Source organism: Vidua chalybeata, chromosome 6 (assembly GCF_026979565.1).
Source record: "Vidua chalybeata isolate OUT-0048 chromosome 6, bVidCha1 merged haplotype, whole genome shotgun sequence".
Taxonomy (NCBI): domain Eukaryota; kingdom Metazoa; phylum Chordata; class Aves; order Passeriformes; family Viduidae; genus Vidua; species Vidua chalybeata.
This window is the reverse complement of record NC_071535.1, coordinates 4,184,057-4,305,952: the sequence shown is the minus strand read 5'-3', so window position 1 is coordinate 4,305,952 and position 121,896 is coordinate 4,184,057. Positions and strand designations below refer to the sequence as shown.

Here is a 121,896-nt window from a genome sequence, read left to right as displayed (position 1 = left end):
CAGCCATATTTACATACAAACAACCCCCTTAAAATCAGCAAGTTCTGAGTGGAAATCCCGGCAGCCACTTTCACCACGAGGAGAATCCCACAAATGATTTTGTTCCGCCTTTCCCCTCGGATAGGGAAATGCAGCTTTGTGCCCAATCCTGTAATCAGCTTCTCACGGGCTGACCCAGCTAAGCCCAGATCAGGACCGTGCTCCCGTGGTCGCTGCAGCATTTTTGGAGTTGATGCTGCTACAAAATGATGTCATAATTCAGCAAAAAGGGAAAACACGGCAGTGAATGGATAAGCAGAGTAAAAAAATTGCTTTATTTCAGATGTCAGGCAGCCACTGAGCAGTTGTCTGATTTTTTTTATTTTAGGGGATAATTCTGTCATCTGTAGTGATGTATTTTCCTTCATGAATAGGTTTTGGCACAAAAATTTTACACCTCGCCTGCTGGAAGTATAAATATATATCCAGCCACATAAACCTGTCCCAGAATGATCCCAAAAATCCCAGGAATGGCAGCAGGCAAGACCTGGTGTTCCTAAGACAAAGGTCAAATAAAAAAAAAGGGATGCTAATGAACAGTGCTTCAGTTAAAAAGGTTTTTTTGTTTGTTTTTTTTTTTTTTTTTTTAAGAATTACATCTTAAATTCCAGCAAATCAGATTTAGGAGTTACTGAAAATGAGATTGATCTATCCCTCAGCAAAATTATCTTGTTCTGATGTAATTTAGGTGGTTAGCTCTATTATCAGTTTTTAAAATATATGCATTTATAATACATGTAATTTTCATTAATATATTAAGTCTCTTATATATTAATAAATAGGTGTACTTGTGGCAAGCACATTTCTTTCTCTCTGTGTACCTCTATGAAAAATCCTGAGAGAGAGAGAAATGTGCTTGCCACATATACTTGCTGGAGAAGTGCAAAAACGATTTTTTAGCCAAATAAAAAGAAGAAATAATAGCTCAAAAACAGGGAAATAGCTCAAAAAGAGCTCAAAGTTGGGAAATATCCTCTTTCCCCAAAAGCAAAGGCCTTTTCCACAGTGCCACGCGCTGATCTGAAATAAACAGGCAGCTCTGGAAGAGTGGAAACCTGGCTGAAAGCGGGCTCAGAACAAAAATATCCCAAGGAGTGGGAATATCTCGGGTCGGGAGCTCGGTCAGGACCCAGCCCCACTTGGTATTCAATTGACTTTCTAACTCGGGAGACAGGAGTTTCCATCTTCAAATAGTGGGAATAGATTGCATTCCTGGCCCTTCCCTTTGAACGGCTGGGGAGAATAAACGCAGAGCCCGGCCGCGTTCTGGTGATCTCCCTAATCTCGGTTGCACTTTGTCAGGACGAGGTAACTGGTAGTTAAGTGAAATACCTTAGATCAAAGGGGGATTAATCGCCAACTGAATCCTTGCTGAATAAACCTGTCATTCAAGAAAATTATTTCCACTGAACTTAGCAGAGGATTGAAGGTATTTGCATAACAGGGACCCCACCGTACTTCAGCCAGGTTAAAAGGTTCAGAATTCAGGCAGTGTTTAGCTTTTTGGCTCCTTTTTCCTTTCAGCGGCCCTGTACAATGGTTTTTAATCTGATAATGCAGCTAACTATCTAAATGATGTCAGAACAGGAAAGTATTGCAAAGTTTGGCTGAGGGATGGATCAATTTCACTTTCAGTAACTCCTAAATCTGATTTGTTGGAATTTAAGATGTAATCCTTAAAAAAAAAAAAGGGGGGGAAAAAAAAAAAAAAGAGGAAAAAAAAGTCCCTTTAAACCGGAGGGCTGTTTATTAACATCCTTTTTTTTATTTGACCTTTGTCTTAAGAACACCAGGTCTCGCCTGCTGCCGTTCCTGGGGCTCTTTGGGATGATTTTGGGCAGGTCTAGACCATCAGTGATGCCCACGGATCCGTGTGCCAAAGATCAGGTGGATCTGGGCAAACACACAAGCAGATTTTCAGGCTTTTTTTTTTTTTTTTTTTTTTTTTCCCTTTCTAAGCCCATCTTTCTGAGGTCACGCTGAACTCGAATGTAAGTGAGAGGGAGATAATTAAATAACGGGACCCAATAGGCTCAGCCCTTGGAGGAGATTTAAGCACCACAGCCTCGCTCAGGGTTTGTGGCAATAATTTTAAACCTCATGAATTATCCCTGTTTTAAGGCAGCTGTTTTGGCAGTGACTTTTCGTTGGGAATTCATTTCTCCAAGAGTGAAGAGGGGCCCTTCCAACACTGGAAGGCTTCTTAATCTGTGCTATAAAAATTGGGAAAAGCTGTTAAAAAGTGTATCTATTTCTGGAGAATGCTTTATGCCATCTCCCTCCCCAGCCTTCCTGGGGTTCATTTGCAAGAGCTTCCACCTCTCCTTCCTTTGGGGCATGTGGAATGATGTCAAGCTACATGGAGGACGTCAGGTTTCATAATCAGATTTTGACAATAAATGGAATTTAGGCACTTCTGCATCCAGCCCGAGCCCGACACCATTCATTCTTTTCGGTGGGCGCAGTTCATATTCATCACAAACTCAAAGCATCTTTCAAGTTAAAAAAATCACAAAGAATGGTTATCAAAGAAAATGAATAAAATCCATATTGAGATAATTTTTTAGAAAATGATTGAAGTTTTAACCCAAGAAAGGACTCTTAGAGTTTCTTATAGCTTAGAATAAGAACATGTCAATCACGATTAAGCTTCTGGAATTGGAATCCCTTTGAAATGCAGCTGTTTCTTCTTTAATTGTGGCAGCGGACTCAAAAGAAAAGAAAGGTCCAGCCTTAAAGATGAGTAAGGAATACAAAATAGCTCAGGATTAGTTGTGGAGTTCAAAGGTCGCTAATTACACTAAGGAGTTCCCAGACACAGGGAAAACATTAAACAGGTCACCTACCAAACGGGAAACAGACTTTGACTTCAAAAAAATAAAGAAAAAGGAAAAAGAAAGGTCCTGAAGAGATAGGTTTCTAGAGAAAATCAAAAGTGACCAGCTGATCTCATTGGGGAGAAAATGGGTTGGGTTTAGCTCTCTGCTGTTACGTGTCTCTGCAAATGGCATCAGGCTTTTTAAAAATTATCTAGAGCTCAACCAGGTTTCTTGGAGGCTTCATAAAAGCAAGAAGGAGAAAAGGGGGCAGGCCTGTGGCTTAAAATATCTGATTTTCAGTTGCACTGTGGGTCAGGAGTCCTTAGGAAAAAAGCATCCCTGGGGGTTGAGATCTCCCTGTAGTATTTGGCTTGATTTGTTGAGGGTGTGGCATCCTGGGGGACAGGTGCATCTTTAATGGGAAGCTTTTGGGAGAGCCCTCCGGCCCCTTTGAGGACAGTGAGGTTTGGTTGGGGGAGCAATGGGCCATCCCAATCCTCTCCTTTCCAGCTCCTCCCTGGCCCCCTTGACTTGGGATGGAGTGGTGGCACTGCTGTCCTCCTCACATGCAGCACTGCAGCTCCAGGGATGCTGCTTTCCTGGGAAAGCCTCTTGGCAATACTGGCTGGGTGTCCTGCCTGCTGCGGGGCTGCAGTAACAACCCCACAGTCCTTTGGATCTGGGTGTGGGTGGAGAGGGACACTGCTTTAATGCCAGCCTGCTCACAAGAGAGAGAATCCCCATTTTTAGGGGAAAAGAGCCTTTTTTTTCTCTCAGGTTCTGCTTACCTGCAGGGGGGAATTACCACCTTATTGAGTTACCATTTTATTGAGTTACCACCTTATTGAGTTACCACCTTATTGAGTTACCACCTCATTCCTGCAAAAATCAGATTGGTGCATCTTAGGGCAACAGGAGGTTTGGGGAAATAAGGAAGTGGAATTTTAGGTGGTCAATGAGTGGCACCTATCCCCATGCTGCAGGTCCCCAGGATGTCCAGGGTAGTCACAGTCAGAGTTAAATCTCTGTTCCCTGCACCTGAATTGTTGTATTGGGTTTGTGTGGTAAGATTTTGGTAGCGAGAAGGGAATACAGGCATGGGAATGAAATTTAACAACAATCCCAAGGTGCCCCTGTGGGATTGCCACTGACAGCCATACAGAGCTACAGCAGCTCTTCCAGGGAAACTTGCACTTCCCAAACTGGGATGCACAAAATTCTCATCTAATGTCTCATTTGGGATCGAGGGCTGCACGGATTTCCCACCATGGTGCTCTCAGGATGAATTCAGCTTTGTGTGGACTTGGTTTTCCCCACTATAAAAGGTGTTGAAATAAAAGGTGTTGAAAAGGTGCTAAAAAATAAAAACCTTTTATTTTGTCTGTCCCCTAGGGATGAGAGAACAGGGAGGTGGTGGTGAGGGAGTCGGCAAAAGTAGTGAGGGACAAACATGGACTTACAAACTCTCTTCTGGCTTAATTCTCAGCAGGGCTTGTACAAATAGGACAGAGTGTGGCCAATTCCTGGGACAGCATGAATAAACTGGGGACAAGCATGGAATGTTTAATGGCTTGTTGTTTCAGTGTTTACTGTAACAAATGGCCACAGCAGTTAACGCTGGTAAAAACAGCAAAAAAACACAGAGGAGGGAAGGGCTGAATTACATGAAAAAAGTGATGACTTCCAAATTATCTAAAGGAACAGGATTTACCCCAAAGTTCTTGAGGAACTGGCATAAACCATCTCAGAGCTGTCAACAAATACCTTGGGGGAGGAAAGGGCTTCCAGAAAACTGGAAAACCATCAAATTCCTGAGTAGTGATCAGTGACAGATTTGACAACATGGAACTGTGTTAGGGGGACTCATTCCCCTCTGTGGTGGGAGGAACAGGAATTGCAGCTTCTCAGCCTCTCTGGGAACTTCAATGCAAATTCCCCATTTCCCTCCACACCTTCCACAAGTGTTAAACAAAACACGTTTGGTGAGGGTTTCCCAATACCACTGGATTTGGAAACCTCAGCCATTTTTGCTGTGTTTAGTGGGTTATACATGGATTTTGCATTATGTTAATTTCTTGGAGGTCTGTTACATCAATTCTCATTGCCAATGAATGTTCAGCCTCACCTCAAAAGCTTTGACAGTGTGTATTTGCTTTAAATTAATTTTAATAGCTGTTTCTTACATTACTCCCAAATTTTAATAAAATGAAACAAATTAATTTCACTAATGAAGTGAGTTCCATATGAAATCCTTAATATTTATACCCAGTATTTTTTGAGGGCTGGGGGGGAATGTCATGTTTGCAACCCATTATTTAAGTCCTTACATTTATTGTTTTCAGTTCTTTGCATCTTAGTTTTCTTCTGGCCCTCTAAAACAAAATACAAAGTCTGGAGAACTCTTTGGCCACTTCTTTTGGAAAGTCCTTGTGCAAAGTTACCTTCACAAAGATCTCATATAATCTATGCCTGTGACAAAATTACAAATAGAAGCACTTCAAGCAGCAAACACTCTGGTAGAAGAAACAGCACTCTGTACCAACAGAAAATTTTTTGGTTTTTCCCTTTAACACATTTTTAAAGAAACTGTTGTAATAAAAACTTGTTTATTTTATTAAAGAGCTAAAGGAATGCTACTGAACTTGATCACCTTTAGAGCCCACCAGAACCTCTGTTAGGTACCAGCCCTGCCCTGGGAGTCCTCAGGCTCATGTGAGCTCTACATCAGATCTTCCTGATGTAGGGTTTGAAGGGCTTTTCTCCTTTCATAAAACAGGACAATTGGTCAGAGCACATAAAGAAACAGTGAAATTATCTAGGCAACTACAGAGGGAACAGAGAAACACAGAAAGGTTTAGTCATTTGCAACTCCTTGAACTCTTCCCATGTTATCTATCCAGTGTCCCCTAATTTAGTGAGATTACCAAGCTGAGTTTACTACTTTCCTACCTTATTAATATGTATGAAGGATCCTTGAGCATGCAGGATCCACGTGGGCCCTTCCCAAAGGCCAGGAGAAGCTCTCCCTCTGGTTTCTCCCCACGTGGGTGTCCCCCAGGGGATGCACAATGCTGGGTGAAGCTGTGTGCCTTTAACCTGCTGTGTTTTGCTGCCTTTCCCATCCTGGTGCTTTCCAAAGAACAGGGTGTGCTGCACACTCACATCTGCACAGAGATCTCTGCAGCCAGGGCTCCTTCCCCCACTTTTCTCACTACAGAGCTGTCCCTGAGCAGAGCACTGCAGCAATTACAGAGCAAACCTTGGTAACAAATCAAAACAGGAGATGGCTGACGTGAGGTTGTGAAAAACTGCTCAGGGCTAGAAGGGAAACATCACCTGCCTCCTCCCTCCCTCCAAACCTGCCCTACTGAGTGTGTGCAAAGCAGTTCATCATTTCCATTCACAGCTTCTGTAAAATAAATGGCATTTTTAGCTTACCAAAGCCAGAGCCCTCCATTCCTGAGCACCTCAACTCCCCTAACCATGAGAGTCAGAGACACGGGCAAGAGGGAAACACAAAGGATCAGGATTTAGAAGAATTCCCTTCTATTAAGTGCCAAGATACCATGAATTTAGGCAGTGCCATTGCTTCCCAGAATTTACTAGGGAGTGTTTGAGTAAGAAAAGCCATTCCTGCAGAGTGCTGCTGTGCAGAGCAGAGCCACCACCTTTCTCATGGGTAGGTGGAAGCCAAACCCCGTGGCCTGGTGTCCAGAACAGGCTCTAAACCCTTCCAGCAGAGAGAGCTCCTCCTCCCACTCACACCGTGGTGTCCAGACACGTGGACAACTCCAGCAGGGAGGGGCTGGGTCATGGGCAGAATCACAAACTCACCTTTTGCTGCTGAACAAAACAGACACATCACCTGTGTGAAACAGGGCACAGGGCATAGCTCTGTTCTCTAAGTTTGCACAGCAGTTTCAGCTCAACAGTGTCTCACAAGAATGAATCCACCCTCTAGAACATTTAACCAACCCATCAGATTACTCTATCAATCTAAGGATTTTTCAGATTAGAGCTTAAAAATTCCCTCCTTGCACAACCCCTGATCTGAGCTACCCCACAGAGCACAGTGAAACACGAGGCAGGGCAGGAGCAGCTCTGTTAGGAATCAGCATCCTCTGCTTTTGTGCTGCTCTCCACAGCACCTCCCCACCAGCCCTTCAGAATCTGCACATTTCCTGATAACTCTCCTAAAGTCCATTTCCTGTGTTCCTGTAGATCTCAAAATTACTGGTTTGCATCTGTAAATTGTGACTTTTTCCACCTACTCACAGCTCAGTGAAGGTTTCTGGAACTTCCAGCAAACTTAGCAGATTTTGCCTCCTCAGAACCAGTCTTGTGAGCTGAAAAACCCAGTTTACACCTCTGCTTCCAGAGCAAGCAGTTCACAAGCATGTGTGCAAGGGAACTCACCACTTCTGCTGGCAGAGGCAATAAAGATACCTTCATTAAAACTGCCTCCAATTTCAGAAGTGCTGCTCATGCCATATTCCTCCTCTTGAAAATCCTTGTAAATTATTGACTGGTGTGTATTCTGTACACATCTTGTAAAAATAACAGAACTTCTGCTCTACTGTTCTCTGAATCTGGAGTTTGATGAGATTCTTGTGACTTTAGGACAGGAATAGGATGCTGAAACCTCTCTCATCCTGCAATGGGAAACCAGTGAAGTAACTGGGAATCTCAATGTCTGTACCTTTAACACCAGGTACTTATTTTGTACCAGTTAAAAGTTAGAAGGGAAAGTGAAACCAGCCACAGTAAGTTTATTTCAAATTGTCCTCTCTAGGCTGTCAGCCAGAACTCAACAATTTAAACCTAACTCATGTTTTTAAGACAAGTGACCTCTTCTTTTCCATCAACAGAAATTTTTAAGAACACAAAGAAAGCAAAAGTGCTGAAGAATATTTATTTTACTGTATCATGACATAAATCTCATTAACACTGTGCTTTGTTTAAATATAAAAATTATTCTCAAGTACATTAGTCAAATAAGGGTTTGTACACCATAGGTGCTGGTGCTTTGGAATTCCAGATGTAGTAATCAGAAGAAATCAATTCCCGGGCTAAAGGGAAAAAACAGGCAAGAAAAATAAGCATTACAGGGTGCCTCACAATCAGACATTCCTTCATCCAAGTTTAAGTAACTACTAATCCATCTTTACCAGTTTACAGAAAAGGTATAATGGCCTCTTTAAACTGTAAGACTCTTACTATTATTTGAAAATCGTTTCTGATAATGAGACATTTAAAGTCTCAGCTTCAATTACCTTTACTAATGTATCAGTCATGAGCTTAAAATTCAAACAGAGGTTAAGTCAAAAGCAGGTGGATGGCTTGGATTTTGTTCAATGAATATAAATTGCACGCTCAATATAAACCACGAAAATGCTGCTTTTTCTGTGTTACAATTTAGGGCTAGTGTGACCTCTCACAAAATTAACAGTGTAAACTATGCTTTTCAGAAGGCATTTACAGAGTTGCAACAGAGAGACAGCTACAAATAAAAATGCTTCCATTAGGCAGAGCTGGTTTAATGAGCTCAGATTTAATATGTGCTTTCTGTGTGCCATTTAGGGTATTTTTGGTGCAGGCTTGGCAGTGCTCATGGGTTAATAAAAAGCAGATTTGGGTTCTGCTTCACACATTCAGTGTAGAGCCACATCCACCAAGAGGAGCTGGTGTGGTGACACTGACAGCAGCAGCTCAGTTCTGTATCTGGGTATTGCCAACCCACAGAAAATGTCTCTGACGAAGGTGTCCTAAACAAGGGGCCAGATTAGGGAGGATCATTCCCTGTGTCCCCCAAAATAGTTCTGCCACTATGGAGAGCAGAGGAACCAGCTTAGGGCAGAGGGGAGAGAGACCCAGAGAGAGGCTGACTTTGTAAGAGCTCTCATTTCAAATGGAGAGGCCAGTCCCTACTCCAGGGATGCTTTAAACATCACAAAAAAACCCCAACTCAACAGCAGAGTACAAAAGTCCAACTTTAGTCACATAATTTTAGTCATTGATAGCCAGTTCATAACTTCAATTCAATTTTAGCAACTCACTTGCAGTAATTTTGGGTTTCCCTGGAACAAAGATCTGAACAGAATGCTGGTCTACGTAACATCCAGTAAGCGTAAAATCTGGGATCCTAAAATACAGCTACAAAAAGAGAGGGAAAACACAATCAGATGCACATTGTCACCCTTGCTGTGCAAATCCTGACAATCTGTGTCACATGCTCTGCGTGTGCAAGGGTACTCCAAAGTGACAGGATGTCAAATCCTCTAGGCAGGAAAACAAAAATCCATGCTGAGAATATGAGATTTTAAATCTATGTATCTTCAACTGAAGACAATAAAAAAGTGGCTACTAAGGCCTCTTTTCCCAGAGCCTGTGACTTACTTTTACATAAGCAGTGTTCCCAGTGCACACATAATCAGTCGGGTGCTCTTTGCCTGCGGTGCCAAAAGACACAGTTCCAGTCAGGGAAATCTCCAAAGATTTGGGGAACTTCTGTCCTAAAGGCAGAGACAGCATCTATTAGATGTCACACAGCTGTGCCCAGGCTGCAGAGGAGGGGCTGGGGAAGGAAGGGCAGTCACAGGAGGGAGGTCCTTACCAATGACCCAAACCAGGAGGCTCTTCTCCCGGGACAAATCCAGTTGGCCATAACTAACTTTGTACTCTAACTGAGCAATGGGGCCCCTAGATGGGAGAGAGGAGAATTAAAACCACTGCAGTTACTATCATTCAGCATTTGTTAATGCCTGTTTTGTTACAGAAAGCCAGGAAATGCTGACAGACATCATTTATGTGCGTACAGACCAATCACACCTATCTGAGCACACTGCTAATTTATGAGAAGAAATTACAGAGCAGGAGGAAATCACTGTGCTTTCAGCCCAGTAATCATAAAGGAGCTGTTGATGTTTTAGTTCACTGATAGTGTTTTACCAACACTGTGATCAGCAACAGCAACTTTGCATCATTCCATCTTTGAATTTTCATGATAATTAGGTGGCAGCATGGTCATGGCAGCTGTCAGAGAGGCTTAGATGAAAACTATTATTTTAATTTGAAATAACTATATTTTTGATAAGCTGATCTGTAGCTAGGATTGGCAGTCTTAAGGAACAGGTAACCCTGTTGGGTTGGAAGTGATCCCCAGCTTAATCCACCTGGGGGATTGTGGCAGTGTTTCATGTGAGAAGATACCACAGGCAAACAGGATGAGCAACACAAGTATTTGGAATGTCACCAAATATTCTGGTATAATTCTGTATTCAGCCTCATTTCACCAAGGTTGGTGTTCACTGGTAGCACCCTGAGAGAGCATAATCTGTTATATTGACTCCTGACAAGTTCATTTTGGGAAGATAACAGAGAAATGGAAGAAATTCATTTAGGTTTTCTTCATTCTTACCTGTTGAAGAAAGGTATACGAGCTTCACAGTACTCAAAAGAATTCTTTATGCTTTCATGGAGTTTTAAATTAACTGTTATTTTTATCTGTGATCCTTCTTCAACGAGTTGGTAACACCCCAAAATTGGTGGAACAGGAACCTGGAAAAAACTATATTCATTCTCAAGATATATTAACACCATCATCACAAGATCAGTTATATACTGTTTTCATTGGTAAAGTACTTTAAAAAAGACCCCAAACACATATTAATTAGTGACTGTGCTAAACTCTTCAGGCTGCTTGTGATAACAGAGACCTGGGGGACATGCACTTGACTTCTCAGCCTGGATATCATTTCCTGATTCAAGCATTTAAGTGGCTGATTTAAAGTAAGAGCAGCATTGCCAAGCAAAGATATCAGTAACTCCTGAAGGTGACTCAGACAAGTCAAGTCCTTAAGTGCCTTCCAAGCAGTATATTACACAAAAACCATTTTATATAATGTTTTGTTATCTACATTGGACTCAAACTCACTCCAGCATGCCCATGTGGGCTGATGCCCACACAAGTGTTTTCATTTCTGTTTGAACACTAGAAAAAAACATGGGTTGGGAGTGTGCTGTTACCTGGGAAGTGTAGTAACACAGGTTGAAGGAGTCTGAAGGAGGAATGAAAGGGAATTTGTAAGGTCCATTGTACACAGAATCATGCAGAGGCTCAGCACTGGTGGACATGAGCATGGCAGGGTCCACGGAGGTCACACAGTGATGGACCACGATGTCCTGGAGCGGCGGCGCGTTCGTCGGGAGGGTCAGGCTGAGGGTGACGTTTGGTGCAGATCCCTCTATGTCACACTGGGGAAAAGGAAGTCAAGACATTATTCTAAAACACCTGAATCGAGTCACAATGAGATGTTCAAAAATAAAACACGATTTTAGGATTAAAAATAAATAAAATCCCTACTGATTTTCTGTTGTCTTTGATCACTAGTACTAACCACCACAACAAAGACATCGGTCTCACTTGCTGGCAATTAAATTAATTAGGTTGTTTTTACAACATCCACTTAATGGATTCCAGCATGCTCTGGATGGTTTCTGTGGTCCCATGCCAGCTCTGTCACAGCAGAGTGTCCCTTGTCTCATTCCCAGCAGGCCATGATCACACCTGGCTTTCTTCTTGCATAAGGCCATCCACCCACCCTGCAAAATGACCTGGGAATTGTCCCTCTGAGAGCAGGAAGCTGCTCACCCACACAATCCCTACCAGCATGGCAGGTGGGAAATGACCCAGGCTTTGGAAGTGCAGCATCTAGGTTGGCCTCCTTTGGAGATGAGATTCCTACTGCATGCAAATAATTAAATTACTAGTTTATTAGCAGGTCCCTCTCCTTGTAAAACACTGGCATTTACAAATACAGTGTGCCAAGATAATATTGTGTGCTTCCTAAGCATAATTCAAAACAAAGAATGAATGACAGCACAAATTATAGAATATATTTCATAATTATTATGGATATTATTTTAATACATGTCATAATTATTATGGATGCATTTAGTCAATAGTCCCCAGTTTGCAATATTAAACAATGAGATATTTTAATATTAAACAATGTCCACGGAAGCCCATCTCTGGAAGTGTTCAAAGCCTGGTCAGACAGGGTTTGCAGCAACCTGGTCTAGTGGAAGGTGTCCCTGCCCATGGCAGGGGTTTGGAATGTGATGATCTTTAAGGTCCCTTCCAACCCAAACCATTCTGGGCTTCTACAATGAAAACCACTGTCACATACAAACCATCCAAAATAACTATACAACCAGTTTCTTTCACCAGGTTCTTTATCAACTGTTCTTATATCATGAAACACCAGCATTTGTGGGATCAAAATGTTGTAGTAGAATAAGAAATAACAGAAGAATAAACTTTGGCAGGAAAGTTTGGCAGGAAAAAGAATTAAAATGCTCATGTAAGGACACTTGTAGAAGACATTCAGACATCTCAGCCTGGATATATTTTGTCTAATTCAGGCATTTCAGTAAATCATTTAAAGGAAGGGCAGTGTGGCCAAGCAGTCAAAGGTACCAGTAACTCCTGAATGTAACTCAGACAACAAAAATCGGGAAAATTTTCAACTCAATATATCATTTTACATCAAATAAGTATTTACTTTGCACAACAACTACTTTGCACATCAAACACACTCACCTTGCAGTTCACAGCTCCATAAACTTGCCACGTGTCCACCACATCCCTCTGGTCATACTGCATACACTTGACCTTCTCAGTGATGCAGACATGAACCTGAGGCTTGCCCTTGTAGGTGCAGGATCTCCAGGCTGGCTGCTCCTTATCCGCAGGCATCTCCTGGATGTCCTCGAAGGAGCTGTTCAGGCTGCGGATGTTGGTGTTCAGGGGGGTGCCCAGGGGACAGGCCTGGATCAGCAGATTTCGGAGCTGCCCCACCTTGCTGCTCAGCTCAGCCTCGTTTTTCCGGCTGGGAGAGACGTAGTCCATGATGCCCAACAACAGAGCCAGTCCCTGCGAGAGCCCGCTGACGGTGAGGAGGGGTGGCCGTGGCTCCAGGGTCCCCTCCACCAGCGGGACGCAGGCGTAGATGAGGCCGCTCTTGTGGAAGGCCAGCACGGGCCAGAGCTCCCCCGCGGCGGTGGACACGGAGTACACGCAGGAGTGGTTGATCCTGGTGCAGGTGTCCCGCTGCTCCACGAAAACGTGCTCGTCCACCAGCCTCAGCTCGAAGAGCAGGGCCTTGAGGAAGGCGCTGTCCGAGGGGACGGGGACGTGCGTGGAGCCGTTGAAGGTCTCGGCGCGCAGCTCGACCGTGGGGTAGCGCCTGCGGGGAGGGGATCGGAGCGGCTCAGTGCCTTTGTGCCACCCAAAACATCACCCCAAACCAGAGCTTCCAGGGGCAGAAGCACCCAAGCCCTCCTCTGGCTGCAAAAGCATTATGAAAATACTTGGATTACTGATATTTGGTTTCTCTTCATTGTTCAAACAACTCCCCAAAACCCACTGGGCCTAAAAATAACCTTGTGTACATGGAAGCCTGCAGCAACCTGATAGAAGCAGTGGTGGGATCAGAACATAAATCACTGTCAATAAAACCATTCCATGAGTAGTTAGGATTCTTTCTAGCAAGTCTAAACTTTGAGTAAATACATTCTCATGAGTAAATACCTATTTTTTAAAATAAAATGTGAATCTGTCCATCTATGCTGGCTGTCACACAAAGGTACAGAATTTTTTATGACACTAAGGAATGACTCCCACCAGTGCAGAACTTCAAAATATTTCTAAGAGGTGAGATCACACTGAAGATAAGTTCTCAGATATTTAAGAAGATGGATGTTCTATGTAATAAAATGCAACTACAACAGCTTTTTGCCTAGATAGAGTACAGAGTCTACTATATGTAGATAATGCTACAGCTTTGCTGCTATAACAACAATAACAATAATAATAATTCCACACTGCACATGCAATGTATATGACTTAAAGCTTTTATGACTTTTTCATCATTTCATTTTATCAAGTATTCAAGATGTAACGATAATGTCATGGGCAGAGGTTTTGTACAATTTAGAATGATGTTGTACCAATACATATATTTCATTTCAAATTTTCTAGAGATAATATTTGAGGAATATCATATTAACTGTTTAAAACTACATCTGGGATTTTTTTTGTCCTGCAGAGGTATTGTTTTTTAAAGGGGAGTGGGATGAATTTCTTTTCAAGGTAACCTAAATCCATCAAGAGGAACTGAGGAGTTGTCTTTTAATAAATAGCCGAGAAAAGAAAAAAATATTACTTCCATGATTGCACTGGTTTTGCCCTGGTTTGGAACTGCAGACTCCCCTGAGTGTCTCTTACACGAAGTTTGCTGACAGCCTGGCTTTCCTACATTCTGTTTTGTGGATTCCCTCAGTAGTTATCCACAGACCCTCAAAGTGCCCCTCACAGGTCACACACACAAAATTACATCACTTTATGGATCATCTTGTAGCAGATGTTTCTCAGATGTTTGTTTGCACTCAGAGCCATGCTTGCACGCCAACGTGGGAGAAAAAATCTGCACAGATATATAAAGGCTCTCATTTGGTGTCCTTTTTATACCGTCTTTTTAGGACACATTGACAGTCTGCTTTCTAAACTGCCATGGAACTTGCAACTCCAGCAACGTGGGACTTTGTTATATCTATGACCTCCATCTGCAGCACTTCCCTCCTGCTCCTGAGCACGTCCATGGATCTTATCCTGCTGCCTCTAAGTCCCACCTACATCACCTTCTCTTAACTGAGTAGCTGGAGGCAGCTACACTTCCTCAGGCTTATTTTCAGTGACTGTGCTTTTTTTTCCTTCATTCCTAATCAGGCATCAAGGGCTTTTGGGGTTGTTTTTTTTTTTTTTTTGTCTAAACATAGACAGAGCAAAGCCAGAGCGACAAAATTCGTAAACAGGATACAGATGACAGCAAAACACCTCCCTGTGCTCTCACATTTTATTCTGAAGAGCAAAGAAACAAAGTGGGTTTACAGCTCTAAAATTTATGAGGCTTTGCAGAGCCAGGGTGTTGATAAGAGGCTATGTGTAACCTTGGTGAGCAGCTCTTCTTTTTGGCCAATATTTCCAAAACAAGGGAAGAGGAGATATTTCAGTCTGGTTTTATTTTAGTCAAGTCCCAGTCTCTGCTCCATTTGCTGAAGCTGTCCCCACACCACAGCAGCCTCCTCCTCCTCCCACTGAATTTTACCAGCTGAGTCATTAGATCATTAGTTAGCCCTTCAGATCCCAGTTTTTTCAGTATTCCCTTCTAGAAAGTGATGCAAATTAAAAAAAAAAAAAAAAAAAAAGACAAAAGTTTCCAAGGATGAATGAACTTCGGTGACTCAAGAGAGAGACCATCCTTGTTGCCTGAATTAAGTTATGATCAGCTAAAAAAAAAAAAAAAAGAGGGGGAATGCTTTGATGTCCCCGATGTCTTCCCTGAGGTCAAAGATCAGGGCTCACGTATCTCCAGCTGAGTGCCTAAGTCCTGAAACCAACAGTTTCCATGTGATCCGGGCATTCTTTATATTGTCTTCGTGCTTTGTTGAATTTAAGGTCAGTTAGGAGGATAAACTTGGGGCTTCCACGGCCCTATTATTTCCTCTGGGAACTTGAAAGATCTAAGTCTGGAAATCACTTGAAGCATCGAGGACAGTTTGCCCTTTTCAAAGGAGTGCTACTCCTTGTGTCTGCCGCTCACTGTGTGACAAGTCACTTCAGACACCCCTGTCACCATTCCCCCCTGCTCCGTGGTGATTACACTCCCCGAGGTTTTGGGGACAAGGCTTTCTCTTTATCTGTCTGTGTAGAGGGGAGGCCTCATCTCTAGTCCTGTAGGTAATACAAGGACCATAATACTAATCCTAAAACAATCAGAGGAGTGTCCAATGGAGAGATCTGTCTGCACCTGAAGATGGAAGATAGTCGACTTCCTCTTTTCTTGGTTTTTTTTTTTTTTTTTTTTTTTTTACTCCTAGGTTTTCTCTTTGCTTTTACTGAATTCAGTCTAGGACTGTAGGTCACTTTATCCAGGTCTTGTTTTTTTTTTTTTTTTTTCCACGCAAACTTTCCCTAACTGCAGTTAATCTTCTCATTATCTGGATTTCTCTGAAGTCACAGAAGAAAAAAAAAGGATAACAAATTTTGCCAGCCCAATAAAAGTAACCTGCCTAGCCCAAAGTCTTCCTTTATATCTGCAAGAATTCTGAATAAAAACTGTTCCTTTGGAGGACTCTTTAGTGTTCAATAACTTAAAAGTCCTCCAATAACTTTAAAAAAAAAGTGTTTATATGCAAAAATTAGCATCAAATGGAAAGCTGAATTTCTGTCTGAAAGTACTCTATTTTACCTACAGCTACAGAACAACATGGGGAGAATATAAGTAAAATACAATTCTACTTTGCCCATTTTGATAATCTGACAGTATTTCACAATCACTGCCTTGTCCTTTACCATGTTAGGGCAAAATGTTTACAGTGACAAAGAAGAAAGAGGAACGGAGCACGTGCAAAATGCAGAAGCTGGGAAAAAGCTCCCCTATTTAGTTAAAAGCACATTACGTGACCCTGATTCTGAACTTTCCAAAATCGGAGTCGGAAACGCACAACATCCAGCGGCACTGGGACGAGACGAGGGATTTACTCAGTAGCAGATGGATTTGGTGTTTTTGCATCTGTTTCGGGGGCCGCGCCCCGGCCCCACAGGGCAGCAGTGTCCCCCAAGACACCCAGACCCCCAGAGCACCCGATCCCCCCCAGGGCACCAGGATTTCCTTCAGGTCATCCAGACCCCCAGAGCACCCGATCCCCCTCAGGGCACTAGGATTTCCTTCGGGGCATCCAGATCCCCAGGGAACCCGGGTCCCCTCAGGAACATCCGCGCCCCTTGAGGGCATCCGCTCTTCTCACGGCGTCCGGTTCCCTCCACAGCACCCGGACCCCCAAGAGCATCCGCTCCCCTTAAGAACACCCGGTGCCTCCAGGGCACTCGCATACCTCATAGCAGCTGGATCCCTTCTAGATCACCCAGGGCACCCAGCCCGACCCTCGGACCTGCCCAGCTCGCCGTGCCCGCGCCCCCTCCGCGGTACCGTCGCTACCTGGAGAAGAGCACGGCGCCGCCGGCCGCGGGGTCGTGCCTGAGGAGCCACAGCGCCCGCAGGGCCATGCCGATGGTGCCGACGGTGCCGATGGTGGCGGTGATGCCGCCGGTGCCGATGGCGGCCGGGGAGGAGCCGCGGCCGCGCCGTGACCGCCCGGCGCAGCTCCATTTCCGGCGGGCGGAGGCGGCGCCGCGGCCGCCGCTGCTGCTGCCGGGGCGGGGGACACAATGGGCGGCAGCGGCGGGGCGGCGGCGGCGAAGGGGCGCTGAGGGGCCGCTGCCCTCCTTTCCTCCTTCCTTCCCTCCCTGCGGCCATGGCCACCACGGCCGAGCTCTTCGAGGTGGGTGCGGGCCCCGCGGGGCGGGCGGCGCTGGCCGGGCCGGCTCGCTGAGGGGATGCGGCGGTCTCTCCCTGGGGAAGGGCGGGCGGTGTGTGGGGCTGGGGAAGCGGGGGAGCCCCGGTGCCGCCCCGCGGGCTGCGGTGCCCACCTTGCCCCTCTGCAGGGCCTCCCTCCCGGCCGGCTCCCGGGTGCTGGCAGCGGGCGGGTGACAGGGCCACGCCAGGCCCGGCCCTGCGCTCCTCCTGCCGAAGGCACCCCCTTGTCTGACCCCGGCGCGGTGGGGTCAGTGGGGCTGGAGTGGAATAAAGAAATGACTTTGCCCTCCCTTTACTCGCGGTGGAAGCGAGGCACGGAAGGAGAATAGCTCAGCCAAGGCCACGCAGGAGCAGGGCAGGAATAGCAGGAGTCTGTCAGATTCTTCCCGTGGAATTGCAGAATGCCCTAAGTTGGAAGAGATGCACGAGGATCATCCCCCTCCTGAAGGGAGCCTGCCAAAGGGACGGAGAGGGGACTTTTTACAGGAATGTGTAGTGACAGGACAGGGGGAATGGCTTCAAACTGAAAGGTTAGATATTGGGAAGAATGATATCACCCTCTCGACTGTGAGGGTGTTGAGGCCCTGGCACAGAGCAGCTGTGGCTGCCCCGTCCCTGGCAGTGTCCAAGGCCAGGTTGGATGGGGCTTGGAGCAGCCTGGGATAGTGGAAGGTGTCCCTGCCCATGGCAGGGGGTTGGAACGAGATAATCTTTGAGGTCTCTTCCAACCCAAACCCTCCTGTGGTTCTGTGGCTTCAGCTTCTCTGGCCTGGACCATGAGCTCTCATGATGTGGCCTGTGATAAAGTGTGAGGTGTCCCCACTTCCTCTTCCCAGGGGCATGGTGTCATCCCCAGGTGTCCTGTGTTTGCTCCAAGTCACTCAAGAGCTGGTTGTTCTTCTGGTGGGTTATTGCTGGGACTCACTTTGCCCAGCCTTCAGGAAAGGGTCTTCCTGTTTCTCTGGAAGATCCCATATCTGGGGTTCATGTAAATGCATTGTGTGCATTTGAATTTATGAATCATTGTGATGGCACACGAGTGTTATGACTCACATCTTTTGGTTTGCATAGCTTTAAAAAATAGCAGGACTAAAATACTGTGTTCCTGTGGCTGGATGCCAGGTTTTGTACCCTCCCTACACCACTCTAGGAGCCCCTTGATTTCTCAACATGATGACGGTGCCATTCTGTTCTTTGTGGGGTGTTGAGTGTGAGGTAATTTGAATATGGAAAGAAAACTCTGTGTTTTGGCTGCTTTGGGTCGTGCAACAGCTTTTTCCATTTTGCAATAGCAATAAAGATGAAATTGCAAATTAGGTGAGAGTTTTGCCTGGAGATTTGGGATGGAATTTATTCTTTTCCAACATGGAATCCAGTATTTCTGTCTCTCCTGCTTTCAGTTCACTTTCACTCCAAAGGCAAGAGAGTTTTTGTTGATGTCCACTAATTTAATGTTGCCTACTTGGTTAGTTTGAAATTTTTGCCTTATATAAGAAAATAAAAATGTGCTTGTTATGGGAGTAGCCCTCGGCTGTCTGCTGAGGCTGGAATTTGATTACCATATTTTCATGAGTGTGTGTTTTAAGTAAATTTCAGTACAGGTATGGGAAATTGTGTAGCAGGATCTGTGCCGAAAATGTGCACAACATGGACTGAATTCTCCCTCACATAACTTAAAGCATAATTTAACAGTGGATACTTCTAAACTGGTTTTTAATCTGGCTGTGTCCAGTGTAGTTTCATTTGTAAACACCAGATCAAACCAGGTTATGACCCACTTCAGGCGTATCTCTTATTAAATCAGGAGTATTGGCTGAATGGATGGGATCACATTAATTCCTCTGGAGCCAGAGGGAAGTTCAAAGCTGGAGAAATTGACTGTTGGGGCTCATCTGATAACAGGCAAAGGACTTGCAAATGACATTTGTAATAGCTGATTTTCAGCAATTTCTGCAGAACAGGATAGGGGACTTAAAATAGGAGCTAGGCTGTCAGCTATGAGTAACCCTGTTATCAAGATAGCATTTAAAAAAGCAAATGTGTATGGAAGATACAAACTGAAGTAAGAACTTCTGCATATGCAGTGGAACCTGGAAAATCATGTCTTAGAAAGACACTGTTGAACTTCATTTATTCCATATAAATCAAGTAGATTATTTTTAGCACGCCCTCTGTAGAAAATTAAAAGGGAAAGCTCATTTTATTTCTCTGTTGATCCTGCACATAATAGCCACTGCAGTTAATATGTCTTAAATAATATAAAACACTATTTATATGATTAAAAAACTGAAGGACAGGTCTCCTGTGTAAGTGTTCTTGGAAAATCAGGTATTTTCCAGGAAGGGAGCTGCAGGTGGTCTGTGTACACATGCACTCAAGGAATATTTAGAGGTACATAGAGGCATGATGGGGTGGAGAAAGATTTGCATTCTAATATTTTCTGGGGTTCTGAGGCATCTACATCAGATTTCCTTAGGAGAAGAGGCTTGCAGAAAAACTTTGTAAATGTTGTTTTACAAAAATGAGAAAAAGTATTCAAAGCCATTATATGTGTGTAGATGAATTATCTTTTAGTAAGAACATCTGGGGAAGGGAGAAATGCAGAAAATGTTGTCTGCACACACAGAGTGTCAGTAAACCATACTTGGCTTTAGTGTCCTTGTAACCAGAGTGGTGCCTCAGCTGAATTACAGGATCTTCAGAGGAAAAATTGTGGATTTTCATATAAAGGAGGAGTCCTGCAAAGAGCCCTGAGGTCACTGGGAAGCTGGAGGCCTCCCCTGAAGGGAATGTTACTGCACTGAATGACTCATTTCGCCTATAATTAAATTACAAAAGGGTTCCAAACTTTTAGATATCAAGATGGCATAAGGAGGGAATTTACACTTGGCATGAAAACGTGGCATTGTGGCTTTTGATGAAAAGGATTCTTGTAAAGGAAACTTCACCTTGTGTATCAGGAAGGACTTGGTTAAAGAGATGAGTGACTTGTAGGGAAATTGTTTTTATGTGGTATCAGCCAGTTATTTTTGAAGTTTAGCCAAGGAGGCTGAGCACAACATAGTTACTGGAGTCAGTCTGGATGAGGAGTTACTGAGTGATAAAATTTCTGCCATGTCTATGAGGATTCAGCGTGTGACAAAGTATATTTAAAAACCTTTTATCTTCCTGGTTAGTGGCTGGGCCTGACTGGATAGGGCATAATTTGTTTCTGAGGAAACAGACCTTGAACAGGCAATATTTGCTTTTCAACCCTTGGTTTTACTTCCAAAACTAACTCTGTAATGCTCTTTTCCCCCTCCTTATTCCTTGTGACAAACTTTCAGACATACTGATACAGTAACCAATGTAATACCTGTTGAGATCTGTTTATTTTTTACAATTTCCATTTTTTTTCAACCAAGTTTTATCAAAAAACAGTGGTGGCATATTCAGTTGTTTCATCAAATACTCCTATTCGCCAGAGCCACTCCCAGCTATGTTTTGGGTTGTTTCACACTTTTAGAACTGTTGTTTCATATAATTCAAAAGCTTTCTATAAAATCCTGGTGGTTGTGAGAATATTTTCCTTACTGGTCTTAGAAGTGCTGATGTTAGCACCTAGTCACTGCTGCTGAAGTGATAAATACTATTTTTATTATTGATAGAAAGTGGACTGTGTTTAGAGTAATTTAGTATTAACTATGTGATGAAATGTTTGAGCTGGTGTGATTATTAGGCCAGCTAAAATAGGAGGTCTTGGGTTTATAAATGAGGCCTCTGCCTTCAGAAAATGTTGTTGGGTGGAGAAATAATCTTAACTCTTTACCCTTGAGTGGTGTTTTTATGGGAGAACCAGCAAATATTATGGAAGAAACTTGTGTAACCTTGAGTTTTAGTATCAAGATGGCATAAGGAGGGAATTTACACATGGGAATTTACACTCTGTTTTTTCTGCTTGTGGAAATCAAATTCATCCTCCGTGTTTATGCCTTTTTTCCTCATTTTTATCTGCTCTGTTTCTGCAGTTGCAGTTGGGTTGCATTCAGTGGCATCTCATGCTGGGTTTTTTGGGCTGGGTTTTTTGGTCAGTTCTCTGTGTGATGCCGTGGTGTGACAGAGAGTTGAACAACTGTAAAAGCCACGTAGTTTTTTGTAGGCAGATGAATTTTCTGATGTGTTTTGCTGTGCAGCTGATGGCTGGCTAGGGTGGTGTAACCTCTCAAATCAGCTGCAGAGCTCAGGCACTTTGGAATGACAAACCACAAACTCAGCTGCAAATAATGTCATTTAGAGCCAGCTCTTCACAGACCTGCAGCACATTCTTTGCAAACAGTCTGATACTATCTAAACTTGATGTTCCAACTCATCATATTAAAAGCAGTGTTCTCAGCAATAAATATGTAGCCCAAGAGGTGATGGAGTAATTGCCAACACTGTACTTTTGATTATAGTAAAGCTTCTAAACACTTTCAAAATGAGGTGTGAGCACCTGCTGAAGGAACAACCTGCTGTGGCACATTGTAAAGGGTTTTTCTTCTGTGCCAGGAGCCTTTTGTGGCAGATGAATACATTGAACGCCTGGCATGGAGAACACCTGGGGGAGGTTCCAGAGGTGGAGAAGCTTTCGATCCCAAAAGGTAAAAAATCAAATTGCACAATGGCCAAAGTGGATGTATCTCTAATTGTACTGTTTTATTCCATATATATTCCATATATTTATTCCACACAAGCCTGTGTGTAGTGGTGCTGTGTGTCCAAGGGGTTTTCACGTGGGAGAATTGCTAACATTTGTGACCATGAGCCAGTTATTCAGAACTAATTATTCAGTAAGGAGTAGGGAAAGTCACTTTCTGATTGAGACCTTCTGAATGAAAGGGAAATAAAATTGTTTGTGCTTGTCAGACAGTTGCTGGGTTCAAGCATAATATGAGGCTTCACTGCTATGATAATTAATGAGTTAGTTAACTCAATTTAATTTTACTTTAGTTTCCTGAGCTGCCTTGTTTTAAGACACAGTAGTTTGCAAATAAAAGGCACAAAAAGGTAGAACAGTAAGAGAGGCAGCTCTGGGGACAAGATCTAGTGATAAACTAATCTGACTTACTAAAATGTCAGCAAATGAACCTGACACAGTCAGAGGACATTTCTTCTGGAGCACTCTTGCCCTTTGGAGGTGTCTGAGAAGAGAAAGGATATTGCTGAATTTCTAGCAAGATGCTGAACTCTTGACATTCAGTCTGAGGCCTGTATCCTATGCAGAGCTTTATGTGTGACTGAAGCAGGAAGAAGCTTGGAAATACACAGCATTGTTCCCTCGAGCTCTTTCTCTGTGCTTGTGCCCAGTATATACATTAAGATAGTTCATGATTTGCACAAATTCCTACTTAATTTAACAGATTTTTCTGTATTTCTTCTGGTTTGCTTGTGTGAACTTCTCGGAGGCACTTCCATATTTTTCAGGACAAGCAAGTGAAACCTGCAACAGTAAATATTTTTCTTGTGGCATCTTCTAGTATTGGGCAGGGAGTCAAAATTAGGATTAAAAAAGAAACAGATTTTTTGTGCCTGTTTTTTCCTTTTCTGTTTTTAGAAGATGCTGCTTTTGTTTTCTAGAAAGAGTATTGGAGTCCTTATTTCTCATCTGTAAACCTGACCAGCAGCTGCCTCTTCTGCTTCTTTCCTTTCTCAATATATTGAGCAGTGCTGCTGAAAAAGTGCAGAGTTGACACAAGACGTGTTTAAAACACAAACCCCAGCCTGAATCAGTTTGTTAAAATAAATAGAGACTGCCTGAATGTCTCTAGGCTTTTGTTTGAAAGAATGCTTTGTTGTTTAAATTTGATTTTCAATATACTTCTGTAAACTTAGATGTGTTCCTTGTGGTTTTCTGTGAAATCTGCTGCAATGTGCTTGCTCTTGGGCTTCTGGCAAGCAGGGAGTGAAGGAGAGGAGTCACCAACGTCTGCCTCAGTCCAGTTTTCTTTAAGAAAAAGAAAAACCCTCAAGTAACTGACTGGCCTAAAAGCCTCTTCTGACATTGAACCTGGACAGCAAAGTTCTGAAATGTTTCAGATGTTTTCCGTTTTTACCATGAGTTTTATGGCTATGGAGGATCTGGGAGTAATCCTTTCCTTGACCAGTGACTGGGAGATTTAGAAAAGTAAGAGCTGAAAATATGACTGAAATGGGACAGAATGAACAAAAACAGGAATGAGAAAGAGAGATGTTGAGAATAGAATGAAAAGAACAGAGGGAATTCAGGAATGCATGCAGATGTACTGTGATTGGGAGGAGTAAAATGTGAGTCTGAAAGAAAAGCTAATGATGGGAAAGGGCAGAAAAAGGGCAGAAAAACCCTCTAAAATGGGTATAGGAAGAAGTGAAGTCAGTCAGAACAACATTATGAAATTATGGCTGTCTCAGTTACTTATTAATAATTACTCATTGTCATGCTGATTTCCAACTTTACAGTAACATGTAGAATAGAGAATATTTTTCTGTTGTATCCCTTACAATGAAGGGATGTAGTGGCCTAAGCTTTCTTTTTCCATATGACACTTATTTAGGGAAGATGGGGATGAAGGGAATTCTGTATCTGTGGCAGAGCCATGTTCTTGAGTGATTGATATTTTGGTGTTCTTCTCTCCTTTGGCCCACCATGCACAGAATTTTTATGTTGTCATAGAGTGGTACACAACCAGGGTGATGTAGTTTAAAACAAAATTTTAGAAACAGAATTTTCCTAAACTATTTAATGTTGTATATAATGGTAGTATTATTTTCTAAAATATTTAAATTTTAAAATTTTATTTATTTATTTAAATCTACCATCTAGAAACATTTCTTAGTTGGACATGGTTAGATCAGCCTTGTATGCAAGTTGCTTTTTTTGAAGTGTTTTAAACTCCTCAGAAGACTGTGTCTTTCAAACTAAAGTCTGTTTTCCTGTATTTTATTCTAAATCAGATTATTGGAAGAATTTGTAAATCATATCCAAGAATTACAGGTAATGGATGAAAGGATTCAGAGGAAGGTGGAGAAACTAGAACAACAGTGCCAGAAGGAAGCAAAGGAATTTGCCAAGAAAGTACAAGAGCTGCAGAAAAGCAACCAGGTAAATCCAAAGGGTAGAGTCAGTGGGAAGCTGTGCAAGTTTTCAAAGCATCCTGTGCCCCTTTAACTTTTCTTGGTACAGGGTGTTGCTGTTTGAGATAAGAATAAAGGGGGTTTGATGACAATTTCTCCTGTCAAAGGAGGCTTATCTGCATGTTCCATTAAGGAGTGTTAGCAATGCTGAAAGTGGGGAGTCTTCACAATAATTTAAAGGAAGACTAAACTTTATTTGAGTTGTGTGTAATTAATTAATTAGAGCTTCTGAGATGCAGCGCCTGCATTCACTGGGCTTCTTCCTGAAGGAAATCTTGTGTTTCCTGAAGTACATGAAATGGAAATCATGAGTTTAGTGTCTGTGTTCTCCAGGTTGCCTTCCAACATTTCCAAGAACTGGATGAGCACATCAGCTATGTAGCAACTAAGGTCTGTCACCTTGGCGACCAGCTGGAGGGGGTAAACACGCCACGGCAACGGGCTGTGGAGGCTCAGAAGCTGATGAAATACTTTAATGAGTTTCTGGATGGAGAGCTGAAGTCTGATGTTTTTACAAACTCTGAAAAGGTAAGAGCTGTCAGCGGGATGAAAGCAGTTCAAAGCAATAAGCGGGACTGCCCTAATTACAAGCTGCTACCATGACTTACCATGGTCAGACTTCAAACCACTGAGTGACTGACTCGTTAAAGTTTCATTGTTCTGAAATGTAAATTAACAACACTGGGCTGCAGATTGCTGATAAAGCATTTGTATTCAGTGATGCTTAATGTGGCAATGTTGGCATTTTTCATTTTATGAAATTATCGGAGATTTGGGAAACGCTGGGAGGGCAACTTTGGAGTGCAATACAATATCTGCCTCTTTCCTTTGAACCCCTTGCCTCAGATCCATCCTGTAAAGCAGAACGTTTCTGAATGCAACTTCTTTGTGCAACTTTGCTCTGTTGGGTCAGTCCACTGGCCTTGGATACCTTTTTGTCACAGCATGCCTTTGGGCTTTGTGTAGTCCTGTGGTTATGTCTCCACCCTTGGAATTTAGAGGAACCAGGCAGGAAAACTTCAAAGAAATGTTCAAGCATTTTGTTTTTCTTGTGCTTCAAGAGTACGTTCATGAAGCAAATACAATCTGAGTGGTGTGACAAACAGAAATAAACTGAAGGAAAATAATCCAGCTCTAAGCAAAAGGACACATTGGATTTTCCAATGCAGTTTAAGTAAAGTTGTTGGTTTGGGTTTGTTGGGGGTTTTTTTTATGTGGTGTATCCTGAAGAATTTTCCTTCCCTCCTTAAATTCTGCGCAGTGGTATGGTTGTAGTCAGGAAAAAAAAAATATAATATGTGGAAACAGCAAATACTTGATTTGCACATTCAGCAAAAAAATGTGCTTGAAATGCAGCTCATGGAAGACCTGAGAACAGGTTAATAGTCACCCCTCCCACTGAGCTGGAGGTGTCTCTCAGGGAAATGAAAAGCTAATCATTTTATATAGTTGTATTCCCAAGGAGTCACTTGCACAGTGCCTTTTGATTCATGGTCTGTGGATATATGGTAATTACTAGTTGATAGCTTGCCCTAATTCAAGAGAGAGCAGAGGAAAAACTTCCCTGATTTCCAAGGGAAACAGGTTTCAGCATAAGGGAAGTTCTTCTATGGAGAGCTTTTCCCAGAGCTGCATAAATTCTTTCTTTCTTCCTAAGGAGTAATAAAACATGCAATTTACAAATATTTAATGGCAGCATGGTGAATAACAAAACATAAGCTAGAGAATGATGTGTTGTCTGTTCAAGCAGCTCAAAGAATTCAACTTTGACTTTTATTTGTAAATTAAAGTTTCATGATACATCCTGTTGGAGAAGCAGAAAAATTTGGTAGATAAATAGGGTGAACCTGGGAAATTTGTAAACAAATTAATCTCTGTATACCCCAAAGAATAGTAAGATACTCATCAAATCTGGAGGAAGACAAGGCCTTAAAGGCCTTAAGTCTTGTGCCAGTCTGTAGGGGAAGGGTGTGGGAACAGAAACAAGAATTTCTGGATACAAGTTATCTTACTGAGGCTAATTTCAGCCAGGTGGATTCTTGAACTTTTTGCCTCCTGGTTTAAACAATAAGTCCAAGTGTTTGTAAAAGAGCCTGCCCAGACAGGAGCTGTTACATCTTAATGCATCTTTGTACTAAAAATACTTCTAAAGTATGAGATGGTAACAAATATTCTTAAATGTGAACCCTTAGTGCTTTGTCAGTGTCTTCTGATCTTCAAACTGATGGGGGTTTTAGATAATGTTTTAGAGGATGTTATGATTTTTTGTGCTCTGCCAGCCCTCACAAGTGTGTACTTTTCTTTGAGACATTGAGGGGACACTGTGAAAGGAGAGGCACAAAAAAGAATATAGTACAGTTATGCTCTAATTGATACTTTTCTCAACAGTGTCTGTTTGTAACATCTGTTGGATTCCTTTCTTTCTCTACTCTCTGTTTGTGCTTCCCACTTTCTCCCAGCTATACTGAGCAATTTCTGACTTACCTCTGTGAAAGTTTTCCTTGCTGGTTTGTCCCTTTCTGTGCATTGTGTCTTCACCCTCTGAATCCTTATAATTTCTCTTGTGCTGCTAGCTAACAAGTCTTTCTCCTGTACTGAAGATTCTTGAAATGAGCAAATCACTCCAACACAATTAAACTATCAAAATGATCAGCAGCTCACTTTGTTTATCATGCAATAACATTGTCCTGCTTAATATGTTTACTGTTATTCTCATGTCCATTTCTCTGTTTATGTTCTGTACTTAATTTCATTATGCCTTTTCACTTGTGCATGTTTTGTGTTAAAATTCTCCCTTGCCATTATTTCTCCATGGTTTTTCAGTTGTTTTTTCCCAGATACTTTATAGCCCTTAAGTTGCATTTTACAAAATCGATATTTATTTTGGTTTTAATGGTTTACAGAAGCCTGATTCAATTAAAAATTAAAGATGTCCGGGTTTAAGCAGAAACTGTGGAGAATTGATTTGTCATGGCTTCTCTTGTTGCATAGAAAAAGTCCTGAGTTCAATAAAATCTAAGTTAGTTAACAGCTATTGTGTGAAGAGGAAACAAAGAAAATGTTGTGTTTGTAGGATTTCTTGGTTGTGTTTTTTTGTTTGTTTGTTTTGATTTTGTAGCTTTGGTGAATAACTGTTAATATATAGACAATTGTATAGACCCCAGTTGTTAGGTATTAATGTTGCTGCAAGCTAATAGAAATAACTGCTCTTTCATTGGATTTATTTGAGGAGTGTAGCAGCTTCTGCCTTAAGAGGCTATTGTAAGCTGACAGTTCAAAACATAAGCTGCTCTTAATAGTCAGAATGGATACACTTTGAGTGCCCCTATTTTTGCTGAACAACCAGCCTGGTGTGATGCCTGTGCTCTCTATTCTTACCTGTGTGTCTGCTTCTATTCTTGAAAAGTTTTAATCCAGCCTGCTCTAAGTGGTGTCAGAATAGGATTTCATTACTTCCTTCCCTCTCACTTCAGTTCCCTGGATCATCACTAATTGGAAGAACAAGATAAACTGCAAATTCTGCATGTTCTCCATTGTGTCAGCTTATAAAGCTTTTAGCCATCAAATAATTCAACTTGCAAAAGACCTCTGAGACCCTCAAGCCCAACCTTTCCCCCAGCACTGCCAAGGCCCCCACTAACCCACGTCCCCAAGTGCCACATCCACATGGCTTTGAAATCCCTCCAGGGATGGGCACTCCACCACTGCCTTGGGCAGCTGTGCCAGTGACAGCCCCTTCCATTAAGAATTTTTTCCTAAATCCTCCCATGGATTTAGGCTCTAACCCTCCCATGGGACAACTTGAGGCTGTTTCCTCTTGTCCTGTCCCTGTTCTCTGGGAGCAGAGCCAAATCCCCTTAGCTGCCCCCTCCTGTCAGGGAGTTTTGGAGAGTGAGAAGGTCCCTCCTGAGCCTCCTTTTCTCCAGGCTGAGCCCCCCAGCTCCCTCAGCTGCTCCTCATCAGATGTGCTCCAGCTGTGTCAGGTTTGGCCCACTCAGCACTGCTTAAATCCACTCAAGTTCAGTTGCAACCAGCTCCCTACCCACACTTTGAAATTTGTGTTTTCCATCACTTTATTCAGCCTAAAGAAGCAGTTACTAAGCACCACTTAGATGCATGCATGTCCTGTGCTGACTGATGGTGGAAGAATAATTGATGAAAGGTTCTGCTGCCCAGAGCAGAACACAGATTTGCATGCTGTGTTACCTATTTATTAACTTTTGTATTCATGCAGATGTTCTTATTTTGTAGCTGTGTAATTACCTGACTTCCATCTTGATTTTTACTTTGGACCTCAGAGTTTATAATTTCTAATATATCTTAAATTTCTCCTTCTTTGGGAGAATGCTCTGCTTTGATCCCCCTTTTCCCCTTCCTCCCCTCTCTATGCCAAGCACAGACATGGCTTTTTTTTTGGTATGAGCTGTTTGTCCAGACAGCTCACAAAAACATCCACAGATATCCCCAATGGGAACGTGTAATGTGACTTTTCGTCATATTTTGACCTATATTACTTTATGTTAAAGAAAAATACCTTAAGCATCTTAAAAGTACATATGGGAACTTGGAGGGGTTGATCTCTTCCTCGGGTGTGTCAACTCAACCAGCTTTAGGGATAGGAACTTTGTGTATGAAAATTGGACAGTGCAGGGGGAGGAAAGGAACAGCCCAAAATCAGACCTTCTTTAATGACTCTGTCATGTTTTCCTCTCACCAGATTAAAGAGGCAGCTGATATTATTCAGAAACTGCATTTGATTGCACAGGAACTGCCTTTTGACAGGTAAAAATCTATCTGAACATCTTTTTAAGAAAGTAAATCTTCGCACAGCTATGATTTTTCTGATGCTTCCCTTGTCTCCCCCTTTGGTGCTGTGCTTAGGGATTCATGGAGCTTTTGAGCTGGATTGTGTGCTTATTTCTCTCTCCTCTATTCTCAAATTTGTGTTCACGCGCTCATGTTGTAGGATCATCTCTACATACACATCCTAAACTGCTTAACAGACTTTTAATGGGATAATTTTGCTTTGCTGACTTAATGCTAGATTTGAATTAGATGCTTGTAGGTTTTTAGGGAGGATATAAAGCGGGGAACTTTTCTGTCGTCTTTGTGCTGCATGTTTTCATTTTTAAGCAGAGTGCCTGCTGTTCATGATCCAGGATGCCTGTGATTTCTTATGTGATGTGGATTTGAATTTCATCATGCTATTTTTTTTTTGTTGTTGTTAACAGGTTTTCTGAAGTAAAATCAAAGATAGCAAGTAAGTTATCTATCCAGTTCAATCCATATTGCTGTATTTGAATTGTTAAAGATGATTAAAGAAGTAAGCAATGCTGTCAGTATTACAGTTTTTGCCTGAATTACGTAGCTTGATGGGTTTTTGTTGTTATCCCCTTTCCTCTCCAGGTAAGTACCACGATTTAGAGTGCCAGTTAATTCAAGAGTTTACCAGTGCTCAGCGCAGAGGAGAAATCTCCAGAATGAGAGAAGTAGCAGCAGTTTTGCTTCACTTTAAGGTAAAAGCTGAGGGGCTTAATTTAAATACATGAATAAAACCGACCCATGGCACAATAAGTGCCTGTTTAGAGTGAATGTATTTGTGTGGGCACAACCCTCGTGTCAGATAATGTGTCACTTCAGGACTGAGGTGTTCAATCTGAAATCAAGTGCAGGGGAATAAAGGAGGCAGATGAGGGGGATTGGGGGCAGCATCAGTGGAGAACTTCCTAAGATAATCTCTTCTTGCATGGGTGTGACCTGACTTTCATGCTTGAGAAAGAATGTTGAAACTTAAGGTATAAATCCATGTAGAGTGGTAATAAGTGGAGTTATTAGATACGTAACAAAAATGGGTTTGGAAAAGTCTGTGCTTTAAATGAATTCTGTTTGGGTTTTTTTTTAAGTAACTTTTCCACAAGCTTTGTATTTCCTTGATTTTGTTTTTTACTGAAAGCATGAACAGCCTGCTCTAACACTAAGTTGTTTTGCTCCTTCCACAGGGCTATTCCCACTGTGTTGATGTGTACATAAAACAATGTCAAGAGGTAATGCAGTTTATTTTACATCATTTCTTTATTTACCTTACATTATTGATTTATTTAGTCCTATATGTTGTTGTAAATATATTCTAAAATGTGCTTCTCAATGCTAGGGTGCATTCCTGAGGAATGATGTCTTTGAAGATGCAGCCATTCTCTGCCAGAGAGTGAATAAGCAAGTTGGAGAAATCTTTAGCAATCCAGAGACCGTGCTAGCCAAACTCATTCAAAATATCTTTGAAGTTAAACTTCAGGTATTTCAAATTTTAACACATTGAAGTTCATTGAGGAACCTCTTAATAAAAAAATATTTCATCTAGTGATAGCAATTAATGAGAATTTACAGTATTTGTAATCTCGGAATAAGGGTATAGAATTAACTCATTGCTCTGTGATAATTAGGACAGGTAATCAAGCCCATATCAAATAAATCTCCTTGTGCTCTGAATACAGAGCAAATACTCAAACTCAATATGTAAAATTATTAGGGAATTGCTGTGTTCGTTGGGTAATTCATGAGATGTCACACACGAGTTTGATTTCTTCTCTATGCCCCCTACCAAGAATATGTCAGGAAAAGAACTTTCACATTTCATATCTTTAATTTGCTCATTCTTGGATTTGGGTGTCATATGTGAGGTTAGCCTTGAATAAGTGAAAATCATTTATGTTGTGAGTACTGTCTTGCAGCTAATGCAATATTTATGAAAATCTAGAATAATTGAAAATACTAAGTTTTTCATCCTGCAAATACACCCACTTAAGTTCTTAAAGTCATCAGCATGACTTTCCTTGCAAAAAGCAATATCCCTGTAGATGTTGTTTTTGTAGTGCAGGGATTGAGCTTGTGTTTCAACCCCAATTTTGCCTGTCAGTTTTGAATTAGTATTTTATGGTAAATTATATTTTTGTCCAAATACTCAATGATGAGAAGGCTCTAGGCTTGTATCTGCTTAGTGTATGTATTATGATAAGCAAATATGTAACCATCTCCTTTGCCTTGTCAACTGCAGAAATGCTCTGAGGCCTCTGGTGCTTTTGATTCTTAAAGTGAGGGGATTTTGTGTTAGGTGGTCAGACATATTTTCAAAACCATCTGTCTTTTGTCTTTGCTTCACACATTACTATTTTGTATTATTAAATCACGTTCTTCTACAAGTGTGTTTGACCCCCCCTGTGGATAATGCAGGAAGTATAAATCAAGAGATGTAAAGGAGAGATTAATTTCCTTTAAGTAAGGTCTACACTTTGCAGGAAATTCCATATAATCAAGGAAGTAGTGAGTATGACCTGTGGTTGTCAGTTGATCTTCTAACAGATGTACCAAATTTTGCAGAGTTATGTGAAGGACCAGTTGGAAGAACACAGGAAATCAGATGCAGAACAGTATCTTAAAAACCTCTATGATCTATATACAAGGTATTTATATATCAATAATGAAATTATTGGATTGAAGCTATTGGAAAATAAACAGATTCATTGTCAAGAAAAAGAAGCCAAAAATGTAAACTTCTCATAAAAGCTGAAATTTTTTTATGTCTATTAACCTTTACAATGATGGGTTTCCTAAGGCAAATTTAAAATGGCCATTATTATTTTCAATGGGTATTATTGTGATCTTCAAGAGTAATTTTAAAACTGTGTAAAAGCCAGTCCTCCCCATCTCACTGGCAACTTGATTGCAGTGGTGCTGTGTGTAATTAAACATGAATTATGTGAAATTCTTTACTTAAATGCAAAACTGCTCCAAGTCTTAATCACCATCAGGGTTCTGTTGTGCTGTGTACTTTGCAAACGTGTAATGCTGTAATTCATCCACATTCAACCTTTTCCTCCCCTTCCCTTCTTTGTTTCTTTTGCATAAAGAACCACTAATCTGTCAAGCAAATTGATGGAATTTAACTTGGGTACTGATAAGCAGACTTTCTTGTCTAAGCTTATCAAGGCCATTTTCATTTCCTACTTGGAGAATTACATTGAGGTGGAAATTGGCTATTTGAAAAGTAGGAGTGCTATGATTCTGCAGCGCTATTATGATTCCAAAAACCACCAGAAGAGGTCCATTGGCACTGGAGGGTAAGTTCCTTTTGGGAAGTTTGATAATTCTGAAGTGGAAGGGAGGTGGTGAGGGGAGAAAGGCTGTATTTGCCATGTCAGATGCACAGTGATGAACTGCCAAAGACCTACAGCTTTTTATAATTTGCTTTCACTTTATGTTCTGCTCAAAAGTGTGTTGCTCTCAGTACATGTGAAATGTACTCAGTGCATGGTATTTGTACATACTGGAAATGAAAAATACCAGTTAAACCTATGTTTCAACTTAGGATCCAGATCCACAAAAGGACTGAAGCAAAACTAAGGTACCTAAAGCATGTATATGTGTGTATCTAAAAGCATACATTTTTTTTCACCTGCCCAGGTCTTGTGGTCCCCTCCCAAGACCTAGGAAGGGGAAAAGACCATAGCAATGTCAGTGAGAAAGCTCTTAGTGAGCCCAGAAGATGCAATGGACTTAGAGAAAGGTAAAACAAGACTTCATTATCCTCAGGGTAGAAAAACTAATGAAGGAGTAGTGAGAAGTGGGACAGGAAGTATTAAAACTTGTGTGAAGCAGAGGTGCTAAAGCTGCTGCACCTTTCAAAGACTTGCTCAGTTCAGTGTGTCAGGAATGAGGAATGATATGGAAAAAGCAGCAGTGAAGTAATTAAAAAAAAGCAAAGATGAAAATTTAATTTTCTTGGGGAAAATTAAATTTATTGTAGTGCATAACTGTATGGGTTGTTTTATGCATGGAAATGTGTCGAAGCATGCTTGACTAAATAAAGAACTGCTGAGATAATGGATGAGGATGAGAGGATTTGTGGGTGTGGATGAGATAGGAAGCTCTCATTAGTGTTTAGAAAGTGCAGTGTGACAGAGTGGATGGAGGCTGAATCTGTCCACAGCAGAAGTGCTGTAGGATTCCAGTGAAATCACTCATCCCACAAGGGGAATAGCTGCTCCCATGGGTGAACGTGCCATTCCAGAACACAGTTGACCATGGAATCAGAGGTGGTAGTTTTGCATTTACTGCCAATTTTTGTTTTTAAAGCTTGCAAGACTTGTCTTAATGCTTGCACATCCTAAACTGTGTCTTGGGTCCTGTTTTTTGAGTTAACAACTAAAAGATCCTAAATTGTTGTTGAGTTTGAGTGCCAAAATTTCCACCTGGTGAAATCTTCTTGGGGTCTGTCTTTGTTCCAGTATTCAAGACCTCAAAGAGAGACTAAGGCAACGAACAAACTTACCCCTGGGGCCAAGCATTGACACACATGGGGAAACTTTCCTGTCACAAGAAGTGGTGGTTAACCTTTTGCAAGAAACCAAACAAGCTTTTGAAAGATGTCACAGGGTAAGTTTGCTTCCTGTGACCTCCCTTAGTGGTATAATTTTGTGTGTGAGATTAAGTCTTGAGCTTAAGTTTTTGGTTGAGGTGTGATAGGAAAAGGAAAGGACATTTCAAATCATCTCTTGTGTTTTTCATGGAAATGGAGTCACAGTGGAGGCTGAGGGTTTGTTTTTCCATGTGGATCTAGTTGTAATTTGTGAGGATTAATGCTGGCTGTTTTTGGAAGAAGTGGGGATGGTTAAACCTACTGGCTGCATTGCTTTTCTTACTAAATTAGACCCAAAACCTGAGAAACCACTAGTGTGGTTTTCTTTTCCTGCTTCAAAAATATGCTGAATAGTTCAACAGTTGTTTTCCTGCCTCAAGTGTAATTTCTTCTTACATTAGTGAATGGTCACCAATAAAATGCTGAGAGGAATAGTCTTAAACATTATTTACCTTGGTAACCCTCTACAGTTCTTTAAATGCTTCAGTCTAACATGAAAAAGGTATTTTACTTCTAATTAAATTGCTGGTTTTACTGCCTGTCAATCATATTTGTTTGGTACTTGGTGTAAATGAAAACCCTTGAAATTTTAATTGCAGACTTAAATGTGATTTTTTTTTTTTTTTAATTAGCTAAACACACTGATTTCTAGGAAATTTTAATTCTTTTAACATTCCCAGTGAGTTTAGGGCAGAAAAACTTCAGATATTTAGATGTATTAATATTTCATAAACTGAGTGGGGCCAAAGACAGAACAGGGTACAGACACAGGACTGTTACCTGCACACCCTTGGGATCACCACCTTCCTCAGGTGACAATCAGTGACTGTAAGGCAAGCAGATAGATCATTATTTTTCTCAATGTCAGAGTTGCTAGAAGCAGTTGTTAAATTCGTGATATAAACTGTTTTTTTCTACGTGTGCCCAACCTTTTGTTTCTGTCTTTCTGTTGGGATCAGATTTAATATAAATAATTTTAGAAGAATTGTATTTGAGTGGAAACCCCAATGGATCTTGGCACGTAAGGAGATTTCCAGAATTAGTTTTAGAATTTAGGGGTTTGTGGTCAAAGCAACTCACTGTGCAAAAGATAAGTTAGTCCTTGGCTGACTAATTGTGGTATTTATGTCACACAGCAGATGTGTGCAGGGTTCTGCCAGCTGTGACTGCTTTAGGAAGAATAAATTGATAATTTTGATGTGGCTGTATATTGAAACATTTCAGTGTTTGGGGGGCTCTGCTGGTGGGTTTTTGATATTTTTGGGGGGAAATACAGCAGAAATATTTGTGAGTGTTGTGTAAATTACCTGCAGCTGCTGTAGTAATCTTTCTTCCTTGAAGCTTTATAAGAGTCTTCACCTAATTCCTTAGGAACCAAAGCTGTTTTTCCTAGGTACAAAAGCCCTGTCACATTTTTCTTTAGAAAAGGGATTTACTGACAGGTTGCTGTCCGAAATCCCATGTTGCTTACGGCTCATCAAAGTCCAGATGCTGAGTGTAAATGTGGGCATTGCTGCACTTAATAAAAGTGTTCATGCTCCATTGACTCCAGCTGAACTGTGCTAAATGTAGCCCAGGTTCAGCTGCATTATTTTTGCTCCAGTGCTAAAAGAACACAAACTGGAGCTGCTCCAGCTAACCCAGTGTCCTGCTTCTCACTGTGGCCAGTGCCAGGAGAGTGTTAAAAGAATAAAAATACAGGGTATGCATAGAGTAATCTCTTCTGTCTGCATTTTCCCATCATCCAGTGGCATGCAGGTTAGGCAGTTCCTGAGACTGCATCTGGAAAACTGTTGTAAGGACTATTAATTAATATCTCCTTTCATTATTACTCTTATAGTTATTATTAGAAACTGCTAATGCTTTTGCTTGTTGTAGCATCCTGTGGCAGGTTCAGTTTACTATAAATGCTGAAGGGTTTATTGATATTATAGGCTGTTCCTGAATCATTCTCTGTATGGATCCTTTTCATTTTGAGTAAAATTCCAATTATTCTGGAATACTTGTTACATTTTAAGCTTATCCCCTATGCAATATCCAATAAACTTTCAAATCTATGTAGAACTGACCTTTAGGACATTTTTTTTTCTTTTTCTTTAAAGCTCTCTGATCCCTCTGACTTACCCAAGAATGCTTTCAGAATTTTTTCTATGCTTGTAGAGTTCTTATGTACTGAACACATCGATTATGCATTAGAAACTGGCCTTGCTGGTGAGTACAGTATTTCCTCAGCATTTCATCTCCTTGGCCTTTCTGTGCAGATGATCTTTGCTGTGCCTTATTGATTGGCCTTGTTCAGGATGTGTTGGTTAAATTAAACCTGTTTTGTGTGTTTGGGGGTTGACATTTAATGGCTTCTAAAGTGTAACTTTCATTTGGGGAATTGATGCACAGATGGAAACGTGCTTCTGTCTTTAGAAACGTTTTTATCACAGAAGCTGGGACATCAGCATTCCCTACCTCTGTATTCTGTGTCACAACAGGAGAATATTTTTGTATTAAATCTTAATGTTTATAAGAATTCTGTGCTTGTTTGTATATTTGTGTGCTTAGAGTGACAGTAAATAAGAAAACTGCTTGTTTAAAGGAGTTATAATCTTGACAGTGAGAACCTGTCTGTCTTGCAAGACAGCATCAAACTCACATTCTGAAGGAGTTTTTAGAGTGACTGCTCTGTTTTGCCATCAGAAATGTTACCAGTTAGGTATTTCTGTGCTTATGCTTGTTACCAATATAGCTACAAGAAGAATTCTATATATGGCACCGTGGTAAATTTTTGAAACTCTAAGCCTGTGATTGAAGCATTCATGGAAAAAATCTGCATATTTAAAAAGTCATCATGCTAATTATAAGAACTGCATATTGTTACAATTCTAATGAAACCTCCTTTGCTTCAGGCATTCCCTCTTCTGATTCAAAGAATGCAAATCTTTATTTCTTGGATGTTGTCCACCAGGCCAATACTATTTTCCATTTATTTGACAAGCAGTTCAATGATCATCTGATGCCATTGATCAGGTACCTTTGTTTTGATTAACATTTCCTCTGGTCTTTTTTTTTGGTGAAGAAAGCTATTTTTTTCATTTCTCATCTCTATTAAGAAGAGTTTATGCTTGGAGTAGTTCAACTTGATATTGTAGGAGGGGGAAGAAGGGAACTTTAAACAAATTGGAAACAAATGGGAGAGGGTGAGCTCCATGAATACTGATAGGAAGGAAAGACATGTTGCTCCTTGGAGGTTTTGCTGCTGCATTCCAGGTGGGAATCAAGGGGGTTTGTGGCTATGCCCTTTTCCTGTTGGGGTGGGAAATCTTCACTAGATCCTGTTGGAAGCAGCAAACCCATCAAACAAATTAGTTTTGATGTTTTAATACTGTCACACATCTTCTATACTGTTGCAGTTCTTCTCCTAAATTATCTGAATGCCTTCAGAAGAAAAAGGATATCATAGAACAAATGGAAGTGAAGCTGGATATGGGCATTGATAGGCAAGTAGAGATTAAAACTTTCTCTTAATCTTTTAAACCAAACCTTTGTGATATATGTTAACTGGCCTTTTAAGCATGAATTATTCCTCAACTCAAAATTGATATTTTAATTATTTTTTAACAGATAAACATCCATTATTGTGCATAGGAAATTTAGATTTTGTGTGGTTAGAGGGTCATGTTTTCCATGCCTGATTTCTGACCTATAACTGCTTCTGGAAGGATACAAAAGGATTTTGCTTATGTTGAAAGAGTGCAATAATTCACTGTTACCTTATTGTCTCAAACTGGTGTTTTTCTACTTTGAAAGAGGGAGAAATGATGATTGAAATAGGTTAAGCACTTGCAGGATTTCCATTTAGGAGCAAGGTTTGACAAAAATAGGTTAAATGATTTGCTGGGATCTGTGCAGTGCTATGGATTAGACCGAGTCGTGGAAGTCTGGAGACCTGGAATAATTTTGATTCTGACATTGACTTGCTTTGAGGTTGTGACTCATTTAATCTTTTTTCTATTTCTCAGAATAAAAATGAGGGGATAGCTATAAAAATTGCAAATTAAAATCACAGCTGTTTTGCAGCAGAGGAAAATAATAAACTAACGAGCTTAATATTAGGAAATGGAGCTGTTGTGTGATGCCCTACTTCTGATTTGGTGTATTATTTTCTGCAAGTGCAAGGAGAAGGTGGAAATAGGGGATGCAAGGTGGCAATTGAGATTTTAGCTGCTCCTGCTGCAGGTGACCTTAGAGGTTTAAACACGAAGTTGGAAGCACCTGAAGCACTGAGGCCACAAGCTTAGATCTAGACAGATAGAGGTCAGTCATCAGTATTACAATGGTTTGTATCTTTTTGTGTTAAATAATTAATCTCTTAAAGACTTAGGAGAACAAGTTCTTGTCAGAAGACAGTACAATCAAAGTTTTGGATGAGGAATTAAAAAAAAAATGTGTTTCAGCAGATAAAAAAGAGATTAGTTTTGAGATGAACATGACATGTAAAATGTGTTTGTGGGGCTGTTTCATGCTGCTTTGTGGTGCCACTGATGCTGTTGAGAATTGATGTCCTGCTTAAAGGAATGAATTTTAAAAATAAAGCAAATTTTCGAAACATTGATGGGTTCTGCTTTATCTAATCTGGAAAAGTCCAAGTGCAGCTTCTTGAAAACCATTCACAGCAATTATCTACATCAGTAGAAGTGATTTATTAGCCAAACAGAACTAGTTCAACTGGTTTTCTCTCAGAATGTATTTTGTGTAAACAGCCTTCTGGGAGTATTTATTCCAAATGGAAATTGAGGAGAATGCAAGATATTATTCCTTTAAATTTCTCTTGGTATGTGGACTTGGAACAAAGTAAATCTGAAATACAAACCTGAGCTCTGTGCATAGGAATAAAAGGAGCTTTTTCCCTTCTCTGGATACATATATTCTTCTCCACCTCACCCCAGCTTGAATTCTTCAAGGCCTGGAATGTCCTTGACAGTTTTCTTTGGGAAGGTTGGGGGGATGAGGGGGGTGAAGGAAAGGAGAAGAGAAGAGAGCCAGGGGGATGTTCCTGGCCAAGGTGGCTACCGGGAGGGGTTTGCAGCCTCTGTAGCCTGCTTTGCTGTTTGACCTTTGCTGTGGACTCGAAGGAAAGCAGAGCCTTGACCTTAGATAATGTTCTGAACAGATAAATCCTATAAAGGAGAAATAATTGCTGCTGTAAAACTCCATTAGATTTCTGGGAGCAAGAGAAATACCAAGCTCTGGCAAAGGAAGAAGTTTCTTCTTTCCCCTCACCCTTCCTTCATTTTCCAAGTGTTTCTGGGGCTTGCTTCTGACTAATATGCAATGTGATCTAATTCTGCTAAACTCCTTGGAATGCTTCCTTTGGATTCTCTCTGTGCTGAAGGATGCTGTCCAATTTCTCTGAAGAGCTGGATTTGAGTGGATTACCTCACAATTGATGTGTCTCCTTTAAAAGCAGCAGGCTGCATCCTCTGCTCCAAGACACTGAACTTGGAGGAAAGTGTTTTTAGGGTTTTTTTTTGGCTGATGTTCTTTTTTCTAACTGCTTTCATAAAATCTTCTCTATAGAAAAATGTTAGATGCTGGTTTTTTTTCCCCTTATTGCTTTATGCTGCTTAGTTTTGTCCAGAATTGTGTCAGTATATATAAATATAAAAGTCAAGGACACAAAAAAGTTCCCTTCAAAACCCGATCTGTATTTGTAACTTTCAAGGACACTGAACTGTATGATTGGACAGATGAAGCACATCTTGGCTGCAGAGCAAAGGAAGACAGATTTCAAACCAGAAGATGAAAACAATGTTTTGATTCAATATACAAATGTAAGTAACCAAAGTCCCAGCTCATGAGTGTTATCAGGTACAAGATGCTCCTTACCAAACTCCCATTAGACAACATGTGTATATACTTAATTTACTTCCATCTGGCACCAAGCACCTCCAAACTCTGTTGTGGACTAATTTCTCAAGCTGAAAAGGAACATGAGTAGTTTTTATCTAGTGTCAGACACAAATCAGTGAGTGCTGGAGGAACTGGCACATTCTTTCCCCTCCCAAGAGGCCCAAATTTGGAACAAGGCTTTTAGCTGATAATTAGCTTTAAGCTATCAGTTTCAGAAAATCAATTATCAGGTACTCTCCAGTTGCTGGGTGCTTTTTCTTCTCAGAATGGCAGGAACATGGCAAAGCATCACAGGTACAGCATGAACATTTTGCTGCACAGTGTTGTCTCTCCAGTGAGTGTGTCTGAATCCCAGTCTATGGGCTGCTGGGATGGCTCACATTAGGGAAAGAGGCAGGGAGGAGGAGGGAACAAACTCAGTGGGAAGAAGTGAGGGCATTCCCTGAATGCCTGCAGCCAGGTGGGAATGGGAGAAGTGCAGCAGTAGGACAGAGAGTGTGGTACTCTGTGGGAAGGGTGAAAATCCCTGTACGGCTGTTAATTTGGGTTTATGATTGTGACTCACAAGAGGTTTTTAATCACACAACCCTTTGATGGATCACTAAATTAAAAATCCAGATAGAAATGTTCTATTCTGAACTGATATGAGCTATAACTTATTTGAATATTTTCTTGCATCCATCTTTCTACTTGCATTTTTGCATCTTTGTGTGGCAAATAAAAAGACATGTGGAAAGTTATTAATTGGAGAATAAACTTTTACAACACATCATTGAGGTTAATCAGAGTTAGTAACTGATGTTCAAGTTATGATGTGGAAGAAAGTAGATTACCTAATTCTTACTTATTCCTTTTTATTTTTTAATCTAGGCTTGTGTTAAAGTGTGTGGGTATGTTAGGAAACAGGTGGAAAAGATCAGGAATTCCATGGATGGCAAGAATGTGGACACGGTTTTGATGGAGCTCGGGGTCCGTTTCCATCGCCTCATCTATGAACACCTTCAGCAATATTCCTACAGCTGCATGGGGGGAATGCTGGCCATTTGTGATGTGGCTGAGTACAGGAAGTGTGCCAAAGACTTCAAGGTGAGCCTGTCCATGAGGAGGCAGTGATGGTTGTAAATCCTCTCTCAGGAGGAAGAGTTTTGAAGATGTAGATGGATATTCTGTTATAAGACTTTGAGCAACTCTAATTATTTCTGTTTTTTTCCTTTGTTTCCTCTTGCCCACAGATTGCGCTGGTCTTACAGCTCTTTGATACCCTGCATGCACTTTGCAACCTTCTGGTTGTAGCCCCAGACAATTTGAAGCAGGTTTGCTCAGGAGAACAACTTGCTAACCTGGACAAGAACATCCTTCACTCCTTTGTCCAGCTGCGTGTCGACTACAGGTCTGCTCGTCTGGCTCGCCACTTCAGCTGAGAGCGTGGCAGGAAACCTTGCACCTTTGGGCAGCCTCAGTTGTTAGAAAGCACAGGGAATTATTTCTTACCAACCAACCATGGGTGTAACTTTTGTGGGACAGTAACTGATCAGGATAAAGCAGCAGCCATATTTAAACCTGGCCATGTAGAAGGCGAGCAGGTAAAAATCTGGATGATGTTTCATGTTAGCTCAAGTTCTCCCAGTGAAGAATTTCACAAATCTACTTGCTACTGATTTTTTTTTTTTTTAATTGGAAACATGTTGGTGTAGGAGAGCAAATGGTGCGTTGAAAGTATTTTAGTCTTCAATATTGAATTATCAGATGCCATTTGTTAGACTTGAACTACAGAGCATAGCGTAGGTAATGGATTACATAGAATAGACCAGTGTAAAAACATTCTCCATCAATTTTAATGACTTAGACTTCAGCACAGCTAATCATAATCAAATTATCTTTGATTGGTGTTTCTAAGTCATTTCTTTCATTTAAAACGTTATCCTGCTCAATGTAATTTCTTGCTCTAATTAATTAGCTTGGAATTTCTTTGAGATGTAGGAGTAAAACACTATCCCAGAAAGACGTAATTTATTCATTGTGTAGCATTCTAAACAGAACTAAAAGTGGTGAAAAGTTTGGGATTTTTTTATTTTTGGTTCTTTGGCTTTGTTTTGGTTTTTTTATCTAATAGTTGAGGGCCCACTGGAATGTACTGGCATTGTATGATCTGACATTATTGTTTCTGTTTGATACCAGCACACTGAATTTTATATATGCTCCTGAAGTAAATGCAGCTGCCTTGCCTAAGGCATCCTTATTACAAGTGAAGGTGCCCATTGTTGGGTTACTATAAAAGAACTTTTTTTCCTGTCTTATTTTGTATGTAAATAAATTCAAATTCTAACGAAGTGAAAGGATAAAATGTAGCCCAGTTTTTGCTATGTGGCAGGAATGGCTCCAGCAAAAACCTAGAGTGGCAAATTCTCGGTGCCTGAGCAATATAAAATGTTGAAGTGTGTGAAAGCTGCTCTTCCAGTGATCAAAACTGATATTGGACAGAGGCTACTCTGTGTCTGTTGTGCTCCAGGGTTTATTCAGGAGTTCCTGACATGGACCCACAGTGTGCACGCAGTGAACTGAGGCAGCAGTGGTGGAAACCTCTGGGGTGGCTTTTCCACAAGCAGCTGGAAATTATTGTAAATAGACCTTTTTTTTCAGAGTAGGCTCTTGTGGAAACCAGGTTGGAACTGCAGTGGATCAAATCCTTTCTAACACGTTCCTTCTACTGTGGGCTCAGCACATTATGGAAACTTCATTGTCTCCCATCTCCAGAGCAGCATTTCTATCCATTCACTTTATGGGTTGGGCAAAGAATTGTATTTTCCTCTTCTGTTAGTGAATTCCCAGGTGGGGTCAATATTAACAAGACTTGTTGGAACTTCTCTTGCTTAGCTGGGGTTCTCCTGCTTCATTTTGGATGTAGGGGAGCATTCTGCCAGTAAACAAGGGAGTGGTTGCCAGCCTGGCTCACAGCATCCAGGGAGTCTGGCTGCTCTGCTGGGCTGCTCTGCTCTGTTCCTTGGCCATGGCAAAGCCACAGAGGGGTTTGGACACTGCAGGAGGCACCTGCTTGTACTGCTGCCATTTTTGTTCCAAAAGCTCTGATGTGAATTCAGATGATACCTCTCTGTTACCTCTGTAACTGAAAGCCAACAATTTTAAGGCTGTGGTTTTATGAACCAATACAAAATCTTTCTATTAAAAAAAAAAAAAGTGTCAATTTGCTAACACTTCAGAACCGTGAACATCATCTTGAGATTGCAGATCACAGAAGTGCTTCAGAATTTGTTGTATGACTGTTTGAATTTTTTTAAGGTTGTATGAAATGTATTTACCATATTCCTTGCTTTATTAGCTGTGTTTTCCATGCATATGCTCAGTGCAATATTTCCATTATGCCTGTTAACAGGAGGCAGCAAAAAGTAGGTGAACACTTAGATATGTAAACTCTTCTTCAATAAAAAGAATTCCTTCCAAATACTTTTTTCATTTCATTTCCATGTTCCTCAAAAATATTTATACTCAATTGTATAAGCCCTTCTATTTAACAAAAAAAAAAAAAAAAGGAATAAAAGTAATTTTACTGACCAAATTTATCACTGGTGTGAGCTTTCTCCTTCCTTTAAAAAACCTCCCCATGCACACACTGAAAGTTTCTATTTCTGGAGAAGGCTGCATTGTCAGTAAGTTTATTTTATAATACAAGTTGGATTGGGATGGGGTGGGGGAACTATAATTTTCACACATTTGTAAGTTTAGAGCTCTTATAGCATATAATTTAGAAAAATATTTCCAGTGGCTTATGAATGTAATAAAATAGTATCTAAAATACAAATATGCCTTTTAATGTTCATATAATGAGTTAAAGTATTGCCTGTCTAATGTTCCCTCCTACAACATAGGCATTTATTTATCAGGCTGGCAGCCAAACCTGGGAGGGGGAGAGTGTGTGTGTGTAATTATGTTGTCTACAATTGGTGAAAATGGCTTTGCAGTAAAACTGTTGTAGGCTGGAAAAGAAGCTGTGGGTTTTTTTCAAGTCCTATAATTTATCAAGGTCACTTGCTATTTTGTTCTGTTTGTGTGTGCACAGAGGGCAGGAAGGAATTTTGTAACAGTCCTTCACGAATAATGCAAAAAAAAAAAAGGTGGGGGAAACAGCAGTTCTGGTAAATATAGAGAAATAGAGGCTAAGAAATGAAGAAGACACGAACTAAAAAAAGGATATGGAGAAGGAGCAGTTTTAAATGAAGAAGCACACGAAGGAGGAGGTTAAAACAGGAATGATGGAAGCCTGACACACACACCAACCTGGGAGAAAAAGCAGGATTGGCATTGAGTTTCCACAGCTGTGTCCCACCCTGAAATGAAATCAGCCTCCAGAGGAGGGGGAGCTGGCTAAAATCCTTGCCTGTGGAGCTGTTCATTCATCTGGAGAGATGGATTCAACAGGAGGAGACTCCAAACCCAGTGTGTGTCTGCTGTGAAGGACAGGTGGTGATGTGGGAGTCTGCAAGGAGTGGAAATGCATCAGCAAGGTGCAGCCCCTGTGGAGGGAAGGAGAATTGGCCAGAGCTGAGCTTGTGACTCTTTGAAGACCACAGTGAGCTGGAGGAAGGTGAGTGACTGCTGGATTTGAGGGTGGCAAGTGTAGACAGAGGGAAATTCAGGCTATCCTGGCTATGGTGAGAGGACTTGGGGTGGGTTTGGGGTTTGGTTTTATTTTCCTCTTCACAAAGTCATTTTAATTCGTTGGTGGTGTAATGGAGTCTTGCTTGAATTGATTGCTCTGTTTCTGTGGGAGATTTTGTGTCTTGCAAAGTGCCTTGGTGAGGGTGAGGCCCCTTGAGTCCCTCTCTGGGCTGGGTACACCTTGTTCTGTCCTTCAAAACACAAAGTTCCAGGGCTCTCAGGTCCAGTATGTGCATGGCAGTAAACATTCTCAGTTCTGGATGTCATGACAAACTCCAGGGCGGAAGGTGACTCTTTGGATTAGGTTTTCATGGCTATAACTGTCTTAATTCAGATTAGCACTTGAGTTGAGCCACTCATAGTTTGAGGCTATGATTTTTTTTTTTTTCTGTACAAAAGAAGCAGATATCTAAACAATTGCTTGTCTAACTTTAAATGCAGGTAGCAGCCCTTACTCTTTGCTCTTCTTGTCCCAGGCGCAGCAGGGAGGACAAGCCAGCCACCAGCTCTCTTCTAGAGGACAACAGAAAGGTAGGGGCACCTTTCTTGTCCTCAGTGTTCTGCTGGATTTTGGCTTCTGGGCATTATTTCCTCCCCACCACCTCCTCTATGGTAGCTGTAAATGGAGACAGATTTCTGTTTTGCTTCTGCATCAAGGCTGGCATGTTGTAGGCTTTTATTTTTTTTTCTTTCCTGGTGTTTCTACACCTGTTTTAAGGAGGGGAGGGAGGCAGATCTCCTGCCCAGTTACATTCAGTGTTTTGCTTGTCTTTTTTCTCTTCCATTCTAATTTCTTTTGGTGGTAGGAGATTTCTCTACCACATCTTCTGCTTATCTTGCAGTGGGGAAGCAGCTGTGTTTGCCTGTCGTCTTTTCTCTTGTGTGGGGCACAGCCCTGTGTCAATACAGCCCTCAGTGTGAGTGGAAACCTTGGTTTCTACTTTTATTCTATTAGCTTTATGTCCCTGGGCCCTGTTTTCCTTTCAGATCTCAGGACTGCACTATCCCTTCCCCTCTGTTCCACTTTGCCAGAGAGAGAAAAATCTTTAACTTTGCAGTGTGGCTTCTTGGAGATCTTTACATATTATCTGGTGCTTCTTCATGCACATGGAGCCTGGTGGGAGAAGTGTAGCTCCCTTCCCCTTCATCCCTCTATCTTCCCCAAATTTTCTCATCTCTGCAGGTCTCTGTTTCCATCTCTTTTCCCCTATCTGTACATTAGGTTGAAACTTCATGTAAGGGGCCAGCCATGGAGGGAAAACTCAGATATCTCAGCTTTAATCGTTAGTAAATGTGCCAGGAAAGTAACATGAAATGCAAAGTTGAGCCATTTCTGAAGAGTATCTTTGAGATCAGCTTAAATCAAAATTGCTTGTTTTCATACTTGATTGAAGTTTTCTTAGTAACTTATTTATTTGTACCTTCAGTTCATCCTGTTATGGGATGAAACTAAATCTGAGGCTTGCTTGTAGCAGTCCCAATCCTGCTCATCTGCACTGCTGTTTTTCCTCTGTGGAGTGGGGAGACCTTGGAGCTGAGGCTGCAACACGGCTGAGCCACAGGCTGTGGCAATTCCCACCCTTGCCATGCCTTACCTGTCCTCATCCCTGCTGTGAGGGGCCAGCCCCCACATTCTCTGCCTGCCCTGACCAGCCATCCCTTCAGTGAAAAACCTTTTCCTAATATTCAGTCCTCCTGCGGGGTCAGAGTTCTTCCACCCTGCTGATGTAATTTTAGATCATGTGTGACCATCTCAAGAGAGCCACAGCTGTCAGTGCTGCCTTGTTCTGCTGATCTTCCCATGTGCAGCATTCTTTGAAAGCTGAATATTTAAATTTTTTCTTCTTGAAGTGTTAAACCTCCTCTCTCTCACTGAAACCCAAAATCATCTGGAAGGCTGCTGAATCCAGAGTGTGGAGGGAGAAGTGCTGGTTCAGGATGCCAGCACTGCAGCAGCAGTGGCTGCTGCTGAAAGCCCCTCTCGCTGTGGTTTATTTTGGTTCTCAGGGCTGGATTTAGCAAGGACAGAGGGGAGAACAGACTAAGAGGTGTCAGCCCTTTTCATTTGTCCCCTTTGTGTGCGCAGTGGGGCTCTGTAAGTTTTGGGGCTGTTTCTCCTCCCCAGAGGAGGCTGTTTGCTCCACACTTCCCTTGAAATGGACTCACCTGAACCCCAGCTGATCTGTCCTCAGGGCTGCCCTGGCCCCTCCCAGCCCATCCCAAGGGTTTGTCCTGGCACAAAGGAGCCCTGGCAGCATCTTGGATGTGCAGCTGCTTTTCCATGGTGGCCATCACTCTGTGGGGACAGGAACTGTTGATGTGTCAGGGGTTCAGCCTCACCAAGGGCCCCTCTTTGCTTCTAAAAAAGGAGACTGTGGAGAGAAGATGTGTCCAGAACCAATTCCAAGCTCCAGGTGTCAGGATAAACAGCTCAGGTTCACCCGGATTGCAGAGGGTCATTGTGAACCCTCCACTGATATTTGACTGATGTTTGAGCATCGTGGAGAAGCCAGTGAACACACGAGCTTGCATTTGAAACATTTTTATAACATCCATATTACTGTAAACAATTCATTAAAATGATTTGCTAAGTCTTAGGCAAGTAGATTTTTGAAGGTTGCTCATTTTACTTATCCACCCAAAGTCAATTTGAGTATGAATATATAACATTTTACTCATAATAGCAAACAACTTCAGAGAAGAGACATTTATTCTGGAGGCAGAGATTCAAACTAGACAGCAATGATGCATTACAAATATATAATTATTTGCACTAATATTTGAGCAGGTGGAATGGATTAGTACATAGTCAACATTGCACTGCTGATAACATGTATTTTTCTATATTAATATGTACTGTGCAACATGTATTAAAATTGTCAATAATTCATTTTAACAGAGATAGCAATATTTATATTGCTGTGTTCTACAGACAGCAGAGTGAATTGTTAAAATGTGTAAAGCTGGGCTAGATTTAACTTAACTTTGTTTCCCAGCATGTGTGGTTTTAATTTCTCATTAAGGAAAAAAAAAAAAACCAAAAAACTAAACACCTTTCAACCTAGAAAGATTCTTGCTCTTCCATGGAATTTCTTTTTCCAAATCCTTTCTTTCTCCCTCCAGCCTGTTAGGGAAAAGCTTGAAATAAGATCTCCAAGACCCAGCCCAGCCCCTTGTAATAGATGGACTCCTTCTGTGGATTTTTCTGAATTATATGAAGTTCAGGTGTTTTGGGTTTTTTTCCTATTTTTAAGACCTATTTTGTCTTCTGCTATGTTGCTTGTTGTTTTCCCTTCTTAGTGCATTTTTGGAAGCCTCTGAGGGTAAAGTTAGTCTGTTCAACCAGTGAATGCATCTCCTTTTATAAAGAAGGGTCAAGAAGAGTTATTCTGGGAGAAGCAGGAAATGCTGCATGGCGATGAGCCACTAAGTTTTAGAGGAATATCTTAAACTGTCAGAGGGCAGGGTTAGGTTCAATATTAGGAAGAAATTCACCCCTGTGAGGGTGGGGAGACACTGGCAGAGGCTGCCCACAGAACTTGTGGCTGCCTCATCCCTAGCAGTGCTCCAGGCCAGGTTGGATGGGGCTTGGAGCAGCCTGGGATAGTGGAAGGTGTCCCTGCCCTTGGCAGGGGGTGAAATGAGATGTTATTTAAAGTCCCTTCCAACTAAAATAATTCTGTAATCTTGGATCATGTTGCCTGCCAGTGTTTCTTGACAATTGTTTTGTTCTGACATGCAGATCTGGGGTTGTATTTGGGGGGGAAAAAATTGGATTTTGCTGCTTTTTTTCCTCCTGGGAAAATCTGACTGCAGGGAGGCAACTAAATTGCAAGCAGCAGCAGTTCAGAGCAGCCAGAATCCCTGCATCCATCTGAAGACTTTAAAAGAATGTCCCTGACCAGCCAGACACAAGTTCAGCTGGGCTAGTGAATGAGTGAATCTCTCCATTTGTGTACCCTTTGTTTTCTGTGTATGGGGGTGGTTTTTGTATATATGCTGATATCTATCAATCTCAGAAGTGGCCGTGGGGATGGATTGCTCCTTCCTCTTGTCTAGGCAACTCCTTTATTCTGAAATAGCATCTTACATTTGAAAAGCTTCTTTAAATGTGGAAAGACATCTTTCTTCAGTGTCAGAGCATCTGCCATAAATGTCTGCGTGAACTGAGCCCCCAGTGGAGACTAAAGAGAAGAAAAGTCTTGTTTAGCTGTTGAGAGTCAACTTGCTGCTTTTTTATTTACTTTTGTCTTCTTGCAACAGTGAAAGCCTTAAATAGTAATTTTGAGGCAGAGCTTGAAGTCCAGGTCTTCTGAAGGAGACCAGAAATAGCTGGCTTATGTTTGTTCAACATATAGGGCACAGTGCCAAATTCACTGCTGGTGTGAGCAGCTGTAATTTTGCCAGCTTCAATGGAAATATGAATTTTTAAAAGTCCATAAGCACGTTAGACACATACCTTTGTCTTCCCACAATTAGTTTTGTTGCCTGCATAGCATGAGGCTTTCTGTAGTACATAATCCAATGCCTAAATATAGTAATTCCAATGCACTTGAGATCAATTAGATTTGTACTTTTAAACTCAGTTTTGTCTATAAAGATAATGTTATGTTGCTGAAGGGATTTGGTATTTAAAGAGTCTGAACAAGTCTAAGTGGCTCTTGGGCATTATAATTTTTATTTAGCTGCTTTTAGCCCAATCACTAATCAAATTAAAACCTACCATGACTGGTGTATAACTCAGAGCAGACAGTAGAGTGTCTTTAGCTAATAGCACTTAATTTTTTGATGAGAGGGGTACTAAGGTGGTGCTTTTGTTAGCAAGAAAAGACTCCTCTTTTCTGCAAATTGAAAAATAGGTTAAAGTGACTTTGGGAACACACAGGTTCAAGGTTCTAGTAGTCCCTGCAATGATGGGCAAAGATCTCTTTGAAGCCTTTACACTGTGAAGATGCTTTGCTTTAAAGGAAATTGCTTTATTTGGTCTTCACAAACAGCAATCCTGTAAAAATAATGCTGCTGATTGTGTGATGGGAGGAGGGGGAGGGCAAGAAAGAGCTGTCAGCTTCCCTCTAGGACATTATTCCAGAAGGGCCCCTCAGATCAGGGCACTGGAAGGGCAATTCCTTGTGCAGCAGTGGTGTGATCCAAAACGGGGCTTGTTTCCATCGAGAAAGCTGGAGCCATTCTTTGTGCAGCGTGTAATTCTCTCCATGTTGGTGTTTTCCATTCAGACCCACCATGTGAGGTGAGAAACAGGAAGGTGGGCAGTTTTCTGCTTTGTTTCATGGGAAAATGGCACATTTAGCAACGTGAGGGGCCAAGCTGAAAAAGAGAAGGCAGGAAATAATGATTCAATGGTAGTGCCGAGTGTTCAGTCACATGGCAAGGGCAGCAATCAACAGTAATGTCAGCTAAAGAAGAGAGTTCATCCTGGGGTTTTATTTCCAGGATTCAGTAAGGTCCTAATCAGGCTCAGGAAATGTCTGCTCTTAGAAATTCCTAAGAGTCTGTCAAGTTGATTTAAAAAAAAATGGAATGAGCGTCAATTGTGCTGTCACACACACTCTTACACTTGTCTCCAGCTTTGAGTTGCAGTATACTTGCTTTTAATTGTCAGTGCCAGAAAATTGCTTCATGCCAAAAAAGACAAGGAATAGCTCTCCTTCTTGAGCATTCCCTGTACAAAATAGACCCAGAAAGATGTGCTGAGGAAGCTGTGGGAGAGTGACATAACATTTTAAAAGTTTTTGTTTTAATTCAGTGGATAGTTATTTTTTGGATGTTGAGCTGTGTGGATTCCAAGGGGAAATGGAACAGAGCCAGTTCTGTGATGGAACAAGATTGTAGAAGACAACACAGCTACTCTGCAGTGCCACACAAGACAGAACTGGAGCCAAAAGAAGGAAAAGTGGAGCAGCTCCCCAGGCATGGTAACATCGTGGGGGACTGATCACCAAATTTCCATTCTGTGAGTTTAAATGGGCACTGTGCTCCTTGTGCAGGCTCTCTGTATCATGGACTAAGAGAGAAGGGATCTGTTTCAAAGTCTGATTCATCCTGGCGTGGAACTAAAGTAGGACAGATGATTTGCTTCCTAGAAGAGTCTCAGTTGCTTCATCACTTCTGAAGGGGGATGCAAGGCACTCGTTTAAACCAGCTAAAATGAGATGCCTAATGAGTAAAATAACCTCACCTACTTGTAGAGGCCAAGAAAGCCATGGCTACTTGTTAATTTGACCCTTGAAAACCATCTGAAATGAATTCAGCTTGTGTGGCTCATTGGATTTCATCTTCCCTGTTAACAGGAAGAAGCTCAAGAGGACTTTGCTTCCCTGCTAAGGCTGGAGAGCAGAGAATTTGATAAAGGCAAATGCCTCCTTTCTGTGTGCAGGAATTGTCTTTAGGAAAAACGCACAGCCCCTCTGGCTGCCGTGGCACTGCTCAGGGGTTTATCTCCCATGGCAGTGCTGTGTGAAGGAGCACGTTAGGGGGATGCAGGCATGAAAACTGCTTCCTGAATTGCTTTGATCTTGGTCTCTTTGGTGATCACAAAGCCAAGGGATGAGCCTCTTCTGGAGGGGCCATTCTGTTGTGACTGATGAAGAAAACAAGCAAATGGATGAGTAAGAGAAAAGAGGTTAAACTGGACAAAAGGCTTGGACTGAAATCTGAAAAACGCTTCCTTTATTTCTCCTTGCTTTACTCTAAACAAGTCTTTGATTTCTTTAATCTGACACTGGCTAACTTCAAACAAAATGAGTTTTCTTCTAGCTTGGTTCCCTTCTGCTTGGCATCTCTCTCCTTGCACACCTGCTGGTCCTTGGCAGAGCAGAACAGGCCCCTCTCCCTGCCTGCCTGAGTGGCAGCTGCTGTCTGACCGTTTGCTCGTGGCTCTGACGCCGCTCCCTCAGCTGTGCTGCAACTTAGACAATCTACAGATGCCATCCATCTGTTCCATCCCTGGCTTCTGGGAGCAATGGCCTTTCCCCTGTTCTCCTTGCAAGTCTCTATCCTGATTCTTTTTCCACAGTGAACTTCCCTTCATAGGTGGACTTTTGCAGAGCTGGGTCTGAGTGGTTTCTCAGGGTTTTTGATATTTCAGAGCTGCTCAGGCAGCATGCTGGGGTGCACCTCATGTCTGCCTGCTTTCCTGCAGGGCTCTGCTTATGACCTGCCCTCATATGTCCTCACTGCTTTCACCCTTTTGTTTTCCAGCCTCCATTTCTAGCTAAGGCTTATCAGGCCATAACAGAAATAATATCTGTTACCCTTCCCAGTGCAGCTGAAGAATTAAGAGATTGTTTTTTTCCCCTGTGCAGCATGGAAGGTTATTTCCAGCCAGCCTATTTGCCCTTCTCTGTGTTGTGAACTGTGAACCACAAAACATCTTTTTGCCCCATCAAAGGATCACTTGTTTATTTTTTTTTTTAAACAGTTCCTGAGTTGAGAGTCTCTAAAGCTGAAGGCCAGCACCAACATCAAGGAGAAATTATTTATCTCCTTCTGAAGAAAATCCTGGATTTGGCTGGACATCCTCCTGGATGCCCATCTCTTCCAGGGTGCTTCCATCTGACCTGCCATTCTCTTTCAACTCTGCCTTGGGTCTACCTTACCTGGAGGCAGTTCTGATCCTCAGCAGCACTCCCTCCCCTCTCTTCATCCCTCCTCCCAAGCCACCACACACTCCTCAGCCAAGGCATTTTTGGCAGGATGGGCAGGAACTATTCCAAGAATAGGATCTCCACCAGTCAAACAGTTGCTTGTCATCTTGTCCCCTCCTGATTCGCAGGTGGCTTTGAGTTTCCCCGTCTGGCAACACAGGAGGCAACAGCTAGCAGAGCCTCAATGATTGAACTCAATGTAACAGCAGAATTTGGAATGTGGCAGCATGAGACATCACCTTTTTGCACTGTGGTACCCTGAAGGTAGGCTTCTTATCCTGCAGAATCCTGGAAATTGTGGTTGACATCAGCCTTGATGGAATGAAATAGGTGTCACGACCAGCCCAAGGTTGCCTTGTTGTGGTTAGCGTTTGATTAGTGGGTTTTGGCATCACTGTCTGCTCCTGTACCTGTTGAGGGTGTGATGTAGACTCACTGTGTCAGTTTAGAATCTGTGAGTTCCATCTTTGCTCACTGGATTTTTTTTTTTTAGTGTAGCCTTTGCAGGTGGAAAATTCACCTATGGTTGTACTTAGCTGCTTGTGTTTCCAGATGTAGGATAGACATGGGATAATTCAGATTGAAAGGCACCTCCGGAAATCACCTGGACCTCCCACCCCCACTTTTAAAGCAGGATCAGCAGTGAATTCAGGTCATAAAGAACAACACTACATTCAACAGCCCCAAAAGAGGTGCAGAACCCGATTTACTGGCTGTGTGCATCTAAAACTTGTTTTGTCATGGAAGGTGTTAATTACTTTTATTGTATATAACACTGGATGAAACCAAGCCTGCTTTCCTGGGGAATGATGTTCAAAAGTTTCCTCCCTCTGCTCAGTGATCTGAGAGGTCTCTGCCACCCTAAATGGCTCTGTGATGCTGAACTCCTTTAAATCCCTCTGGAGCACCCTCTGTGCTGTCCCACAGGTGGATGAGTGGCTGTGTGTGCTGTGGATCCTTGTGAGACACGCAGCATCTGGCACATCTCCTGTACATTAACATATGTTCTAACTGGACACCAGTTCACACATTTCAGCTGGTCAACAGATGGGATAAACAACAAACTGCTGCTGAGCTCACTCTGCAGCCTGCCTTTGGTGATGCACTGATTTGTATTTCTGATCTTTGCATTGAACTTTTTGCATAAAATTTATTGGAGAATTTGTTTTTTTGTTTGTTTAAAAAAAGGTGCCTTGGCCACTTTTGGTTAAAATGGAACTAATGTGCCAACCTGAGAAATTAATAGAAACCTTGAATGGGTTGGAAGGAACCTTGAAGATCATCTCATTCATTCCAACCCCCTGCCATGGGCAGGGACACCTTCCACTGTCCCAGGTTGCTCCAAGGGATCCAGGGGCAGCCACAGCTTCTCTGGGCACCCTGTGCCAGGGCCTCTCCACCCTCACAGGTCATGCCAGGAGCAGCCTTTAGGAAGCCTTTGCAAAATTCTGAGGAGCAAATACCACCCCAAACGCTGCAGGCCATCTGGGGAAATTCTTTTGCATGTGAGAAAAAGGGATGTTTGGAAGAACATCCAGGAAAAGGGTGTTTGGAAGAATACAGCCTGCAAATTGTTCGCCCTGTTCCGCTAAGCCTCCGAAATGACCTGGAGGTGTCCCAGTTAAGCAGAACTGCAATCCCTAATAAGTGGCACTCATTGCCACTAAGCACTATCCCAGGTTGCTCCAAGCCCCATCCAACCTGGCCTGGAACTCTTCCAGGGCTGGGGCAGCCACAGCCTCCCTGAGCAACCAGTGCCAGGGCCTCACCACCCTCCTAGTAAACTAGAGAGAAGAATCAGTTTGGATATATCCATGGCAAGATGGATATCCTAATCGTACCTACTGGTTTCAGTTTAGGAAACAGCTTTAGGTTTAGTCCCTAATTTAGGGAATTGTGAAGTCACTTTCTAACTACTGTCACTGACATCTCACCTGGTTTAAAGCTCTGCTGGACAACTCTGCTTCTAAGAGAAGTTCAGTCAGACACGGTCTGAGATACTTGGGGTTTGCTTGGCCTGATGAAACAGAGACACTGAGCTCCCCATGGAAAGTAATCCCAGGTTATTCCTGTGCAGAAGTCCAAAGGCATAAATCTGAAGTCACTGGTCCCAAAGCTTGAGGGATTAATCTTTATTACAGTGTCCTGCAGCAGCACAGAGCTCAGGGTGGATTTGCTATGCAGATTTTTGCCTGAAATTCTTCATGGGAGCTCTCTGGGTACCCTCCCAAATGATGTTTATGTTCCTCTTGTACCAACACAAAATACAAAGAATACTCCTTAAAAGTCACAGGATACCATGAACGAGGAATTCATCTGGTGAACAGTGGAAGATGGTTTTGAGGACCACATCATGGAGAAAGGGCAGTGTTGTGGAGCTGCAGAGGGGCTTTATCCTCTGGAAAGATTCCTGTGGAAGCAGGGCAACTGCTGGGAATGTCTCGTTATTCCTTTTCCGTGCCCAGGTTGGATTCAGTGCTGTGCTCCTCTCCTGCTTTCTGTCCATGTGGTGAGTGAGGCTTTCTTGGTCTGTGTTTCTGACATTCAGTTTGTATAGGAATAGAAAAATAACTTCGAATCACATTTAGGGTAATAAGTTCTCATTCCATGATGGAGACAAGTAATTTTTTAAGTTCCTAAGCAAGGATGGAAAATGTTAAATACTTCCCCAAGCATTTTAGCACTTACATTCTTGATTCTCCAAGGAAAGCTTTCCCCCCGATACCTCTGTGAAATTTGGTTTTATTTTTTTTTGCAATGTGGCTGTCATTTGAGGTCAATGCTACAAGGATGGAAGGTGCCTCACTCACAACCCAAGCAGAGAAACAGTTAAGCATCTTAAGCTGTGTAAGCAAAAAAAGAGGGGAAAAAAGTTGCCAAGATATTTTTGACAAAAGACAGGAAAATGACAGGCTGTTTGGGGTATGCAAAAAATTTTTCCTTTCATACATATTGACAGCCAGAGGGGGGTTATTATTGAGAATATGGGTAAAGTTACTGCCAGTTTCTGCTGGTACTCATGTTTAAAAAGAAACTATGGAAACCAGGAGTAGGAATATTAATTAAGTTCAAATTTGGAATGCCTTTGCCAGGAGTGGCTGCATGAATTCAATGAAGCAGCCTGTTGGGTTGCAATTCACTAGGTTGTTTGCAATTTAATAGAATGCTGAACTTTTCATAAATTAACATGTTGTTTCAATAATCTGATTAAAAGGTTATATGCTGATAAGATTAGCCTTAGATGAGTTTTTTCCCCTTCTTGCTTAAAGAACCAGTGTATATTTTCTTTAATCAGTTTGCAGCCATAAACTGCACCTTAGGGGCAAGATCTTTGACTACTTTAGATTTTGGAAGTGAAGTTGGAGTCAGTGCAGCTGTGAATTTACATCAGTGAGGGTATGAACCTTGTCCCTAGGTTCTGGTGACCATCTCAGTTATAAAGGTATTCCACAAATACTGGTTTTGAAAAAGGCTTCAATTAGCTGTGCAAGATGACTTAATCCTGTTTTTATGGAACAGGGTGGGATGTGTGTTGTCTCTGGTAGCAGCCAAAGGAATGGAAACACAGAATGCTGGCTAGAAATGCCTTCACACAGAGCAAACAGATCCTGGTTTGTGCAGGCAGGTTCCCTCTCTGCCCCATCCTTTGTGTGCTTTCTCTTTGTCATCCATATCCAGCTCTCCAACAGAGCCTGCATGTCCAGGTACATCAGTTGGCAGCACACTTGTTGGGCAGAAACAACCAAAAGCCCAAAAAATGACCTGAGTTTACATCAGATAAGGAAAACCACAAACCTGGAAAATCAGGTAATCAGTTATGAGTCGGGGCCCAAACTGCAGCAACAATTCCCATAAATTATTCCTGGTTTAGGTCCCAATGCTGAGCTCAGCTCACTGAGCTCACATGCACACTCAGTGTCAATGTTTGTCGACCAAATCTCCCTATCCCATGGTCTTTTCTGACAGCCATGGAGAGACTTCCCAAGTGGCAACTCTCACTTTGCACAACTTCTGGCTCAACCAGGGGAAGGTGGGAAAAGTGATGGAGGGAGAGGTGGGGGACAGAAGGCTGAGTGTGACTGTCCAGTGTGCAGCAGGACAGGTGAGTTATCCAAGGGATGCTGCTCTGCTTTTAGCAGCACAGTGAAATGCATTCCAGGTAATTCCCTCAAAACCCTTCACCTGGAAGTCGGTGGTTCAGGGAGGCTGCCAGCTCTGTGGAAGAACAGAGCAGCTGCTCTGGTTTTTAACTGCCTTACATCTTTGTGGTAAGAATGGGGACTGTGTTCAGAAAGCACTTATTAAGCCAAAAATAACCCCCCATTCTTCTGTGAAAAGCGAGTTATAAATATAATCACAGTCAGCAGTAGATCTCAAATCTAAATTGCATGCTTTGCTGAGAGGTTTTTTTTCCCCCAAGCAGAGGTGAGGAGATGGCAGAGATGCACTTCCCGGAGGTGGCAGAAGGGAGGCAGCCTTGTTTCAAGTAATGCTGCTTCTGGGCGATAATCCAAAATGCACAGTAGGCAGAAGTTAAAAGGAAGTGCTTGCTTTTAGGTTTTTAAACTATATCCCTTAATCCTGGGTGATGATTGACAATCATGATTTAGAGTATGAGGTGCCCCTTTCTAATCCGGCAAGTTTGATGTTATTTGCGTATCTAGTATGGCTTTATTCAACTAAAACTAAATGGGAGCCTGTGCAATTGATGCCACATTTCAGAGATGAGTCCTGGACTGGGAGTCTATTTACAGATTAGTGCATACACAGCTTCCACAGTCGTGGCCTTTTTTAATGCATGTGTGTGTGTCATTTAAAGACTCCAAAAGGCAAATTTACAATTAAAATGTTTCTTGCTGGGTAAGAGTACTGGTGGGAGACTTTTTACATAATTTAATTCACCGTGAAGGGAAGCAGTATACAAGATTATATTAATCCTAGTTTGATAATTATAATAAAATAAGAATACATGTTTGTATTTAATAGTGATAAAAAAGCTATCGTTTATTGGCTTTATGTTTTTTTTATAACATATGTGCTTGATCTCAGCTCCAGCAGAAATGCTTCTCCTCTTGCTGAAGTTTGCAGCAAGTGAATGTAAAATGAAGAGGACAAAACAGTTAATGAGTATTTGCCCAGGGTTTGTTTTTTGTAAAGGTCAGCTGACACTTCCTATCTCCTGTGGTCAGCAGCTTTTAAATCAATTTTGCTTAAAGAAAAGTAGTAATAAATCATGATACATTAGAAATGGCAAAGAGAGGAAACATCTGGGGGGGGGGGAAGCTGGATATAACTTAAGCATGTAAAGCTTTGCAGCATCTTCTGCATTTTCTAGGGTTTACTGTTGATTTACCAAATGCAGAGCAGCTAAGATGCACACTCTTGCTGATTGAAGCTTTGCATGTATGTTTAGCATTAATCAAAAGCAGCTGTGGTGGAGGGAAACCTTCTTTCCAGCCAGCCAGATTATATTAGATTAAAATGATCCATATGTAAGGTGTTGCAATACCTACTACTGGGGCAGGAGGGAAATCACATTATACTTGCAACTAGATTAACACAGGGATTGAGCTGACGAATAATTCTCTCCTACTTTTTATTTTGTCATGTGGGAGAAAAGAAAATGTTGCTAGGCCAGTGAACTGCCTTGGCAGGCACAGCTCTGCCATGGCTTTGGCCACACTTGCCAGCTCCTGGAGTTGACAGAGGATCCCAGAAGAGTCTGATGCCATGGGAATAATTTATTCATTTCGACTGGAAAAGGCCTTTGAGATCATTGAACCTAACTGTTAACCCAGCACTGCCAAGCCACCACTAACCCATGTCCCCAAGTGCCACATCTACAAAGTTTTTAAGTCCCTCCAGGGATGGGGACCCCATCACTGCCCTGGGCAGCCTGTCCAGAGCTGGACAACTCTTTTGGTGAAGAAATTTTTCTTACCATTGAATTTAAATGTCCTCTGGTGCAACTTGAAGCTATTTCACCCTGTCCTGTCTCTGTTCCCTGAGAGCAGAGCCCAGAATCCACCCCTGGCTGTCCCCTCCTGTCACAGAACTGTGCAGAGCCAGAAGGTTCCCCCTGAGCCTCCTCTTCTCCAGACTGAGCCCCCACAGCTCCAGTCCCTTCTCTGGACACACTACATCCCCTCAGCATCCTTCCTCTTGTGAGAAGCAAACAATTGACGCCAGGATTGGAGGTGTGGCCTTGCCAGTGTCCAGCACAGGGAATGGTCACTGCCCTGCTCCTGCTGGACACACTGTTCCTGGTCCAGGCCAAGAGGCCATCTGGCCACACCTGGCCTCACGTTCAGCTGCAGTCACCAGCACCCCCAGGGTCTTTCCCTCTGGGCAGTTTTCAGCCACTCTTCCCCCAGCCTGGAGCTGCAGGGGTTGTTGTGACCCATGGGCAGGACCTCACACCTCAACCCTTGTTGAACCTCACACCACCGGGCTCAGCCCGCGGATCCAGCCTGTGCAGATCCCTCTGCAGGGCCTTCCCACGTGAAGTGTCTGAGCCCCAGGGACAGAACCCCTCTGCAGGGAGCACAGCTGCCTGGAAACCACAACAGGCCCATGGCTGGATGGGGCTGGGTGCAAAGTTTTGTCCTTTGGGTGCTGGAGAAGCCGACAGCCAGCTGGGAAGGGGATCCCACTGTCGGGACAATGCCTGGAGTTGCCCCAGCTGGGCAAACAGGCTGCCCTGGATGGTGACTGGTGTGCCAGAGCTTGTGCTTGCAGACCTCCCCTGTGAGGGCAGGGATATTTTCCTTTGTGGCCTGAGACTGTCAGCAGAGAAAAATCCGTGATGTTTTCTGAACTGTCCTGGAGAAACAATAGCTCAATAAAATATTGCACAGGGCTAAGGAGTGGGGAGCAGGGGGGCTGGGCTGGATTTGCATAAGGCCAGTGAAGGAATGTGGCTGCCAGCAGGGCAGGGGGAAGCAGGGAGCTATAGAATTCACTCTCTTGATCGTGAATAGCACCGGGGGCTCCACGCTGAACTACTGGGATGGAGCCGTGGTGGGCCTGGGCATGCTTCCAGCACGCTCTGTCACAGAGCAAATTCCTCCCTCCAGTAGTTTTGTCTGAGCAAAGAGGACAGGGATGGGATCCTGATTGCCTGGGACCCTTGAGGAACCCATCTATATTGTCATCTTTTTATTGTTTTTGCCTATTTTTAAACATTTTGTATTTTCACAGAGCCTCTAACGGCATCAGATTTGGGCCAGCACAGGGCACTCTGTGATGAAACAGGTTGTTTTCTGGCATCCAATTATTCCTATGCTAAGATCACCTCCCTGATACTTTTCTGCATTGAGTGGGAAGCTCGGAGCAGGCTCCTGCACCCTGAAATTATAATCTGGTGTCTGATACTCTTGCAGTGCTCTGCTGCTGCCCCGTGCTGCTCTCCTACCTCAAAGCCAGCTGTTGACCCCTTCACCCAACAGCCACGTGCTTTCCTTTTTCTTCTTTTTGTTTGCTTTGCACCCTGCTCTCATGGTCAATCCATTTCTTTCATCAATCTGCTGCTCAGATTTTCTCATGTCACCTGAGATCTGGTGGCACAAGGAGTTTGAATCCTGCCACACTCAGCGGGCTCTGTCACAAGAGGCATCACTGTACCTTTCTAACATAATTTGTCAAGGATTTCAGAATCATGGTAGGGTCTGAAGGTTGTTTTTATGCCTGCTGAGCTGGTGTGGTCTCCAAACAAATCCTGTGGGTGATGAAGCTCAAAGAGGCATTTATTTTACCTTCAGTTTTCTATACACTAATAGACTTGATGTGCCCAAAATGTCTGGGTAGGAGTTTTGATGTTTCAGGTCACTTACATGTGAAAAATGCAGGGAATACTTTGGTTTACACCAGGACTTAGATGTCTGCAATTTTTTTCTAGGCAGGGACTCCATTTTTTGTGAGATCTTGGGCTGCATCTGCAGCTGAATGCTGCAGCACCACTGTTCTGTATCAGTGCTGCAGCTGGAGGCAAAGCAGGGACTGCAAATCACTCTCAGTAAGTCAGGAGTGGGGAGATCTGAAAGTCAGGAGTGGAGAGATCTGCCTCTTACTGAGGCACTCTCAGTAAGTCAGGAGTGGAGAGATCTGAAAGGTATTGAGATCTGTACTCCTGATTCCACTCAGGAATCCTTGGGATCCTCAGGAATCCAGACAATTAAATCTGTTGAGCTCAGTTAAACCCTTTCCTGTTTAATGAGTCCTTTGGGTACCTGGAACACATGCCAGTGAACCTCAATATCATATTCCACAGCTTATAGCTTTTTATTATCTTTCCTTGTATCCCAGAGAATGGCAGCAAGGATCAGATGGACAACGTTGGGGTAGCAGCACTGTTTAGGTGTGAAATCAGGAAAGCTGTGAAACCTCTGTCCCTGCAGCCACTGTCTCCTCAAGATGTTTTGGTGGGGGGAAGAAAACCCCAAACTTTGGGGTCTTTTAGGGCTTTGTCTGCCTGTAAAGCCACGCCTCCTCATGCCATAGGTGCAGTGCCAGCACATCTTCCAGAGGATGGAAGTGATAACTACGAGTGTCCAGAGCAACTTTTACAGGTCATGATCTTCCATGTTCAGGAATCTGATCTCTGTGTGTTGGGAAAAGCAGACTCTGCGATGGTGAAGTGCTATTTTCTCCAAATGTAGGTCAGAACTTGAGCAGGACTTGTCATCACTCTCAGATTAAACACTGCTACCATTCTTCTAGGATAACTCTCTTTTCCTCCCATGTGCAAACCATCTGTTTCTTGTAAATTTGTAGATATAAACCGTGGCTGTTTGGACAATTGATGTCTTTAAAAGATGTCTTGTTCTGTACGTCTCAATGAGATTTAAAAAATCAATCAAAGCCTGAAAACTATATGCTTTCCCCAACCCTAATGAATGCGTGTCTCTAAGCAAAATTGCAGCTTGCATTATATTTTGAATTAATTGGCAAACAGTTACATAAAGAGATCATATTAAGGTCTCTGAAGAAGGAAGCTGGGTTAAGAATGAGCTTTCATCTCTAAATCTGCTTTTTCTGACTTTTTAAAAGCTTGATTTGTCAAGATGTAGTTGACTTCTGTTTTGTGTATAGATTTTCTGTCTTTGTTTTTCTTTTAAACAAAACATGTCAAGAGGAAGCCAATGTAACATCAAAGCGCTAAAATAAAGAGCTTTAAGGGAAGGAAAAGAGAGATGTTAAGATTAGGTGAAGGAGGGAAGGCAAAGGTGTGGAGGAGATATAAATCAAGTAAATAAAGACATGGCAGTGAACTGCTCTAATGAGACACAAGGCTAATTAAAGAAAAGGACCAGATTTAATTATGCTCAGATATTTTACAAGGCACAAGAATGAGGTTAGCTGTAATCTCAGTCCTGCTGCAACTCCGAATTATTTTTCCTTTGCTTTTTTTTAATCTTCCTTTATGAAGGCACTGAAAGCCTCCCTGAGTTCTGGCCTCATGAGTCATGTGCTAATTCCTGCTGTCCCAAGGTGTAGTAATGTTTTCCTGGCCCTGCTTTCCACTTGATGTTCAGGGAGTCATATTTGAAACCTGGGTCTCACACGTATTCCTGGATGAACCCTATTTTAGGACTCAAACTGTGGGCCATGCCATGAATTCCCATTAATCCAAACTGACCTGAAAATGAAGTACAAATAGGACAGTGGAGCTGGGGAAGGGGTTGGAGCACCAGGAGCTACTAAGGGAGCTGGAGAAAAGGAGGTTCAGGGGGGACCTTGTGGCTCTGCACAACTCCTGTTAGGAGGGGACAGCCGGGGGGGTCGGGCTCTGCTCCCAGGGAACAGGGACAGGACAAGGGGAAATGGCCTCAAGCTGTGCCAGGGGAGGTTTAGTTTGGATAGTAGGAAAATTCTTCACAGAAAGTGTTGTCCAGCACTGGCACGGGCTGCCCAGGGCAGTGGTGGATCCCCATCCCTGGAGGGATGAGCTCAAACCTGAGGCATCACACGATGCCTTTCTCCCCCACCACATTCCTCACCCCCTCCTTCTCCTCCTCATCCTTTCCAACCATTCCCCTCATCCTCCAAAGAAAACTTGTGGCGCTCGCCTCTCGCGCCGCCTTGGCACTGCATGAGAATCCTTGCAGCAAAAGGAAAGAAAGGGAAAAATCCTGAAAGCCATGCTTTTCCCAGCAGGTTGGCACCACCGCTCCAGCTTTCATCCTCAGGAGCAGCGTGCCAATCTCACGCCAGCACAAACAGATGTGACTCTAGAGCTTTGAGTGCCCAATGAAAGGGGCATTGCTTGCTCTGAAAGCCGCCAAAATGTACCAGCCTTAGGATTTTCCATTGAGACAGACGGTTTTCTCAGAGCTCTGCTTCAAGGTGCCTGGATTTGGGGTTGACTTGTTTATTTCTTTCTCCTTTTCCTTTGTGCCCTGACATTATACCGAGGCTCAGCACGCGATTCCTGGCTCAGAGGAATGTTATCAGACCAGGTGAAGTGCACAGTGAGGCCAACACGATCGATGGATGGATGGATGGATGGATGGATGGATGGATGGATGGATGGATGGAGTGAAATGTATTCCATGTGCCCCAGGAGCTCACGTGTATTGAAAACTTGTGCAACAGATAAACTGTATTTTCATTTTCACAAAACCAGCCCGTTTTCATACCATTTGAGCTACATAAAGCGGTAAAATAGGTGTGATTCCGTACGCGCCGCTGGATCAGAAAAAGGAAGTGCTTAGTTGGCAAAACCACTTAATCCAGACATCTACAAGGGAAATCATGTAAGTCCAACGGTGCTTAGTGGCAATGAGTGCCACTTATTAGGGATTGCAGTTCTGCTTAACTGAGACACCTCCAGATCATTTCGGAGGCTTAGCGGAACAGGGCGAACAATTTGCAGGCTGTATTCTTCCAAACACCCTTTTCCTGGATGTTCTTCCAAACATCCCTTTTTCTCACACGCAAAAGAATTTCCCCAGATGGCCTGCAGTGTTTGGGGTGGTATTTGCTCCTCAGAATTTTGCAAAGGCTTCCTAAAGGCTGCTCCTGGCATGACCTGTGAGGGTGGAGAGGTACAGGGTGCCCAGAGAAGCTGTGGCTGCCCCTGGATCCCTGGAAGTGCTCCAGGCCAGGATGGACAGGGCTTGGAGCAACCTGGGATAGTGGAAGGCGGCCCTGCCCATGGCAGGGATGGAACTGGATGGTCTTTAAGGTCCCTTCCACACAAAACCATTCTGGGATTCTGTGTGTTGGTACAATAAGAAATCACTGCTTGCTCATGAGTCTGAGCTGAGAATTTTCCACAGTGATTGGCCAAACTTTTGTAAGACAACAGGATCTACTGTGGTCACCTCTCCTGACACCCTGGCTGATTTTTGCCAGTGAGTGCAATCCTGAAGTCTCTTCATCAGGCCCATCAATGTTTGGTTGCAATACAGTTCAGCTTTTGTCATGGTAGGAGCCACAAAACTGTCTCCCCCTCCTCAGGGATGCATTCCTGGTGCTCAAGCTTTATATCTAAATCCCTTCAGACCCAGGAGCCTTGTGCTAGGGTGAGAGAAGCAGCAGCTCTTAACTGATGAATCCTGCTGGGAAGAAATAGTGTAGCTGAACTGTGTACTGTGACACAGGAACATTTTTGTTTGAAACATTCTGGAGGGTTTTTTGACTAACCTGGCTTGAAAAGCTGGACACACCATGATCTCCTTTGGCACTAATTCACCAGCTTTCACTATTACTGCTTAAGGGCTCCAACAGCATTGGAAGTCCTGCTCCACAAAGCAAAAAGGTAAATATATGCAGAGAAGCTATTTCCTAAATAACTTGGGATTTGGATAGACTGAACAGACAACTAAAAGCAAGCGATATTATCCCCATTCTATGCAGGGAAAGCTGCAACTTGGAGGGATTAAACAAGTTCTTCAAAACTCAGAAGCAGGATCAGGACTTGAACTCCTGTGACTTTGCTGCCCAGTCCCATCTTAACTGCGAGTCTCGCTCCCTCCTGAGAAAAGGAGTGCTCAGGGTAAGATTAGGCTCAGACTGGGAAGCAAACCCAATGCTGAGGCATCTGACAAGATGTTCTTGTGAATTTTTAATTGTTGGCTGTGTGGACATGTGTGTAAGGCAATAACCTAAGGAATTCTGTCCTACATTTTGGAAACTGTTGTAGCTTTGCAGCTCTTGGAATGAGTCTTGAGTGAAAAATCTGCTCTGCTGCGTGTTCCCTATCATGTTCCCTCTAGATAAAGCTTTGAATCTGTGAACTTAGTGGCTGTTATTCCAGGAATTTCTCCTTGGAATCAACTGACAGTATCCCTAATATTTGGCTAGAAAAAGATTTTTTCTGGAAAACTCTAAGATGGCACAATCTGATTTCAAATTAATTGTTGCCTGTTCCTGTGTTATATAAATACACATTCATATCTTTTGTGATTTAATACCAGAAAAAAAGTCAACATTTAGTTAGTCCCTTACAAAATAACTTTGAATCTTTAGCAGCTTGAAGATAAAAAAAAATTTTTTCCTTAAATCTGGTTCATAGGTATTGGTTTCTTCTTAGAACTACCAGTGTGAGTTAATTCTAGGGAACAAGAACCATGCTTAGTTGTTTAAAAAGAACATAAAATGAAAGTGGGAGAAAATGGAGAGCTTTCATTTTCTCGTAAGGAAAGGCAGGACAGGTGAGAAAAGCTGCAGTTAAAGGTAATCCCTATTTTTCCTATGAAATTGGTCTAGATCCACATTGTATAACCTTTCCTCCTGTTCTTTTATTCGCCTCAGACTTGAAGTATTTTTTAAGGTCTGTCTAGTGGGAGGTGAAGTCCATATTTCTAGATAAGGATTTTTACTTTGACTGGTATGTCTTAAGTGCTGAAATAGAAGGAAAAGTCAAATTTTTGTGCATTGCAGTCTGGAAATTCTTGCTCTGTAGTCAGCTGGCACATGCAAAACAAATGTCTGATGGTTTCTGTGATTTTACTTTGTCCCTTGGGACAAGTCAGGAGCTGGGCCTGGCTATCAAAGCTTTAAAATTGTGTCCAACTGTGAAACTGGGGGGAGAAATAACTTGGAGAATTTAGGAGCTGGTCTGTTGAAAGTCAGCTACAAAAGAGGAAGTTTTCAAGAAAGAAGCAGAATTTTCCATTGACTGTATAAGGTATAATTCTGTTGATTTAACCCCTTCTTTTGGGTTATGGTGTGAGTTGTTTCATCTGCCACTCATTGATGGAGATCTGAGAGACAACAACTGCCCAAGGTTGGACCAGGAAAATAAATCAGTAATGATTAGTAGGAAAGAATGATTTTCATGAGCTGTTTGGCAGGGAGGGAACCTGAATTGGGTGTTGATTCACCAGAAGGACACAGCAGAGACCCCTCATGGGTCTGGAGCCACTGAGGGAAGGAATCTGAGGGAAGGAATCTCACAACCCCTCTATTTCCAACCTTTTTGTGACTGGACCAGTCAGAGCAAAGTTGCTGAACCCCTGTGATGTGAGTCGGCACATTTTGGAGGGGCTCTTGGAGTGTCCTGTGCTGGACCAGGAGTTGGACATGATGATCCTTGTAGGTCCCTCCCAACCCAGGATATTCTCTGATTCTGTGATGATGACATAATCCAGCTGCTGTGGGCTTTGAAGGGCAGAAATGTTCTGCATCCAGTGGCCAACTGATATGATCCTAATGGCAAATGGAATGCAAAGAAAGGGGTTGGACATTGGTGGCCTGACTGTCATCTGGAAACTGCAGACTTTCTTACCCTTGGGTGAAATGAGTCCTGATTTCCACAAGGAAGGGAAAGACAGAAGTGTTCATGTATAAAACTCCACACATGTGTTCCAAACCTTGTGCAGCACCAGGGAAAACGTGGCTCTGTGTAACTTCTATTCCACAGCAAATACTGTAACGTGCAATTGGCAATTGGTTTAATAATGAAAACAGCGTTTTATGCCACGATGGTCCCAATTCCACAGTTGACTGCATGGTCATTTAACAAATCTTTCACGAGCGGGGGATCTCTGTGATAAAACTCTCCCTTTTCTCTCCCTTTTGCTGATGCTTTAACAATGAGACAAACTGAGCAGTCAGAACACATGAACTTAAAATCACTTAAAAGCCATTGTTTGAAAGGATCGACTGCTTCCCAAGCCATGACAGCAAAAAGTTTCCCAGTTAGGCCAGAGAATTTTTTGGGGTGGGTTTGTTTGAGATTTTTTTTGGTTTTTTTTTTGTTTTTTGTTTTTTTTTTCCCTGTCATTTCTGCCCTGTTAATTTGAGCAGAAACTGTAATTAGATGTAAGTGGTCTTGTTCCCACAGAAATGAATGGCAGCATCTGGAGAGAGACAACCGTTCCAAATGCTTTTGGCTACCAGCTCTCCACAAGTCACCAGGATGGAGCAAGGGCCGGAATCCAGACTTCTGTCGGCCTAATTTTGTATCTGTGGAAGCACAACACTAAATCCAATATTCAAATGCCTGGCTGTGATGGGTGTAGGAGAGAGCACATTCCAGACTTTTATGTTGCCTGCTCCTCCTGGGAGGCCAATCCCTGCTGTGTCTCCGGGTGGGACTGGATGACCAGAGCTTGGAGAAGGAGGGATGCTGGGCAAAGCTTTCTGGTGCGTTTGCTTTTTTTTTCCCCTTTTCCACCCTTTTCCTTTTCCATTTAATGATCCACTTTGACAGTAAGTGGGCTCTGCTTCCCCAGGCAGGAGCAGGGCTGTGTTTGTAAACAGTAATTGAGTTAAAACATGTTTTGTGTCAGAGCTGAGCTCGTTTCTTTCTCTGCTGTGCCTGCAGAAGGGGCGGCTCTGGTTGGAGGTGCAGCCGCCAGCGCCGGGCTCTGCCTCGGAGCTCCAGGGCTCTACAAGGTCACACAGCTCCTTATCACCCCCAAAATGCACCTTCTGTGGTCGTTTATCTCAATCAGCACCAGGGTGCTGCATTTTTATCAAACTTTCTGTCCCCTAAAGGAGAATCACACTTGAAGCTGATAGTGCTCTCTGGGAGTAAACATTTCCATCCAGCCTTCCCGGTTAATTGAAATGGGATAAAATTCCTTTCCTTTCTTCGGTTTCTTAAACCTCTCTTTCTCGTTATGATCAGGAGGAACTTGCAACCTTTCGGAAGCTTTTCCCTCTCTGGCCTTGTCCTAGTTGGCATTGCAGCCTCACTCACTTGATACTTTGTGTGAGGTCTACAGCTTCAGGACAAACATTTTGGCACTTTCCAGTGCCTTTTATTAAACTTTTATTACATTTTCATTAAACTTTTTCACCATGCAAAGCCAATTCTCTTGTTTTACCTCACTAACCCTGATGAAAATGGAGTCTCCTCTCTACTAGCTGCTGCTCTCCAGGGCTGTGCCTTGTTTCTTTAAAATACGCAAAAGGAGGGGGAAGGAATTTAGATTAAAATTGTTTAGAGCTGCCTGGAAGATTTACAGGAATGGTTCCCATGAGTCTAATGGGACTTGTGTCTCTAAACCCTTTCAAAACTTTCAAATCTCTGACTTCTGCTGTTGTGGAGGCATCAATGATGGCCCAGTAAATGAGGGGAATTGCGATTTACAGCTGAAGGTTTGTATCAAACTTACTGTTGCATATAAAAGCAAATACAGTGTTTCTTCCCTAAAGCCAGGGTGCTTACCCTGAGTGCAGAACGAAAGTCTGAGCATTTACAAGTAAATCTGTTATTCAGCGTGGGAATTAAATTAAATTATTCATCCTTTAAGAAATTTAGGAATGTCAGACTCTTCCTTCCTTGGTAATTTCAGTAATGCGGTGGTAAAGAAACTTCAGACTTGTGACATGGCTGAGGTTCAGTGACATGTTTTCTCTGTACATTGGACTGTTTACATAAAATTATTATTTTGCACTCACAAATAGTTATATCCTATGGACAGCACTTCATATTGTTGGATTTAGAGGATAATCACAGAATGACAGAAACGTTTGAGTTGAGAAAGACCTCCAAGATCATCCAGCACAACCTTTGGCCCCAATCTCCACCTTGGCAACCAGCCCAGGGCACTGAGTGCCACATCCAGTCATTCCTTGGACACCTCTGGGGTGGTGACTCCACCACCCCCTTGGGCACTCCATTCCAATGCTTAACAGCCCATAATAATAATAATAATAATAATAATAATAATCTTTCTATTGCAAAGTAGTTTTTTTCCTGGATATTCCTGCAGTCACTAGAAATTTTTGTTTGCTGTTAGAACTTGCCCTTTTTTTCTCTTTGTCAAGGCCATGCTGGTAGTTTTCAGTTCTCATGGAACTCTAAATTTTTATGTTTGATTTTATTAATTTATCTTCTGGTTGTTCACAAGGACAAATCCCTGTGGAGTGGCCACCCCAGAAACGCCTAACTGGCCTTTCTTCAGTCCCACTCAGCATTTGCGTTCTGCTGCTACAATTTGGATTTCATTATGCTCACTTTATTTGGCTGTTCCTGTGTTCCAGTTTGGTGTTTTTCTAAGGTTAGTGGTGGCAGTCTGAAGATGCCTGACCTTGATTTAATGATCCACCAGAATCCATGGTCACACACAGGAGGAAGAGAATTAATTGTTTTATTAGTTGTTAGGAGACTAAGAGTATTCTTTTTGAATTGTTCCCTTGTACAAGTGTCATTGTCATGGGGATCTGAGCTACCTGAATTGTCAACTCTGATTTTTTAAAGTATTACGTTTTCTTTTATAGTTCTTTTGAAAGTTTTAAAGTTCTCATAAGACTTCTTTAGCTTTCTGATAATGCTTACATATTTGAGTCAGAGTTCCCACACAATTTAATGTATAAATAGAATAGTTTATATATTTCTCTGTGGGTGGAGAGAAATGATTGATTGATCTTTGGACCAGTGTGGTTGGAGAGGTGGTAATTCCATCCTCCAATCCACGGTCACCTTTGGAATTCTATAAATACCAGATGTTTGAATAAAACTGAGTCTTTTCCTCTTTTAAACTTACCAAGCTTCTCTGTACTCATTTCGTGTCCAATAGCAACACTACACAGTCTTAGCCAAACTCTGGCCTGTCTGGTGCCATTTCTTCTGGCATCCTGTTCTGGTGTAGGCTGGTTGTGAAGTGCAAGAGGAGACATTTGGTGATGATAATTTAGACTATAATTGAGACTACGAGAGCAGAGAGATGGTCCAGGTGACTAAACCTAATCCTAATTATTGATTTATATGGTGCTGTGAACCCTGCCCAGCCCAGGACAGCTCTTAGTCCTGTTTAACTGTCCCCTCGTGCTGTGACTGTGACACAGCAGGCATGAGGGAAGCAGGAGAACACCAGGAGGCAGAAATATCTCCACTCATTCTCAGCTGGGGACTGTACTCCTGACAAAATCCCTTTCCTTAGTGTGCAGCAGAGCTGGGTAGCAGCAAAGGTGCTGCTGGTAGCTGAAGAATTGAGGAGACCTCCTGGGTCAGAGCTTCAGGTCACCTTGTGACCCACACAGTGATGAAGTGCCATTCTTAAACAGATCAAGGTCCATTTTAATCCTGGCTGAGGTTTGTTTTCTTGGGAAGAGGGAGTGCTGTCCTGCTAGTCCACTTATCCAGGCAGCTCCATGCCCTCTGTGATCTTACACATTGAAACCTCCCTCTAATTCCCGGTCTAAATAAGATCAAGGTTCTCTTATGCTCATGTGCATTACTGTCCTTTGGCATCAGTAATTTCTCCCTGTAGGCATCAAAGCTCCAGATTTACTCACAGCAGATCTATCCCCTCCCAGCCTTGTCTTGTTCAGGCTGGGGAATTATTGTTTATGTGCCGTCCTGCCCCATCAATCCCTGGGACAAAGCACCATCCCACTTCTCAAAGAGCTGTTGGCTATCTGAGGCTGCTTTAATGAGGAGTCACTCAGCTTTGCTCTCCACCAGCTCGTGCATTATTCCCTGAACAAAGCCACTTAGGTCTGTGGAGAGTCCAGGGCTCAATGTCAGAGTGACATCCAGTGGAAGAGCAGTGGAGCATCTCCAGAACACCCACCTGGCAACATCTCGCTTGTCATTGCTTTAAATTCATCTTCTCCTTGCTCCAGTGAGCAGGGCAAAAACTTGCCAAGGTCAGTGTGTGATGAGTGAAATGGGTTTTGTTGTTGTGAGACCTGTCAATACTCTTCAGCTTCCTGACAGCCACAGGGTGACTCCTGTGGCACCTGGGACTTTCACCTGTCCTCCTTCTGAAAGCAACACACTCCTGACATCCTGAAATGCCACTCCCAGGAAACCAGGAGTTGATCTGATGGGAACACTGGGGTCTCAGGGCCAGCTGTCAGTTCTAAGTATCATCTCCACTGACTGAAGGCAGCTCTGATGATCCACACTGACTGCTCATACCAGATAAACCCCTTTTTTCAGTTATTTTCTGCAAAAAGAGCAGTGACTTTGGCTGATGTGGGAACAAAACAAAATGGATTACTATAATAAATCATAACATAAAATAGGAGAGGACCCTATACTTTGGCCACTTAATGTTTAACTTCAAGTGGGAAGGGGTGGGGGCAAGCAAGAGATGCTTTGGGACTTTTTCTGCCCGTGTTAAATATGTGGTAGGCAAAATGAAACTTTCCCAATTCCACGTGGTTCCCTCATGGCCTTTTTTCTTCCCATGGGCCATCAGCAGCAGTGCCTGGGATTCACTCCTTTCTCTTGCCCTACTTGCAGGGTTTGATCACCAGGACATTTCACCCCGTGGGTTGTAATGACTCCTCACGGTGGGCAGGCAACAGGGGCTGCTTCAATTCCAAGCAGAAGGAGAAATTTCAATTATTGACCCGTTAATTGTGATGAGTTTTTATCATCATCATCATCAACATCATTTTAATTCTCCAAAGTAGGTGTTGAGCTTGTGGATTCTGGAGGACTTCGGGGATCCTGGGAGAACCTTTGGCCAGGAAGGTTTTCCCCACCTCCTCCAGATGTCTTAGAGGCAAACACAGGAAGAGCTTGGTTCACTGGAGCAAGCACCAAGTGTTGAAGGTAATTTGAAATCCTTTATCTGTCACTGTTCTTGACAGCAATCAAGCACAATAGAAAATAAATAAATAACTAGAAATCCTGTAGCCATGGAAGCACACTTTAGATCAGATTTCTATTTGCATGCTTCATACATATACATAAAACATATTTCATGTACCAAGTTAAATAATGCACAATGCTTAAACTATTCTTACTTTTTATCCTTTGGTTATTGTAATTACAAGTAATTTTGTGAAGGATTTTCTATTTTTAAGAAATCACACTTTTGTACTTGATCCAGCTAACAGGATTTTCTTACATTACTTCATAAAGAGACCATCTTTAAACTTCTAATGTTATTTCTTATTCATTAGTACATATGCCTGTAGGGTATGTTCATAAATGGGTTAAAGTTACAAAGTTATGCTTATAAAAGCTCATGGTAATTTGGAGTATCAGGAGGATTTATTAATTTTGAAATCTTAAAAGAGCAAAAGCTAAAATGAGATTGGATTAAGTATATTCTTGCATGCAGTTATTCTAAACACCCTTAAGGACCGCAGACTAACTTACAGAGGACATTATGCAAATATGAATATATCTCTAAGTGCCTCATAGGCTTGCTGATGTAATATTTTACATGGTTAGTTAAGTACATCAAGTAAAAGGTTTGACCTTGATATACTGTAAAAGGTACTTATCCCACAACACCCAATTGTTTTCGGTGCCATTGTGAAATGCATCCCTCCAACGTGCAAACAATTTTGTGCACAAATCTCATTAAATGTGGCTCCAGCAGCCAAACAGCTGTCCACACCACCCCATCTCTTTAGAAGACCAAAGAGCTGCTTTATAATTTATCTTTATCAAAATGCTGTTTGCATTTATCGACAGCACCAGGCTGTACTTATGTAGTGAGAAGACAATTTCTTGGGAGGACAAATAGAGTTTCCAGGCTTTATTGCTGGCACCTGTTCCCATTACACAGTTCAATTTTATTTTTTTTGAGGACACATAGAAGGTGTAGGACTACAATGCCCCGAAGTCAAACAATGTTTTGGGGAAGGAAAACAAGCTCCAGGTTTGACTTGAGCTTGGAATTTCTGCAAATTCTTGGCTTTATTTGCCTCTTCGGTTATGCAGAAATAAGCTTGACTATATGGACTTAAATGTTGTATTTTCCTGTGCCTTCAGTCTTCCCTCTCCTACTCCATTCCATGCATACACACACACACACATATATATATATATATGTTTCATTACCACCTCAATAGAATATAAATATATGTGTATATAAACACACACACACATATATATGTGTATGTATTTGTATATATGTATATGTATATATATATATATATATATATATGTGTGTGTGTGTGTATTTATATACACATATATTTATATTCCATTGAGGTGGTAATGAAACAGAACAGAAAAATGGATTGCTAAATGCTGTGTGTTATCTTTTCTGTGTGTGTATCTGAAGGGAAGATTGGCTGATGTGGCACCTGCAGATTACTTTAGGGTAAATCCTTGTTTGTTCTGTTTAGCATTTCTGTGGTTATCACTGAACTGGAGGGAGAGACTCTGTAGATGGATGGGGTGGGTGTGGATTCCTTACATTAATCAGATGGAAAAAACAGATATCCAGTCTTGCACACCAAGACATCAGCCCCCTTCTAAAGCCTGCATCATATCAAGAACTTCCTGTGGGGCTCAAGCAGTAAAGTGTATAATCTCTCTCAAGTCCCTCCAGAGTGACCAAAGTGCTCAGAAAATATTTCTGGTTTATTATGCTGGACTGAAAATACCCAATTGGGATTGCCTTTCCTGTGTGGTGCTTTGACAGTGACCAAATACTTGTGTTTACAACCCAAAAAATTAATTAAGTTATGCAAGTTCGTCGGGGTGATGTTGATGGTGTGCGATATCACACTCCAGGTTGTGTTCTTCCATTAGATCTGTCTTAGGAGAATGATTAATTAGCTGTAAAGTACTACTGAGAAGATTTCATTTGCATTTTCCAGCTCCCTGGAATAACTTGACCTACTGGATGTGGCATAGAATGAAATTTTATTGCAGAAAAAAAACCCAGAACATCCCTGTGTAAGTAACAGCCATGTTGTGGTTTTTCTCAGTGGAAAAAAAAACAAAAAAAACCACGGGAAAAGCAATGGTTTCCATATCAGTTCAATGTCTCTTAGCCCTTCTGTATAGGAGGATGTTATTTTCCAAAGTGAGAGTGTATTTTGTGGTGAAATATTAACAATCAGATTTATTTGGTTTGGGACTCTTCTTCTGGAGTTTGTGTCTTGTGAGATCAGGAGAGCTTGGAAGCGAGATGGAGTTTGAGGAGTTTTATTCCTCTCTGAGCCTTATCTGTGAGGAAGCCTGTGATGGATATGTGTCATCAAATAAATCATCCTTGTCTGGAATTTCAAACAAACCCATTTCCATTCTACCAAGACACACCCAGGAGTGTGTGTTAGTAGGTCCTCAGCAGAGAAGAAATGGAATAGGATTCCCAAGTATAAATATCCTTTTCTTTGCCTCTCTCCCTTCTTCAAACCAACATTTCTGTGTAATTCTGGATATCCATTTCTTCCTTTGGCTATATCTAACAGAACAAGGCTGTTTGCTGCAGGATAATGAAAAAACAAGGTTTGGTTTCCTTTGCTTAGAAAATATAATTGCTACAAAGGGTGATTTTACCAAGCACAGAGTTTACCACTGGGATCTGTGAGGATGAGATGCCTCTGAACAGAAGGTTCCATCTCTGCAGGAGTGGATGTTAATAAGGAAAGGGACTGATCTTTAACAAAGTCTGGCACTTGAGGTAATGTACCCCACACGTTGTAATTTAGGACCTGCTCCACAGAAGTGAGGTATTTGGGTAAACAGTTGGGTGCCTCATGAATTTACAAACACAATTAAACAGATTAGGTGAGGTTGGTAACGTGCTAGAAATATTTGTTGGTTCCCCCTGGCATCTGTCTGCAGCTTTGCTCTCTGAGAAACCTGACTATGTCTTAATTCTGTGTGGTGTTTGAAGGAATGGCTCTTCTTGAGATGAGTTAATTAAGGAAGTTCTTAGCCATGGCTTTTTTGTTTTAATCCCAGTGTACTTTTTTGTATCCTTTTTATCCACTCAAACCTCAGAAACTACAACAAAGTCCTTAATACATCCACAGTGCACATCCACAAAACCTGTGCAGAAGCACATTCAGTGCTTCTGGAGCACATGAAGCAGCAAGTGCTGTTCCTCCATCCAAATCTGACTCATTTTAAATGCAGATGGGGAAAAAAATATCACTGGAAAGATAAGTTATCACTCTACTGAAGACAGCTTTTCTTTATGTTTTTTTCCCCCACAGTGCTGAGTGTGTGTGCACATGAGCTGTAAAAATCCAACCAAAGCAAAATGTAGATTTCTTACCTTGAGAATAAACACAACACAGTTCTTTAGGATCCTACAGATATGTGTCAGGGGTTTCCACATACATCCCCTTTTCTCACTTTGAAGGTCATTGGCCAGGGAGAGGCATTTGTTTTGAACTGAAGTGGAAAAATGCAGAGTGGAAGAATGAGGTTCTTCTCACCACTGAGGGGCTGGAGCATGTCCAGGAAAGGGAATGGAGATGGAGAAGGGTCAGGAGCACCAGAAATGGCTGAGGGAGCTGGGAAAGGGGCTCAGCCTGGAGAAAAGGAGGCTCAGGGGGGACCCTGTGGCTCTGCACAGCTCCTGACAGGAGGGGACAGCTCGGGGGATCAGGCTCTGCTCCCAGGGAACAGGGACAGGAGGAGAGGGAACTGCTTCAAGTTACACCAGGACAAGTTTAGATTGGATATCAGGGAAAAATTTCTTCTCTGAGATGAATGTCCAGCTCTGTCACCAGGGCAGTGTTAGAGTCACCATCCCTCAGAGTGTTCAAAAAACGTGTGGATGTGGTTTAGTGGCCATGGTTTAGCAGTGGTTTGGCAGAGATGGAGGAATGGCTGGACTCGATCTTAGAGGGCTTTTCCAGCCTTATTGGCTCTGTGGTTCTCCATGTCAGAGAGGTCTGGGGCAGGTTAACCCCAGCTGCACACAGGCAGTAAGTGACACAGTGTCTGTGTGTCAGGCAGACATTTACACCTGGGCCAGTCACCTGTGTCGTGGTGGGGAGCAAAGGTCCTTTTAGGGCACCACTTGATTGACTAGATTTGGATAATTTCTGTAAAAAAAGTGAATTGCACCCTGTGCTCCACTGAGTTTCCTGGCTGGATCTTCAGTGGCTTGAGAGAGAACCCTGGATGATCAGCTTAGATATACCCATGCTCACAGGACAGATGAAATATATCTCTGTAACCTGATCTTTGAGCCCTAACCAGAATATTTCAATGTGGTGTGAAGGTCTTAATGTTTTTAACTCATAGAGTTAATTTTCTTTTGTTAAACTTCAAACATGTTTTTGAACTGAAGCATTAGTTTCAAACTGAAGAACTGAAACATTTAGTTTGCAAAGTATTATCAAAACATTTTGCATTTCCTTAAATTGCTGTTTGACCACAGTTTGTCTTTCGTGAAAGGTGTGTTGTGCACAAACAGCCTCTGGCTCTGCTCATTTCTTCTGTTTCCAAGGTCAATGTCTGCAAATGTTTCTCCCTTTTCTCTCTCTTATTCCTATTTTCCAGTCTCAAGTCCTCTTTTGGCCGTGTCCAAGTTAATAAGCTCTAATGAGGAATGCACCAAACTTGGCTTAGGCTGCATCCAGCTTGGATCCTTCTACACCAACCTATATAGACGTACAAGGTAATTTTATTTTTCTTGAATCAGCCTCAAAAATTCCTCATGCCTCCTGCCTGTGGTTTTGCTGCAACAGGCAATCTGTTGTGTGCAGGAGTGGGGTTGTTGCCTCTTTCTTGGATAAGAGAAAAAACCTGGTGGTTGCACAACAGCTCATCTGTGACGTCGGTGCAGGACATGGCGAGCTGGTCGGAAGAACTGGCAGGTGTAGGAGTGATATGATGGTGCAGCTGGAATTTAATTTCCTCCAGAACCATGCTCCACAAGCTGTGCAAACGTTCCTTGGCTAAATAAATACACTTAAAGACAAAGATTTCCCATTTTCCTAGAAATACTCGTGGTAACAACTGCCTGTGCTTTCTCTCCTGGAGCCTTAACAAACAGTCTGCACATTTGCATTTTCTCTAATGGTCTCAGCAGTAAACTTCCTTCCAAAAAGAGGGGAAAAAAGGAAATCTTGTGTTCCCTGAATGCAGAAAGAAATTACACATTCTGTCTCTGTCTCTCGTACATAGAGATACACAATTTAGTACTTTACATCTTCAAAGAGCTTGCTCAAATAGGGACTAAATTGTGTTTGTAAACTCTCGCTTTGGGAGACAAGTTCAAATGGGGCTTAACTCCCAAATGGAATGTTGATGGTCTCAGTCAAGTTCCTAGTGGACATTTGCCACAAAAGCACAGCATTCTTAGCTTGTATTGATAACAATTAGCATTATTGCTCTGTGATCAGCACAGCCCCCTTCAAAGGCGTTCTGTGCGATGCACTGGGCGTACACGGAATTAAAGTCCTGCCCTGCCTCAAAATGTGAACAGAAAAAAATAAATAGGAGAAATTTTCTGCTCCTTTTTCTGTTTTGCAAAGGAGAATCCAGGGGCTGCAGTCCACGAATACAGTTAAACTGGTGGTTACTGCTGTCCCAGTTCAGTACCTATTTTGCTGAATTTAAGGTAAAATTACCAAGTGGTGTGACCGTGCTCCTAGGGGCACTGGTGTCAAAGGCAGGGACAGAACCCAGCTCTCACCAGCCCTTAGAAATTGTGTTAACTGGAAGGTTACCCTTCCTCTCCAAATGGAGTTTAATGAATATAACACACTTCAATAGGTGTATTCATAAGAAGTTACCCATTATGGATGTAATGCATGAGTTTTTCTCTCTTGGAAATCGGTTACTCTTACTGGCCATTTCCTGGTCAGGTTTTGATGAGTCCCTTTCAGGCACGGTTCCCATTGAAATAGGTTTGCCTGAATGAGGACTTAAGGAACAACTGAATAAAGACCTCTATAATTGCTCTATAATGATTAAATGGTTCCCATGAGCAAGGCAGTTCAGAAAGACGTGCTTTCACTTAGCAACATTCGTGCTGCCAAAATGAAATAGCCACATCCACTGCAGGCAGGACTTAATTCATTGCTGCTGCTGCTGCTGCTGCTGCTGCTGTGATTGTGGCAGGGCAGAGACTGGACAGGAGCAGGCCAGGAGAGGTAGACCCTGTGCAAACACACTGTACATGGCAGTCCAAGTCCACCTGTCTGGGGCTTCCAGGCCAGCTTCCCTCTGTGCTGGTGATGTGTCCATTTGGAACAGGTTCATTAGTTTGCCTTATTTTTGCCCCATTTGTTCTGCTCTCTTCTGTTTTGGGTAAGGATGTCAGTGCTGTGGTTTAAGGCAATGCTTCTTCAGAAGGGTTGGGCTGGGGATAAGATGTCTGTGTCTATATAGAGATATATAGATATACATAAAGTTTATTTTGAGGTGAGGTGAAAACTGTTCCTACAGGAATAGCCAATTCTTCAGGCCCTGTAAGTTTATCCAAAAATCTCTATTATTTTATTTTTTCAGTCTCTCAGGGTGTTGTTCCATCATTTGTTGATTTTTAAATCTCCCTGCTATGAGTGGAGACAAGAATTGCATTGAAGTGTTTAATAATGAAAAAGGAGAAGGTGAGAGGTGGTGAATATGATCTGTTACAAAGCCCCAGGAGGCCACAGGAACTGAGCAATCTTCTTGGGGCTCCCAAGAGCATCCTCTTGTCTTTGTGCATCTTCCTTGAGATTTTTGGGGCTGTTTGTTGGAAGTCTGGAGATTCCCCCAGCTTGTTTAGGAGTGCCCAGCCCCACTCTGGGCACCCAGGCCACAGATCAGTATCATCCAGTGAAATCTTGCACCCCAGAGAGGGAAATGGCAATGCCCTAAGTCAAACTATCTTTGGAGATTTGCCTTGAAACCGTGGCTGTGTTAAACAATGGAGTCGAATCTCTTGGAAATGAGTTCATAAAAATCAGCTCTGCATTGTCAGCTGTAAAGGGAGAGGAGTGCTTTGTTCCTCAGGGCCTTATTCTAATCTCAGATGCACAGCGTGCATTACCATATAGCTTAAAAAAGCAGATATTCCTGAGATGATATGTGGGATTCTGTGCAAACCTCTCAGAGAAACCAATATCCTTCAGGAGTTTTTCATGCATTCAAACATCCCAGGCAGGATGTGGCCCCTGACAGAGCATTTTTGGCTAAGGGGTAAAAGAGGGGATGAGGAAATGCCCTCCCAAATTTATCCTAAACAAGGACAGGAAGCCAGAGAGAAAATGAGGTGAAGAAGCAGAATGTGCCAGAATTGGAGCTGGAACTTGTGAGCATCCCTTGACTTCTGAGAGGGACACGTGGTGGGGTGTCTATCCCAGGATAATATAAGTGAGATATCACTGGAATATGAGACTAGAGAGGGTAGTGAGTCTTACAGGGGTACTGAGACAGATAACACATTTTAAGAGGCAATGAGGCTTGGTTTATTTATTTGTTTTGGTTGTTATTTGTTGTTGTTGCTGCTGGTAATCTTAGCCTGCAACAGGAATGGGTCATTTGGACCATTCAAACCAGAATTAATTGGTATCAACAACCAAATGGTGCCTGACCTCAGTCTAGCTGCTGGAAAAGAGCACCACAAACTCATCCTGACAGCAGGAGGTGCTGAGCAATCACAGAGACACGGGGCCAAGAAGGAACCTCAGGAGATGATCTCATCAGTGGACAGACATCTCTTCTGTCCCTACAGGCTGATTGTCAAAGCCTTCTCACATAAACAATTCCACTAGGTCTGTGCACCTGATGCCTTTGGAAGCTTGAGGAGCAGGGGTTCCCAGAGTGGGGGAGAGCAATGCCTCCCCACAGAGCTGTGCTGCAGGATGGGGCTGGGCCAGGTTTGGGGTGCAGGGCAGGATGGGGCTGGGCCAGGTTTGGGGTGCAGGGCTGTTTGGCAGCCTGGCCAGCAGTGCTTTGATAACTTTTCTCCAGAAACTGCAGAGTAGGACTGCCAAGTGGCACTGGTCTGGCTGGCAGCCCTGGGATGCTGCCTTCCAGGGGAGCTGCACTCCAGCTGGGTCAGAGCCAAACGCTGCCTGTGGAAGCTGGAACATGGAATCAAAGAATCACAGAATGCTTTGGGTTGGAAGGGACATTCAAGACCATCCAATTCCACCCCCCTGCCAATTCCACCTTCCACTAGACCAGGGTGCTCCAAGCCTCATCCCACCTGGTTTTGAACACTGCCAGGGATGGGGCAGCCACAGCTTCTCTGGGCAACCTGTTCTGATATCTCATCATCCTCAGAGTAAGGAATTTCTTCCTAATTTCTAATCTAACCCTACCTTCTGTCAGTTTGAAGCCATTCCCCATCGTCCTGTGACTCCATGCCCTTTTCAAAACTGTCTACTGCTAAACAGCCAGGCTTGCAGTGCTTAACTGAGGATGTTGGTGACCATATGGTAGCATTTCTTGTTTAGGAAAACTTTTGCAAAACCCTGTGTGGAGCTCTATGAAGATTGTGAGATTTCCCATATAACAGGATGGGGAAAGCTCAAGCCAGTGTGTGCAGCACCCTTCTTTCTTTGGCTGGGTGGTCAGGCATGGCTTTGTGCACCTGAGAGCTGCTTGCCTCATTTTCACACTGCTGCTTGGATAGAGGGCTGCTGTCTGAGATGGGAATCACAGAACAGTTTTGGTCGGAAGAGGCCCCCAAGATCACTGAGTTCAAATTTTCTTCCAGCACTGCCACACCACCACTAAGCCACATCCCCAAGTGCCACATCCACACATAGTTTAAATCCCTCCAGGGGTGGTGACTCCACCCCTGCCTTGGGCACCCTTTTCCAGTATTTGACAACCTTTTTCTGTGAAGATATTTTTTCCTTATGCCAACCTAAACCTTCCCTGGTGCAACTTGAAGCTGTTTCCTCTTGTCCTGTCCCTGAAGAAGAAACTGACATGATGCTTTGCATGGTAGCACCTGATTTAAAGGTGTGCAGGAATCCTGTGCAGCAGCAGAATGCTCTTCCTGCTCCATGTTAGCCCATATCAGATTTTTTGGCTTTTGGCAATCACCCTTGAGTGGGACAGGCACCAAACACAGTGAGAGCACAGTGGTGGCAGTTCCAGATTTGTACCTGAAGGGAAGTTTGCATTTCTTGGGTAACCAAAGTGTGTGGGGGGTGAAAAAAAATCTCTGTTCAGAGGAGCTATAGCAGAGCACTGTTATCCTGATGACACATTGGAGGGTTAAGAGTTTTGGGTATTTCCTTTGCACATTTTCCTCATCCCAAACATAATTTCCCACGAGCACGTGCTGGGCTTTTGCCAGCTCCTTTGTCTTTCATCTCAGAGCTTTTCTTTCGGGGCACTGGGACAGCTGTGGGGAGAGAAGACAATCCTGGCTGTGGCAGGGAAGTGTCAGGGTCTGGCAGGCACTGGGGTCGAATCCCATCTCTGAGCCTCTTTCCTGGAGCTCTCACACAATCTGGGAGCAGGAAGACACGAGCTCCCCTTCTGCATCCTGGAAGAGACAGAACAGATGCTATTCCTGACCCTGGGGATCCGTTGGAGAGGAAGGAGCAGAGCCAGCTCCAGGACTCATTTCTCTCCGCCAGGCCTGCGAGATGGATTCAGCCATGGCAGTGTCAGAAATTGCTGTCAGGTCTGGGAGATGGATCTGGGTGTTTGTCACCTCCAGAGCCAGAAGCTCAGCTTGCCAGAATCATCCCTGTGCCATCAGCATACCTGGTCTTCGGGAAGGGGCATGGATTTGTATCCTGACACTGCTCAAAATTCTTCCTCTCCTGCAAGGTTAAACCGGGAATAATCCTCAGAACATGGTTTATGCTGTGGTGGCTTCTCAAGCCTTGGCTGAAGCGCTGCGTGGCTTGAGGAAACCTCTCCAATAATCTCTCTGAGACACACTGACCTCCCCAGCCAGCAGTGACCTGCTGTTGTGCCGTCCCCCAGCCAAAACTGGTGTGGGTTTGACCTTCAGATTCTTTCCTGTCCTTCCCGAGGAACTTTGGAGGAAATAAGGAAAAAATCCCCAGTAACGGCAGGGTGGATTTTGATGGGGGATGGGGTTCTGCTCTTCCCTGAGCATTCAAGCAGCTCTCCAAAGTCTTAACTGTGCATTTCTATGGCTGAACAGAGGTGTGACAGTGCATTTACAGGAGTTGTGCTCTGCCAAGCCCTGATCCAGCCCAGCCCAGCACTTGCACAGGTGAGGACAAGGACTTGGACAACTCAAAACCTATGGAATGCACCTTTGGGCTCAAACACATCTGTAAAGCCTTGCTGGAGGTGGGTAGGTGCCCAGCAGGGATTACTCAGGAAGGGCTCAAATAATAGGAAAACAATGACTAAAAAGCTGCCTGTTCATTGCAGCCTCTCTGGAAACATAAGAGATGCATTTGGGGAGCAAGGACAAAATGAAAGGGGCAGAACAAGAATAATAAGCTGTTTCAAGCATCTGAGAATATATTTAAAGCAAGAGAAAGAGAAAGGAAAAAAGACTTAAATTTCTGAAGCAGCACTTGAGTGCATTTTTTTCTGCAGCTGGTTCATGTATCACCTTCCTTATTGATTTTTTTTTCCTTTGCACTGAAAATATACATTATCTTCCAATCCTTCTTCAGTGAAGTAAATCTAAAATGAAAACAAACTACACATTGGGCCAACCCTGCCTTAAAATTACACATCAAGAACATTTCCAGTGACAAATACTTTCAAGGCAAACAAACTGAAGAGAAATTAAAAAATCTCTGTGGGGCATAAATATGTAATTACACTCACACAGGGAGCATTTTATCAGGTAAACCATCCTACTTTGTTAATTGAAATGCTGCAGCACAAGGTTTTTTGACAAAGGGGCTGAATACGCATGCATATTTTTCACTGCTGTTGTTCCATTTCTCTCTCTTTCCTTTCCCTGTGTGCTCCAGCGATGGGGTAGTGATCACTCCTGCTTTCTTTGTTCAAATATCCTCATTTCTGCCACCTCCACTTAATTCTGGCAGGGAAAGTTTTCCTTTCACTGGAGGTGCAGGATTGTGGGGGGTTTTGTTGACTTGAAAAAGAAACCAAACCAAACCCCAGAAAACCAGAAATCAAGCGTTTTTCTTAAACTCTCAGAAACAATAAAATGCTGAGAATTAAAAAAGAAAGCAGACAGAATAAAAAGAACTGCAGGAAGTAGGTGCAGCTGTGTTGACCTAATCCCACTAAAACAACCTTACCAGGGTGAGGATGAGTTGCAGGAGCAAGGCTGAAGTTTGGGACTAAAGAGGTTTGAGGTCCAGAACCCAAGCCTTTGTTACAGGAGCATTTGTCAGTGTTTAGTGGCCATGGGCAGCAGGCAGTGAAATATTTACAGCACAATCCCTTCCAAGAAGCGTGGCTGCTGGCAGGGTGTTTAATTGTCTAAATGTAAGCTGCAGTGCCAGCTGTGGGTTTGCTCACCCATCTGCGAGGGCTCTGCCATGCCAGTTCTCCTGCCCCGAGAAGGAAGCAGGGAATGTCATCCCTGGAAAGTGGAGCACAGGGTGGCCCCATGCACAGAGCAGCTACCAGAGCTTGCTTGGCAGTGGTGACAACACTGAGGCTGAGAAGAAGCAGTGCCCAGGCTTCCTTTAAGGAAGGAATCTGGGATGCTGGGATGCCAGCACTTCTTCTCCCTGCAAATGGATGGAGAATAATGTGTTCCCTCTCACAACCCAAACCCTACTTGGGTTTTTCTCTGCATTTTCTCCCCCTCTAATGTGCACTAGAGAAGGTGCACAGCATTTAGGCACCATCATGTGGGGAAACCCAGAAAGGCTTCAGTGCTTTTCTTCATGGGTTTTTTGTGTTCCATGCTCCCATTCTGCCTCGTGCCATCTCTGCTTCCCTGCATATGTCCTTCTCTTTCACAGTAATGTCCCACAAGTATGATCTTCACTCCATTTCCAGTCGCTTTTCCAGGCTCTGCTGGTTTGTTGGGAACAGAAGATTGGCTGACATTTCCAGAGAAGAAGGGCATTTCCGTGCCATGCACCTCTCCAGGTAAGTCATGTCAAAAGCCCATGGATGTGTAAACCCTTGGAAAACATTCTAAAATGGACAAAATAAGTTTGAGTGATCTGTTGGTCTGTCTCTGTTTCCTTTCTTTGGCTTTACAACTCCCCCAGGAGTGATGTGATTGAATGTGAGTTGTTCTGAAACTAAACCACAGTGGTTTAAGACCAAGAAGTTGCCAGCACTCAGAATTTTTCCCTCTGACCCTGAATCTTGAATAATTTTACACAAGGAAGATCAGGTTTGGTACAGGACATGTGAGAAATCTGGTGTGGTGTAACAGAATATTTTAGCCACTAGTGTGTCTTTCCCCTTTATTTTTGATTGAGTCAATCTTTCCTTTTTCCTCTCTAGAAGATTCCATGCAGGAATCCCACCAGTGCCCTGCAGGACTTGGGTGGCCACATGAGTGCCCAGCAACTGAAATACAGGTGCTGTGAAGACTTTTCAGGTGAAAAATGGAGCATCCAGAGAATTTTATTATCTTGAGAATTAAGCATCTTCTTGGCAGGGATTTTAACCCAGACATCCCAGTTCTAGGTTTTGGTATTTTATCCTTGTCTATTTTATTAGACAGATGGTTTTGGCAATAGAATATTTGCTGTATTCTTCAATATCCTTGGCTGGCTCGTGTCCCTCCTGACTCACATTCACAGGGACACTTCCCCATCTTTTTCTCCCCCCTCCTTTTGCCTTTTGAGCTGTAGGGTGGTTGTTTGCTCAATAAACAATGTTTGTCTCCAGGTATCTGTGTTGACTGAAACCACTGGGCTGTGTCAGCGAGAGCAAACAGAGCAGCTTTAGACACTGTTATGGTTCATGTGAAGCCCTCAAATGTGGCTGGTGAGGATTCCCTTAGTGACAGATCAGGGGATTTGGATTTGGATTGAAGGAGTTTGACACTGCATTATGTTTTGGTTTTATTTCCATTATTTTCCTACAATACAAGAAGAGCTTGTGTTTACATAAAAAGCAAATAAGATACCTTGCATCAGTTTGGCTTGGAAAGTTAGTTATTCCAACATTCAGCTCGAATTCTTCACCTGGTATTCTCACAGGAACTTCTTCCTTGGACATTTCAGTATCTCAGAAGATTTGCAAAGCAGAGCAGCCACAGCAGCCAGTGCTGAACGGTCAGGGATGGGAATGCAGGGATAAAGGCTTATTGAAGAGTCATTCTCTGACTCTGTGTTTTTGTTCACCATTTTAAAAAACAGCCTGGGGTCGCTTTCAGGCTGTGGTCTTGTCATGACAACATCAGACAGCTTGGCCAGAAAATTCCAAAGGTTTTGATGATTAATTTTTCCTTGCATTTTGGTTAAAATATTGTGCTCTTGCATTACCTGATTGGGCTTTTTGTTCTTTTTAATGGGTGAATCTGTGCTGGTTTCTGTTCCTGCCTTTTCTTCCTCATGTGTTAATTAATAAATCTGGGCTGGTTTTGCTGAAAGCTGTAACACTTGCTCCTGCAGGTGGGTAGGGCATTCCATTAATCCAAACTGGGATGCCAGCTAAAAGTGCACCTGCCTGTGGTGCCTTTAAAATCCCTCAGTGGTTTTGTAAACCAGATGATGAGACCAAGAAAGTGTTTGCCAAGCTCAGATTTAGTCTGTGGTGCAGTTGTAGCAGGATGAAGTGTTGAGATACCAGTTGGATCATGCTGCTGGTAAGGCTGCTGTGACCCTTGTGAAGTGTTACAGGAACACCTCAGAAAATGGAATATTGATTCTCCTTTTTTTTTTTTTTTTTTATGCTGAAATTCCCTTATAAGACACCGGCTTGCCATTTTAATTCATTTTTAATTTTTTTTTCACTTTGTTTGCATTTGTTACCACAACAGACCACCCAATTATCTTCTTTTTTTTAACTGCCTTGTATGCTGCAGTCCAGAAGTGGATGGAGGCAGCAAGATATGGAAGGGTTCCATGGTAAAGGAGGCTGCAGGGAGAATTCCTGTCAGCTGGGCTTTATGGACAAGGCCACAAACTGGGCAGGGGGCACAAATTCCTGACTGTGGAGTTTTGCCATAAAAGTACATGAGGAATGGCTACAGCTGCTGGAGAGCAGAAGGGAAAAGACTTTTGTATGGGCATCACACTGGTCTGGTTGGATAAAACCCCCATTTCTTCTCCTCTCCAGAATCAGAAAATATATTTCTTCACTAGAGGTGCAGAGGGAGCTCAGGAAATCTCCAGACAGCGGCACTTGGGGACATGGTTTAGGGGTGGCCTTGGCAGAGATGGGGGAATGGTTGGACTTGGTGTTCTTGGAGGTCTTTTCTCACCTTAACAATTCCATGGTTCAGCTGAATCCCAGGAGAGCTGGTCAGCCAGCAGCCTGGCACGTGCTCTGCACGCCTCAAGGATGCTGCCTCACGGTGTCTTTTTGCTTCCAGCTCTTGCAGACAAACTTTTTTGCTGAACAATGTAGATAGCAGCTTTGAAGGCAAAACAGACCCCCAGCCCCTTCACGAACAAATCCAGCATCACTCTAAACCCATGCATTTCCTTGGCCCTGCAGCATCTGTCAAAGAGCTGCTTCAGCACCTCAGTGCTTGGGAGCTGTAACTTCCACCCTCAAACTATTTGGCTTGTTCTGATATATTCTTGTGCTAATGCCAGTTTTCTGTCTAAGCAGGCTTCTTTGCTTTGTTGTGCTCACTTCCCTGCCATATTTCTACAGGGAAAGCCGAATGTTTTTGCATCTTCTCCTGGAAGATTGAAATTCCCATCTCCCTGGCTTCTCTGTACACGTTGAAATGGGAGGATCTTTCCTGGGTGAGGCACCCTGCTCAGCCAGTGACCCTGGGGAGGATCAGTGACACTCCCCTAAGTCCACTGGCTACATCTGGACGGATGAACCTTAGGACTTCACTTGGCTTTTCCACTCCTACAGGATACTGGAGTGCTGTAGGCACCCAGGTAAAACATATCCCAGTTTTATGGGTCTGGTTTTTGCCAGCTAAGGGACCTTTATTAAAGTGGACTTTCTTAAATTAATCTCACATCTGTGACCCTGAGATCATCATCGTGTTTCCACAGGATTCCCATTTGTCTTAAATGCCTCTCAACCCCATATTTCAGCAAGCTGGATTTGTATCCTCCCATATTTCTCCCTCCTTTGAAGAAATAGCTTTCCATTTCTCTTTACACTCAGATAAACATTTGGTGCTTCATTTGACTTGGACTCCTTTTCCTGGGCAAAACCTGGAGTCTCTCTGTGAGGGTGGTTAATGTGATGTGCCAGTGCAAGGAAGTGTCCTTGCTTAGCCATCTCCACAAGGACTTACCTGCCTGAGCTCTGCAATTATGTGACTTTAATTGGCTTTTAATTTGGGAAGATTATATAACATACTTACATGAAAGCCACAGAGGTGTTGTTAATGCACAGGTTATGAATTGCAAACAAAATGATAAGTGACTGAATTGCTTCTGAGCTCGCACAGGCAAATTCACATTTTCTTTCCCACGTATTTAATGTGAAATATACCAGAAAGTTCATAATTAGGAAACTACAAGGGTTTAAAACCTATACTGCAAAAAATACATTTTTGTGGCTCTGGAGGTTGTAAACATGCTTTCCATGTCAAGCTGTATGTTGCATTTATGCTGATTTAATCATTCATTAAACATTAGTAAGAGGCCAATTATGCTGTTCAAGAATAAGATGTTTTACGAGGAAATGACAAAAAGATACATGTAATCATTGAAATGCCAGTTTACAATCAGATAGGATGGGAAATAATCCCTTTAGCAAGCTTAAGCTTTTACATATTAATGGCAACATTGGGGAGAGTAGGAAGAGGGCTTTAACAGCCTGGCGGCCTCCCGGCCCTGATGGGGAAGTGAGAGCTCGTGGTGCCCTGGACAGAGATTTAACAACTTTTGTTCTGTGCACAGAACGTGAGACTTGGGCTCTTCAAGGGCCCTACCTGTAGCTAGCAAGTCTGTGTCTACACATCCAACATAAACACAGACAAAAGGGGGCTGGAAATGTAATTCTGGCTCTTCAGAGAGGTCATGGAACCCCGGAATGGTTTGGGTTGGAAGGGAACTTAGAGACCATCTCATTCCAAGCCCCTGCAGAGCAGAGACACCTTCCTCTATCCCAGGTTGTTCCAAGCCTCATCCAGCCTGGTTTGGAACACTTCCAGGGATCCAGGGGCAGCCACAGTTTCTCTGGGCAACCTGTGCCAGGACCTCACCACCCTCACAGTCAAGAATTTTTTCTAATATCCAACATAAATGTGGTCTCTCTGAGTGTGCAGCCATTCCTCCTTGTCCTGTCACACAATTTTCTTGTTCAAAGTCCCTGTTCAGCTCTCCTGGAGCCCCTTCAGGCACTGGAAGGAGCTCTATGATCTCCTCAGAGCCTTCTCCAAGCTCAACAACATCAACTCCTCAGCCTCTCCTGACAGGAGTGGATTCCATCCCTTTAATCACCTTCACGGCCTCCTCTGGACTGAATCCAAGGTGAGATGTTGCGGGGAGCAAAGACAGTTAAGATCCACTGGGACATTTCCATACTTATATTTTAAATGTCCATATCAAGCACTTCATGGAAAAGGGAGGATGGGTGGAGGACTTACCCATAAAGTCAGACCTGAGAAACCACAGCTGCTGGAGAAGCAGGGAGGGACAGAAACTCATTTTCCCACCTGTTTTCCAATACAAGACTTAGGGACACCAAGCAAAACTGTTGGGTCATGGATGCAAAATAAAGAAGTGGTTCTTTGCATCCAGAGATGTGAAGGGGTGGAACTCCTGGCTGCAGTACTTGGTGGATGCTCAAAATTCACTAAAGTTCAAAAAGCCAGCAGATAAATCCGTGGAGAGAAACTTGTTTGGGGACTGTTAAACACCATGTTTCTCTTGCTCTGGAAGTTTCTCAGCTGCAAGATTTTGTACACGGGGAAAATGTGCAAGGGGAAGAAGACAACATCCTGTGGACTGCAAACCGTGGACTGCATCGCTGAAGGAACCGAAACTGCCTTGGTGTGTATGACATTAGAACAAAAAAGGTGACAAAAGGCCAAAAAGCTCCACAGGCAAGCTAAAAAAAGGAAGATAAAAGGTAATTTAAAAATTTTAATGCCCTCATGAACTCTACTCCAAAATGTCTCACTTTTGAACTGCTCTGGGTACTTTCTGTGTCTGAAAGTCTCACAGTTCCCAGGTTTCCTCTAGGATTTGAGTTCTCCTGTCTTCTTCTCTAAGCACATTTGGATTCTTCTCCAGTCTACATTTGTAGACTGAATAGGGTCAGGCAAGAAAATCCATCATAATTTGAACAAACACTCAATCCTTATGAAAAAATTAAAGATAGGAAACTCAAAGGTTAGGGAAACTTGTTTGCAATGAAGAAAATCACAGAATATGAAAGCGCCTTGCATTCCAAGCGAACAACAGAGAACAAAGAAATTATGATTTCCATGCCTGTTTTAATCAACAGAAAATAACTAAGAATATGTTCTGTTAATGGATGTGGGACCAGGATATCCTGGGGCAACAAGAGGAAAAAGGCAGTGAAGACCCAGGTGAGCAGAATACGGGTTCCAGATAAACCTCAGCCAAGCATCTCTCCAGCTTTCCAGAGCCATGCCAAGCCTTGATGTTCTCCAACTGCTCTACTGACTCCTACATCTGGCTGCCCAAAGCACACAGCCCCCTTTTCCCAAATCCAGTTGGTCAGCTGTCCCCGTTGCCATGCCGGCCTCTGGGCAACAGACCCAGGAGATGCTGTTGAGAGGGAGAAAAATGTATTCCAGCGATAATATTGAAGGGTTACAGCTGCCAAACACACTGTGCCTGTGGAAACACCTGTTGAGTAGCTGTTGCAGTGGGAAGAGCAAGATGAAGAAAGACAGCTGTAAAAGTGCCAGCAGCAGTAGGAAGCTCTGCTAAGACTGCTTTGTGCCAGTTAGAGATGTGCCAAATTATTTGGCTGCATTTCAAATATCTGGGTGTCCACTACATTTGCCAGCTCACGCTCCCAGGGAATACTTCAGCATTAACACCACCACTGCCACGCTCCCCCTACTCTCCCACTTTAATTTCAGCCTTCACATTTCCATGCTTCTTTTATTCCTGGTTCCCTTCTTGTGCAATGGAAAGCCCAGTTTTGCAGTGCAGAGCCCAAAATAAGGGCTGGGATCTGCAGCTGGTGGGAAGACAAAGCACCACTGTAAAGGGTTTTGGCAATTGGTTTGTGAGACCTGCTGGGTTATTGTTTTGTGTCTCCCCTGTTGTTGTTGTTGTGGGTTTTTCCCAGAAAATAATAATTTTATCTTTTACAAGCACTTAGCTAACCTGGACACTTCTGCCTGTCCATCTAGAAATCCTTGGAGCTGCAGAGCTCAGCTTGGGGAAGTTTACAATGGGAACAGAGGGGAAATTTGAAAGTTTAGGTGGGCTGGACAGGTGGCAAAGATGGAAATACAATGGCAGAATTCTACAGAGGAATATCCCAAATGTGTTGTAGCCATAGATGTGGCACTTGGGGACATGGGTTAATGGTGGGCAGTGCTGGGGGAATGGTTGGACTTAATGATCCTAAAGGTTTTTCCCAGCCTATATGATTCCATGATACCATGAAAAAGCACTGTCTGAAGGAACAAGGAGTGGAGAGAAGATGGAGTTATAGACTAATGAGAATCTGTTTTAGATAATCTTCCTCCTGAAGTGCCCAGAGAGTACCCAGAGAGTCCAGGACCTCCCAGTTCCTCCTTATTTTCTTTTAGGACCATCTGTAGTGCCAAAACCCTGAAAAAACACCCTGGTGTAAATCCTTCCCCTTGTCCACAGTGGGACCTAGGGATACGCCCAAAGTTAATTTTACCTTTTAAAGAGTTTTGAAAGCTAAAATAAGCAACTAAATCTTAAAGAATTCAATTCTTGCTCAAATAATTCCTGTTAACTCTCCTAACTCCTCACCTTGCCCTGGTGATATCCCAGACTCTGGAATTACAGAACACTGCTGTGCCTGTACAGCTGCAACAGTTTACTTGCTTTTCTATTTGACACCATCATCTATTGTCATGATTTCTTTAAATTCCCAAATCCTACGAATGATCAAAAACTCCCCTGGACCAAGGAGATTATACCTTTCTCAGGGAGTTTTTTCCTTCCCAGGAGGGTTTATCTGTTAAGTATTTGTGGGAAACAATTCATCTTCTTCTGTTTATTTATGAATATTTCCAAGACATGGAAGTTGATTAGCCCTGGAGGTGGTATTTCTCTGGGAGGCATCATTGCTTTGCCAGTTGCAGACAGAGATGGAAAGTCTGAAATCCCAACAAACAGAATTGTAGAATCCTAACCCTCTTGTGTGCCTACCCTTCTGGGGCAGAGATTCACTCCTGTGGGGTTTTTTTGGTTGGTTGGTTGGTTGGTTGGTTGGTTGGTTTTTTGTTGGTGGGTTTTTTGGGGGGTGGGTTTGTTTTGTTTGGTTTTTTTTGTTTGTTTGGTTTTTTTTTTTGTTTGTTTGGGGTTTTGTTTGGTTTTTGTTTGTTTGTTTGGTTGGTTTTGGTTTGGTTTGGTTTGCTTTGATTTTTTCCCCTACAAAATGGGATCCTGTTTGAGCTTGGTCCTCTGAACTGACTGTAATACATATAACAATGTCTAAACCAAAAACCCTTCACACCCTCTCCCTTGGAACAGGACCTTCCTTGAGAATAAAACTAATTTATTACAGAAACACAAATCTTTGCTTTTTGAAAGAAAGAGAAAAATCACACCATTCAAGTTGGCACAAGACTGGCTATGGCCAGAACAATTTATCTTTCCCTTTTGAGCTAATTTTCCAAGCACCCTCTGCTCTAATTACAGATTTTGCTTTCCAGACCCCAATCCACCTGTTCTTCTCCTGGATTGTTTAGGCCAGGATTATTATCTGTATGCTTGACTTATTCTGATTTTACCTGCAGGTGAAGGTCATAGAGCCAGTGGTGGTTCAACAGGGCTTTCAAGACTCCTTGGGTAATCTTTCCTGCAAGATAATGGGAGAAGTTCTCACTTCTAGAAGTTTCCAGAAATTCCTGCCACTCTGTTCTTGTCTCTGTGCTAACCATTTAGGGAAGGACAGAGATATTTCCCCCTGAACTTTCACATATCCAGTGGAAGTAGAAAGCTACAGCCTCTTGAAACCCCTGTGGCTGGATCTCACAAATAATCATAGAAGACTTTGCCTGTTGTCTTGGCCCTGTCAAACTTCTCTTCAGACAACCAGAAAATGCATCTTTCTTGTTAATCTTCCTGACTTTGTTACCAGAGTCATGGGTTATGGTCTGTTCGCCCTGAGAAAATGTTACCTGAGTCAATATTTAGATAGAATAAACCTTAATCACAACATAGTTTTATGCTTCATTAAAGAGGTTTTCCATTTGCTCCGTTCAGAAAATAAAGCAGGATCTGCCAGAAGCAAACAAACGGGGTAGATTTCCTATTCATGCAACACTTTCCTTCTTGCTCAGAAATAAAGGACTAATTGCTTGTGCAGAAACATTTCTTTTCTTCCTTCAGAGGAGGAAAGGGACAATTTTTGTCACCCTCACCAGTGTAGATCTCTTTTTGGGTGTTGTTGGCTGCTTAGACCCAGAATGACCCAGAATGTTGTCCTCTTAGATGCCACCCAAAAATGATGCTCATTTCTGCAGACCATTCTGAACAATCTGCTTTTAGGATTGGTCCCAGCCTTGGTGGACTCCCAGGAATGCAGCTCTGGCTGTCAGTCCCATCTCACCTTCAGAGGGAAAACACCCGGGGAAGAGTCACAGAATCATTTAGGTTGGAAAAGACCTCCAAGATCACCAAGTCCAGCCTTTGGCTGATCAGCACCTTGCCAAATAAACCATGGCCTTGGGTGACACATCCTTGAATCCCTCCAGGGATTGTGACTCCAGCCTGGGCAGCCCCTTCCAGTGCAGACCAGACCAGCGGGGGAAGGTTGCAGGGGAGCTGGTGGTGGAGGGAGGCCAAGCAGTCGAAGTCTGTCCCCTTCTCCAGGGCATGGAAGAGCAGATGATTTTTCCTGCAGTGCTCTGGAAAAAAAAAATAAAAAATTCTTTCATCTCTTTCCTGAGAAAAGGCCAATGCTGGGCCTAGCAGATTATTCAATAACATCCCATAAAAATATTAAACTTCTATATCGGAACCAAATTAAAATTGTATTTCATGATGTGAACAAAGGTACCCAAGTCGATTCCGTCTCTATCTCCCTCCTTTTTCAAATTTAATATCACACAGAAGAGAGAAATGAAATCTGTATTTAAATGGCTGTGGAACATTGTGCATTTAAAGTGCACAGCAAGTCACTCCCTGAAGCACTCCATATGATATGTAAATCTTTTGATCTTTCACAAAATGCATGATTTCCATAAAGAATAATGAGTGCTAGCTTGGGAAGTACAATATTGACTGTCACTGTACTGCACTTAGCCACAATTATTATTTGCATGGCTTTTGCAACATAACTGGAGGGGAGAGTCCTGTGAATATTTTTAATGCATTCTAATAGCTACTAAAAGAGATTTTATTTTATAATAGGTGCATTCTTTCTTTTGGGTCTACAAGCTTTTTTTTTTTTTTTTTTTTTTTTTTTTTTTTGCTCATTATAAGGAAGCATCTATGGGGAAAATCAGAGGAGCACACAAGTCCTGAGCAAAGAGGCAATTGACATCCTGCCCTGCCATGAGCTGCGGGAAAGCAGAGGAATCAGCAATAACATTTATTTATTCTTGAAGCCAATGGGTAAAGTTTAACTTGAGAAAGGATCTCAGGTGTGATCTGTGTGAGAGAGCTTGAAGGGATCATCACCCTCTGAGGTGTTTTTGGGTGGATCCTCTGCAGGGTGTAAATCCACGGAGACCCCACGGGATCAGTTTGTCAGTGACCACTGGGGTCAGTGGAGCCTTTGGCATCGGACCAGCCTTTTTCCTCTGGCTTTCCACATGGGAAGGGCTCAAATGCCCTGGTCCAGTGGCAGCTGTGCTTATTTCCAGTGCTGGTGTGATGGGGAGGGAGGAGCTGAGCCGTGGCAATCTGCATCCTGAGATTTTCCCATCTATTTTTCCCAGCTCCCTGGAGATGCATCAGCCCAGAGCCCTCCTGGAGGTGGGGAGCTGGATCCTGTCAAGCAGAAGAGAATTCTCCCATTTTTCTCAGGGACCTGCTTGTACACCCAGGAGATGGGAAGACCACATGCTCGTGGTGCAGGAAAGAAAGGTAGAAATAAGGCCTACCACAAACACCACATTAAATAAAGGAATATTTAAGAATTAACTTACTGCACCTCTGCTTTGTGGTTCCCTTCCTGAAGGTTTTGACATCTCTCTGAAGGTCTGCTCCAAGGAGCTCAGTGCATTCTTTGCTTGCATTACAACAAAGCCCAGAAGTTACAGAGCAAGGCTGGGGTTGGTTGAGCTGGCAGGGTGATGATCAGGAAAAGGCAGATTACTGAAGATGAAAGTTTCTCATAATAAAAGGAGTTATTGAGGAGTCCAAAGAGACTCAGTGCTGTTTCAGGACTGACTCCTCAGGGACCTGAGTATCCACACAAGTGACACACCATGGGTGTGACAGAAATCCAGCCCCAAGATGGGCCTGAGCCCCTGGTGACCTCTTGGTGCAGGGCACAGACCCCTCCCGGCATCGGGCAGCAAAGATTCCTGCTGCTCTGCACTGATCTGGTCTCTGCAAGGAGAAAGTAAAGTTTTGTCTCTGTGCCTCAGTTTCTCTGAGGGTGAATTCGGCATAGTGCCATTTTCTTCCTTTACAAAAGCACTTTGAGGGCCAGGGAAGAAATTGTTGTAATAATGGTGTAGCTGAACAGTGATAGAGGTGACCTGAGCTGAGCTGAACTAAGAAATTGGTCTTCTGATTTGAAGCAGACTTCAGGAGACCAAGATGGTAGCAGACACTTTCTGAGCTCACTGCACTGTCAAAGCCAATTTTCATCCAAAATGGGATTTGTGATTTTTTTTCTTTCAATGTATTTCAGCTTCAATCCAACCTAGAAAGAATTTAGAACATGAAAAATTAGTTCTGTCCATAGCAAGGAGGCATCAAAATCACTTTGTCTGTTTGACTACTTGGTTCAAACTGTGACACATCATGGAGAGGCACTGCTCCCATTTTTTCACTGCTCTCATCCTTGAAGAGTTTACTTCTGCTCAGCACTGATCCTTCAGCTCCTCTTTAAAGGACTAATAATGCAGAGGAGGACTTAGATCTTGTGAGCTAATTATGTCAGGTTTATTTCCTGGTGCTAGTTTATTATTACATATTGAATGCTATTTATTGCCCTACCTTTTCTGGAACAATTTTTATTTTCCCACATTGCTCCATGCATAAGCCCATCTTTATGGGTAAGAAAAAGGCAAAAAAAAAATTTGGGTTGAATGGCTGCATTGTTGTGTGCAACACAAGAACCAGATTATTGATCCTAAGGCTTTCTTTTTTAATTCTGGACAATTAGGATGATTTCAAATAAAAAATTATTCCTCTGTGAAAATCTTTGTCAGAAATGAGCTGCACCAGTTCCCCAAAATCTCCTGAACTTGTTTACCTGGTAAGACTTGTAGTAATTTTCCATAACATCCTGCCATTTATTATGCTCTGGAAAGGCACTATAGTGATTTCAAGAGGAGAAAACCAAGAAAGATTATTCATTTCACATCCTCATGCAATTCTTTTGTAGGTGGCTTTCAACAAAGGGTGATATTGGATTACATTCATTTTGGTTCTTAATAAACTAGTAAATCTCCCATTGTTCTATGTTGTCCAATTATAAAAGCAATGAATATGAGACTAAGCACTTCAAGATAACCATAGCTTTAAAGATAGACAAAAAGCTTTATAGATTAGGATCAGAATAAAACTGCCATTTTTGTAGCGTTTTGATGAATAATATTTTGTGAATTAAAGCGTTCTCTCTTAGGGACATCAATAAATTACTCTTTAAGTAGGAACTGCTGATCTCAGGAAGAGTTTCTGAATATCTGGGATACTGAAAAGGGAAGTAAATCCTTCCTAGAAGTTATTTCCTTTCTGTCTGAAGAGGTGATTATGAAGGGTTTTTCCTGGGAGCTCTTTTTCCTCCTATTTCCCTATAGGAGCCATCTGTTGGAATTTTCTTGAGCCATTTCCGTTGCCTTCCCATTTCAGTTGTGGTGCCTTTTCAAACATGCTTCTTAGCTACAGTGTGTTTCAAGAATTGAATTTTCAGTACTTTCTGAAGGCTTAATTGGCAATAAAAATCAGCATTCTGAAGTCAGGGTTTGCTTGTTTTGCTTGGTCCAAAGCAAAGATTTCCAAAGTTGTCCAAGAGCTGCTTCTGCAAGGTCTCTGGAGGTAGTGAAGAACAACATTGGCAAGTGGTTTAAACACACTGGGCAAGGGCTGGGCCACTGCAGCAAAATTCTGCGTGTTGAAAGTTGTGAAAAAAAGAAGAGTTGCAAATCACAGCCTTAAATATCACAGAGTGCTCTGTGGGCCTGTGAACTGGGATCACTGCCTGGCTCGAATCCGCAGGAATTCATGAGACATTTACAAAAAGATTTATCAATCTATTAATTGCCAACAGATTCTTCGTCAGCAAATCCTTAATGGAAAGCAGAGCCCTCCACCCCTTTAATCCTCATAATCCTACCTTGCATGCAGCTTCCCAAAAAATTGATGTGGAATGGCTTCATATTGTTAAAATTGTCCCTTGGCAGAGAAGAAGCAGTGAGGTACAGCTCTCTCCAGTGGTCACACAGGACAAATGTCCCATCCCCCTTCTCAGTTAAACTGCTGTGTAAAGGGAATGTGCACCACAGGTGTCAGCTTGGAAGAGGGGAAAATACATCATGAGGAGATGGAGAAAGCAGCACGTGGACAGATGTGGGTATGCTTGGCCTGAGCCCAAGCATTAAACATCTGTCTTGTCATTGTGAAGGTCCAGCACCCAAATCACCCCTTGGCTTGGGCGAGGATGAATTTTTGCATCTTGAAACTGCTGCAGCCCCAAAGAAAGCCTGGAATTCCTGTTTAAAGCAGGCTGGGAGGGGTGCCATGCTTGGCACACCTGGCAGCAGCATCAGAGGGGAAATGAAGGGTTGATGAGAAGTTGCTTCCATGCTGTCAGTGCTCTCCTCATAACCCTCTCACTGCTTCCCAGGATTTCAAGCATCTCCATCTCTTCCTGGATGTCTCTTCCATTGGAGAGTGATCTTCTGGGAAATGATAATTCCTTAGCTCAGGGTTGTCAGTCACATTGTGGGGCCGTGCCTGGAACGGCAATCACAGCCTTTGATCAGTTCTGCTGAAACAACCTGTTGTCTTTTATAATAACATTTCCATTGGGAATATTCAGATGCTGAGGCTAAAAAGAGCCATTTCACAGCACACACACACAACTACACACGCAGTGACTTTGCATTTTTATCTTTTTGATTTTCCAGTGGGTGTATTTGCCTGGGTTTTTTTTCTGACCACATCCATCTGCTTCCTAGTTCTTACAAAAGCTTGTTTACATGCAATAATTGCCATTAAAATGTGAAGAGAAAGCTCGTTGCACAAATGCATTGTTTTGCTCCTTTTAAAGCACACAGAAGCCACAGAACTAGACGTAGCTGAGTGATGGATGGGTTTATTTAATTATTACTTTCAGAAAAATGTTCTCTATCTTGCCCATAGCAGGTGCAGGCTGTGACGTGGCATTTGCTCTGGTAATTATGCAGTTTTTTTTGTAAATAGCAGAACAAGTCAGGATGAAAGATAGCACTGCCCTCAGGTTGTGGGGAAATGATTCAGCTTTCTCTTTACCCAATTTCAAGTGATACAATGAAATGATAAGGTGGCTTTGATTCTTGTTGCACCTCCAACCCCCCCTCCCCCCCACTCCTGTGACATGAAACTGAGGGAGGGAGAGAGAAGGAGAGGGACTGGAGGATGAATATGTGGAAAGGGCAGTTTGTGATGGATGCTGTTACTGCAGCAAGTGATAAAGCTGATTTGGGGTACTCTGCACTGCAGTGTAGCATTAAATGACACTGGGATGTCCAATAAACAAAATTAAAGTGGATTTTTTGTAAGCCTAGAGCTTTCTCAGGTGAGGCACTGCAGCTCAGCACTTCCAGCCATGTGCCCACAGCTCTCTTGCTCAGGTCTCCCCCAGTATTCTTCATCCTGTGCCTCATCCTGCTCCTCTTCTCTGTGGGAAGGAGTCTCTTCTCAGAGTTCAGGCTGTTCTCCAGCATCCCCATCCCATCCTCATTTCCCAGAGCAAGGGATAAATATCAGGGGCAGTGCAGGTGGGTGGGTGTATGGAAATTCTTCCCTAAGGAAATGACAGCTGGCAAGGAATGCCAAGACAAACATCCCCCAGGCACCAAGAGATCCTTCCTCAGAGAAATGGGAGCTCTAAACTGTTCCCTGCTGCTGAACAAGGGTGGGTTTAGACTATTGGGGATCAATAGGGAAAGTCTATTTCTGCAATCCACTTGAGTAGAGCCTGCAGCAGTGCTGGGGCTGTGGGCCTCCCAACAATCTGAGTGGTGGGAGGATGCAGAACCACAGAATCATGGAATGATTTTTGTTGGAAAATACTTTTAAGATCAGCAAATTCAGCCTTCAACCCAGCACTACCAAGACACCACTAACCCATGTCCCTGAGTTGTATGAAATCTCCAGGCAGCGTGTCCAAACTTGGGTGACTAAAAATTTCCATCAGGGACAACATTTTCAAAGCCAGATAACGACCTTGTGGGCTTCCTTGAACTAATCACTTTGGTCCTTTTGAAGAGGGGTGCCCAGCACCACTCAGCACCCAGGGCAGGTGCTGGATCCAAAGCCACATTTGGGAGATTTGATATCTTAGCATCTCCACTCTCAGCTCGTGCTGCTGAGAGCTGCCCGGTGCTTTATCAGATGCACTGATGTACTTGCAATTCACCTTGAAATCAATAGGTATTGATGGGGTTTGGAGGCTGCAGAAGACAAAAGTCCTGCTGCTGATGGCAGTGTGTCAATAACAGCTCCTGGGACAGGCACCCTTAGGAAATGTTGGCTCCTCTGCTCTCCGTCGAGTGTGCAATGAAATGGGAACAAACCCCACAATGAAAATTTGTGTTGAGTTTATATAAAAGCCCAGCTGAGCAATATAATGCTTCAATGGAAGGTGCACAGTATGTGTATGAATGAAAATCAGTTGATTGTTACCATGCTTCTATCAAAAATTAAAATAAAGTAATTCACAAATCTCAACATTTTATGGAGGGGACGATTTTTTTTTTTTAATTAGGATTAAAAATATTATCTACTTAAAATGTGTCCATGCATATAGTACTGGTACAGCCTATGGCAACACCTATGATTTAAAAATAAAACTGTTTTTTTCCAAGAAGGAAGTAATTTTGAGTGATAACTAATTTAGATAGTGCTAATTATATTGGTAGGCACTTGCAAGAGAGTCAATGAATAAAAAGTTGATTAAAGCAAAGTTATAAAACAACAATAAAAAACTCAAACTCTGCAGTTTAAGATGTTCTGAATATTTTAATGTTTGTTCCTGCCAGCTTTCTTAGCTGCACTGCAAAGTGAATGTTTCTGTATACCTGACTGAAATGAAAGGACATGAAAAAAGTGAGAACTTCTGAGTAAGTTTAAGAGCAGTGAGTGTGTTCTACACCCTGAAACACCCTTACTCAGCTGATCTTTTGATTTTCTGTGTTTTGAACCTCTGGCCAGTGTTTGCCTGGCTGAGACAAGCAATGAGTAGCTGAGAGGATTCTTGAACAGCTCTCTCTCTCTCAGACTTGCAGGACTGGGGCTGCTCATTGTGGATCCTTCCAAGTGCATTCCATGGGATATAACCACAGCTGCACCCAGCAGATATGTCATTTCTTCTGGAAGTACCTTCCCAGCTGAATCCAAAAATGGATCATGTCTACTTCCAGCTGTTTCAGCCTTGGTTTTGCATCTGCAGTGAACCCTTCCAGGCTTGCTGGTTCACAGCTGCATGTTTAGTCTCTAGTTTAGGAGTGGACAGATCCATTCATAGCTTTGTGGCCATGAGAAGCATTTTAGCCTCTTCCAGGCTAAAATTCCGTATTTCTCTATCTTTAATTTCTTCTGCTGGAAAACTGAAGCAACTGACTAAAGCAGAAAGTGACCAAAGCCCAGACCTCCTCCAGAGGATGGAGAGAGACAAAAAATGAACGAGCTGTGGTTATTTCTAGTTTTATGTTTCTGTTGATCACCTCACTTTGTTTCTCAAGCCATGTGCTCCCTGCCCTCCCAGCTGAACAATTTGCACAAGAAGGTTGGTGAGTTTTCCTGAGAAACCAGGAGGATCTGACAGAGCTGTAAAGAGAATCATAAAATCACAGAATGGTTTGGGTTGGAAAGGACCTTAAAGACCAGCTAGTGCCACCCCTGCCATGGCAGGGACACCTTCCAGCATCCCAGGTTGCTCCAAGCCCTGTCCAGCCTGGCCTTGGACACTTCCAGGGATCCAGGGGCAGCCACAGCTTCTCTGGACACCCTGTGCCAGGGCCTCACCACCCTCACAGTCAAGAATTTCTTCCCAATATCCCAACAATATCCCTTTTAACTCTGTCCTGTGATTAACACAGATAATCACACTGCACACTGAAGGCTGTGTGTGCCTAATGTTTTTGTGTGTGACACAACATTCTGATTAGGAACTGATTCTTTAATTTTATCTTTCTGGTTCAAACTCAATACTATTATTATTATTATTATTATTATTATTATTATTATTATTATTATTATTATTATTTTATAGGGTCGATATTTTATTTTATTTTAACATATATTTGCCTAATGAGCAATCCACCGCACCCCGTGAGTACTTGGGAATTCTGAAACTTTCAAAACAAGGGATAAATGTTAAAAGAAAGGGAAAAACAAGTAAGAAATAGAGATATTTAATGTACATCATTTAGGCTGTAAGCAGCCTGGCATAAGTTATCCTTTAATAGAGCTGTAAGAATAATTAATTTTTCAGTTCAGTGGTCAAACTGAAAAAACTGAGGGAGGAAGGAGAGGAGGTGAATGGAGTGGGAAGAAACAAGGAGATGTGTTTGGGTCAACCTTAAGTAACAATTTCTCATTTTCTTTCACTGAAGCGAAACAAACACTTGCTTTATCTGCTCCTTTGATAAACGGCCCTATCTGGGTTCCTGAACAAAACTTTCCTTCTAGAAGCAAATCCTGAAGGTCCTGCCTAGATTGTAGTGACACAGAACATCTTTATTTTCCTGGAAATTCTCCTTTACCTTTCCTTTCCCAGCAAAGCTCACTCATTAAATCTGCCATCAGTTTGCAAAGACTTTTATTAACCATATAATTTGTCAAAACCTGCTGCCCAGCCTCAGTTTGCATCGTGTTCCAACACTTCTCCAAGTGCTGACCCTGTAAGACGCTTTCTGCTGGGATCAAGACCCCTGCTTTTAAGGCTATTAACTGTAAATTTACTTCTTAACAGTAAGTTTACTTGTATGGCTTTAATTAGGAAGAAATTCTTGGCTGTGAGGGTGGGGAGGTCCTGGCACAGGGTGCCCAGAGAAGCTGTGGCTGCCCCTGGATCCCTGGAAGTGTCCAAGACCAGTCTGGATGGACTTGGAGCAACCTGGGATGGTGGAAGGTGTCCCTGCCCATGGCAGGGGGTGGAACTGGGTGGGCTTTGAGGTTCCCTCCAATCCAAATCATTTCATGATTCTAGGATCCTCTTAATGAAATTTTCAGGGATGTTCTAAAATGATCCTCCAGGCCCTAGGGGAATATGGCCCAGGTTATGGGATTCACTATGGATAAGACTATGGATGATCTCAGAAGATCTGGATTTTTCATCATGCCTTTGCCACGAGTTGCAATACAGGCTTTGACCTATCATCCTCTTCTTCCTTCATGCAGGAGCCCCTTGTTTTCAATGTATACAAACAGATTCCTCCCCAATCCAAAAGAAAAAAAAAAAAAAATATATATATATATAGACTCATAAGGGTAAATTTCTTTGTGGGTAACCATCAGTGAGCCAAAAAACAGAGACATTTTAAAAGCATGCAAGCAAAAGTGGTTGCTAAAAGAAAAATCTTTGAAGGGGTATTATCCAATTAGCACTGATAGCTCTGCTAATATGGCAGCAATTAAAATGTTGTTTGTGAACTAAATAGGAGAAGACCTAAATATTCTTTGGACTTACATATGAATAATGTTCTAATATCTGGTGGAATAATTATAATGAAGCTGTAAGTATTCTCTCACGAGTTGTTTACTGAAATAGCAGTCTATTTAATCAGTAGCAATGCATTCAAGGTGACTAAATATTAAATATGATTGGCAGCTTGCTGCTTGGACTAAAACGATTAAGTAACATGAGAAAGAAAGTGACAGGTGACTTCAGTCCCCTCGAGGAAACATGCCCCAGCCAGGAAATGGGTTGAGACTTCTAATAGTATTGGTAACAAATAAGTGCTGAAATGTTTGCTTGCAGCAGTCAGGCTGGAAAGGAATGCAAATCCTGTTATACATCTTTTTCATCTTGGTGAGGTTGCAGTGGCAGCAGTCTCCAGCTCTGAGGTGCTGTGCATTTCAACCACCCTGCAGAGGCTCTTGGGTGGGGTGTGTCAGGTCATCCACCAGCAGCAGAGCCCCTCCAGCCCTCGGTGCCGAGCCAAATCCAACCATCCCTGTGGATCTGGTGGATCTGGAGCACCATCACTCACATCTCCCATGTTCACCCTTTCTGGGGTCTTTCCTTGTTACTCATCCCATTGCTTTGGGTTCAGCTGGACAAACAGGGGCGAGGGATGAATCGCAAATGGATCCCAGGAGTTTCTGGAGGTCAGCAGGAACTGGATTTGACTCAGGCTCTGATCTGGGATTGCTGGTTTGGCTCTGGGAAGGGAACAGAGCAAGCATGGCATTCACAGCCCACTGTTTCACAGAGGGATGCCAAATGTTCTAAACTTCATATACAATGAAAGCATTTGCCACTTCAGGTAACTCCATGTTACCTTTTTTCAGAGGGATGAGAAACCAGCCAGGCTCTTACAGGATTTCCACAACTGGCCCAAATTCTGAGTACAGTTCTATTCTTGTGTCTTCTATCACTCTCTTTTCTAGCTGGTTCTTCCAGGTTCTCACAAGCATCTCCCTCTTTTCTGGTTCTATGGAATAGGAATGAAACCTTGAATCCTCTGCAGGGTTTGGCTTGCTGTAGTCACTGCTCTTGCTCTTCTCTGCTTCTGTGCTGAAGTAGCCCAGCAAAGAAGCTGGGGAGCTTGGGGCAGCTCCAAGGGCAGGAAGAGGGTCTCCCTTCTCTCTCCATGTCCCTAATGGGATCCTAAGTGTGGTACAGACATGAGAGTCAATGCCCTTTTACACAGAAAGTAGAGAATGAATTCCAAACAGTACTGGAGACAGCTGACCCTTTTAGCACAATGCTTAAATATTCTAGTGCCGTGCCAAGGCAGCATGTGCAGAGTAAATATTTTAATCCCTAATTAATCACTTTGGTTAGATTGGTAAAACAGAAGTCTAATGAAAATAATTTGAAATTTCCTTCATGAATAATTGCATTGTTCAGGGGATTCTGGGAAGAGTCAACTGGCTGACCTTCCATTCTTGAGCTGCTCTATTGCTATGAGACTTAATTTGTGTCCTTCAACCCTTTTCAGTCACCGTCACGAGATTAGAAATACCTTTCATGCAGTTTAGCAGCAACTATGCAAAAGGACAGTGCAGTCAGCAGAGAGGTAAGAAATTAGCACATGCTTCCCTGTGGTGAAACACATACAGTACAGCACACAGGACAGGGCAAAGCTTCTTTTCCACTCCGTGTCCCTTTATTATGTCCTGAACATGATGGATTGCGTTGTTTATTGAAGTGCTCATGGCCATTTTTAATTAGAAATGTGAGGTCTGCGGGTGCCAGGGCTTTGGGTATTTGCAGGATTGGAAAAGAATTTGCTTGTTGTTACGTCCTGGTGGCCAGCACCACGGTTGGTCCCGTGGTTTCAGCGGAATTTATTTCCTCCTGCAGGTCCCGTCTTTCCGGTGGCCTGGTGTGAGGCACCAGCCCTGTCTGGACAAGATGGTTTGGCTTGTAGCACCAAGCCTGGTCCAGTGAGAGAAAAGTCACACCCTCACTGCTCACTTCAGCTTGCATTTCTCTACAGACCAGCTACAGTTCTCTGTCGAGGGAAGATTTAAGCGCAGCAAGGTCTGTGGTCCTTCCCCAGGCTTTTACCCTGGTTAAAAAACCACATTAGGCCATCCTCTATCTCAGTACAGTTTTTCTTGTGCTTGGTAGCTACAAAATGTTCATGAGAACAAGTTCTGTTGTGCAGGGAAGGGTTTAAAAGCACATCTTCAGCTGGTAGACCTGTGAGTGTCCTTTCCAGGGGGGCTCTTTCCCTGGGCTGTTGTGGAGCAGGCCTGCTGCTGGAAGATTTGTTTGTTGTGGAGCTGCAATTAATACATCTGCTAAAGGTGGAGCTTCTGTGGCAAGGCAGTGGCATCAGACACTGCAAAGTTATTGGGTTTCTCTGGGTTTTGTAGAGTGTCAGAATCACAGAAGGGACCCGTGAGGATCTCTTGAGTTCAGCTCCTGGTTCTGCATGGGACAGCTCCAAAAGTTGTGTTCAGCTTTTGAAGTGGGCACCAAAGCCTGTGGGATTCATGTGAGAGTGCAGGGCAGGGCTGTGCACCGCCTGCAGCCATGAGGGAGGACACAGAGTGGGAGATGAGCTGTGTTATGGGGTGTTGGACGATGCCCTTTTCTGACTCAGAGATGGGGTAACTGAGAGGTGTTTTAAAAACTTTCATTTTATTTTTAGTCTCATGTGAAGGGTGAGACAATACAGATGTTATAATTTAAGCTATCGCAATTAGAAACTTAACTATTTTTTGATTATAATACACTATATGTGTTTCATGGCTTATCAGCTTTAGCTACACTATGTTGTAAATGTTTTAAAACGAATAATCTAAAATTTCCCCTCATAAGTCTTACTACAATGCATCTTCCATAGTTCTATTTCTCTGAAGTGTCTAATCTTTTTTATAAAAAATATACACTTGGTACACAAATACACACTATGTAAACCTTCTATTAAACTTGTAAAAATTTCTACAAATTCATTTCCCACAAGGGGGCTGCTCTGGACGCTGCTCATCCCCAGCAGTTGGGTTGGGCATCACTTCATCCCAACACAACCCCAGACTGTGCTGTTAGAAAAGCAGAAGGGGGAGGAGAAGCAGCACAGGGGCAGGAGCATCTTCACAGGGGCTGGATTTCAGGCTGTGGGAGGTGAGGAGGACGTGGGGGAGCTGCTGTATCATACAAAGTTCTGAGAGGGATGTAAACGTTTTGCAAGAAATTAGTCGTGAAATGCAAGGCAGGAGGACTGAAAGGGGTCAAGTGGCTTTGGGGTTTTTTTGTTTGTGCTGAGGAGAGGAGTAGGGTTATGAGTGTGGGCCAGGGCCTTGCTTTGGGAGAGAGAAAGGTGTGGTAGAAAATGATCTCTTGGTCCAGGAAACGCATCTGTCTCTTCCCTTAGAGAGTTGGGGATGTGTTTGAGCACAGCTTAGAACAGGGGCTGGTGAAAAACTCCACAAGAGAGCGTTTCTACCTATTGAGAGAATGATTTTTGAAAGGAACAAACAAATTTAAATTTTTTATTTACTTTTAGAGGACAACTATTAATCACTGTTCTGCTACTGATTTTACCTGACAAAGCCAAACTTTTTGCAATGATTATCACTTCATAGCATCTTGCAGACTCCACTTTCACTGGTGGGTTTTTTTTTTTTTTGCTCCCACATTCCCCATATTATTTTTCTATTCGTCTGCGCAGTTGTTGCTTATCAGCCATGGAAATTTACAGATATTAAATTAGCTACAGGAGGGCTCTGATACTGTTCCCTCAATGCTAGAGAAACCTATTGAGAACTAAAGGGAAAACTATTAATGAGAACTGAATGAGAAGGCTATAAAGTTCAAACAAAGTGTGTTCCCTACCTCACAAGATCTGGATGCATGCAAAATTTCGTGAAAATTACTCATAAAATGGTATATTATGTTTTGCTTCTTCAACCAAAACCATTGGTGACATATTTTCATTCAGTGCAAAATATATTGGATGATAATGATAATTAATGTAGTGAACCATTTAACAAGGAGATAATAGAGGATACGAAGGGTTTATTATAAAAAATGTGACCCTCACCACAGGACTTGAACTTGCTACTTTTGACAATACAAAGCAAAGCCTCTGCCCTCTGGGCTGGAAAATGTCTTCTCCAGTTGAGATGCAGATCATAAAAGACTGTCATGGAAATTAACCTTGATTTTATGTTAAAAGGTGTGGGGAAAGTGACTAAATCTGTGTGTGTCTCCACTGATAGGGCAAATATTCATCACTTTGGGGGTTTAGGGTGGTTATGTTTGGGTCAAAATGGAGGATAAATTTTAAGATACCACCTCTCCACTATGATGCTGATGGTCAGTACAGTGTGGTCTTTCTATGTGATCATAAACTAAAGCTAAATAGTTTAAATAAAACCAATTAAATAGTTTAAATAAAAACAATAGTTTTAATAGTTTAAATAAAAACAATTCCCACTTGTTAAAGAATAGAGTCTCCTTTAAAGCCAGTCAGGAGAAGTCTGAAGCTTCTGAGTTTTTTGGACTTGCTGGGGTGACCTGAGTTTTGTTCTGTTACACAGAGTTCTTCCAAGACACAAAAAAAGAGAAAAGTAGATTATATTGAGAAATTAAAAAGATTCCTTTGCAAGTGTCTTGTGTTATTGTTTTGACACAAAGGATGCAAGAGAGAACAGATAAATTGGGTTTTCAGCCTAGATTTCCTAGCTCATTCCTTTGCTCTACATTGAGGGAAAATGGCTAGAGCTGTTAGTGAATTTAGCCACAACAGCTGAACCAAACTGATAATGAATCCAGGAGGCTGAAATCAGCTTCAACACCTCCAAACCTGGGCAAACCTGCAGCCATCCAGACAGAACTAAACTTCCAGAGCTCTACAGTGGCCCAGAATATTGACCCAGCATTAACATACAAGGACCTTACCAACAGCACGACCTTTTCACAGGCAGAGCCACGTCCTGTCCTGAAATTCAAAGTGCCATTGCTGGTACTGGAGAGGCTGGAACCTTGTCCAGGGTGTTGAACAGAGCGCAGAGAGAGCTGAAACCTGCCTGAAAGCCTGGGTGAAATACAGACAAATATTTCTACAAATTAAAAACCGGCGTGGCAGAGGAATATGGTCAGAAACTACAAAGGCCTGGGGAGGTTGATGCTCAGGGCAGCCTGCTGGCTCCAACGTGCAGCTCGGGGCTCCTGGCGAGCCATTTTAATTGAAAGTGAGAGCGTCTGTGGCAAAAGGTTGGGAAGTCCCTCTCTAATTGACTCTTTCTGGGGTTAACCATGGCAGAGAACGAGTGAGATCCCAGCTCTGCCATCGGTTCAGTCCTCCCCCATCATTAATTACTTCGGTTGCATTTCTTAATCAGCTCGGCTCGGATCTATCGGAGAGATCCCTGGCGCCGCGCCAGCACCGCCGCTCCGACTGGATAAAACACACGGCGCAGGGAAGGGGAGGAGGGCAAGATTTGCTTGTTATTCCTTCCCCCTTTGATGCTGAACGAGTTGGGTTTGCGACACAGACCTTTCTGTGCAGCTTCCATCCCCACACCAGAGCCGCGGGATCGTTGCCCTCGCGGCCTCTCTCTGGTTGTGTCTTTAATTGACCTTCCAGCGTTTTGGAGGGCTGTGGTTCAAATGAGCTGATTTCTGTCCAGGCTGTGGCAGGGCGCTTGGTCCCAAAATGCCACAGGTCCTGATGTAGCTGTAAATCAAGGCAAAGAGGCCCTTCAGGCTTCTCCACGCTCGATCTCCATCCCTGCCCATGAAAAGCGAGTTAGAACTGTATGATTTTTAAGGTCCTTTCCAACCCAAAGCATTCTATGATTCTGTCTGCCTATGGTGCTTGCCCTGTGACAGCTGGAAGTGGGATTCCATCTGCACCTGCAGATTTGATGGAAAATCGGGATCTTCACAGCCAGACAAATCACAGACCTGAAAAGACAGGTTTGGAGAGTCCAGGTACCAGCAGGGCAGCAGGAAAGGAGCAATTTTGCCTTGGAGCACAGAGCTCCAAGACTGTGTCCTGCCTTGCAGGGCTCCTGCTCAGGAATTTTCTCTGGGTTTCTCACCCCACTTTCATCCTCTTTCTCCACCACACTTATTTTTTCAGCTGAAAACTAAACAGTTTTGTCCTCTCGGTGTTAAACAGTAGGCTACAACAGACTCCACACAACTTCAAGGAACTCACCAGACATGCAGGGATTGAAGGGGTTGGAAGAAAAGATTTTATACCTTTGTGTTGCATTTCTCTTGCAATCAAGACAGCAAAGCAAGTCCGTAACCAGAAGCTGTCCTCTGCCATCACGTTCCTGGGAAGAATAGCTGCTTGGACATGGCTAATGGTTGGACTCAATGATCTCAGAGGCCCTTTCCAACCTAAATGATTTTATGATTCTTAGGGTGGTTTTTGTAGAATCATTTAATGGCCTGTGTTGGAAGACACCTGAAAGAGCACCCAGTTCCAACCCCCCTGCCATGGATAGGGATGCCTTCCACCATCCCAGGTTACTCCAAGCCCCATCCAACCTGGCCTGGAACACTTCCAGGGATGGGGCAGCCACAGCTTCTTTGAGCAACCTGTGCCAGCCCCTTCCCACCCTCATATTCCTTCCCAATGTCCCTTCCTACCCTGCCCTCTGGCAGTGGGAAGCCATTCCCCACTGTCCCGTCACTCCATGCCCTTGTCCAAGCTCTCTTGGAGCCTCTTAAGGCACTGGAAGGAGGTTTCTCTCAGGGAAGATTCGTCACTTGGATGAAGCAGTTCAAGCCCCTCCACTTCTCTTGTCGAAGGGAGGATGAGAAGCAAGCACGGCTCATTTCAGCATTTTGATCTCTCAGATTTTGTTGTCTCATCGTGAGACCAGTCCAGGGGGGAGAGGAATGGTGAATAGAAAAATCACAGCACATTTACTGTAAAGGATTAGGGTTGTTTTTTGGTTTTTTGTTTTTTTTTTTTTTTTTCCCCTTGGAAATTTCACAACTGGCTTTAATTAAGTTCTTCCAAGCCCAGCACACAAGGCATTAGAGAGGGAGTGGGTACGTGTGCGCGCGTGTTTGCCGGATGGGATTTTTGAAAGTTTTCCTCCCTCTAATGAAAGTTTCCTTGGCTGTCCCCGTTGGAATAGGCTGTAGCCAAGCTTCTGGCGGGCTGACACCCCGTGGCTTGGCCCTGGGGGGTCACACACTCGTGCCAGGTGGTGAGAGAGCAGCATTTCTCTGCTAATGACCTGTGCAAAATGCACAAAGAAATTATAAAACTAGTAAGATGCGTATTTCAAAGTCCTGGCATATTTTTATTATTTCTTTCAATGTACTCTTTGGATTGCTGATGGTATGTGTCTTTTAAACAGCCCCTGGGACCTGCCTCCCTTCCAAAACCCCTAAAAGGTGCTGGTTTTGCTGTCACTCCTGCTTGTAAAATGTGTTGTCTGAAACCACCTCTTCCTCAGCAGGATATTTTCTGAGTAGCTTTCTCTCCGTCTCTGCAAATTCGCGTGCTTTTCGTTTGTCTGCACGGGGGCTGCTAATCAAGGATGTCATGAGCTCTCAATGAAACAAAATCTTTGGATGTGGGGACCCAGTAAAATGGACACAGTGTACTCCCAAAATGTTCTTAGTAGCACATGTGAATTTCTTTGCACTCAAATTAAGCAGGATTAAAGCAGCTAAACTGTTGTTGCTCAGTTCTCTTGGATCATGTGACAAAGCCTGAATCGCTTTTAGTCACTGGTATAGGCCTAAGTCAGTCCCTTGATCTCCAAATTAATTTTTGAATTGAATGATTGTGTGAGGTTTTTTTGTCCTAATTGAGTCTTCAAGTGAAAAATGCTTACCAAACAGATGGAAAACTGAGGACAAAAGGCTCTATTATGTAATAAAAAAAGGGAGAGTTCACTACAACAGTTTGAAATTAGTACTTGGAGACTCTATTTATTTTTTTTTTTCCCCTACATAAAATCCCAAACGGTAAGCAATACGCAGTTTGGCACAACTTGGTGGAAAACCATGAGAAAGGAAGAAGGTGAAAAATCCGTACCAGCAGCTCTCATAGCAGACGCTACAAAGCATCTGAGTAATTTATTGGTCCGCTCCTCATTTTTCATTAATTGATGTGGCAGAAGCAATATTCCTTTTTCCCAGGAAGGAAAAGATTTCAAGGGGTAGCAGTGCAAAGCTCAAAGGTGGTTCATGGATATGAAAACCCCCCAAACTTCCCTTGGGAAATGCACTGGAGTGTCTCAAATTCTGTGGGACCCTTGGGGCACCCTGGGGTTTTCTTGCTGTCCCCAAACACTGGGCTGGAAGGATGGGGAAATACCTGGAGTTTCTTCAAGGAGCTCTCTTTCATTCCTAGCTGCAGAGTTAATTAATATCCCTGTCTGCTAATGAGCAGGAGTAAATGGGTTTTATTGACAACTACCTAGTCAATGGGGTTTGTTGATAACTACTGAAGTCCAATCAGAAATCCAGGTTAAAATGGGCCGTGTTTTAGCCAGCTGTCTCCTTGGCATACAGCTAACAGGTGGAATTGTTTTTTGCCCCAAAAATCCCTGTTGTTGCTCCCTGTAGTTTAGCACAAAGCTAATCTCTGTAGTTGAGCTTGTGCTAAATATTTTCCAATGTTTAGAGCACATATATTTGATAACTCTACTTCCTATTCCCTTGGCAACTGAATGTTTTTAAGCCGTTCCAAGTTACAATCACTGCTTAATATAAAAAAAAAGAAAGAAACCACCCAAATATTAATTGATTTTTGGCCATGGTTATGGGAAGATCATTGGCTCTAGTGAGGTGCAGAAGCCACCAGCACCAACAAGAAAGCGAAGAGCTGCCTCTCTATATCTTGGCATTTCCTTCAAAGTGCTGCTGCCACATTTTGTGGGAATTTCACAGTTCTGTGGTTGGATGAAGCTTAGACAGGAACCATCATTTGCATTGAGCTCCTCCATGGCCCTTCATGTTTTGGTCCATTTATTGTGTGAATGTGATCCATGGAGCTCCTGAGTTCAGCTGGGGCTCATAAATACTGTGCAAAGAGTTTGATTCTGCTTATTCCAAGAGGGCTCAAATTTCCTGGCATAACTTGTTGATGAGTAATGGAAAGAGTCTGGCTAAGTGGGTTCAAGATGATTTTCCCCAGTGAAGCATCTGGGAGATGCCTGGGACTTTAAAGGTTCGCAAAAACCTGTATGGTTTCAAGTCTTTCTGCTGGCCATCATGTCAGTGTTAGGGTTTCTCCCTCACTGGGATCTTGTTGTGCTCCTGTTGGAGCAAAGGAATAATTCTTTTCTTTTTAGGAGAAGGAGTAGCAGAGTCTGGATTACAGTCTCTGAAAGAGGAATAAAATGGGAGCAAAGTAACTGCAGACAGAACAGGTAATGGCAATTTCTTTCCTGAGGTGAAAATGTTCTAAGTTCAGAACAAGTAGGACTTTGTTCAGGCAACTAAACTGGCAGGTTTAGATGGGTTACTGGGAAGAAATTCTTCCCTGTAAGGGTGGTGAGGCCCTGGCACAGGGTGCCCAGAGAAGCTGTGGCTGCCCCATCCCTGGAAGTGTCCAAGGCCAGGCTGTACAGGGCTGGGAGGAACCTGGGATGGTGGAAGGTGTCCCTGCCAATGGCAGGGGTTGGATTTGAATGAAATTTAAGGTTCTTTCCAACCCAAACCACTCTGTGATTCTTTGATTCTAAGCAGTGAAAACAGGATATCAGCAGGATGGGAAAGACCTGCTGGATCTAACTCTGCAGAGGGATATTTCCGTGGGCCCAGGGCTAAAGTGGTACTTGTGGTTGGTCCAAATTGAACAGGGTCCATGCACAGGGAAGACCACGAGGATGGGGTGATTCCCACAGCAGCTGCCTCCCTGCTCCTGGCTGAGCTGGGCACTTGGGAACCCAGTGGGTTTGCAGTGCCACCCTTAGCAGACACTCTCAGCAGAGCCTGACCACTAAACCAGCTCTGCTCCCTCTCTGGGCTGCTCCAAGCTCACCCCAACAGCCTCCAAATCACATCCCGTAAATCAACTTGGCTTAGTTTTCATTATTTTCCTGAATTAGACGTTCAGGGAAGGCTTATTCTCATTTTGCCTGAAATAGCAGCACATGAGCTGGGCAGGAACAGGTCTAACCTTTCAGCAGAGTTCAGGCTCTGCCACGTCAGCGATTGTTCCTTGCCATCGCAGTGTAAAACCCTTTTCCCTTTCACTTCACATCATTTCTTTCTGCAGAACGCTTTCAGTGCAGATAATGCACACGGAGGTACAATGCAGGCAGTTGTCTGAGAAAAGAAACCCGTTTTCTTCTAGTGGGTGGTAGGTAAGAATTACTAATCCAATCTGCTTGAGTTAACGCAAAACAAGGATTAGGGTAAAGTTCCCGAATATGTTAATCTTCCTTTATAGAGGCAAACTTTAGCACCGCTATCAACCCCGTGGTTTATAGTTCATGGGAACAATGAACCAATTAAACTCGAGCAGAAAAAAAAATCTTGCACAAGTTTTCTGATTGTTACCTAATACTTTGAATTCTTTTGATTCTTAATTATTTGCCACTGTGTCATAGACGGGGGAAATAAAACGTTGTTTATTATTCATTAGACTGTTTCTAAACATATCCATAATTAACTGCATCTTATTGTAGTTGTTCTTTTCATCTCTTCCTTTATGAAAGTAGGTATTAAATGACACATAAGGGCCTGGAAAACTGATATAATTGTTGGCAGTGGAAATGGATGGCTTACTGGAATTGTTGTGCCTATTCATAGTCAGCTAGTTGTGAAAAAAAACTCAGCTTGTGTGAAGTAAAGAAAAGAGGACATTCAGAACCATTTCTCTTAGGTTTTGGGAAAGAAAAATTACCTAATTTCACTTTTTATAAATGAGCACTCAACAGCAAAATGTCCTCAGGCCTTACAGAAACAAGCATTAAATGCTGCTTTTGCCCTGTTGGTATCCAAAATATTCTTACTTACTGCTACTCTTACAGCAATCCATACAAATTGGAAAATTTTACTCTGTACTCTGGATTTTTTTTTCTGCCTTTCAAATTTCTGACTGGGGAACAGAGCAAAAGGAGAATAATTGGACTTTCTGCTTGAGACAGAAATGTCAAGGATTTACTTTCAGATGCTAAAGGGTCTATTCTTCTGTCAATACCTGCATGTGGATCTTGGGAACATCAATTAGAGAAACATAGTCCTACAGCAAATGTTACACTGCAGGGTTTCAACAACTTCTGTGCCAGTGGGTCAGAAAAGGCAGTTTGATTTTAGAGTAATAATGTAGATGTTTTACCTAACCAGCTATTGATCCTGGCAATAAGTAGACAGCAAAAACAACCCTGTTTTTGCAGTATCACTATGTACTCGTGCTTGTTAGAGGCTGAATCCCAGTGCAATCCAATGGAAAAGCTGTTTCTGGGAGATTCTGATGTCACCACCACTTCTGGAAACCTCAATAATTATTGAGGATTTAATTGGACCTGAAAGAGAAGGGAAGTAACCCTCGACTAAATACATTTTTGTGTACAACCTAAGTTCCAATGCAATGTGTTTTACAAAAAAAGACTCAGGATGAGACACGTTGGATATTGCAATCCAAGCTCCAGTTCAGTTTATTAAGTCACATTTATAATGTTCTCAATTAAGAGAACTGCAGTTTAGGGAATACAGCAGGTCACAGCAGGTCAGAGTACAGGCCTCTGTAGCGGAGCACTTGTCAAAGGCTCTTTTTATATTGTAAAAATTAGTCAGCTTTTACATCCCCTTGGTGAAAAGTGGGCCCTTGTGCAAGGCACTGAGCTGACCCCTTCATGCTGGAGTTAAACTTCTCAGCAGGAAGCAGGGACTCCTCTGGGGCAGTGACCCAGTGTCTTGGTTTTAGTCCTTTTGTTCAACTCCCTTGATTTCTTCTTTTCACCTGAGAGGAGCAGACAACTCAGCCCTCGCTCTCCTCAGGACTGGCTGCTCCAAGTCTTGACCCTCCAATTCATCTCTGTGCTCTCTCTATCCAGCAAAAACCTTTGGGAAGGTGCAAGTGAGGTTGGGGGACTTTTTTAGACTGACATCAGCATGCCATCAGTAAGTGCAGTGCTCAGTGCACCATCACCTCCCAGCACAGATAATCAGAGAATCCTTCAGTTTGGAAAATAAATTTGACATCATCAAGTCCAACCGAAGCCAAAAGTGGCCAAAGCCACCACTAACCCGTGTCCCCAAGTGCCACATCCACATGGCTTTTAAATCCCTTGCTCCTGTGCCAGTGCTTGACAACATTTTAGATGAAGAATTTTTTCCTAATATCTGATCTAAGCCTCCCCTGGCACAACTTGAGGCTGTTTCCTCTCATCCTATCACTTGTTACTTGCGAGAAGAGACCATCACTGATAATCAGGGAGTGGATTTAGTGAGAAAGAAAGCACACCAAAATCTCAAACACAGCCAGGACATCTCTCCCAGTTTGGAGTGCTGTTTTCTGGGAGCTGAGGCAAGCACTTGGCTGCGGGGTGACAGGTTAAGTGTGGTCTGTCTGCGGGCCAGACACTCTGAGGTGTAAACTGGGAGCGCTCCCAAGATGCCGAGTTACATCTTCTGGAGAGCTGCCCTGCTCCGTCAGGCTCCGCCGTGCCGGGGCCCCATCCTGGGAGCTCTGGAGCCAGTGGGAACAGATGGCACTCAGCACTTGGCAGCATTAGACCCCAAATCCCAGGTCCTGGGTATTTTTCTTTTTTTTTTTTTTTTTTTTGTGTCTAACCATCAAAAAATCTCAGTTCACGAGTGGCAAAGCAGCAGCAAAAGCGAGGTGGAGCGAGACGCACCGGGCGAACCTGGTTTTCTGCTTGAAAAAAATCTGCAAAAGTAGCGAGTGCTTTTTGCAAGCCCTCCAGTGCACAGCAGAAATAGTCCAAGTTTGAGGCTGGGGGACTTTTCAAGCTCGTTTCCCTGCTGTGGCACATAACGAACAGACAAAAACCCCTTTCTGTAGCCTCTGCTGGCTGCGACATTTGTTGGTGTCTGTGGATCTTATTCAGAGCGCTTTGTGCAACACTCGTAGTAATGTAACTGTATTGTGGCAGGAGACTGGAGAGGGCAGCGGATCACTCGCTCGAAAACATGACCTTTTAATTTAAACAAAAGACTTGAAAAAATGAAAGTGGGTCTTAAATGCAGTTTAATCAGTCAGGCGAAAGATGTCTAATGAAGCTGCCAGACAGATTTGTAGCCAGACTGTCACTTTACCCATCATGTTTACAGCCTCCAGTGGTGAGATTAGGACTGGGTGAAGGCGCAGTCTATCCAAATTTCCCCAGTCTGCTCCTCTACCCTGTCTGTTGAGTTTTGACAATTTGACAAATTATTTTGTTGTGTTGTCTCTAGACTTGGAGGAGATGAGCGTGTCGCTCCCACCTTTGAGTGGAGCTGAGCGTTGCCTGATGGAGCGATGAGACACCCAAAGAGATGCTGCAATGCTACAAAATCAAGGTAAAATTTTAGACTTTCTGCTTTATGACATTTTCCTCTTAGGTGATCTGTGCTAAACCACCTGCCCCTTGAATAAGGACAGCTGAAAAGTTTCAGACCAATTTCTAAATGTCTTGATTCCCTCTGCTGTGAATCAATGAGTTGTTTTTTCACCAGGACCTCTGTTCCTTACTTAAAGCCAAGTAGTGATGAATAGGGCAGCTGTGGAAACCTCTCAGCAGCTGTGGCTGCATCAGAAGATGCCTGCACCAAGAAGGGACTTGGTTTAATGAGAACCTTTAAGTTAGAAACCTCCTCCAGAGGAAAATTCCCAGCTCTGTGACCATCGCTGCGGCGGCGATCGCGCATTTCTCGCCAACACCAAATTGGTTCTGTCTTAGCATTTCTGGATGCAGGATTGTTATTTATTTTGCAGGGAATATTTGCTCGTTAAGAAGTTTTCTGTGGCTGCCCGTTGTAGAAGACAACCTCTGTGTTTATCCACAGGCTAAGCAGGGCTCAGACACGCAGCGTCTGCGCTCCCCAGCACAGCCATGGCGGTGAACCCAGGCTGGAAGGGGAGGAATTGCCTCTCCAGAAGATGAGAGGGGATCCATTTTCCATGCTAGCTCTTTCCTGGGGGGTTTTGCCAAGAAGAGAAAAAAAAAATCACAGTTTTCTGTCTTTTCACCTTTTTTTTTTAATTAAAAAAAGAACATCAAAGTTATCACTCCTGCTTTCTCACTATAAGCCCACACATCCTAATGTATGTCTCCCAGTCTTTTCATGCTAAAAGCACAAGAGTGTGTGTGTGTTGCAGCATTTAGGAGGGTGCTGGCTGTTTCCCCATTTGCATACACACTGTGTCACTAAAAGAGCCAAACCAGGAAAAGCAGTTCTGACTCAAACATTTGCTTATTTTTCTCAGGTACTTTAAAGCCAATTTTTATTTTAAAATCACTTACATGACATGATGTCTAATTCTGTTTCAGTGGAACAAGACAAGTGGACAAAAATGACTTTTCTTGTGAGTTGCTTTTTCATCCTTCTCCCTTTCCCTAAACATTTTTTTTTCCCCCTAAGTTTCATGCTTAGCAAAAAAACCCTCTGTAATTGTCTTGTCATGATTGTAGCTTTTCCCATTCACTGCCACTTTACAGGGGAAGCCCCGGGAAAAGAATTCTTAAAAATGAAATTTCATGCTCGCATGTGTTTCTGTGATCTGCAGCGTGTATGATCTCCGAGTGGAAAAACTTCTCTAAAAATAACTGGATTACCCTTGCTCCGACGCCATCTGATGCCTCCTGAGCAGATCCCGCCGCTCGCCTGTGATCTCTCGCCCACCGCAATCGGGGTGACAGGCATTGAGGACAGGGCCTGGCGGTGACACCCCCGCCCTCACCCCCCTGGGGACACGGGCAGGGGGAGTGGGGCAGCCCCTCTCAGCAGAGCACAAAGCCCTGACCTGTGGCAAACGGGGAAACAGCGTTGTTACCTGGTTATTCGGGAACGCCTGCGGCGTTGCGCCTCAAGGATTGTTTTCAGACTTCTTTCCCTTGCAGGCCTCCTCCACGCAGGGTTTTTTTTTTTTTTTTTTTTTGATGGGATAGGTTTGGACTGTGCAGTTTGGGGGGTTGTGTGTGTGTCCAGTGGTGTGTGCAGGGCATCATCCCAGCCCTCCCCGTCCATCAGGAAGGCTCCCATGGAGCCTGAGGGCTGGGACCTGCCCCCTTTGGTTGTAAAACCCTCTTTTCTCTGCAGCGTCCAGCCCTGGTCTGGGGCCTGCAGGTGGTATTGCAGCCCAAGAAATAATTACTGATAGAGCCCAGAGATCCAAATATTCGTCTTTCAAGACGTTTTTCTTCTTGTCTTACAACCCTTCTTCCTACATGAACACGCTTTTTGGCTTCATTAGGATGGGAACTGCAGATGCATGGCAATCAGCTTCCTCTTTCCCTGCTGCCCAGTGATTTCATGGCAGGTTTTTCTGCCTGGAAGTAGAAATGACTTTGTAAGTCCTTGCTCCTGTGATGCCACCCAGCAGTGGCACCTGCCAGCTGGGCCAGTGGTGCCCACAGGACAAAAAGAGTGTGTCCCTCTCTGGCATGGCTGTATCCAGCCCTGACCCACATAAGTAACAGTCCCTCAAGGGCTACCTTGAAAAGGGATTAGGTAGGAGTGGGTAGGAAAAACCACTGAGCAGATGAGAGCAATAACACATTAGCAGGAGCAGGAAGGCTGGTCCGGTGACTGAACACCAGACTTGGACTCAGGAGATCAAGGTTTAATCCTCCATTCTTCCACAGATGTTGGCAAGTCACTTAATCTCTCTGTGCCTCAGTTCCCCATCTGGAAAAGGAAGATAATGGTAGTTCTTTTGTCTGCACTGTCTGTTTAGATTTCTAAGTTTTCCAAGGCCAGGGATGCTTCTTCAGGAGCGTATGGATGGCACCTACCTCTGCAGAGGGAATCACACTGCAGCCTTCCATGCTAGAAATGATAATTAATAACAGAACTATCAGTCCTTTAATCATCAGGGAACTCGTGCTGGCTTGCAACAAAGTTTGCAATTAGTGCATGATCAGACCTTTAACTGAATTTAAATAAACACTTCATATAACACAATGGGCATTTGCAGAAAATGTTTTTGTGGGGTCTTGGGAATCTCTGCATCTTCAGATGACCACAACTGTCATCCCCGTCCTGTAATACCTGAGAGCCATTTTCAAGCTGAGTGTTAAGGCAGAACTTGTAGTGAGGGGATTTTAACTGACAAGAAATATCAAGAACAGCTTTGCCTGTGGTCCTTCCTAACCGACCGTGGATTCAGAAGAAATCAGACCAACTCCTGCTGTGGGGATCTGCAATCCTCTTGCTTTGGAAACCTCTGTTTCTCCACCACCTGAAAAGTTTGGGCTGAATTCATAGAATCATTCATAGGATATCCTGAGCTGACCCACAAAAATCATCGAGTCCAACTCCTGGCCCTGCACAGGACACCCCAAGGATCACACAGTGTAACCTAGAACATTGAATTTAATGCTCTCAGGGTTATGTATATGTTATATTATTAACAGTGATGTCGTTACTACTCTGGGGAACCTACCACAGCCAAAATCACCCAGGGAACTTTTCAGGAGAAAAAGCCCAAAGTAACTATTTCTAGAAGTTTTCCTCTGCTGATGTGACATGAAAGAAAAATATTTTGAAGTATGTTCACTCTGCTTTCCAGTGGGAGAGAACTGGTATCTGTCCTGATTGTACTTAGCATCTACCAGAGTCTTCACTGAGGTTAAAAGGAAATTTCAGCAGGTAGGATTATCTCCAACAAGTGTTACATCCTGCCAAATTGTGTTTGGACTTTGTTAGACTTATTTACTTGTTCACAACACCCAGGGAAGCAAAGACTTTCTTTCCTGTAAAGAATTTGGCTGTGTTTGAAGACATGGGAACAGTGTTTTTCAGGTGAATCAAACTCAGGTGGACTTTGGGCTTTGACATAATATTGATTTACTGGCTACCTCTCTCTTCTGCTGGATGTGCCATGGCTACTGTGAGCAGTGCTGAGCTATTAGAGGGCTGCAGGAATTCCTTCTGGTGGCAGGCTTGGCTTAGGACAGATCACTTGAAGTTTTTGGGATTAACTAATTTATGGTTCTGTCTTGGCTCCAGCCTGCTTTCCAGAACTGTGGGATGTCCTGAAATTCCCTCTGTGTGTCCTCTCCATCTTCTCTGACTCAGTCCAAGAACCTTTGTGAAAATGGTGATGCCCTCACTGATGCTTCCTCAGATAAACCCCTTGACTTCAGCCCTATGATCTTCCACCCCTCTCCTGTTTTTCCTGTGCTTGTCCCTTGTGCACATCCTTGCTTTCCAATGCTTCCCATCTTGCTGCTCAGTCCTGTATTCCAGTTTTATTGATGAGACATCAGGCTCTAAGTGAGCTCTGGGCCCCTCAGTCCTTTTCTTGTTCTCTCTGTCCCCGGTGAAGATCTTCTGTGCTCGTTCTATGCATGAAAGGTGGATGGTTCTCTCATATATTTGTTTTTAGGGGATGATCTGACTGGAGAACTGATGCCAAGTGCATGCCCCAGCTGCACCTTATACTTCCAAATCCCTTTTGTTGAACAGGTGAGGAGCTCTGAGACTCCTGGAGTCACAGCAAATTCCTAATGAAGAGGGAAGTGGGGTAAGTGGAGACATTGCCTTGGCAGTGGGTTACCTGTCCCCACAATGGAGTAAATGCCCTGGAGTGAATACTCTGTGTGTGCATGATAAGCCTTAACTAGCCCTGGTTATATGCAGGTTGAAAAAGATGGCAAGAAAATTACAGATATTTTTCTCTTAATTTAGAAATTCCAAGTGTCACTTTTTCTTTCTTTTTTTTTTTTTTTTAATTTTTTTCCTGTGACTAATTGCACTGAAATGTGGGTAGAAGAAGGTCTGGGTTTACCATTTGGTTGAAAATTAGGAAGAACTGAAAAAAATTGTCGTTTTCCCTATTTCTGCTGAAAATAGTCTCTCATTTATTTGAGCAAAACCTCTGTCATGCCCCCTGTCCACAGTAGTCTGTGCTCTTGGCATCCTCTTTTTCCCATGGGGTACTATTTTTGGCATCTTCCAGCGTCCTTGTGGTACTATATTCTTGTCTCTGAGTCAAAAGAACTGGGGGGGTTGTGGGGGTGCCAGGTGAAAATAAATCCTGGAAACATTTATACTTTTCCTGCTGTAGATTTTCTATGAAGGAAGGAAATTTCTAAACAGCTGCAATTTACAGTGCTTTGCTGCACAAGGGGTTTTAAAACATCAGATCTATTAGTTCTAGTCAATATAGGCCAAGTTATTCCGAGAGATGAAAATTCTACCTAGATCTTAAATCTTTCCTGGCAGTGACAGATGCCAAAGCCTTTCTGGAAAAAAAAATACAATTGTTTTGTCAAAGATCACTTTATAAATACCTTTTGCTGAAATGATGAGGCTTTGTTTGAAACACACTGCAGAAAACTGACAGTGGGGATGGAAAACGCTGACCTAGTTTTATCCAGAACAAAAGCAGGATTTATTTTTTTGTACAATTTTTTCTCTTTTTCTTTTACTTTTTCTTTTTCTTTCCTTGTAAGAAAAGAGAGTTCAGTAAATGCTAGGGCTTAGGGAAGAAGCTGGTAGTGGGAAGAAAAGCCAAGCACCTTCATGGTCAAATGTCCACAAGAAACCTTTATAATCTATCTAGAGCTCTTGGGCAGGTCAGTGCTGCCCTCTCTGAGGTGTCGGGGTCCTGGTGCTTTTGTTATAACACCCTCAGTCTTCAGCCCTACAAAACACCTTCAGCTTCTGCTCTGAGCTGGATTTTTAGAAAGGTAAGATTAAAATGTGGGTTGAGGCATCCCCTTTAAATGAGATGGATGTGTGGGATCTGATTTGGCAGGGATGGATGATGAGGATTCTGGATGCCAAGCCAGGGAATTTTTCATTGGTTCTGCTGGAGGCCAGGTGGGCTCCTTCTGATTTTCTGACTTTAAAAAGTTGTCATCTTCCTGCCTTTGGGTGATGGACTCCAGCAAGTGTCTCTATAGGTGCAGGAAATCCTGTTACAAGTTCCTGGTAAGGAAAGGCAAATTAATGGGAGAAAAGTCCAGCAGAGCTGTGACCCTTTAAGGTGCAACTTCTGAATCTACTGAGGGAAACACAGTCCTTGCTCTTCTCCTTTTTGTACCAGGCACCTGCTTAAGTCACATTTTGTGGAATTATGGGGATGGGATCTGAGGTCAGGCCCTGCACTGGAGGTGCAGGATAGTCTATGACTCCGTGATTTTATGAATTCAGCCCAAACTTTCCAGGTGATGGAGAAACAGAGGGTTCCAAACTGATAGAGGGCACTGAGGGTCTAAATTCTGAGGGGAATTGATACAGCTCTGATGGTGCTGGAGGTCAGGTTGGATGGGCTTGGAGTAACCTGGGATAGTGGAAGGGAGTGGAACTGGGTGGACTCTTAAGGTCCCTTCCAACCCAAACCATTCTGGGATTCTATGGTGTAAGGCAAGAGGGTTTGGAGAGGATAAATGAGCAGAGATCATTCTTCCAGGAAAAAAAGTTCAGGAGACACACAGAAGCTCAACCAAAGCTTTCCTTCTTAAGTTTGCCCCAGGCATAATTAAAATTAAGAAATGGAGTGAAGGAGCACTACAACATCACTTAATTTTTTCTCTTCATTAGAGCTTCAAGAGTAGTTGGGCTCCACCAGCTTCACATTCCTTATTGCGATGTCTGGGTGCTTACACCAGGCACATTTTCCAGAGCATTCCAGGTCATTAAAAATTCCCTCTCTGCTTTTTAATCTCTGGCCAAGTTGTCAGAGTATGAGTTCCTCCCTGGGATGCTGCTCCTTTCTTTCTCCTTGCTCATTATCAAGAAGGTTTTCCCTCGGGATTTTTCCCAGCTGGTGCCCTCCAAAGGACAAAGTTTGCACCTCAAGCCGTCAGTTTCCATCATGGTGCTCCTCATGAGCTAAGGACACTTTTATGAGATGAAACAACATGAGGGCAAAATGTGGTAAAATTCAGCCTGTTTCAGGCTGTAAATTAAGCAAGGTTTTTTTTTTGTAAAAGAGGATAGTTTGAATTATTGTAAAACATCAAATATTAATACTTGCCGCCACTGATTTTATTCTGTGCTGTTGGTAATGTTGGTTTGCATAGGGCAGCAGAGTGTTTTTTAAAATAATATTTAAAATTACTAGTTTTTATTTAGTAATATTAAAATTTACTAATTTTTACTAAAGAATTGCTAATGTTTATTAAACATTACTAGTTTTACTTGCTGATATTAAAAATAATATTTTCAATATTACTTTTAAATTAGTATCTTAGTAATATTAGCCATTTGGTATTAAATTAAATATTTCATGTATTTCATATTATTGTTTAATAATATTTAATATTTAATGTTAGAATTAATAGTAAATTAAATATTTTGCTAATACCAGTTTGCTAGTTTCAGAGGTATGAAACTATGGAGAGGCTTGTAGAGCATTGAGAGCATCTACACAAATATAATGAAAAAACTCTGAACAATATAATAATTATAGAATTTTAATTATTGA

At 42.9% G+C, this 121,896-nt stretch overlaps 2 protein-coding genes across 3 annotated transcripts; one reads left to right on the top strand and one right to left on the bottom strand.

Annotated features, from left to right (window-relative positions):
- Positions 1-7,764: 7,764 nt before the first annotated feature.
- Positions 7,765-17,052, bottom strand: AP5M1 (adaptor related protein complex 5 subunit mu 1). The gene is made up of 8 exons (XM_053945490.1): positions 16,919-17,052; positions 12,460-13,105; positions 10,884-11,111; positions 10,276-10,415; positions 9,472-9,557; positions 9,255-9,370; positions 8,915-9,011; positions 7,765-7,927 (listed from the first exon to the last, which is right to left on the bottom strand). Exons 1-8 carry the CDS (start codon positions 16,984-16,986, stop codon positions 7,845-7,847), a joined length of 1,464 nt encoding a protein of 487 aa, XP_053801465.1. The 5' UTR covers positions 16,987-17,052; the 3' UTR covers positions 7,765-7,844.
- A 90-nt stretch (positions 17,053-17,142) lies between these two features.
- EXOC5 (exocyst complex component 5) lies at positions 17,143-43,293 on the top strand. 2 transcript variants are annotated; one of them, XM_053945488.1, is made up of 19 exons: positions 17,143-17,261; positions 21,824-21,915; positions 24,245-24,392; positions 24,758-24,952; positions 29,142-29,206; positions 29,656-29,684; positions 29,831-29,940; positions 30,424-30,468; positions 30,576-30,716; positions 31,799-31,881; positions 32,329-32,538; positions 32,787-32,822; positions 33,706-33,853; positions 35,939-36,047; positions 36,734-36,854; positions 37,238-37,324; positions 39,550-39,658; positions 40,608-40,823; positions 40,970-43,293. In XM_053945488.1, the coding sequence occupies exons 1-19, from the start codon at positions 17,235-17,237 to the stop codon at positions 41,156-41,158; spliced, it is 2,160 nt and encodes a 719-aa protein (XP_053801463.1). In that variant the 5' UTR covers positions 17,143-17,234; the 3' UTR covers positions 41,159-43,293. The 2 variants fall into 2 exon arrangements, with proteins under 2 accessions (XP_053801463.1, XP_053801464.1); XM_053945489.1 differs by lacking the exon at positions 32,787-32,822 and having other exon boundaries at positions 17,144-17,261.
- The last annotated feature ends 78,603 nt before the right edge of the window (positions 43,294-121,896 follow it).

Coding starts and splice junctions, on each gene's coding strand:
- AP5M1 (XM_053945490.1), bottom strand. CDS start 16,986: ATGGCCCTGCGGGCGCTGTGGCTCCTCAGGCACGACCCCGCGGCCGGC. Junction 9,012..9,254: donor GGAACACTGCTTATGTAAAA/GTAAGTCACAGG, acceptor CTCTTTTTGTAG/CTGTATTTTAGGATCCCAGA. Junction 7,928..8,914: donor GAAACCCAAAATTACTGCAA/GTGAGTTGCTAA, acceptor TTTTCCCTTTAG/CCCGGGAATTGATTTCTTCT.
- EXOC5 (XM_053945488.1), top strand. CDS start 17,235: ATGGCCACCACGGCCGAGCTCTTCGAG. Junction 30,469..30,575: donor ACATAAAACAATGTCAAGAG/GTAATGCAGTTT, acceptor TCTCAATGCTAG/GGTGCATTCCTGAGGAATGA. Junction 32,539..32,786: donor AGGTCCATTGGCACTGGAGG/GTAAGTTCCTTT, acceptor GTTTCAACTTAG/GATCCAGATCCACAAAAGGA.